We start from the raw sequence: 116,039 nt of genomic DNA, 5'->3' as shown, positions 1-116,039 counted from the left end.
ACAAATGACTCATTTCCCAAAACAGCTTATCACTGTAACTTCAATCGAGTAACTCAAATGTGAAATGTTGCATCTGTCAGGGACCCCTTTTCACCACCAGACTCATCCATGCTTGTGGGACTTTGCAGAAATAATCAAACTTGAGTTGTCAGAGGCTCAGAGGTGCGTCGTTAATATTTATATATTAATTATATCCTCCTTTGGATTTACGCACAATACTTGTTAGCATTACATTCATTGTTGGATTTATGTGTATATATTATCAAAATTAATGAAAAGAGAAACATTTGAAACATAGTGGATATTTAAAACCACCACACAGAAATATGTTATTTCTTTTTTTTTAAATACTAGCCATCCCTCAACCTCAACAAATTCCAACTATTAAATGCAGCGGAAATATTTTGCATCAGTTGAAGGGCTGCAAAGAAAATGGTAAACATGCAGTATGATTACAATACATGAACAAATGCTTCAACATATGGTGCTCATTTCACCATATATTGTGCTTGCTGGTTAGTTGTAGAGCGAGCCCCAAAGCAGAAATGCCTCAAGCTGAATTGCAGACCTCATTAATGCACCTGCGCTCATCCTATTTCAAGTCAGAATGTCTTATTACATTATAATATTATACAGGATAGTTTTATAAAGATACATGTTTCTTAACAGAAAACTTAATACAAAAATAAAAAACAACAGAATTTAAAATCTTCATGGGAGACCGTTGAACGTCTTTGCATGTTCAAGAAACCAGTTGGAGATGATTTGTGATGCGGAGCATTCTCCTGCTGGAAGTCGTCATACTATAGTGATAAAAGGCTGGACGTGGTCAGCAAGGTAGGCTGAGGTGTTTAAACCATGATCAGTTGGTACTCAGGAGCCCAAAGTGTGTGAAGACAATATTCCTCATATCATTACACCACCAGCAGCCTGAACCATTGATCCAGGGCAGGATGGCTCTATGCTTTCATCTCATTCACACTAAATTCTAACCCGAACATCTGAATGATGCAGCTGAAAGGGAGACTCATCAAATCCTTTGTTGTCCAACTCTGGTGAGTCTGTGGTAACTGTTCCAGATAACTGCTGCTTACTGGATATTTTCTCATCTTCAGACCATTCTCTGAAAACCCTAGAGATGGTTGTGTGTGAAAATCCCAGTCCATCAGGTTCTAACATACTCAGCCCAGCCCGTCTGGTACCAACAACCACGTGTAAAGTCACTTTCTTCCTCATTCTGATGCTCAGTTTTAACTTCAGCAAATCATATGAACCACATTTACATGACTAACTTCACTGAGTTGCTACTGTGTGATTAGAGGTTTGTTTCAACAAGCGATTAAACACACAGACCTAATAGAGTGGTCGCTGAGTTTTCAGATGGGATCAAAAAAAGACAAGTTGCACTTCTCAAATATTCTTTATTTAAGGAGCAAAACAAACACAATGTACAAACCAAATACCAGTGATCACTCAAGCTTGACTGCATACTGAGACTGATAAGTAACCGTAGATCTTTACATGCAGAGAAGACATAGTTTTGCACATTGAGAAAGCCGAGAAGCGAAGCAGCCGTAACTTCTGAATTCTTAACTGTCAGCCTGTGACTCGTCAATCCGATCCAAGAACCAAGGAAGCGATAACTCACTGCCTGATGTGAATCTTTAGTTTTGTTTCCTCCACTAGCTGGTGTTTTACTGGTGAAAGTAGAACACTTTCCTATGAAAGAAAGCCGATGACTCAGCCTTTTACTCTTACGATGTTTGTTTGCCAACTTTAAAACTGAGCTGAGGTAAACCAAACAATTTAGAAAACACATGAAAGACTGGCAAAGACAGAAAAAAAAAAAAACTTTGCAACTAATCGTGGTTAATCCAAATTCTTTACCTGGAACATGTAAATAAATTAGCTTACAGTGAACAACTAGATACATAATCGGTCTCAAGAAATTTTCATTTTTATCAAAAGCCTCACTGCTGCATAAGAGTGTGTGTGTGAAGCTACACATAATGGCTGAGTTTTGACCTTTACACAACAATGGTGCATTACAAGTTTAAACAACTGTGGGAAGTATATCAAAGTCACACTTTTAAAAAAGAAGGTGAAAAGCAAACAGTGGTTCATGCTTTCACTGATTCCAACTCAGTAAATGTTCGCTTGTGTTTCCTTTTCCAGTGATTCCGACTTCTTTTGATGCATCGCCTGTCCGACAGCACCCAACACTTCATGCATTTCATTTAATTACAGCATTTTTTCCCTTTTTTCCTGTGATGTTACTGAATAAAAAGAAAAGTGATGAGCTTTTACTCATTGATGCTACACAGAATAAGAAGAAGAAAATAAATCCAGTGTACTCAGAGTGAAATGGATAAGGCAGGAAGAATCACTTCAGCTTCGCTTGTAACAGAACAGAAAATAATTTGTGCTTGTGAGTCATCAAATTAATTACATCATGCTGTTAATAACTAAAAGGTTTTTCCTTTATATTTTACACCCATTCTGACTTATTAATAACTGCTCAATACTTTAGGTGATAGCTCATGTTCATATTTACAGACATCTCTGAACTATACAGTAGTTTCTCATCACTGCTGTCCTTATTTTACACCCCTGAGGAGTTTTACGACCTGAGAAGCTGGTTTTTGCTCTGACAGCCATCAGCTGTCTGTAGGACTGTCACTGCTAAATTTCCATAAAAAAATAGACAGATATGGCAGATGTGCTGGAAAAATGAGCGGTCCAGTTGCTTTGAGGAATGTTGGAAGTAAAGTTGGATCAGACCTGGGCCATCGCTCACGGCAACCACTGTGCTGGGTCAAAGATAGAAACCCAGGAAGTAAAAGCTTTCTTGAATCGATTCCATAAATCTGTCAGAGCAGCTTTTGTTAAAGCTTACTTGGGAAGAAAAACAGAAGCTGGACAATGAAAAAAAAAATCCAAAATAAACAATAATAAGGGGCACTGGTGGTTAAAAGAAGGCAAAACTGTTCACAAGTCATGAAATTCCCTTACAAATGTTTTGGTACAATTAACAATTTAAACATTAAAAGTCAAACCAGGAACTCTAAATTACACATACATCAGATTTTCACATCCACATCTATATTTAAAGGAAAATCCTAAACCTCTGACTTATTTTTTCACAGTCTCGTTTACATCTGGTCACATTTTCCTGCAGGCTATGTTCAAAACATTTAAGAAGTGACTGTGCAAACTGAAAGAAAATAAAAGGCTATATCTTTACTTTGCTTCCGTTTCCCCCTAAATACCACCGATATCTGGAATATAAATGCTTTTTAGCACATTATAATGATGTAAGTGTAAATAAATCCTCTTCTATGCCACTATTACTTCTCTAGAGGGCTTCCAAATAACACACCGAGACACCTGAAGCAAAACAATGTTGTAAAGACAGAAGAATTCAAGTTAAAATTGATGACAAATTGTAGAAAAATTCCCTTATATTTCTTACTTTTCAGTGTGCTTTAAACTGCTTTTTAAATGGTAGAACTGTGCCAAATAACATCTTGAGTAGCAAAGACTTCAGATTTATCTTTGGAGCCGTTAGTTGGGAAGTTCTGTTAATCTGACAGCAGATCAAAAGAAAAACAAACAATATGGAGATGTTTTCACCCCGTTTACTCAGATACGCATCTGGGTTGAATATTTATCTGTAATTAGTCCTGATTGGAGTTTCAGTTAGACCAAAAGTCAAATGTCCAGTTACATCCACAAAGTTAAAACGTATTGAATTTCCCTTTGGGATTAATAAAGTATTTTTCATTCATTCATTCATTCAAAATAAAGAATTACCCCCCACCAGCTGCCCTTACTTTTCAGTACATATTTTGTACGATAGATTTTTTTTTAAGTGGGGAAAAAATAATAGTGGAAGTTGATTTTCTGACTTGCTCTAAAATAGAAAAACAGCCACACAAACCTGACATATTTCTGCCTCTTTACATAAACATCTCTGTAGTTTATCTCTTCATTGAAGCTGCACTGAGAAAAATACTTATTCTTCTAACTTTCAAATTCCAAGAACCTGTCTAGAGCTACAGTATTTGGTTATGAGGCACAAACCTGTGATCGGACTATAAAAAAAAGAATTCCTATGTGCTCCAACATCACAAAATGACGACATTCAGCACTGAGAACTGAAAATGCAACAGCAAGTGAATTTTCATGATCAAAAGAAAAAAACTTCAGAGTTTCTAGCACAGACTAAACAAGTTATCAGATGCTAAGTGTACCGGATCTGCCACATGGCAGACCAAATTACTGACAAGAACAGGAAAAAAATAAAGGACCCTGCTGTCTCAACTCTTTGTGGCGACATATTAATATTTAGGAAGACTGATTGTAAAGACCAAGTCTCACCGTCAACACACGTTCAAAGAGGAAGCAATGAGAAAACCAGTGATTTGCATCCTGTATCTTCAGCATTTTTTTTGTGCTCCAAAGGGTTGATTTTTTTCTAGATTCTCACTTTCTGGAGGAAACAAAAGTTTAGCAGCATCAGTTTTTAAACAATGACAGGAAGAAATGTAAGAGGTACCAAAGAACAGTCAGCAGTTTAAATGAAAGTGTACCTGATAGATATATAAAAAAAAAAAAAAAAAACTTAAATGGATATGACGGTTTAAGAAATAAGCAGTTTGAAGTAAGCAGAAAGGAACTTGCAGATCTAGATCAGATGTTGATGTCAGAATGAAACTGAAATATTTAAAAGTAGAAAAGCAAATGTACTCCTAACGAGAGTACATTAGAACTGAAACCAAAAAGATAAATGCCATGAACTTTCTGTCAGAGGACAGCTCTTAGGAGGATCTTCTAATATTAAGCTCCACAAACTCCCCTGTTTAACATCCAACGTGACAGTAATCACACATGTTCAGATAGATTTCCAAATGTCATATCCAAATGCATCATGCAGCAGCCGGGCATCTGGCTGAAGGAACATCTGCACACCGCTGTACAAATGAGAGAAAACTTCCTGTAGGTGTCGTACTGTAAGGAGCGCCGCAGATCCTTCTCAGAAGTTCTGCTGCAGCCGCTTTTTGGCTTCAATGGCGTCGAGGATGGGCTGTCGCTTGGACTGGTACCGCTGCCGAATCTCCTCGATCTCCTGCTCCATCTGAGGGTCCAGAGAGGCGAGTCTTAACCGCAGCTCCTCCACCGACCATGTGCTCACCTGCACAAGGACAAGCCCGATATGTCAAGACTGTTGGTCTTTGATTTATTCATAACACATGAACTAATGATGTTCCTTAAGTCAATATCGATGAGCTACGATGCAACTCCTTTACATGTATAATAAAAAGAAGAAAAAAAAAGTCTTTTCCTCAAATGACCTGAGTAAACTATTTTATTTGACCGAGTATCTAAAATCCAAAAGTCACCACATTCAGGAAGCTAGAGTAGCCACTTTACTTGAAAAGAAACTTAATGAATATAAATTACTACACTGGTTTTATGTAGGCATATATTTCATTTAGTATATTTTCTCAAATTTCAGTTTTGTGTATGTGTGTGTGCATTTGTGAGTGATAACCATCTATTCACTAATAACAGATTTACTTTCACTAGTGAAACAAATCTAAATGCAAAAAAAAAGCTGCAAAAAAGAAATGTAATCAGATACATTTCCATGATCGGTTTGAAATAAATAAATTGGGCCAGAACACCTCGATCAGCTGTTCATCAAAACTTCACATCATTGGAAATGTGGAGGCGAAAACTTTCTGCTTCAAGTTGTTGTCCGAGTTACCCGAGTTGGGTAAGATAGCACCGATGTACAAACAGTTTTGTCGGGGTGCTCTCTGGACCTTGAACACCTTGTGGATAAATGCAGACCTTTTTATCTGCCCCCCCTCCCCTCGCCGACACCACGCGGGCGCTGGACGAGCAGTACGAGGTTATCGAGCTTATCTAGTTTTTATTTTTACTTGTATGGATGCTTAATTTATGTGCAATATTTGTAAATTTTTTTTTTTGTTTCTTAAGTGCAATTTTGAGGGAGCTCGGAGTCCAAGAATTTCACTGCCAGTAGTGATGTTTCATTGTTACCTGTATATGACTAACAAACTTGAAACTTGAGTTAACCACGCCCACCTCAAATGTCTGACCAATCACACAATAGTTTACACAAGAAGAAAGTTCTGCTCGGCTGATGCGTCAAGAAAAAGCTGCAAGCTGTACTCAAACATGCCAGCCAGAATAAATGACAGCATTTTGTTTTTGTGGCCTCGAGAACAAGAAAAAATTCTCACTTCTTACGCAGAGTATGTAATATGTAAATAATTTATTTGTTTCATTATATTTTTTTGGTAAATAAGTAGAAGTCTGCCTTCTGTTGTATGAAAAGACACCTTAGATCTAGCATAAAATTAGGAAGTAATGGTCACATCTCCAGGGATTTACAGGCTGTCAGTTCCTGTAGTGCAGTGATTCTCAATCTTTTTGAGCCATGACCCTCAAGATAACATACGTTGGTGTTCACTTTTCTAGCATGTATGAACTTTTGCTAGTCAACATTAGATGGAGATGTCAGCATACACAACTTTGGGTAAACTGTCTCGGTCTCTCCACCACTCATTGCAAAGTCATCGTACGGGTCTCTGCCACTGATAAGTCCATGTTATGCACATACCCTTTTGTATTGCCTAAGATGCAACATCCAAACTGTCCCTGCACTTTGTTTTCACTTTCCCCTTGGAAAACGAGGTCAAGTTTCCGGATGAAAAACTCTGTTGTGTGAACTCTTCAACTTTCTTCTGTGTGACCCACAAAATGGCGGACATGTGCAGTAACTCGTATGTAACTGAAGGAAGCAAAAGCACTTTAGCAGAAAACACTGAAGGCAGAACAAACTCTGCTGCTGTTGATGAGGACCTCCAAGTCTTTGCTTGAACATGATTTTTAACATCATTTATAAGTCTAATTTTTACTTAAAAATATATGAACTCATTAAAAAAAGTATACAGTAGCTGCCTTCAGACACAGGTCTATAATAACTTTAAAACATTCAGCATCTGAAAGCTTTTATAAAGAAACACTCAAAGATCGACTGGTCCCAAGTCCATTAATGGACACTTAAGAACTTACAACAGAAACCAAGTTGTGTAATAAGTGTATCTATTTTAGTAGCTTCTAAAGGCTACATCTATTGACATTTATCTAATCCCTCCCTGACTCTATTGTAGGCCCCTGATAGGGACCTGGTGCCTGCTTTAGCTAATCCCCAGAGGGTTTCCCCTCTCAGCTCTTACCAGCAGCCCAACGCTCTCAAGCTATTTATTACACACAATCAATACAGCTAAAATAACCCTGGCGTCCTACTCCACAACACCCATAGCAGTGAACAGAGGATGGACGATCCTGCCACTGTCTGGACTAAACCAGGGTCGGGGTAAAACGGACACTAAAAGTCAGGACCTCTGATGATCTTCACAGCTTATACAAAATAACCCTCAGTGATGAAGTGGGATTAGCTTTGGAGCTGCGGCTGTCACCATCTCTTGTTTTTAACTACATTACTGTAGTGACCCAGTGCATTCAGCAGAGAGAAGCGGCTGCAAACAAGCTAGGGCACACATCGTGGTCTTTAGTTAAAGAGTAGGGGACTGCTGGTCTACTTTGGATTAATTTGAGTAGAGATGTAGATGTAGGAGCAGGGAAGGGTGGAAAAAGGTAGCAGTGAAGATTTGAAAAAGAAAAACCTGAGTGAAAAACAAAAATAGACATTGGTATGAAAATAAACGCTGAGAAAAGTGGAGACAGAATGGAGAAGGAAACTAGCTGTTCTATGTCTGCATCTCATGAATTATGTAGGTTAATGCTTTCCAACCAGATGTTCTACGCCGTATTGTCACATCACTGAATCTGTTAAACCTAAAACCAACATATCACGATAAACAAGGACAGAGCAGCAAAAAAATGTTTCAAATGAATAGATATACAAAATCTTACAGAGCTAAGTTTAACCTTAAACGGTATATGGTAGATATAAACCATGAAGAGATGCATTTTGAAACCAGCTAATATGACTGTCCCATTTAGAATAACTGCAATAGAAAATCTGAAGGCAAAAAAAAAAAAGCAAAGTTGATGGATCTAAAATTAAACACGGTCAGTGTGGAGCTGTCACCAGTCTGCTTCAATAACTTCAAGATCAAAAAGGAAATGTTTTTATCCTCAAATCTGCAAGTCTAATGGAACAATAAATCCCAGCAAGTGGGACTTATTGCATCGAGTGAAGCCTATTTGATCTCCTAACTGACAAATACTGTTAACGGTGCAGAAAAACTATATTTCATGTTTCACCTCTGCTGCCATTAGGTGTGGATGTGCAGACTTTTCAGCACCACCCAGATGAACAAGAGACACGACTAAACATCTGATGCTTCAAAAGCAAATCAGAAGCTTATAAACTAAATACATAATTGGAAAATATGCCAAATGTAAACTGGGAATAACAGTGAGTTAATATGTTCAAGCCGTGTTATGACATCAGTGCAGATTGTTTAGAGTTTAAATATTAGATATTTTCATTAATTATATGTTTAGTGTTCAGGTTTTTGTTTTTTCTTTCTTCCTTTCCCCCTGAAGATGCTGTCTGCAGATAATACCTCTGTCTTAGTAGCTAGTGTATATTTTTTCCTTCCTAAAATAGACGAAAGGAATGCTCATGCTGCATTTAGAAAGATTCCAGACTGGACAATAATTAAATTGAATTACTAAGAATAAAGTAGAACACATTAGTAACAATTGTGTTTAAGTGAAAAATGGGAATATTTATGTGGCACAATAATTTAATGCTCAACCTTTATATTGTATGAACTTTATCTTTCTGTAAACACCAAGTCTGAAACTGAACAGTTCATGTTGTGCTTACTTTTGTTAATGCACAACATCTCTCCAAAAACAAAAAATTAATCAACTAATGTTCCTGCCAAGCAAACACAGATTAGATTGTAACATGAATAATAAATTGCAGACGTTTTAAACTTTTCCTCCTCACCCTGCTGGTGACGCTGTAATGGGCTCGACACACGGGAGGCGGCCAACGACAGAAACAGGTGAAACTCATCGCAACCTTCCTGAAATCGAACACACGGGATGCGACAAACTGCAGCAGTGCCGTGCATCGCGCTCCAAGATCGCTTTTCTCTAAGAAATTTGATTGGTTATGATATTGTTGGGGATTTTGACATTTTCAAACCAGTCCCTGATGTAACAAAGTTTGACAGATGGAGAGTCAGAAGATTTTGCACGAATTAACAGAAATCATGCTGCTTACTATATAAAAGAAAGACAATCCTGGGTTCACCCAAGTTTACAAAATACGAAACAGCATCGTGAATATCATCATTTGATGGACCTACGTTTGGACTAAATCACTCTGGCGCCACGCGGCTGCCTTTTATTGAGCTAAAATGATCTTTTTTTTCCATGTTTAAAGTGTTTGTAGACTGCGCTGTCTAGCCTGCTCTCATTGGTCCGTCCATGAAGCCCCTCACAGGTTGGCTGTAGTGGCAGGTGATAGCGACAAAAATTGAACATTTTTCTATTTTCTTGTGTCGCGTCGCGAGAACCGTGTGCACGTCTACATGAACGAGCGCAACATTTCACATGCACGAATGTTGCCTGTCGCTTGGCTGGAGGAGGGCAGCGATTTTCGCCTCAATACGCAGGTTCCATAGGAAATGAATGGAGAAGGAGCGACGTCGCCTCCCGTGTGTCGAGCCCATTAGAAACAGTCAAGCTGAAAAGAAACTTGCTTTTTTTTTTTTTTTTAGATTAGTGGGAAAGTAAAAGAGATTAATCTACAAAATTTAAAGAAAGTTTAGTTGTAACATAACTTTAACAGTAAAGCTGTTGTTCAGTGGAAGAAAGTTCTATCCAACTGAATTCTCTGTTTCCAACAGCAAAGAGACAGCAGTGGAAGATTCAGCAGTTTTTCCTGTTTAAACCAGTAAGAAGCTTCTTATGGAGGTCATAAAAAAAGAGAGTTACACCGTTTCTTACTTATTTCATGACAAGATCTGAAAGTTTCCTCTGACGGCGAGAAAATGTGCCAGATTAAGATAATTTCTCAATATAGATTATTGTTTCCAACCACTACGCTAGTCTTGATTTACAAATACACCCACAAATAAACAGAGGTAGGAAACCTGGTGCTGATGTGTTTACTATAAGCTCATATAAATTTATTTTAATTCTTTTGTGATAAAGAACAAGGAATTCATGAGTTTATTTTCAGACTTTTTCTAGTATTGAGAGCAGAACTGGTGTCTGAGCTTATCAATACTTCAGTCTTTTATTATTTGGCCCACTGGTGCTTCCAGTACTGACCCCAGACAGTCAGATAATCCTCATCCTAAAGGTGTTCCATGAATAAAAACGCAGTGAACCACAAGGTCAGGCCATTAAAGATTGATAAGGTCACATCTGTTGGACTTTATAACTGCACACGTGTACACTTTTTTTAATAGAAATATATTTAAATAACATTTGGTGTTAAACATATTAAATTATTTACATATAATCACCCCTAATATTGCCACTAATGAAATTATAATTTTATGTTTACTGTTGTTTGTTTTTAAATAAGCAACACAATCAAGACATCAAAGACAAAATGAAAGAAAAGTGGAGCTGTAGGTCTACTAAGCTGTGTAGGACGGGTGAGGAGAGGCTTCTTCTGAATATCTAAAGCACAAAAGGCAGCTGCGTAAAATGGTAAGAGAAACCATTTCATATTTAAAAGGTCACATATTTAATATTTAATTCTAGCAGCAGTCGTCTGCCCTGTGTGACTGTCTCTGAGGGAGACAAATACCACCTGCTTTTTTCACTGTAATACGATTTCCACGGTGACGTCAGCTGTACTGAAACGCATGGACAGTCAGATAAGAAAGTTACGCTAACATATGGAGTGATGTTAATATCCTGCAGAGCTCCAAAATTAAATGGTTAAAGGTCATGTCAGAAAATTACTGACTGATTTAAAAACAGCTGACTTTGGTTGGTTTGGCTGACTGCAGGACACTCACTGAACATTAATGTGTCCCTTTGTGTTGTTCTCATCTATGCTGATGAACATGAAACTGATAAATACCTGCAACTTCTACAGAAAATGACACAGGGCTGCATGTGATTAAACTTTTTCCAACTGCACTCAAATGCAAGGGTTAGAAAGGTCTTTAACAAGTGTGGAAAAAAAGGGTTTAAAACTCACCACCTCAAGGTCTCCTTCAGGAGGCAGTTTGCGGTTGTCTGCGTTGTCTTCTCCTCTGCGTCCTCCATCATTATGGCTGTTTGCCTCCTTCTCTTTCTGCTCAAAGTACTCCAGGAAAGACGGCTTGGCTGGCTGCATCGTTTCATCTCTCCCTGCAAAATGTAAAACCAAACCAACTTTAATCTCACCACAGATGATGCAAAGTGACTTTAGCCCCTTTATGTTAACTCATCCATACTGAATTGAACTTAAACATAAATGTGCTTTTTAGGCCTTTCGAACCAACACTGACGCTGTACCATGCTGATAGTCTTACAAAATGTGTAATTTGTGTTTGCTACAAGGAAGCCCAGTGTGGTCCTGTGCAAATGTTGTGTATGAATTTATTTTAAACAAATAAAAGGCAGCACAATCTTCAATCTGACATCCAATCACACACCACAACAAACATACAAATAGCTCAGTGTCATTCAGCTGCAGGTTACTGCAATCTCACCCCAACATTAACACAGAAGACTAAAGACAATTTACCTTCAAGGATAAATGAAGTGCTGCATTATTAAAGCAGCAATAAACTGAAACAAGATCACCATAATATATCCTCATCAAAGTCATTTATCTTTCAAAGTAGAAACAAATACTTTAAAGACTATTAAAGCTGGAAAAATATAAGAACTTTATTGTGTTACTGATCCAAGAGATTCCAATCAAAATTTTAATTATGAAGCACTTTTTATACATAAAAGTACAAATTTAAATAAACCTAAGAACAAGTATGAAAGTTTAACTCATAAAAGCAATGTACCTTAGTAAAACAAGTCATAAAAGACAAAATTTAGATAATTACAAAAGCAGGTGGTTTTTAAATAAATAAGTATATGGATAAGTAAAATAAAATAAAAATAATTATAAAAAAAAAGTATTAGCCTAAACAAGGTAAAATAACAATTCAGTTAAAAGCTAAATTAAAAAGGATTAAGGATTAAGGACACAGTGAGGCACAGACATACAAACATCAGGGAGTAAGGAATGTTACTGTAAATACACAACATGCACCACCAACGTTAACTTCATGGTCTAAAGCTGGTTAAAGCTTTAGATCAAACTTACTGTAATGAAATTTATGCATTTCTGAGCTACTGTTTGCAGACCTGCAGCACCATTTGGTATAAATGGTACATTTAAAGCATGGCTTTTTATTTTCCCCTAACTTACACTAATGAAAATGTAGTTATGAATGTTATACAGCATGTCTGTCAACAGAGCAATCTAAAAATGTTTATACTGAAGGTGTAAAGAAAACTCCTTGTGTGTGTGGTGAAGAGCGGGATGCAACTGGACGCAATCGTATAGTGTATGCATGTTATACAACCAAGTACTGTATATGTGTTTGCATGGGGATAACAACAGCTACCCCGCAGTTGGTGTGGAGTTACTGTTACAAATATTTCACTAGTGAAGGAAATTAATGAGTGCTTCAGTGTATTTCATAGTTTGATCTGTGGTTTTAATAAGCTGCTGTGGTCTTACAGAGGCTAGCATTTCCATTCCCACAGCATGCACTCACTAGCTGAGATAACAGGTACTAGTTCTACCAAAAACTTGTTGTCACAACATTCATTTGTCAAACGTAAGAAATTTCCACAGATTTGCAGTGTAACATTACTCCTCTGACGTCTGGTCTTCTCTTACTGAGGCTGGGGAAAAGCTGATGTCACACCAAGAGGAAATTAAAGCTGTTTTATGTCTGTACTTAAATAAATTTATGACCAACAATGAGGGCACATAAATAGAAAAGCAATAACTCGAATACCACGATCGTGACTCAGTTGTCACATGTTGTAGTGACCAAAGACTTATGTAGATTGTGACCAAGGTGGATGCTCAGATTTGTGTTACGCTAGTCAAAGGTGTTGCTGACGTAACGGTGCATTCTGCTGATCTTATCTTAAGTGATTGGAGTTCAGGCTCAGTTACCAAGAAGAATCCAGGAGCTGGAAGAGCTTCAACAGACTGAGCTTCAGCAACAAAGATGTCTGCCAACACAAGGTTCTGAAACTATAAAAAGGTTTGTCTACTCAACAGTTTTTAGGTCAGTCAGACCTTGTTTAAACCTGCAACTTATTCCTGTCCATAAATGGCATATTTTTTTAATAACAGGGCAGTTTAGTAAAATTAGTATGCTAAGCTGCCTCTCCTGTCAATGTGCTGAGCTGCAGCTACTAATTTAACAAAATGCAAGCGTTAACTTGGATTATGAAGCAGTTGTGTCTTTTCACACATTTGGTACTTCTGAGTGGCAGAAATGATCAATTAATTTACTAATATGTCTAAATTTCTAGGACTCACCACTCAGCATAATGTTAAAATAGATACTATTCTCTATACTTTTATATAGACTTCTATATAGATTTTCCTTCTTCTATGGACTTTTTATGTAGTTTCTGTTCTGTACAGTTTTTGTTCTTAGCTATATAATGCTGTTCTTTTGCACCCATCACCTTTGCTGCTGTAGTGCCAAAATTTCCCCACTGAGGGACTTATCTTATTCTATGCTGCCATAAATTTCTGAGAAAATAATAATTAATCAATAACATCAGTAATTAGGAGTTGCAACCTGTATAACTAACTAACCTACCTTTGGAATTTAATGTAATGTGCATGTGTAAATATTATAATATTATTGAAATTCACACTTTCAGAAGATGTTTTTTTATTAGACCACAAAATGACAGTTAAATCTATGGCTACCTTGAACAGAAATGACTGTATTCATAGACAAAGACATGGAGGTTTAAGGAAAAGCAGACAGTTTTCTCAAGATTGATCCCCCGCTGACATAATCAAGTAACAGAAGGTCAGACCCCGATAAAACCCATGATCTAATGGGTCTTCAACTTGAGTTTGGTATCCAGTGTTATTTGCTAGCTTAAAGCTATCATCTGATGGGCCAAAGACGCTAACAGTGCTTTATGTTCCTATAAACTGACCTGCTCTGTGTTTTGCTGGTTGCCATGTCAACCCAGACTGAAGGAAGCGAGTTCATGTGCAGCGTTTTAATGTCTTTTGTTAGTATACATATGCATGTACATACTGTTTCTGTTGTAATACGGCCTTGTCACTGTGATAAATTGTCTACCATAGGACAGGTATAGGGAAAGATGCTCAGTTTTTAAAAAGGTATGAGAACCATGCCGCAAAAATAGAACATTTGCTAAATTTGGAGATCATAATTGTTCTCCACTTGAATATTAGGAAAAATGCCATATTTCCTTCACTCATTCAGCTTATCAGTCTGGTCAGGAAATGTTTTAGTTAAACAAGCTTTTTCCCAATAATCACATACGGAAACATAGTTATGACTGCAGTCTCAAACCACAGCTAACCAAAGCAACACTCCTTCACCTGAAATGTCAGTGCATGTAACATTCATGATATAACTTTAACCTGAAGCAAATTCTTTGAAAACATTCAATCTGCATGCGTGGAGCAGACACACCTGACCCACAGTGTCCACTGCATTACCAAGGGTCTTTTTGAAATTACAAACTTTATAAATCCACTGATGTTACAGAAGAGACTACAGAAAGAGCTAAGAAGAATGGGAACAAGTGGGAGAGGAAACGTGAACAGAAACGTTAGACGACTAATTTTACTTGACAGTTTCTCAGCCACCAGATGAATATTCTTTATTTTAAGGATTTGTTTGGTCATAACCAGGAGAGGAGGATGTGGGACAAAGAAAGGATTACAACCTTCATCTTTTCTCTACATCCTGACAGTAAATGCTTTATACTGCAGTCATGGAATGAAAAAGAAGATCGTGTTTTAGTCTGTTTTACTGGAAACAACAAGCTCCAATTGAGCTGATGAGAATCATGCACAAGAAATGACCAGAAACCCCTCCTCACTTTTATCATTAGTGATCCTCACCCGCTGACAAGCCCATTATTTTGTTCTTCCTGCTCTCACACCGATGTGTTCGACTGTCAGTTGTGCTTTTCTGACCAATTACAGACACACTGCAACTGGAAGTTGGTATGGGTAGTTTGAAAAAAACTTGTTTTCCCTCTTTTTGTGTTTTTCTTACTAGAACTTTACAAGACTATAGAAAAGTTTCACTACATTTCAGCACGGTGCATCTTAAATGTTAACAGTACCATTTGTAGATTGTGATATTCTCACTGGCAAGTAATCAGGCAGCTGACAACTTTCCCACAACACACTTTAGAGCTCATAAACCCAAAGTTTAGGAGGATGCAGGTTTTACATTTAGAGCGAACACATTAAGTCCCGGTGGACTCCATGGAGCTGCCATCTCCGCCTACCTCTTCCCACAACTTAATTAAACTTTAATAAAGTGTAAACGTGAGAGAGCATGCACAAAATGCTTTTCTAATGAGGTTCCTTTCAGTGAGGGTTGTGTATTCATTAGAAGTGAGAACAATGTTCACTGTGTGGTTTGTACTTATGAGTTACTTTGTAAGAACTTACAAGCTATATACATTGTAATATCCTTCAAAACATATTCAAGCATCAGGCAGTTAGAGAGCTTTGTAACAACCCAGTGAGTTAGTGAACTTGATTTTACTCATTCTGACTTAAACTTGAGGGTTTTAAAACAGTAAATCAAAACTTGTATATCTCAGCTTTTAAAATAAATTATCAATAACAAAATCGTTTGGCCTAAAACGTAAACTTTTATTAAAATAAATGACTGGCCTATGTTTTATAAATGCTAAAAAAAATTAAATCAACATGTTTGTGTGTCTTTAAAATGATAAAGTAACATGAATGTTGGTCAAATAACAAATGGACACACAATTAGTTTGTGTGCAAGACACAGAAACATTAAGAGTCTGACATACTGTCTGAATCTGCTACGTATGTATTAGGAAAAACTATGTCTTAAATATACCAAAGCTTCACTCCAATAAATGCCAATGTTGTGACTTAAAATGTCAAAGCAGCTACTAAGCAAACAAGATGCCTCGGTGAAAGTACTATGTCACGCTGTTCTGTCAGCGTGTTCTCTGAATACTTTTCATCAAGTCATGCTTTTTTGGATCCACTCTCTCCTCTTGTGACACTGAAATTTCCCTTCAACCATCTTCAAAGATTTTTTAGCACAAGAGGCTCTTGAAGGGGTTCACAAGGAACCACAAGTGTATCCTATGTAGAAATCTGTTAGTGCCATGCCTCCATATAATGCATGAATGATGTGGATAAATCATTTATTGTGGGGTTGAGTTATTATTTTTTAGCCTTTTAGATGTTTACAAGCAGTGAAGTACTTGGATGCATGTGATGGGATATGTTCCTGAATAAAGTTGATGGCCTCATGGATTGCTGCATCTCACTGAATCTTTACCACATCACTGCTTGTTTCTTTCAGTAACTGGCAGTGTGTTTGGGAGTTGACTGCCAATCAAATCTCAACTTTAAGAAATCCAGCTCTGGTGCAAATGTTGAGATTAATACTCGGGCTGTCACTGAGCTACAGTAGCTGTGGATAATAATGAATGAAAGGGTTTTATTATAGATTAAAGACCAACAGAGTGAGGGTTAATGGTGAATCATTGTAAATTAAAAGACTTTTTATTTTCAGTACCATTAGGGAGGATCAATATCTCTTCTAATATCTTATCTTAATCCTTAGAGCCCCAGCAGCATCAGACTACGGCCATTATTTTGAGACTCATGCAAGTAACTCTTTATAAAAAAAAATGCACTAAAACATTTTTGATTACAGGAATTATAAACACAGCGGAGAAATACACTCACACTAACATACAACTGCAGGATATTGGCAGTCTAATGAAATTATGAAGTCTAAATGTTCCTGTGTTAATGCAGTTTAAAGGGCCAGCAGTAGAGATCAATACTAACTCAATGGTAAGACATCAGACAGGAGACACTGTGTAAGTGTCTATATTTACTAAGGGCATTGTGCGATCAAGGTTTATGAGTTGATACTGGAATAATGAATGCATAAATTAAAAAAAAAATTGCACTTGTATATGCATGTGCACATTTTCGAAGTGCTTAAGTCTGTGTAATGTTACATTTTGTCTCACGTGAGCTGTTTATATCGAGTGGTTTGTTTTCTGGTGCATATTCTACATACATCAACCGGTTTCTCTGCACATGGCTCATTGCAGAGGTTACACATTGCATGCGTTGTTTGTTCACACAAATAAAGCTTAACTCTGTTAATGATGGTAAACGCTACAAAGCTTCCCTTGCTTAAACATAAACCTCATTAGATTCAGTGTAGGAGTTGTGATATTACACCATAAACTTCCAGAGTAGCTTTGTTCTCATCAGGGGGGCTTTCTGGCAACATTCAGACTCTGGGGTGTGTATTACTTGAGTCACGCAGAGCCTAAGTAAATTTGCACACAAATCCAAACTCGGTGTGCTGTAGTGTCTCACTGGGGTTAATTCTTTGGATATAAAAAAAAAACATAAAAACACCCACAGACTGGCAGGCCTGATCAACAGAGCCCAACTTTTATTAATACTCCCTTCCAAAAGACACCCAACACTTTCAACTCCCACACTGCAGACTCCAAGAGACTGATGCTGCGACATATTTCTCAATAAAATGATCATCAAGGAGTTAATTTACTTGTTACAAGTTAAAGTTGTGTTGTTTATTGTTTGTATTTCTGCCTGGCTATGGCTGCTCTTTATTTTCTCTACTCTATACAAGTCCCCCTCTAGACAACCCGATTAAATTAAGATTACATAAAAGATAGAAAATATCATACATTCTTTCATGTCATATAAAAAAGTGCATCTGCTCAAATACACTACACGTAAATAAATTAAGCTGGATTTATACTAGGTTACGGTCATGTGTAAATAAAATCACATAAAACATTTTATACTCTAACGTGCATCTTGTTAGGCAGTAGTATTAAACATTTAATTACATGTTCAAAGGCAAGTTTATGAATGTAAATTTACTAAATTATAAGGTGATGACCTGAATGCACCTTTGTCTGAGGCCATGGCAGTTGCCTTTAAAAAAAACATTCAATCTGCAATTAAAAAGTGAAAACTGCATCAACAGTGGAAGTCAAATGCAGAATGAATACACTCGTATCTCATGTTCTAAGGTACTGTAAACACACATGCAAAACAAAGTGATCCTTCGGTTCATAGCCAAATCAGGTGATGGTCACAATGCGCCCCCTGGTGGATAAAACAAATTCTGCAGTCACTATTTTTTATTGGTTTTTAGGGTTGTGAGCTTGGGTGATTAAGGTGATAAAAAAGACATTCTAAACACTTCATTTCAAGCATCATAAGTGCCCTGTGCAATGTTCTAATATTTAAATTTAAATTAATTATTTTCAGCTCACTGAACCATTTGTTCTACTGACTGATCTGCACTGCTTGCTCAGAAAAGTCTTTATTATGAATAAAACTGCCCAAAACAATGTGATGAATGGTGGAGAAAACACAACTAATACCAAAGTAGTTTTAATTGTCCAATCTTGGATTCACAGTGAGTTTTAATGTGAACACAACCATGTCAGTGTATTCCTCATCAGCTGATTTTATAATAAAAATACTTAAATATGCATGATATACTGCAGTACAAGAGAAGGTGTATACCGTTTTCAGACGTCAAATATGTAGCATTACTGGCTTCATTGGTCCATTAAAACACAATGAAATCTATCACACATTTACAGGTTAGTTTTACATTGATTTAGACAAGACAACTGAGTGAAGAGCAGAGGCAAAGTTTATGTGATATATTTGCCAATGCTGTGAAGAGAGGTATAACGTATGAGGTCACAGTTTTATCGCAAGATTTAAATGACAGCTCATATCTGCCTGCTAGGCGCTCTGTGGTCAAATAAAATATGCCTGTAGTGGATGGGAGAGGTTATAAAACTTCTGGATGTTTAGAAAAAGTGGCTTTGTGAAAAAATGCTGAGGTTCTGCACCTTAGAAGGCTTCAAGAAAATCTGGACAGTGCTGTTTCAGTAAAGCATCTGATAAGATTCTTAAAAAAAAAGGATGATATGCCAAACCAATATCCACTGTAAAATGTGAATCTCCTTTTAGTAATGTGTATGCATGCAGTTAAGACCTCAGCATGCTCATTCAGACATGAAGCAAACATGTTCAGACACCATTTGATTAATGAAGAGGAATGAGTGTCTGAAAGTGGCTTTTATCATGTCATCATTTACACAATAGAAAAATCTTTTCTTTCTCTCCAACAACATGAGGTCTGTTCATACTATCATGGAGGGATAGCATGAATAATAGAACATAGAGGTATGCATGAGAAGGCAGGCAGCAGTTATAACAGAAAGCAAATGGCTACTTAACACATCACACACATTCAAATTCATTCCCACAGCAGATTCTTGTACGCAGGAGAACAGCGCATACTGCCACCATGAACAGCTCATGGAGGAGAAGCATTGCTCTCAAAAGTATGATGCTTCAAGAGGCAAAAAATGACATAATTTCACCTCAGATAGCAACAACATGAAGTGATAAAGGGGATTCAGAATAAGCAAAAGCAGATAAAAAAAACACTAGTTTCACATTTTTTTGGGATGGAAACAGATGATGAAGTACAGAAGTCTTTGGAGTAATGCTGAAGTTTGTTTTCTCCTCGATGGGTAACTAAGTACTGATATGGATTCAGTTTGTTGATGATAGCAGGTGAACTGCATTTGAGAAGGCTGCCATCTTCAACTTGACCACTAGATGTCAGTAATGGCTGCACACTTGCTCCAACTGAATATTTAAGTGGAATTTATTTAAGTAGAATTTATTGTTCTTGTTGGCATAATAACATTCTTATAATTTTTAGAACCTAAAACCTACAAATGAACAATGTAAGTTTAATAATTCATTGAACTGCAAAGCTGTAGGTGATGGTGTTTAGGGGAACTTACTTTTCATAGTGCCTGCTTCTTCGTCATCCTCATCAGAGTTGATAACCATGGTGCCAAGCTGTGACTGCATAGTTCCTGTGTCCTCGTGTTCAATCATTGTCCCAGCTGTACTACCAAGTGAACTCGCTAAAGAACCAGCAGCCCGTATGGTCCCAGAGTCACCTGTTCCAGCCCGCACCATCGTCCCCTGGTCCACCTCATCCTCATCCTGAAATACAGAAGAGTGAGCTACAGTGAACTTCATCTATAATGGTAATGCATTTAAAATCAACAGCCAATGTAAATTCATTTAAATGTGATGACCACCGTAAATTAACTTAAAAGAAAACATTCTTGTGATTTAAGTTAAATGTCTTCTTGTCTTTCAGGGGACGTAGCTCAGAGAATGATGATATTCTGAGGTTTTAAGATGGAAGCAGATCAGCATTTATTGTTTTTAAATATAATCATATCTTAAATGAAGGCTTTTCATCAGTCTAAGCTTCAGTACTAAATTGCCATAAACTCTCCATCCACAAGAATTATTTATGTAGTTTTGTAAAGTCTGTACCGAATTGTCATCGTCTTCTGCGTCTTGTTCTCTCTGCTCTGCCTCCTCTTGCCTCTTCAGTTTGATTTCCATGGCATCTGTGATCAAGGCTCTTAGGATGGAGTTGGGCTTGGCTGACTTGATAAACGGATGCTGAGGGGGAAAAAAAAAGAAAACAAGACAATTACTTCATAAATGGTGCAAAGACGATTTCCTGAAACCTCCTTTAAATCTGACTTAACTGTAATTCCAATCTAGTCTTAATTAGTCAAGGTTATGCTGAAGTTAGAAATAAAAATGCATTTATGAAGCATACCTGACAACATGATCTGCTGATTGCTACTGAGTCCTATAATTTTTTTGTTTGTGTGGAATGAATCAGTTTTGATTTTGAGGACTTGTTTTCTACCGATGTCACTATATTACCTGTAACAACTGAGTGGCTGTAGACCTGTTTTCTGGATTTTTCACTAAACACTGGCTGACAAAATCTTGAAAATTTGCAGACCACAAATCTGGGTTTCGAAACGTTGGGGGAGGGTTGGTAGGAATCATGAAGATCGCCTACAGAAACAAATACAATTCAGTTAATCTTAGACAAAGACATGCACAAAAGTGACAAACATAAATATGAGAGCTGTCAGTCATACAAAATATTTAAGCGCGATTAATTGTGTTAATAGTGTTCAGGCCGATCCAGACGTAACAAACTTTTTATCCTTGTCTTTACACACACCCACATACACACATGCTAGCAATACCCCTTTATAAAACTAACTCCTCCTCACCCTCATCGGGTGTATGTCAGCGTAGGGTGGCTTGCCCTCAGCCATTTCTATAGCTGTTATCCCCAGTGACCAAATGTCAGCCACACAGTTGTAGCCAATCTCTTGAATGACCTCTGGAGCCATCCAGAACGGAGTGCCAATCACAGTGTTTCGCTTTGCCATGGTGTCCTAAAAAAAGACAAGAAGGGAGAAACAAACAGCTGAAGAAGAAGAAATCCAATGTCTCCATTTAAATCATGTACACCCAAAGATGATGCAGATTTGACCCGTTCTTACCGTGAGTTGTCCAGCAACCCCAAAGTCTGCCAGTTTGGCCTGGCCCTCTGAGTTCAGCAGGATGTTGCCTGCTTTTATGTCTCTGTGGATCTTCCTCATGAAGTGAAGATACTCCAGACCCTTCAGTGTTGAGTGCAGAACTGTGGCTATCTCTTCTTCTGTGAGCTAAAAGGCAAACATAAGTGATTAGGACAGATGTAGAGATGTGAACAACTATAGTTCCGTAAGCTGAAGAAACCTAGTGTTACCCTGCATTAACTCAGGCAGGGTGATATCATATATACTAATTTTGCTTATGACTGCAAACTTAGCTTCTGCAGGTAACATGGAAGTGGCTAAAATTGGCTCAAAATGCTATAATTATGTTCAGTGATGTTCTACCTGGATGTTTGAAACTGTAACAACCTCTAAGTAATAAATGAGGCAGAAAAGTTTAAGTTAACAGCCTGGTTGTTGTAACTTAATATGTTGATAACTGCAGCCAAGACAGTCAAGCCTCTTGTTTAAATATTGATATTTCAAACATGTTAAAGTGAGAACTTGTAGCAGGGATTTTACAGTCAGATTCCAATAAATGTTATAAAAATCATAGAGATAAAACAAGGAATCAAAAAGTCTAAATCATATACGTGTTGACAGTAAAGCATTTCTTTCCTTCTTTTTGAAATACAAGGCTGACTGCTATACACATTTACAAATTTACACAGAGGTGAGCATGTGCTTGAGTATTACATTACCGTCTTGTTACGAATTCGGATGATATCGGATACTGATCCGGCACCACAATATTCCATGACAATCCACAGGTCACTGTTTTTGAAGTAGCTGCCATAGTACCGCACGACATGGGGACTGAACACATACACACATCAGTTAGAGCCTTATTGCAATACCATTTTTTAGTGATTTTTATGAGCCAAAAATGGGTTTTTAAATTAGTTTAAAATTAATTTTATGTTAAAATGCAGTTCTCAGAACAATACTGTAATATCAACTTTAATTAAAACAAACTTTGTTTTCCTTTATTTAGGTAAAGCAGCACAATATTCAGTGATCCAATAGTTGACAACTAATTTATTAACAAATGTCATTTATTAGCTTTGTTTTTCTCTCAAAACTGCCGCTGTACCTTCTACTGCCTTGTCAGCCTTTCTGTCCTTGATGCGCATGTGCAGTAGTGGCAACCGGGGTCAGCCGTGACGCCACCGGAAAATTTATGCCAAAACGACAAATTGACAGTAGTGGCAGCATTTTAATTACTCTTAGCACATGTACGTCATGTGTTTGCTATAACGTTATAACAGACATGCCAATTTTAGATAGGAGATGTAATAATGCTAATGTTTTATTCTAATGCTATGTTACAGTGATTTAAAAAAAAAAAAAAAGCGTTGGGGGTGGGGGGGGGGTGTGATGATGTAGCAGGGTGCATGTCTAATTTAAGTTTGGTTTATTAGATTTCAGTTATGCTGGCCAAGTTAACTGTTATGTTACATTATGTTTCTTTGCATTTTTCCATATACATTTTTGTTGAAACATGCACCTTGGTGAATAAATTCTTGCCATTTTGGAAGACCTCTGCCTACTGCCATCTTTCTGCCACTCTAGTCTAGGGATGGTCCGATCCGATCCACTGGATCGGTATCGGGTCCGATCCAGGTCAAAATGACTGGATCGGGCATCGGATTTTTTTATTAGAACCCGTCCGATCCGATCCATAAGCCCAAACTATCTTTGGGGGGGAAAAAAAGTCATACATCTTAACTTGACTTTGCGCGACCTGCCGTAACAAAGGGGAGCTGCCCGTTACCATGGTTGCCATGTGCCTGTTTTCCTCACGTGAGCAGCAGAAGCCAGCAGATCTGTCGTCATGTCTGCTGTGTGGAGTTACTTTGTGTTAACGGAGGAGAAAAGTAAAACAGCCGAATGTAACATTTGTAAAACTAGTGTCTCAAGGGGTGGAAGCACAGTCGGACATTTTAACACAACGAACTTAATAAAGCACCTGAAGAAGCATCATGGAAAGGAGTACGCAGAGTTTTTACATGCGAGTGCAAAGAAAAGCGAACCGCGACAACCATCATTGCAGGAAACACTACAGGTTTACAATGTCATTGATGCATAAGGTGATTTTTCTTTTGACTGGGATTATTTTATTCAATTTAAATATTTGCACTAAGTTGCACTTTTACTTCAAACATTTGAATGGGGCAGCTAGGTCTGTTGTGTTTAAAAATGCTGCTATATCAGATGTGAGCTTATAAGTTTTAATAAAGCCACAGCAGTTGCACATGACTTCAGTTGTCACATATTTTCTTTCTTTCTCTAGGGGACCAGAATAGTTGTTGTACAGTGAATTAGGTGTTTTTTAGATGTCAGTATCAAACAAATTACATCCACGACATATTGTAAACAGCGTTTAGAGTGACAAAAAGAATCGGATCGGTATCGGCCGATCCTCAAAGCTGCAGTATCGGTATCGGTATCGGATGTGAAAAAGTGGTATCGAGCCATCCCTACTCTAGTCACACAACCTACAACAATCAGTGATGGTTTTACTGTTTCTTTTTAAGAATTACAAAAACATTCACACCCTTACCTGTTGCACTGCTGCATGATGGAGATTTCCTTGATGATCTCCTGGAGATCAGACTCCACAGGAACCTGTTTAATGGCTACAATCTCCCCAGTTTCTTTATAATTAGCCTTAAATACAGAACCATAAGACCTGCAGAAACACACAGAGAAAGTTTTATGGTGCTTCATCTGCTTGGATTGTCTGTGGATAAATAAACTTTTTCTCAAATTAACCTATTGGTCAGAAAACACTAGCATACTACTAGGATATTAGGAAAACATGCGATATACGATGACACTGTTGGAAGTTCAGATGACGACACGATCTGCAATAAATAAAATAAAGCTGCCTACGTTGATTTTTTCTCATACCAAGCTTCACAAAACTCTCATGCACAGACATCTGCTGAGCTTTATTGCTTGTGCTATAATAACAACAGTTTTTACCCAACGCTAGATTTTAGTAACTCTTCTACTTAAAAACAATATGGTCAGCAACACAAAACAGATCATGTAATATGGTGTCCTTCAGCCTAAAGCAGGGCTACTCAATTCAGTCCTATGGGGGCTGCAATCCAGCAGGTTTTCAATGTAAACAGCCAATGACGTTCTGCACAATGACTCATTAATTTGAGTCAGGTGTGTTGGAGCAGAGATACATGGAAAACCTGCTGGATTGCGGCCCTCGTAGAACTGGATTGAGTAGCATTAAAGACTAGAGATAAAATAGAAAATTCATTAAATTATAAAAGGAGATTTGCTTTATATTCCAGTGTGGATTGTAAAAAAATAGAATAACTTCTATCACACCAGATAAGATGCCCTCGTCGGCAACGGTGGACCCCTGTCTAACATCATTAGTCCAGATATCCATGGCTGTGTCCTTGTCGGCAGATATGAGGTAATTAGGAGTCACAGTAAAGGTGGGGCCGCAGCACACAACATTTGCTGGATTCGTCTTCAGCTCCTTGTGGTTGTACTGTAGGTGGCAGCAGAGATTACACATGTGTCCCCTGATGTTTGGCACAAGTTCTGGCTTTTTCTGTTAACAAAAGTCCCAAGACCACCATCATTCCCTCGTCCTATGTATCCCCTTCATGCTGGGTGTTGTGTGTTCCGGTTGTTACTATGTGTCTTCTTCGTTTTTTGCCAGTTGTTGCTGCGGTTCTTCTTCTGCGTTTCTGTTATATGATGTTTGGTAACATGAGATGTCCAGCTCGGAGGACTAGATTGTAGATCACTTGTGGGACAACATTGTTACAGTGCCTTGCAAAAGTATTCACCCCCTTGGCCTTTTACCAAATTTGTTACATTGCAACCTCTAATTTGAATATTTTTCACAAATCAGAATTTTATTTGATGGATCTGCACAAAATAGTCCAAGTTTTGAAGTGAAATGAGAAATATAAATACAAAGAAGACATTTCAAAAATAAAAAACTGAAAATTGCCATGTGCATATGTATTCACCCCCCCAATGTCAGTACTTTGTAGAGCCACCTTTTGCGGCGATCACAGCTGCAAGTCGTTTTTGATAAGTCTCTACGAGTTTACCACATCTTGCCACTGGGATTTTTGTCCATTCTTCAAGGGAAAACTGCTCCAGCTCCTTCAGGTTTGATGGTTTGCGCTTATGAACAGCAATCTTTAAGTCTGACCACAGATTCTCAATTGGATTGAGGTCTGGACTTTGACTAGGCCATTCCAACACATTTACATTTTTCTCCTTAAGCCACTCAGGTGTTGCTTTAGCAGTATGCTTGGGGTCATTGTCCTGCTGGAAGGTGAACCTCCGTCAGTCTCAGATTACTGACAGATTGATAGAGGTTTTGCTCAAGAATACTTCTGTATTTAGCACCATCCATCTTTCCCTCGACTCGGACCAGTTTCCCAGTGCCTGCTGCTGAAAAACATCCCCGCAGCATGATGCTGCCACCACCATGTTTCACTGTGGGGATGGTGTTCTTGGGGTGATGGGATGTGTTGGGTGTGCGCCAGACATACCGTTTTCGTTGATGGCCAAAAAGCTCAATTTTAGTCTCATCTGACCAGAGCACCTTTCTCCATACATTTTGACAATCTCCCACGTGCCTTTGTGCAAAGTCAAAACATTTTTAGCAGAAAGTAATGGCTTTCTTCTGGCCACCCTTCCATAAAGCCCAGCTCTGTGGCGTGTACGGCTGATTGTGGTCCTATGGACAGATACTCCAGCCTCTGCTGTGGAACTCTGCAGCTCCTCCAGGGTTACCTTCGGTCTCTGGGCTGCCTCTCTGATTAATGCCCTCCTTGCCCGGTCTGTCAGTTTTGGTGGGCGGCCCTCTCTTGGCAGGTTTGTTGTGGTGCCATGTTCTTTCCATTTGATGATGATGGGTTTTATGGTGCTCCTGGGGATCATCAAAGATTTAGATATTTTTTTATAACCTAACCCAGACTAGTTCTTTGGTCTTCATAGTGGTGTTTGGTTAGCGGCGCTCCTTCATTAGATGTTGCAGCCTCTGAGACCTTTCAGAAGAGGTGTATATACTGATAGATCATGTGACACTTAGATTGGACACAGGTGAACGTTGTTTCACTCATAGTGTGACTTCTGCAGGTAATTGGTTGGACCACAGCATATTAGGGCCTTCATAACAAAGGGGGTGAATACATATGCACATGGCAATTTTCAGTTTTTTTATTTTTGAAATGTCTTTTTTGTATTTATATTTCTCATTTCACTTCAAAAATTGGACTATTTTGTGCAGATCCATCAAATAAAATTCTGATTTGTAAAAAATATTCAAATTAGAGGTTGCAATGTAACAAATTCGGTAAAAGGCCAAGGGGGTGAATACTTTTGCAAGGCACTGTATGTGTGTGTTGTTCTGTGATTAGATTATCGGAGCACACAACACACAGAATGATCAAAACTGTTTAATGCCTGATTTTTTATCTCCACGTGTGAGGTCTTGACCAGAATAAACAACCTAATAAGATAAAAAAAAAAACCTTGTGTGTACCACGCAGCCGCTACTGTGACTTCCTCAGTGGCTCTGCTCATACAGGTTTTGTTTTTTTTTGTCCTGTACAAACCTACACTCTGTATATTTAATTAAGATTAACTGCTAGCAAGTGAAAATCTGTTTTCATTTAAAGGGTCTTGGCTAAAGAGTGTCATGATGAAGATGAACAGGTATGGGATTTACTTAATGCATTACAATGTTTCAATGGCTTTCTGTAATCATCTCTGGGAACTTCCCCAACATTAATATTTTAAAAGTGTTCACACACTAACAATTTCCACAGAAAGCCCCACCCATCAGTATTAATCATGTTTGTGTTCAGTTTACTTTGTTGTGCTTGACCTTTTAGCATGAGAAACAAGCTGTTAGCATCTGTCACTTCATAAATTCCTCCTCTAACCTTTTACATTGATTATTCTTTCATTTGTCGAAAGTCTGTCTTTGACATCTTTTCACTCGTGTTCTGAATATTAAAAAGCAAACAAACCAAACAACTGCAGTGAATATCATTAACTCCAGTGCTGCTAATAATTGCCTAATGTTGGAAAAAGACACCACTCATAGAGCATGAGTCGGATTCAGTTGTGATAGTTGGCGAAAGAAAAAAAAAAAAAAAAAAAGAATGACTGGCATCAGTTGTGACAAACACACAAACACACACACGCACACACACAAAGTCAAACAGGAAGAGCGTTGAGAAACAGGATATGATGAAGAGGCTGCATTTACATTGACAAGCACCAGAGACGAAAGGAGCTTAAACACAAACGAGGGGGAATTAAATGATGCAGAAATACAGGCACGCACCAAGAGGAACAAAGGAAAGAGATATTAAAGGAAAGACTTAAGAAAAAAAAATGCTCCTCTTTAAATAAATAAATAAACTCAGCCAGTGTCACCTATCAGGACTGTGTAATGCCTCTGTGTCACTTATCTTACAGAATGACTCACCCTTCACCCAGCTTCTCCAGGACATCAAAAACTTGCTCTGGCTGCTTGGTGAGACTGTCCTCGCTCAGCTTCTTCAGCTGTCTGTAATGACAGAAAGATGTTGATCAACAGAGATCTTAGCGGTGAGGAATGGGAGAGATAATTACACCAAAACTGTCAAAGGGGGACTGCAGCTACTCATTTAACCACAAATTATGTCCTCAATACGTCCTTAAACTGAAAATTGGAAATAAAATTCAAACTAGTTTTTCAAGATTCAAGGTGTCTAAGCACATTGTGTTGCATCAATATGAATTGTGATGTATAAATAAACTTGTCTCGCCTTGAAAAGTATTACAGATGAAAACAAAGATATTCCAACTGAATGAGAAAAAAAACAGACATGCAGCGATTAACAGGAATGAGAGGCTAGAAAGAGAAAGCATTCAAACCAACTTCAAAAGGTCTTTAAAAAGTACAAAGCTGATACTGTAATTTTTATTAAACAGACTGAGCAAACAAATCAACCAAGTAACTGCTTCAGCTCTACTTCTCCCCCAAAATCTTCTCATTATACACCCATCAATAATTTACCTGACTTTTTCCTTTAAACTACACACATTTATATTAACCTTCAAAAAAGGGGAGTTCATAGTCTGCACTGTGAATAATAAAATCAAACTCGAATAAAGACTGAGTGTCAGAAGCTCAGTCTTTAACGTTAAAGGTCAAAAGATGTTTGTTACCTTGAATTTAAACTGACTTCTAGTGTTTCTCTATTTTCAACTGTGGAGGAAACATACACATTTAACTACAAAAACTCAGAAGGACAACATGCCAGGCTGCATTTAAAAGAATGAAACTAATTGTTTTCTAGATGCTCTCAGTATGTGTCGACTATAAAAATCAGAACTTCTGAGTTATCACATTTCTGAAACGCCAGAACAGCAAAACTGCTGTCAATACTTGAAGCCAAGAAACAAAAATATCTTCAGTGCACAGACAAAAATAGACCTAAACGTGTCCTAGATGCAGACTGTGACAAACCACTCTTAGGATATTGCAGGAAGGCGGCAGGAAATTTCAAATTAAGTCATTCCAAACTGCAGAGATGGGGCTCAAGATGTGGCAGTGTGGGTGGTTTAAATCACCACCTGCAAAGCCAGTGAGGATACCGTCAACCTCAGCTGTTTGTTGTACTCTGTGCTAGTTAGCAAATGCTCGCACATATCACTAAGGTGATTAAATATCTGAACATTAGCATGCATGCATATATTTTTTTCCCCAAAAATAAAAAAAAACAATATATTGTAGGGAATGGATAAATGAAGGCAGAAAATGTCATCTTTCAGAGTTGCACACACACTAGGACTAGTTCAAGCTGGGCACCAGTTCAGTCACACCACCAGACCAGCCTAGACCTGTCCCTTCAAGTCTCCATCACACAAACAGGAGGCCCCACCCCTATTGCTGCTGTGACAATCACGAGCACTGCATTGTACATGCAGGCTTTGTCAGGTTCCCCATGACTGGCCTATTTAATTACTGTATCAGCTGTCAGAGGTATAAATCACAAGGACACACGTTACAATATTATTTGAAAAGATTGTTTTGCAAAATAAAAATAAAAAAAGGACAAATTAATGAAAAATGTAATTTACTTCACCCAGGAATCCTGTGCAATCAGATCAAGATTTTCCTGCAGCTCTTATACACAACAGCCAACTACTGAGATCAACATATTATAATACCAACTGACAATGTTATGACCTAAAATGGATATCTTTGTAGCTTAACCTAAAAACTTCAAGATATCCTCCACCTCAGAAACCACCAGTGAAAATACAAGTGGTGAAGTGGCACCTGTAGCTGATTTGCAGCTTGATATAAGTGTAAATGAGAGAAGACACAAAAATATATGCATAATTATCTGAAGTTTGAATTTACCTTTAAGGAGACACATAGCATTGAACTAACAATGTGTACCAAATGCATTGTACTAAGTGGCTGCTTTAAAAAGTGGACATTTGGGGGCCCTTGGCCTAAAAAACATTGAAGACCCCTTATCTAGAGTGCTTTAATTCTTTCAGTGAAGGATATGATGGCTGCACATTGGTGGTTAGCACTGTTACTGTTACTGTCACACTAAGAAGTTTCCCAAGTCTAACTTTATCTGGAGCCCTTCTGTAAAGCTTGCATGCTCTCGTTGTACAAGCATGGGTCATCTGGGCACTACAGCTTCCTCCCACAGTCCAGAATCTTAGTGACTGACACCAGGAATCAGGGTGAGCACAAGCGGTTGTTTGTCATGTTGATGCTGTGATGGACTGGCGACCCATTCAGGCTATATGTCTTATAGCAACTGGGAAAGGGTCCAACCCTGAACTGGATTGAGCAGGTTTAGAAAATGAACTGATGATAGACAGCTTGGTTAAAAGTGGTTGGCTGCTTATTATCAGCCAAAGAAAGACCTGGTGAAGCCTTGCAGAGTGATGCAGATGATGACATTTACATCATACGAGCCTAATGCATGAGCAGACATGGTAACCATGAACTTGGCTCAGCTGAGACTAACACATAGCATATCGTTGATCTCTATTCTGGTGACTAGTTTGCAAATAGATGTTACACAAAATCACTGATAATGTCAAAGAAAACTAATACTATGTTTAAAAAGATGGCGAAGATGAAGTAAATCATTGAGCTTTCTTGTACAGCTTCAAATGTCTCCTTAAAATAAGTCAAACCTCAAACACTGCTATCAAAGTGTTTGGGAAGCATAGACGGTCTGTGGCTTTCTAAAACCCAACAGTCACAGTTTATAATTTATGTCAACCAGTACAACCACAACCAAAGCTGCCCAGTGTCTAATCTTGAGGCCAAAAGCAACAGAAGACAGAGCAGAGTCCTGAAATGTTAATGTAAAAAAGGATCCCTTAAAATTCTTTTCAAGTGGATTCTGTGAATATCTGGTCAAAAACGGCCCATCGGGCACGCTGAATGTTTACATTCCTAAATTTAAATTGCTTTCCAGAGCTTGCCTTTTTAAAATAAATCCATTTTATTTTTAGAGAACAACCACTGTAATATTTATGTAACTGTTACAGACAGGACCAAACACTACTCTGAATGGGTTCCATAGTTAAAATGTGTGTTTGGAGAGAAAAGTTTGTTTCAGGTGAATTTATGTGAACTTCTTACAACTATGGAGAAAAACTTTGAGGATAGGAACCCCCCTTCTTTTTTTCCCAAAGACACAAACTCAAAAGCAGTTTGCTGCTATGAAACATCTTCTGTTCTCATACTTACAAAGAGAACATTTGGCACAAAACACAAGGATAGTTTCAACTGAGGAATATAAAATCCTCTCCAAACTTAATTCTTGCATCAACTGGATGAGGAAACAGTAAATGACTGAGTGGACGTGATAACAGAGAGAGCAGTGTGTTTTACCAGAATCATTCTGATAAGTGGACAGAAAAGGAACTCCTCGGTTCCTTCTGTCAAACACACTGAGCTTAAACACTAGTTCCAGCTCTGAACAATGAACAGCCGTGAATAACACTAATAATTTGTCAGTGTGTTCACATGTTTATTGAAAACAATCATTCCAAGTTGAAGATACAAACTAATTCTCCAAAAACAAAGACAACCTCTGATAAGTTAAAAAAGAAATAAATAAAAAAAATTCTTGACCAGTGACATTTAAACAGCGACAACTGTCACATTTTAAAAGCCATTACAAAATCATTTCCCCAAATTTAATGATTCAAAATCAGTTTCATCTATTAATTTCTTTTTCTAATTTTTCTTTATTTTAGTAGTTATTTAACAGAGACTGCATGTATTATCACTTTTATCTCATGTCATAGATGTTCAAGAGGACAATTTACAGAACATTGTCTAAATATTTTTTATGTATTTATTTTTTTTGGCAACAATTGCTGTTCATTGTGCACTTCAAGGCAGGATATTATGTACTGGAAAGAGGCTCTTACAGCTGTGAAATCACTGTGATTAGATACAATACCAAACAAAACAATAACATGAAGCAACAAGGGTAACAACAATACACTCCTGTGTTGTAAATTTCCCAGAAGCTGCATTCACTTAATATTGCTATAAATATAATATTTTCCTAATAACTGTACAAGCCTGATTGGCTGCCAGGCCAACAAGCAAAAAAATCAATAGCTTAACTAATTGTGTTTGGAAGCTTTTGTCTCATGTTGTTTAAAAAAAAAAAAAAAAAGGAAAAATGTTCTTACTGATGTCATTTCTGTCGAGTTTTTCCATTTTATTGTGTCATATTTAATCCTGTAAGTTTCATTCCACTATTGCAGCATGTTTGTGTATCAGACAGCTACATATGTGGGGCAGGTTGAATCAAGAAAATTATATTTGCGTGTACAGTAAGACCTTTATGTCACTGTCAGTGCACTTAATCTCAGTAACAGTTGATCAATATCAAAGTTACTACAGAAAGGTAGATATGGATCCCAGACATCTGAGAGTTCAAAATATCTGAATGTGTCAAAAGTCGCATAAATGTACAAATATATAATCTAGCTTGAATACTATCATAGTATTCAACCTCGTGTTATATGTATTCAAGCTTGTGTTATATGTCAAAACACAAGCAACGGAAATGGCAAAGCCAAAATAAGCATGGTAACAATGCCAAAGCTGTAAACTCCATGTTTATTTATTTTTAATAATAACTAGAATTTATTTTGTCAGTTACATCTAAACGTAGATTATAGTAGCCCTGAGCATTAAGAGGCCATGCACACATAAGTCTGGTATTACACACTGAGCATAACAGTTCTGTATATTTTTTAAAAAAAAGGTGTCAAATAATTAGTTTAGCAAGTATGGATTGTGAAGTTGTTTATGATAATGAGAAAGCAGAAAGTCATACCAAGGTCTGGGCGAGCCTGTTTACACTAGAAACTAATAGAAGCATCAATACTGGTAAATGATGGACACATCCTTACACAGGACACAATGTGGTGTGAAATATGATTATATCCGTCACAGATCAACAACTACATCAATGACACTGAATTTGTTATTATATTTTTTAAGGCTGCTCTTTCCTGTTGCCCAATTTTTCACTATAAGAAAAACAAAATCCATTCAGTGGTCTCTGATGTCCCACATACACCAGTCATGTTGCACAAACCCTGCCTTTCTCTCAAAATCACTGAATGTGTCTGCATCTGCTCTGAGCTGATTCCGTTAAACCACTTTAGATTAAAAGCAGCTAAGCGAAGATCTACAAACAGAGTTAAGGTATTAAACTAGATCACTGAGTCTTTGATAGTGACAATCCCCAGGGATCTGGCACAACAGATCAACACAGGCTCTTAGCTCATTACAAAGGACAGCAAATCAGTAGTATTAGCATACATGTGTCAGTGCTTACGAGAGGACTTTTGTCTGAAAAGGTTCAAGAAAAAAATATCGAATTTACAGCTTTTCCTTTACGTTTCTAGACATCTAATAATGATCTGATTAGAAGATTAGCAAACATGATGGCTCTGTCATTTTAGAATACATAATACAAATTACTTTTCCGCAAAAATGTTATGTTGTACTCCCTGGAGGAAAAGTAATCTGCGTGTTGCCCACAGTGAGACTATTTTTTAGCTGCACCTGATAATATTTTTAAAAAAGTACAGACTAGTACACTACAGACTCACAGACGAAGCTGGCTTTTCAAATTTAAAGTTCCCATAAAAACTTTTTATCCCCCAACTCAAGCTTCAGAAGAACTGTTAGACAGTACGGAGGACCGACAATTTAACCGACAAGTGACAGCTAAGGACATAAAAGTCAAATGGAGGAAAAATTCAAATAAAATAAATTCAAGAAGCAAATGTATTAAAGAAATAAGATGTGCATATTATGGTCTTCCTTTTTGCAACAATTTCCAAAGGGTCCGTACCTTTAAGACGAAATTATGTTACATTATCGAGCTTAGTAACATTACACTAACGTGCTGCATGCGGGAATTTGGAAACGGTTCACCTCTCCGCTAAAGTTCACTATGTCAGGCTAACGTCTGATTAAAATACCAAATGCCTAAATCTTTTCATTCTTAGCTTTACCTGCGAGGGTGATTCCTCATTTGTACTTTATCTTTGTTCTCCATGTTGTTCCCTTCAGCACATTCGGGCTGTCCTGAATCAGGTCTTCAGTCAAACTTGAATCGAGCTGGTCAACGCCAAGTAGACAGTCGATGCTAACAGTAGCTGATCGCCTACTGTTAGCTCGCTAACAAGCTAGCGGCTAACCCGCTGTTTCACAGCTGCGTCCCCGGTTGACGTTACTGCTGCTGCTCGGTAGCCGCCAAAACGCAGCGTCTTTTCATCATTTTGTAAAGCGGGGTTTATGCTCTGAACAAGCTTCGCCTGGCTGCGGTATACTGGCCGTAGGGTACATTATCCTCCCATGTCTGAACAACTTTAGACTTGTTTGGCACCCGTTGTAACATCCACCTTAAAACCAGGAAGAGTAGTAAGAAGTCGGCAGGAAGGCGGTGCAAACAAAGGCTGCAGCTCAACACATCGCCGGCAGAGGTCGCTACGTACATGGACGTAAAAACAGAGATGGACATCTAGAATAATTTCGTTAACAATACAATTTAATCAAATAATTTGTTGAGTAAATTAGGGGAGAATTGACGAAAATTTAAAAATATTTTACATTGAGAAATATATCTACCAATGCCAGCTTTTCAAATTAGATTTACCATTCATTGTGACAGTAAACGGTTCTGTTTGGCATGGATTTGAACATGGACAAGGAGACTGAGAATACTAAAAAAATAACCAAAGACAACTTCTGGATGGAAAATTATACTGTGTAATAAAATGTAAATACTAGTGTTTAAAGTTTAATGTTTTTCTATATATATTTTTTCACAAACTCCTGAAGAAATTCTGAAGCTACATTTACACTGTAAATCAAGCATGTCAAACTGGTCCAGCAAAGGGCCGTGTGGCTGCAGGTTTTTGTTCCAACCAAGCAGCAGCACACCAGATTTGACTGATTCAATCAACTGATCTCAGTCTTCAGACAGCTGATTGGTCAAACTGTGTGCTCTTGGCTGGCTGGAACAAAAACCTGCAGCCACACGGCCCTTTGCTGGACCAGTTTGACATGCCTGCTGTAAATAATAAAAACCTACTGAGGGATTTTAAAATATACCTACAGTACAGTGTTCACTAAGTGACTGGGCTTCCACACAAACACAAACTGTCCAAACACTTACTCGTGGAATAAACATCACAGAGGCAGAAAGATACATTAATAGAATAGTTTATTTTATTTAGAGAAACAAACAGCATAGTGATGTTCACATATGATCAGTCAACATCAAAGGGGGTGAGCGGAAACCATCTTGTGACCAGGAATGAACAACAGGACAGCCGATCTGAAGAAAAGAAATATGCACTAATTAGTCAGAGCCAGCTGGTTTTTATTCTAATATTGTTCAAGTTGTAGCAATGGATTAAATGTGATGCTCATAATGTCTAAGTTAATGCAGTAAGTTGCACAGAAGCTTGATGTTACGATTAACAGGCAGGTGTGGTTTGCTGAGAGACTCACAGTGGCTTTACTCCCCAGAGGGCCGCACGCTCTCAAAGATGCCCGCGTCCCTCATGGTTTCGAACTCTTTGACGGCATCGTATTGCTTGTAGAAATCAGCATAGGCCCTTTTCCTGGGCTCCGTCACTGTGTACTTTAAGAAACAGAACACAGTTTACTCACAATGTCAACCTAAACCTAACAACAAAGCTTTGCAGCTAAATATATTAGCTTTAGGATTCAAATGTTCAGCTGATATCAGTGGTAATTTCTTTTATTAATGGTACTCAAATAACACTTACTTCATCAAAAATCACCGTCCAGCAGACCACATGATATTTCATTATTGCATTTGTTTAATTTTAACCAATTATTTAATGTTTTGCTTATAAAAACACCCTATGACAAATGAGCCAGTGAAGAAGTTTCATATCATACAGCACACTTACATATAACAGGCTAAGTTTCTATAAAAGGACTGAAAATGACCAGATAAGTAAACCGTGTTTAGTTTTTGGTGAAACAACACAGTATAAACCTATTATAGAGGAAATATGACTTCTTTTGTGATTTGATGCTGTATAGAAAAAGACAGGAGTGATGGGAATCTGGCAATGTGCTGGAATTCTGTGCAGATCGTGGATAGACAGGTTTACCTTTTAGGAGCCATGATTGTGGTGAGGGGGAAATTAGAGCAGAACCCTTCTCTAGCCAAGTGGTTTACAGGTAACAGAAAGGATTTATATACAGGGGCGGGTCTAGAAAAGTTCTGATGAGGGGCTGAGGTAGGGGGGACTGACCAAGAAAAAGGGGGGCACGTATGAGATTTTTTTTTTTTTATGGTCTAGATTTTAGGAAATAATTAGTTGATTACTACAACTTAAGTGGTCATCAGATGTTAATTTTGGAAAAACAAACAGCTAATGATATTTTTCAGTGTTGATGTAGAACCCCATATAGAAGTGCATTTACACAGCTGGCTTGACTGTCCTGAAGCATCCCAGTACAGAACAGCTACTGGTTACTCTATTTGACCCAATTACTTTCATCTATATTTGTGAGTCTAGATTTAGACTGAACTGTTAATGTGCCAAACCATGCAGCCATACCTTATCTGATGATGCTACCAAGAACAGCATTATAAAAAATGAGCATGATCTCAGGTCAGACTCCAAACAGCCTGAGTCTGCGTAAGAAATTAAGCCTTTCAGCCAGTCTGCAGCACAGATAATTAACATGGGCACTCCAGCACAGGGTATAGTAGTATATTCACTTTGTCACTGACAGATTGGAAAACATTATTGTTGGATGTTAAAAGTGTTTGTTACATGTGTGAGGACCACATAGTAGTCACATGGAGTTGCTATAGTTTTTTTTTTACATTTCTGTACCATAACCACAAATCCTGGCAGTGCCAAAGGACAGGTCAGTGGTTAACGCGGTTATTTTTAAAATGATCTCCTGGCTCAGGTTTTTTTGCCATCACCCCTGAAAAGATCAAAATAAATTAGCTTGACCTTATGGGGGGTCGGAGGGGTCTTGTAGGGAGGGTGGGCCGGGGCAGGGTAGGAGACGCAAACTATAATTTGCATCTATAAGAACAGAGTGGAAGTGAGCTCTTCTGGGTTTGTAGACTGTCAGGTTGCTGCATCTCACCGTTTTTTTCCTTTTTTCCTCCATTTTACCTTTTCTACAGCTTCATCAGACCAGAAATGTTCAGCAGGGTGATGGTGTTTAAAACTCCAGGTTTTTTGTTGCAAACGTTTTCATGGTCATTATTCTTTGGACAGCTTATGAATATTTTTGTTGCATCTATTTTTGACGTCGCACACATTCTCATATTAGACTCAACACAGAGGCGTGTTGCTTGTCAAATTCATTTGGCAGCTTGTTTCTTTTTAATATGAAAATTAGATTTAGTTCAGAATCTTTATTTAGTTGGGAAGAGTCAAACGAGTATGTGTTTTCAGAATATTTAGCTTCCACCTACTGCAATGTGCAATTACTCTGTGCTTGTGGGAAAAACCACTGCTCTGTTGCTCTAGCTCTGTGTGTATACATTTATACTGTGAACTTGGAACGACTACAGCATGAATAAACATTTAACTTGGTTGAAAACACAAAATACTGTGATGCTTACAACATAATAATACACATCTGTGTGAGTTTAAGCGCCTGGTTGCTCTCTGACTCACTCTCCAGCTTCTAGCATCTGATGCATCGTTAGCAGATCAGTGGGTCAACAGTCTGTTTGGTCGTTGAGTTTCTGTAACTTCTCTGCTTCTCCTGGTGTTGTTAGCGCCAGCTAGCTCCTCTGTTATGCTATGCTGCTGACTGACTCGTGTTTCTACAGTTAGCGGGTGATCAGAAAGATTTAAGTGAGTGCAGTTTGGTGATCTATTTTGGTTTTGATATTTTCTTGATATACTACTGGAGTTGGAATCAATTTTATGTAGATACAATGCTTCAATACTGACAAAACTCATGGATCACATAACAGACTAAGGCAAATGATCCATATATTATATACAGATTGCATAGTCGAGGATACATTGAAGTTCTTGAAATTCTTTATGCTTTGTAGCGTTATAATTCTAGCCTCACTCAATGCAGTTAAAAGATGGTAAGATGGTTTAAAAGATTAAAAAACAATATTCTGTCATGTATTAAAAAAAGATAAAATATTCTTCTGTAGACCTGCAAGTAGCCCAGTATCTAAAATGTTAAATGGATAAAATCATGGATGCAGCAGTTACTATGTAAATTGGGTTTCACTCAAAACAATTAAGTTTTACTTTCTTCTGACTCACATATTTACAATGTGAAGAGATTTTACTGACTCAACATGTCAAGTTGTATCATAACTTAATGGACTGTCAAATATAAGCCGTTTTGTTTCAGATGCGTGATGACCATTTTGCACACACTTTTAATTATGTCTTCATATGATTTTAATTGTTTCACTGTATTTATCTTTATGTTCTATTATGTTAAACACAGTGAATTTCTTTTATGAATTAAATGTGCCATATAAACTAACTTCTCTTGACTTACACTGAAAGTTTAGGAAAACAATGCGAGTTCAGTTTTAGTTTTACCCCTGCTTTTGTGGCTCTGTTTGGCTAAGCTCATTCTCTCCTACATTTTTGTCACAGTCATGGTATTATATACACTCGGGTGGCTCCGTAGATCAATCAATTAACAATTATTTAAAGCTAAATTTAATACATCTCATTTTAAGATTTTTTCATTATCCTGACCTTGTTTCTACTTTTGGTTTATATAAGTCAGTGGTTCCACCCTGTGCTGAATTTAGCACAGATTTTTAGGATTTTAGGATTTCAAATGTGAGATTCTCACAACATATAATTTATTCTGGTTGAGTCCTGTCCTTTGATAAAGCCAAAGTTAAATAAACATACAGCCTTACCCTTATTCATTAAAATGGGGACAATCTGTGGACATTATTCACAATGGCTCTAATGTTCAAAGCCTCAGAGACCCCCTGTGCTCTTTGAGGGACCCCCTTGGGTGGCCCCTGACCCCAGGTTGGGAACCAATGATATATGTCACTGCAAACATTATAGTTGGGACTGTAGCTACAACCTTGACCTGCTCTCACCTTGAACCCTAGTGCAGCTACAATAGCCAGGGTGAAAGCAATGGGCAGATGAAACCTCAGACGCTTCGCCAGCAACCCCCTCATCACTGGCTTTGGAAGAGACATGGTGGATCACCTGTGAAGAAATTAGAACTTTATTATTGGGCAAAACAGACTTACATAGGTCATCAACTTGCATAAGATCACAGTAGGGTTTTTCTGAACACCTAAAAGAATAAATAAAATAATAATAATAAATATATATATATATATATATAACATAACATTTAACATTGTTATCGGTCTGATATCTATAAAGACTAAGTTTGAAGCTGTGTACAACATGGGAGCATCAGATTTTCACACTGGAACAAGACTATTTTGTGTTTTAGTTCTACCTGTGTATAGATGAAAACAAATTAAACAGATGTGTGTTTTAGTTATCATGTTAACAGGGTGTTCTAAATTTTAGGAAACACCAACTAAAACAATATTAAAAGCAAAAACAAGTATATATTATGCAGCAAACAATTGAAGTCTTTCCACAAGTTTCCTGTAAAGGATATTGGTAAATGTTGTTTTAAGGCATTCTTTATAAATAAATGTGACCTTAATTAAATACAGCTGTTTACAGTGTATGAAAAGGATGTGACTGGAAAGACTTATCACTCTTATACAGAAGCCCCACAGAATTTGCTTGATTTAGCCTTTGGTGTCCAAGTTTTTCTTGAAACAAGTGAGGCGCTGGTATAAAACTACAGCAGGTTTAAGTTATTGCTTTAACTCCTGTAATTGGTCCTGACACAAACTGATCTCTCACCTATACTATTTGAATTTAAGCAATGGAGGAAAAAAACAAAACTGTTTTCCCCCACTTTTCCAAAGTTGGTTTTTATGTTAGAGAAAACAGAGATCAACTCACCTTACTTGTCACAAATGCTAATTAACATCTACCGATAAACAAAATCTTAAAATAGTTGGTTATATACAGTTTGTGTAGTTAATAGTTAAACATTTTAATTGTTGTTAGTTGAATGGGTGACAGAATCTAGTGTAACCCCCAAAGGGTCCGTTAAATTCAGTCACTCCAAAAGTAGCCGCTGCTCATTAAATACGGTTCAGCCAGCTCCTTACTACATTTGGATTGCATTGATGATAAAGAAAACAGCGTTGTCACAATTTTTAAAAAGTCTATTAATTCTACCTTTCAGTTTGTCAAAAACTTGCGATTCTGTGTCAAAAGGTAGATCGCCATCATGTACAGTTGACAAGTCATGTCAGCGCTTCTACTGTGTGACCCCTCTGTGACTGGGTAGCCTTTCAGTTAGAGACTTGTCTTATTTTACACTGACAGACACACGTCAAACATAATATACAATTACAGAATTACATACAGTGTGTAGTAAATAATACGAAAAGAAAATGAAGTTTTGCTTCCTGCAGCTGCATTAGGTCAAAGTACTGCTAGCTAACCCAACTACTGACACCAGATAGTACATATTTTACTGTCTTACTATTACGTGACCTTGTCTCTTTAGTGAAAGCAGTCGGTTTCCAGAAGAAAGTTTAATGTTTGGACTGTGTTGCAACACAGTTAACGTGCTGCCGATTAGCAATAAGCTAATGATGACTGCTAGTTGAGCTAACATAAGCTAGGTCAATGAAAGCTAACAGTTAACCAGACTGCAAGGAGAGGGAAAAGCAACGATTTTACAGAAACTTGACAAATTCAAACGCAGTTAATGATTTATAAAAACCAAATGTTTTATGCTAAATTCAATATACAAAGTTACATCTTTAGGCGGGTAAACAATTAAGATACTCACAGTTACGACTCACGACCTTCACGAAACACACTTTAGCTGCTTCACCCGAACCGGAAGAGCATATACAGGATCCAGGAAAGGACAAAAATCAGAAGAAGGAAAAAATAAAAATTAAAAAAAATTTTTAAAAAAAGCTGAACGAGCGTGAGATGTCAGTCTCTCAATATCAAATACAACGTAGATGCACGTATCTTTTTTTTTTCTTTCATGTAGAAATTCCCCAAACAAAATCTTTTTATTGATATTTCGCACACAAATATTTTTAATTTGTTTTCTTCACAATATCTTAGAGCATTACAACTGGACCTGCAGCACAAGTGCCAAACATTCACGTGTTTCAACGATTTTAAGTAAATATCTTGGGATCCTCTTTACAAAAACAATTTTAATTTGAATGAGCAGTGACAATTTGTAGTAGCAGAATTTGACCACAAGAGGGAGGTATAACATTTTTATCAAATAATCTTTCAACGTACACCATTTCAAAGTGAGTGATGTAGTATAACAATGAACTTTAAATACACTGTATATACTTTTTTACATATAGTATTTCAAATTAGATTAATCTAATTGCAGTGGTGGCAGATTTTTTTCATTTAAGATTTAATTACTATTTTTACTGTATTCTTATACCCGTTGACACAAGGATCACCATAGATACAATAAAATTGCTTTGACTTACATGTTTCCAATTCATTAATGATTCCTATTTTAAGGATAAAATGTGCTAGATTTGTTGGAGATAACTGAACAGGAAATTTTCTTTAAAGTTTGATAACCGTTTATACGGTTTTACACGTGGTTTATACATTTATTGTATGCATTCAGCATTTTAGATTTTCTGCTATTTGTAGTCCTTTAAAATATGAATGGACTATTTGATGAAAAACAGGTTAACCCTAAAAGTAGAAATTGTTTTAGAGCAATGATTGTGACATCATCTGCGCTGACACCATTTATACAACCCACACAAACACCAAAAAGGTGAAACCACAACCTCTATTTGGCCTTATCTCCTCCTCTTTGTAAGTGCAGAACAAACTACTAAATTCTTATGGGTAAAGAAAGATGATTATTCCCCAATCACTAAATGCAATGTATGATCTTCATGTTCAAACCTGGATAAAACGTTGTCTCATGAGGAATAAAATAGGACCATGAAAATTTCCATATATGTTTGCGTGCTGCTGAGGGAACTAATATAGACAACTTTCTTTTTTATTAGACCAGCTCTAGCCAGATATTTTATCTTTGTTTAATTAATGATATCCATACAACTAAATTTAACAATCAGGGCAATGTTATTTTTTCATTGAAGCTCAAACAGACTGTAAATATTTGAAGTTTATGTTCCTGTTTTAGGCCTTTTTTAAAAATAAAGATTAAAAGACAAAAAAAAAGTCAATCAATCAATCAATCAAACTTTATTAATATACCACCTTACAACAACACTCAAGCTGACCAAGGTGCTTGATATCATAAAACATATAAATAAAAATACATATTAAATAAAGGAAATATAATAAAAAGTGGTAAAAGCACAAAACTGATTAAAACTAACAGATAACATGGAAAGTACTACAAGCATAAAACACATTAAAACAAAATACTACAAGCCATAGGCCTTTTTTATTTAACAGGTTTTAAGTTTGGCCTTGGATAGAGGCAGATCAGTGTGGGTTCGTAGCTCATGGGGAAAAGTATTCCAAAATGTTGGACCTGCAACTGAAAAGGACCGATCCCCTCATTGCTTGCACCTGGACCGAGGCACCTTCACCTGCAGAACATAAAGCTCTGCTGGGCTGGTGGATGTTCAACAGTTCTGGTAAGTAAGGAGGTGTGAAGCCATTTAGTGCTTTAAATACAAACAGCAACAATTTATACTGTATCCTGAACAGAACTGGGAGCCAGTGCAGAGCTAACAGGATAGGAGTGATATGTTCGTGCTTCTGAGGGCTGGGCAGCAAAATTTTTTACAAGCTGTGATCTGATCTGACTGACAACTGATTCTATAACACACACACACACATACACATATGCAACAAGCCCAGTTTAAACATTGCAACAGTTTAACCAACTGCAACTATAACTATACTGTCACACATCACCTCATCATGTCATGTGTGATTAGTTAAACAGTTATGTTGAAGTTGCTGTTGTTTGAATGATTGACTTGATCCCTCATTAACAGTAATTTACAAAACAAGTAGCTCCAGAGGCAGTTCAGATCACCTGAACAGTCCCACAGTCTAAAAGCCCTTCCCACAGGTGGAAGTGATGGATTTATTTTTATAAAACAATTATTTTTCCAGCTTTATTCTTGCATGTCAAGATTTCTGCAACACACACACAATATTTATGAGACCAGGCAGTATTATGAGATCCCTGATTACCTTGTCCCTATTGTAAAGGCAATATCTAACAACTGCTGAACTCAGAGTATAAAATACAGCTTAGGCCCTGAAACCTCAAAGACAAGCACATTGTGTTGTATGCAGCAGCCACAGCAATGTTAGACATCAGCAGTGAATACTGCAAAGTGAACTGTGTTTAGAAACAGGAAAAAGACTCAAATTGGACACAATTTGACATAAAAATTGCAACTATTGTTTTCCTGCTTTATTTAGTTATTTCCTTTAGTCTTTTCCTTTATTTTCCGACACTGTTTCATGTGTTTGGTTAGGTTTAGGCACCATTTAGTCAGGTTCAGGAAAATATTGTTTTTGGGGTTTTTATTACACTGCTTCATGAAGTTGAATATTAATGAGGAAATAGACATTGTAGAATGTTTACCCACTGAATTATAAAAAAACTTCACCATTCATAGCAAGTTTTAACAATAATTTCCATGTTGCCCTTACAGCATTTTCATAGTAGAGATTAATTATTAAAGAATTATCAGTCACAATTTTGTTCTTCTAATTTTTATTCTTCTCTAAATTTCCAAGATGTCTTATATACAGAGTTTTTGTAATAATAATGTGAACTTTGCAGATGTATTCAGGACATCTCGATACTGGACTCATACATGGTGCCTACTCACACGTATGTTTGCTTGCCTGGAAGAAGGAGAATTTTTTTATTATGTTTATACTGACCTTGAGTTCCTGTTTGGTCCACAGACGTCACACAGTCAGAGTAAAAAAAAAATAAGAGCGACTTTATTAGGAAGAGCAAAAACACTTGTGTGTAAGTGATGTCCTGTCAGTTTTTTTCAGATTTTTAAAATGAAATTCTGTGGGAAAGATCCTTTCTGAGCTGCAGGCTGTTTTCTTGTTGCATTACTTTAAGTGACCACTGGGACACATTAGCATTGGGCAGCAGTATTTACATCTATTAGTCAAGGGTGTCAAACTCTGGTCCTCAAGGGCTGCTATCAAGCAGGTTCAAGTTCTTCACAATGACCCATTAATGTTAGTCTGGTGTGTTGTAGCAGGGACACAACAAAGAGGATAGCAGCCGCTCTGGGACTGGAGTTTGACACCTGTGCTTTAGGTGCGTCCACTAGAAATATTTGGACACCATGCAGGAATAAGCAAGTAGAAGAAACATTAATTATGGTGGGTAGAAAGATAAACAATGATAAAGGAGCAATGCCGTCAGACTATCAAGCAGCTGTGAAATATTTATATATATATGTTGTTTTCTTATCTATAAAAATTCCAAACCATTTATCTTCACACTCAAGTGTTCACTTGAGTGTGAAGTCACTCCTACTAAGACATCCATCTTCATTACATTGTAATTTTGTGAGTGCAAATACATAACTTTGCAATCGTCCCATGTTGGAAACAATTTTAGTAAAACTCAGTGAGCAGGGTGTTTATCAGGCACAAAACCATTAGCTTAATGTGTTATATCACTACACGAGGAGCATGAAAGGAGCCATGGAGTGTAAGTATTGGCAGCTACAGTAAGAGATGTCTGCCACATTTTTTCTTACCACAGTATGAAATTCATATGTCACAAGAAAGTGTGTGCATAAGATAAATAAAAACACAGGTCCAATAAAGAATTTAACGAACAAATGCACTCAGTCCAATAAATATTTCCTGTAACTTATTTATTGCCTTTGTAGTATTGATTTGTAGGCCATAATAAAATGCAGTCCAACAATAACACAACAATAAAATCGCCAGACTGTTTAGATTAGGACAATAATCAAAGCAGCGTTTCTTTGCTTCAGAATCTGGATTCTGTAAAATCACATCATCCACAGCTTTTCTTTTCTTCTTTTATTTTCTTCATTCATTGTCCAGAATTTCTTCTCAACAGAAAACAAAAAAGGTTTTCTGTGTTTTTTTTTTCAGTTTAGTTTATTTGTTCCTTTCCTCTTTAATTATTTCCTTCCTTTCTTAAATGTCCAGTGAGCATTGCCATGTACAAAACTGCAATCCCTTATCCATAAAAAACCCGACTGCTTGCTTTTATTTCCTGAATGATATGAAAATCAGAGCACCCAGCGTCTCTCCAGCTGTCTCATATCGTCCATCATTCATCAGTGTCCATTCACAGAGAATAAAGTTGTAAGTCTGTGTATTTGTTTATGCCGTGCACTGTAAAAAGAGTTAGAGATGCACTGATAGATGTCCACTTGTTTCTTTTTGCATCTCACAAAGAATCACATTTGCGTGTTTGAGTCTAAAAAATAAAACATTGTCCATGCTGAGTCCATGAAAGTCTCATTTTTTTTAGCTCCTTCTCCAGGGCAAAGAGGACCAGATGTTCTTCTGCATCATCCATGAGGAGTCACCTCCTCCTGCCGGACATCATCTGATGTCATTCTGCACCATCAGATCATCATGGCTTTGGCTTCCCATCACACTGATCGGACTTCTTTTCTGTTACTGATGTTTTGAAGATTTGATTCCTTCTTGAGTTTCTATCAAGTGTAGCCTGTATAGAGATTATACCTCCTTGTCAGCCTCTAGGTACACATTGTCCACAGAATCATTGTAGCCATTTTATAATTGACACATAAATGATCCTTAGAGACTGTTTGTTGCAGAAACAGAAGATGCAACATTACAAGGGACTTCAGCAGGAACTGTCTCTCTGCCCCACCTTTGCCATTTCATGATCTTTGTGTGTCTTCATGCATCCCACTGCTCTGCTGTTCAGTTGTTGTAAATGAGTTGTTTTACTGCATGCTGTGTTTTCAGTCATGCAAAGCCATTTGTAAATCGAAAGGGAGCATGTCATGTTATTCCTCAAACTGCCATACCATGCAGAGCTCCGACTGATCATGATTTCTGTTAGGAATTTGTCAGCAGATGATTTTCTCCACTTATCAAACAAAGCAGCAGATTTAGATTTTATCTGTCTGCTATGAAGAGTTTTGTTTATTTTAAAGTAATTTCTGTTTGGACCAATACAATGCAAACCATGTGCAACCATTGTATTGTCATCTAAACACAGACTTCCAGCTCGCAAAACAATACAGAGAGCATTTTACATGGTATCATTTCTCAACGCCTCCATTAGTGCACAAAGTTTGTCATTTGCATCAGCGACAAAGCTCTTCATTGACTTTTCAGACTGTAACCAACTTAGTTACCAGGTTCCTCACCTGGATCAAGACCTTTTTATTTCCAGTTTTCTTTATTTCATTTTTACACTGGCTCACAAGGACTTCAGAACCGATTTTAAGATCTCTCTGATGGATTTTAAGGCTTGTATAATGATATATTCAGCAAAAACAGCATCACCGGAACAGTTTCAGAGGCATGCCTTCTGGAGGTTTTTGACCAGGTTTGTGGAGCACATCATTTCAAACACAAGATATATTCTGAAATTTAACCCTCCCATCACTGTAGCTGGCCAGCGCTTGGAGTGAACATCTGGCTTTCATCCTTGCACTCTAGGTCTCTTTTTATGATTATTTCATTTAGATTTGCGGCTATCTTCACATCAAAATGATTATTATTTCCTGGTTTGTTCCATCCCTTGTGGGTAAGGAGTAGTTGATGAAAACATTGCTCCAGACAGGATTTTAAGCTCTAAGGCTTAGATGGATCAATGGATGCACATGATTGCCATCATAATAAACTAAGGGTTGTACCATATTAGATGCAGGAGTCATCCAGGGTTGTACCAAAATAATACTGCAGTCAAAGGGTGCTGTTACAAGTTGGATATCATTGGAGAGGCTTTTTTTAAAGGAAACCCATCAGTCATAGGATTGTACCATCATAATATTGAAGGATTGCTGTTAAAAGTCATTGGTCGAGCCTTCATGGAAGTTGAGGGGTGCTCTCAGAAGTCGTAGGGTCGGACCATCATTGATGTAGAGCGTAGGGAGTAGCTGGGACCTCTGAAGTGGTGCCACTTGATGCCGTTGAGTTTCCTAATGTTGTGGCCAACTGTGTAGTAGATTCCATTCAGGTTGGAGAAACCACAGGCATCAAACCACCAACCTGATGAAAGGAGATGTGGTGTGAGGCAAAGATGGTGGGAGATTCAAGAAGAGGGAGAATAAGACAAAAGGAAAGATCAGAGAGAAGAGAAAGGAGGGATAGGGAGAGAAGGGAATACAAATAACTATTTTAAAACCACTAAGGAGCAGTATCTGCAATTACGGGAGCAGTTTATCACCATTTATACTTGGCTGTATGGTTCTGTTCTGAACGCCTCCCTTTAACCTGAAAATGTCTGAGAATGTCTGAGAAACGAGCAGCAGAACAGATCTGTTTACTAGACCTGATACTGAGTTCAGTCAAAGTTTAAAAGTGAGAAGCTGGGATGGGCATAGCTTGTAAGTTAGCTTGCAGAGGAAGCAGCAAAGTTAAGCAGGTTCAAACAGCTTAAAGAGCACATTCTGTGTCAGATCTGTGGACTAAACTAATAGACAGGAATCCTACAATCAACCAGCTGATGTAGGAAGACACCAAGATCAGTTTAAGGACTGAAATGCAGGCTGTGCTTGACAAGGTGGCCTGTCTGAACTAATGTCATGCTGTTGGGTCAGTGGTTTAATCCACCACTGCTTCAGTCTGCATGTTTAAGATGCACCAACATGAGATCTGGGTGTGTGTCATATAAGTGTGGACAGGGTAATGTATAGAGGAGTGTGTGCCAATGAGTGAATGTGGCTTTTGGTGCTCTGATGGTTGTTTAACTTAATTAACCCCTTTAACTGTAAGACAAGGCATGTTTATTTGTACAGCACAATTCAACAAACAGGCAGATTTAAAGTGCTGTGTGCTCTAACGTTTAGTAGAGCAAAATGTTTAGTTTCTATAAAATATTTTGTCAAAGATTAGTGGACATACACCTGCCTGAGCCATCTCTACCACTTGGTTTGGGTATGTAATGCTAATAGGAAACGTTTGTTATCCCACTACTATTTTAAGTTTTGAGCATTCAGCTATTGTTAATATATTATTAAATATTATTTAAACTATTTATTAAAAAAAAGATTTTTATTTTGTCCCAAGGAAGTGAAAAAAGGAAACATGTTTCAATAGCTTTTTTATTATTGCAAACATTAAATAGTTATTACTATACTGCTCAAACTGCAAGATCTGGATCCCAAAGAGTAGATTAGTTGTAGCTGTTTTCTTCTTATTCTCCCCTCTTGTCAGCATTAAGGATGCTTGTATTACTTGTATAAATTAAATGGATGGATGGATGGATGGATGGATGGATGGATGGATGGATGGATGGAGTAAAAGATAACTATTTTCTTTATAAATCTGACCAGTGTCTTTGATGCTTTATACTTAATGTGACTGTACCGCTCCCTTTCTTTTGTTTCATTCATTCTATTTAGATGAACTTCTAATTAAAAATGGCGTCTTCATCAAAAACAACTCACTCCTTCCCCTTTGTGATTCTTAATCTTTTAAAAAAGCTATGTAAAGTTTAAAACTAGAACAAAAAGTTTGCAGTCATGCTTAAAATAAAACAAAAGATCTCTCATGATTAAATTAAACAATCAAACCACAACTTCTAGTTTAGCTTTTGAAAAAGTGATTGATCTCTTTTTATCATAATCATAAGATGCCACTTGTCAGAATAATGGAAATAAATTCTGTTTTAGGAGCTCAACTCATGATTTTTTATTTTTTTACTTTTGTAAGAACAGCCCAGTAACACAAATGCTTTTTAAAATAAAACAATAGAAAGCTTGATAATGTCCATGCTCCATGTTTTGAGTTGGATGAGCGACATCTGGTACATGTATTCTTACAATTTGTAATGGTGTAATTCTCAAAAGAATTATAAAGCATACATAAACATTAAAAATGGTTTAATAGTGACCAGTAATATGTCAAAGTTGGAACAATCCAACAGGGTAATTTACTTTGTGACACGTGTCTGAAAATGATCCTGATATTCCTCAAAGATCAGGCTAGTTTCAGTTTTATCTGCAGTGTTACTTGTAATAACTGATTTCGTCCCCCTGAGGAAAACTGTGTTATTTTTTGTCTTTTTTTCACCCACTTTTTGTTCTGCATTACATCATTGATCTTTTTTTATTATTTCATTTCTTTCTTTTTTGTTATCGCCACTTTTTTTCTTTTTCTTATTCTGTAAATTGCTGTGATTTTAAATGACTCACTGACTTATTGGAGTATTTTCCTCAGAGAGCTTGAGGTTTTACCAGAACCATTAACTTAATCGGCGATCACGAGCCCATCGAGGGGAGGCTGAAGCGAGCCAAAGAGCTGTTTGTGTTGGCGTTGGCTCAAGGTGAAGGGTAGTGCACTGAGGGCTGACAGAGAGATGTCTGACAGACCAGAACTATCTGAAAAATACCACTAATTATTATTATTCTCCACCATCAAAACAGGCATTTTTGGAATTATTTTGCTTATTTATTGTGATTTATTATACTTGTCTGATGGGAAGTTAGAAAGGTTTTATTGAACAAATTAAACTCTTATCTGTGTTGTTCCACTTAATGAAATCTCATTTAAACAGAACATGTTTGTAAAAGTTTTCTAAATTTACGGATTTTATTAGGAATGTGTAAGCTACTCTGTAAAACAGACAGTCTGCAGTAACTTTACCTCCACTGAGCATCAGGGCACATTTGCAGTTGTTACAGTTGTCGTTGTCCTGGTCTTGGGTGCTGAAGCCCATCCCATGGGCGGACAGGCTGCTCTGCTTTCCTGCTGTACCACTGTAACCTCTCAAATACAACCTGAGCGAGAGGAAAAGGCATGAAAAAAAAAGTATATATATGCAGTCATATTTATGTACAGGAGCAGAAATGTGTTTTGGTGAATCATGCTAATGCTTTAGGAACTTCTTATCCATCAAACAACAGCTGGTGGGAGCAGGTTTATTTGTGGCTCATATTTAATGGATGAATGTGATTCAAAGGGGTTCACATATGCACAAAAATACAGAAAAGAGCATAAAAACTTAAAGTTTACCCTCCTACAGTTTAAACTGTGGTAAGATGAAGTTAAACTGTCCCAGATTACCTTAAGGGGATGGATGTTTTTCTTAATGTGCAAGTAAACCAGAGATGTATTGAGGTTCATGACCATTTAGTGATTTCAGACAAGTGGGAGGATTTTACGATCCATCCATTGACATAGTTTGAACTGGTTCAAGGCTTTAAAAACCAGCAAAACATGTCAAAGTTACATTTTTATCTCTTTATTATTTTTTAATCAAGAAGGTGAAGAATCCATCAAAACACTGCAGATGTTTGTTCTTTTATTCAATGTACAATGTACTTTGATTATTTACTAAAATTTTGTTCTGACTCAATAACTACACCAAAAATTCTGGCTGATAGTCACGACTGAATTTTTAATGCAGGTGACCAAAAGAAGTAGTAGTAATAATAATATAACAAAAAAACAAAAACAAAATAATAATAATAACAGTAATAATAATAACGATAATAATAATAATAATAATAATAATAATCTTGTGGCAGACTGACTGAAAAGTGAAAACTGTGATCATTTTCTTTTTTCTGGAGCACAAGTGAAAACAAGATGTCCCGAAATCTGTAATCTGGTCCCACAGAGCCATAACCTCAGCATCATGAAGTCAGTCTGGGTTTACATGAAGAGACAGAGTTCACTGAGACTAACTAAGTCCACACGAAAACTGCAGCAAAAACAGCCTACCTGCCAAAAATATCTAAAACTGTGTACAAGTTCAGAGGAGAGCTGGTACTGTTTTTAAAGCAAACACAGGCTTAAAATCTAGCATTGCTTACATTTTAAGCAACACTATAAAAGTGTGTGGTTCTTGAAATGATGTGTAGCTTTGTGTCTTTGAATCTTTGGTGGCCTCTGAGGGAGCGGGACAACAAATTTAGATATACAATGCAAGACTCTGGATATAGGTTTGCTTTTACAACACATCCCACAACTGTAGGGGGAGCCAAAGAATAAAAGATTGCTAAATTCTCTAGTGATACTCTCCTTCGGTTCTCATTTCTATGATTATTTAAAGCATTTAAATAAAAACAGATAGTTTTGAAAAGAATAGCACATCCATTCATAATCTAATGTACAGAACTTCTCTGCAGGTCTGTGAGATAAAAGCACTTTAACCAGCAGATCTGCAAAAATAAACTTACATAAAATATAGACAAGAAAACCAAACAACACAAACAATGGGTAGCATCTCAATTTTTCTGCATTTGTTTCTCACACATGACTCAAAACTTTGAGTTCATGCAATTTAACTGACAAAAATAATCTGTGTAAATGCATGATTGTAATGCTTGCAATCATTTTTCAAACAGTAACTTGAAATAACAGTTACCTGCAGCTTTAAACAACAGATTAGACATGTGCTGACAGAACAAGTTGCCATATGATGCTTCAATTTTCTACTCAGAGTGTTATCATCATGCACATCATTTCAGAGGAGTGTTTTTGGTTATATTATTTTTTTGGTTATATTTCAGTGAGAGTCATAGTAAGTAAATGGAAAAACACTGTCAATTAGCACTCTGTCTATGTTTTGCATGTGCGTTATTATCTGTACAATATGGCAGCTGTCACCTGTAGTGCTGTTTCTCGCTGGCCAGTTTGAATCGATCATACTGGGAGTAAGTGGAGTTTCCCTCCCAGTCCTTTAAATCCACTCTCATCGAGTACTGGCCCTGACTCGTCAGTAAGTACAAAACTTCATTACCCAGCCAGTGTTCCCCCATCACATCCCCAAAACCCTGCAGGGAGGGGACAAGAAGGCAGCAGGCATGATTACACACAGATTTTCTCAACATTTCTTAATATTTGTCAGGATAAATCACTCTCACTCTGAGGCCAACTGACCATTTTGTACTCCCACCAGCTCCTCTGGAAATCAACACTGCCATTAAAGCGCCGCTGGAAGACTGTCCAGCCCCCGCCGCTTGTCTCCATGTCACAGTACACCTTTGGGAGGGAGAAAGGAACGCTCTTGACAACAATGTGGTAGAAATTGTCAATTCTATATAAATTATTTCAAGAAGAAAGTTGAAGTGCTAAGAAAAAACTCTTTTGGTCTTTCAGTTTCGCTCAGATGATGACTGCATTTTAGCTGCCATCATCAGGGAGATGTGGGTGTAAGGTTACCAACCACATAACACAGCAACTAAAAACATCAATACAACATTCAGGGGTGACACTCAATATTTTCAGCTTATTGTAAGAATCCTATGCCACCGTGCACTGCAATGTCTACATCTCAGATGTCACATGCCACCAGAGCTTTTCACGTGATCAAACAACTTGATCGGCTCCCTTATATCAAGTTTTAATACATTACATCCTTTCTGTGTTACACATACATGTAATACTATCACATCTGTCTATTACCAGGGACCATTTTCCATCAAAGGGTTATTGTCTGGCTTCTTATTGGCTTTCAAATCATTTCACAACATTATTGTTGTTTAAAAGCAAAAGCTTTTAGTTTGTCTCTAGTTTTTTTATTTGCGCATTGGTCTTTACTGTATTTACATGCACAATCAAATAAAAGGTTCATTGTCTGAAATAAGACATGTTTGAACTCAATTTGTGTAGGAATTTGATTGATACCTGCACAGGTTCAGTCCTGTTGCCGATGTAGATATGATATAGACCGTTCACAGAGTGTCCGGCCTTGTAAGCATCGGCACAATCTTTCCACATCTGGCTCCGAGGAGGTGGCCCTTCATGAAAACACACATGAGCATGTAATACAGTAAAAGAATTAGCAACTAGCTTCTCTAGGTGACTGTGTGGGCATGTACCTGTAGTGGCCACCATGTTAATGAGGGTGTGGACAGACTCCATCAGCTGGGCCTGCTGCCTCTGCAGAGCGGTGTTGTTGCTACTGGCGACTCTCAGCTGCCTCTCTAAGGACTCTATTGCCATCATCTGAGTCCTGACCACAGACTGAGAAAAAAAGTTGTGTTTAATCACTGAGTGCTTGTCTGTGGTGTCTGCTGAAGTACTCGCATTTGTTCATCAGCACATGAAGGTATAAATAATTCTTATCCCCATTTTGTTTTTTTACTTTTCACATGGGAAGCATTCCACTAAATTCATTTCACAAATTATATTTTCATATTTGAGTAAAAACAGCTGAGTCACATGGATACAGTAAGCCTGAATTAGTTAAAAAAATGACCAAAAAAAGTCATGTGTAGACTTACATCTGCTAAATTTACACCCATAAACTCAGCCTCTCATCGGCTGTCATCATGAACACTGAAAGATTGACTTTATAAATGTAAAATATGGCCATAAAAATATAAAATCTAAGGCAATACGTGATTTAATGACCCAAAAATCCTTCCTCAGTCAGTCCTGACAAGATTCATTTAACACATACACAGACACCTGTCCAAACACTCCCTGCAGATTATGTTGCTTTACTATAATAACACACAGATGTCAAATCAACTAACTGTACCTGAAGTCTGTTCTTCTCCACCCTCATGTCCTCCAGCTCTCCTCTCTGCTGAGACTCCAACATCTGAACTTTGTTCTCCAAACGACTGAAAGACACAGCAAGAAGACATCTCAACACTCAGTTAAGAGTTTAGTTATTTTTGCTGCAACTCCAAAAAGTCCACAAGAAATTCTTTGAGTTTGAAGTTTTCATGATTGAAACCAAGAAGCTGTCGACATCAAATTAAAAAAATATGTCTGACAGCCTTTTAGGGCATTAAGCATAAACAGGTTTCCTAGCACAAAATCTTTAGTTTAAGAGGGTGGTAGTGTGATCAAGTGTAGGTTATTTATGAGATTTATTTAAAGTGAAAGCTCAGCATTGTCTTTAAAATCCAATCAATATTTAATATCCATTGCATTAAAAGAATGTAAAACAAAGGGAACTGAATTCTTGCTAAAATAAAGCAGTCCTAATTACCGGTCATGGTAAAAATAAATAAATAAATAAAATAAAGTTGGCTCGGTTTGAGGGAAGGGAATTCTAAATTCTGATTTAGTCTTGTTATCTTATTTTATTGGGCTTAGTGGCAATTTAAAAATCAGCTTCTTCTAGAGAACGAGGCACTGTCGTGTTCTCCAACATCTGGAATCAGGCTTTCATGTGTAAAGTCACAGGAATTCCTCTTTAAAAGAAGTACTTTAAGTTTAGTGAGGCAGCATCCTGCTCAGGCAGCATGGTGCAGCAGGGGTTATCACTGCGGCCTCGCTGGAAGAAGGTTTTAGCTTCAAAGCTGCTCGTCTCAGTTGGTTGATTCTGACCTGTAGCGAGCAATTTTGTTCCTGTTTGTGCATCAACCTCAGTATCAGTTCTTCACTGGGCAGGTAGGTTGCTCTATCATTTGGATCTCAACATTTTTAGATTTCTGAACAACTTCTTTTGGTTAAAATGCCTCACACATCATTTATAAATGCTACGCAGTAGTCTTCTGTTGATGGAAAAAGGTCACGAGTCCACAGTTTTTATATTTTCCCTGTGCCTGCACGGGTTTTTCTCTGAATCCTCCTGCAATCCATCAAAAGACCGGGTATGAAAAGGGATTTTCAGTGGAATCACATGAAAGATGACCAGTGTGAAAGAATGTAAATATATCATTAATGGAAACCAAACAAGATAAATGCAGCTTGTGTTTAAACAAAGTTGTGGCAACAGAAGCCTTGTCTGTATGATGTCCTTAAACTCTTACCATGACTTCACCAAAGATGACACAGCATGGAAAGTAGGAATGCCACAAACTGGCTGACATTCAGCTTGTTCACATCAGCTGACTGATCAGCAAATAGGATGAAGTCAACTGATAGAAGTGACTGGCGAACTGGATGCATCCTGGTTGTGTTGCATAGACTGCTTTAAAACTGACAAGATTCATCTACAAAAGCAGACAGAACTGGCTATTGGCCATCAGCCATCAATGGGTATTGGTATCAACCCAAAATTTAACAACTGCCACATCCCCAATGGAAAATAAAAAAATGGATTGCAGCTCTCTTACGACCCCAGTTCAGCTAAGGAAAAGCCAAGTAGCAACATTATCATCAGAATTAACTTCAGAAGGTGGAGTGATTTATTGATTAGTGAAATCTAATTGCTGTGAAGGTGTCCAGCTAAACAAAACTACAAAAGAAATACATTATAATAGTAGCTTCTCATGCTCCTGACTCAGAACGCTACAATAAATGGCCAAGACTAAACTAAGTATTATCACCAGCATTTTAATTCCCGTAGCTCAGGGATCCTCAGTCCTTGTACTAGAAGGCCGGTATCCTACAGGTGTGTCCCTGCTGCTATACACCAGAATCGGACTAAGAAGTCTGTGAATTACCGATAGATTTAAGTCAGGTGCAATGCAGCAGAGAAACTTCTAAAACCTGCAGGACACCAGCCCTTGAAGACCAGGATGGAGGATCCCTGCCCTAGCTCAACTTTTAATGATCACAACAGCGTTGACCACACTCCTCAGGTTACATGCTGATTAAAACTACCAGCTGCCTTTAATGGGTGTCAGCAGCATGCTTGAATAGTTGAGAAGACACAGGGATTGGTTGAACAGCAGACCTTCAGGCCAATCACTGACAGGGAAACACACAGCTCACCTGCTTGTCAGCTTATTTAACCTACATTACACATGCTTGAAATCTGGCTTTAACTTTACAATCACAGCCTGCTACAAATCACCCAGTAACATCATCTTACACTCCACTTGTTGAATTTCCCTCTGGATCAATAAAGTATCTATCTATCTATCTATCTATCTATCTATCTATCTATCTATCTATCTATCTATCTATCTATCTATCTATCTATCTATCTATCTATCTATCTATCTATCTATCTATCTATCTATCTATCTATCTATCTATCTATCTATCTATCTATCTATCTATCTATCTATCTATCTATCTATCTATCTATCTATCTATCTACAGTATCTATCTATCTATCCATCCACACCCAGGCTCTTCAACTCTGGTCCTTGAAGACCATTGTCCTGCAGGTTTTAGGTGCTTCCCAGCTGGTTTATAAAATAAGCTAAAATCCCAGTCTGTTGCTACCTTTAGATAAATTCTAGGTGATTCTAAACTGTGAATAATTCCCTATTAATCCTGGGTTTAAAAGCCTAAAGTATTAACCTGAGGGTGGGTTGTTATCAGTCTGTCTGATGGTCTGTTCAGTGTATGTCTCACTCTTTGTGAAGTGTCAGATGAGATCCCAAACAGGACCACGTTAAAGTTTAAAACTGCATATTTCCATTCTGAAACAACAACAAAAACAAACAAAATTCAAAACAAAACTCACTGTTGGAAAGAGGACAAAAACAGTAGACAGTGGTATTAAAGTCAGACGTTTTATAGACTCAACCATCAGTAACTTCCTCCCTGTAATGTTATTACATGACTACTTCCTTTGATCGCATCATTATTACTTCAGCTGCCATAGAAACGTAAGCGTAAACACATTGTGGAGAGGTAACTAAAACAAAAGTTAAGGATGAATAAAAGCTCTAGTAACTAATGTTGATCAGACATGAGGACAGATTCTCTCAGAATCCAAGAGAAATGCTGTCTTTCTTGCCTGATGTCCAATTATGTGTAAAACTTTATGGAAGAGGTCAAAATGGAAGCCACCCACAGCTTCACAGTGGGTAATTTGAACAACCGACCTCAGTTTTCACATACTTTTTCTAACCTAGTAGAAATGACTATACAAAAAGAAGAAGAGGAATGTTGAGGGAAGAAGGAACACTAACATAATCACATGAACATGGAGCTGGCGTACAGGGCTGAGACAAACCCAAACTGTTTACACACCAATTTTGAAATAGACCAGAGGTTGCGACTCCTGATTTACTCGCTCTTGCTAAAGAAGCCGTAACAGTAAAATAAAGATTAATAAGTTGACCATCACTCTTCCTGCCAGGTCACACCACAGCTCTCGTTATCTCTGCAGCTGAACCAGCAGTAAAGCTGCTGAAAATAGACTCCAGCCCACAGTTAGGTCAACAATATACGAGCCAAATGAATGAAACCCGATGAAGGAGTGGCAGCAGCTTCAGAAGAGAATGTGGGCCATGTTGGAAATTTCTAGTTCACACTCCTTCCTCTGGATCTATATTAAGAGCAGAGAGCAGAGTGTGGTGCTCTGGAGGTTCAGTGTCTTCTTCTCTGATGTTTTCAAGGTAAAGTCACAACCGTAGTGAGTGTTTCACATGAGTGAAGTTGTGACAGTTAAAGACACAGTCTGCTGGTGAATATTAACAACATACAGTTTTAAGGCATTTTAAGAAAAACATGCTCTGCACATTGTGTGCAAATCAGAGCACTGCAGCTGTGTTGTTCTCTAAAATCCTGCTGTGTTTTTAACTCGTTGTTCTCAGTTTAGTTGTATTTAGTTGGTGTTGCTCACCAAGTCCTGGACAGAGTAAAGTGACGGTATAAGATCAAAAGTTATAGAATCAATGCAAAAGTTAAAAATAAAAAAGAGAAAAAAAGAGAAATATATACACTATGGACTGGCAACCTGTCCCGTGGGCCCCTGCCTCTTGCCTAGTAGCTGCTGGGATGAGGTCCAGCACTACTCACACAAAGTTAGGGATATGCAGCTTTTTGCCAGAATGAACCTAAAACGCACTTTAACCTTTACAAGCGACCTTAATTGAACTTTCTATCAACTTTTGAATGCACGTGTACAACTTTTCAATGTTTAATTACTTACTGTACAGCATGCTGTTCTCTAACAAGAGAGGAACCATGATGGGACCACTAAAATGTTCTGGTTCAATCACATCTTGTATTTAAACAGTCTTCTCCATCATGCGGCCCACATTTTGACATCATGAAATCAAGAAAACTCATGAAAGTTATTGAAACATTTTATGTTATCAGTTGTTAGCTTTTATTTCTGTAATTTTTTTAAGATTTATGATGCTATATCAGTGTAGCAGCAACTTTTTATATTTTCTGTAAATTCCACCTGAGAGCTGACAAGTTGACAAGCCAATATTAAAGTCACGGGTGAAATGAAAGGATGGTATAAAAAATGAATGTTACACTAACATCATGTCAGGAATAAAGGACATTTAATCCATGCAGTGATCATTGATTCATCTTATTACAAGAAATGCTGCCAACAGTGGGTAAATCACAACATAAACCACCTTGTTAGAGAACAGCGTGCTATGCAATAAGTACTTAAACCATGTGCACTCAAAAATTTAGAGAAAGTCAAATTAAAGCAGTTTAGCTACACTCTGATGTCATACAAGCTCAATATCCCAAACTTTTTGTGAGTAGTGTATATATGATTTCTGATGTTCATATACTTGATACACAGAAAAAGTAATGTAACATGTGTTAATATCAGCAGTAACTCAGAGAAACTGAGTTACTGCTGAAGTGTAGGCAACGGGAGTCAGACGTGATCCTCCATCGTGTTCTAAAATGTGGCTGATTTCCACACGAGCCATATTTTCTTACACGAGCAGCTGAGACTTTGGTCACATTAGGAACTAAAACACATTATCAGCTCCTGTTTGTGATGGCTATGATCTGAACAGGGAAACATTTTTCACTCTGATGTAGACTGATGAGCCTCTGATGGCTGTGGTGCTGTGGTTAAAGCAGCAAAGTGTGTGATTTGTATGCATATGAGTGTGTGTTCTTTGATTACAAAACTATGTAAACTGAAAATGTGTGTGTGGTGTGTTAAAAAAAAGCTGACACAAAGTAAGGTCAGCCTGTTCAGTCATGGTAATTAATTGTGGCATCGGTATGTACACAAATCAACCTGTCTAAACAAACGTTCATTGTTGTCTGGATCTTAATCTTTACGGACAAATTAAAGGATTAAACACTCCTCTGTAGAGAGAGTTTTCCACCTCGAAGGTGTTTTGAGAGAACGTGCATATAAATTCATGTGTTGCCTCCCTGGCTGCTCTGGCAGAGTGGAAATGAACATGTGCAGCGATGGTGAAAACAGAGATGTTTGGGTTAGCGGGGGTCAGCTGTGACCTCTGACAGATGACGGCTGTCTATGTGACTGTGGAAATCATTCCATCAAAATGATTCGTCTCAACTAAACATTGGTTTTGTAAAATAAATAAATAATTAGAAAATGCACAAATGTAGCTTTGAATTAAGGATTGCAGTCTGGATGGAAAGGTTTGGAGAGAGTTTAGTTTTACTAAGTAACAGTTTGTTTTTTTAATAATGAAACCAAACCTTTTCCACATCAGAGGAAATGTACCCCCACCCACCAATAAATACGGAAATAAATTAAAATAAAACAAAATAAACACATGTATGGGTGTCTAAATCTAGAATTTTGATCAATAAATATAATTTCAAGCTTCTATATAGTAAGTGAAGTATTGGCTGACTCTACAAGCAGACTATTATTATTATTATTATTATTATAAGTTTATGAGATAAATAGAGTTTTAAAGACACCTACTGAGGTGATGCTGATGTGTTTATTGTCAGTGAGCAGATTACAAAGAAAAGAAACACTTTTTTACTGCTGATGAAGTACTTTCTCAGCTATTTGTCAACTGTCATTCAATATGCAAAAGAGATGAGTAAATTTACTTCCATCATAAAGTCTCATTCAACATTTTTCTCATTAACTGTTTGTCTTTATCTCTAACTGCTTCCAAGCTACAGTCTTTTGAATTTTTGATTTCCAAATTTAACATTTTCTTTGAAAAACTCGGGTTAACACAGTAAAACAGATCCATTAAGATATCTGAAAATTTTCTGTATATAATTATAATGTTAGTTTAGAAGAGTTTCATTTTGCATTGATTTAAATGTTTCAGTGCTCAAAAAAAATCTCGTCCTCTACTCTTGGGTAGAAACTTTTATAATTTTCTCTGTTTTTGCTGCTATTTTAAAACCCCATTACTAAAGTTTGGCCAATTTTCACACCTTGGCACCCCGTTACAAAACTAATTGGGCTTGCATCCTGTTTCTTCTCTGAGCTCCCCACAGCCTGTAAAAGTCAGTCCGATGTTTGCTCTTAATATGTCCCTTTCTCTCTTTTGTCTCATTGTTTCCTCTGACTATATCCTCTGGCATGTCTTTGCTGAATAAGGTACGGTGCACATTTAAATTGGCAAGTGATATTGATGAAATCCAGTTGCTGGCATGTAACATGGTGCTGTAAAGCAGACACATGTCATGTGATGCCCTCAGCTTAAAGTTGGGAGTTTTTCAATCTGTTATGAAGTGCTGCTTTAATGATGAAAAAAAAAAATTAACATTGGTAATTTGTAAGCACCTGCAGGTGTTTCACAAAACTTATTTTTATGTCCTCTATGAAAAGGCTTCTTTATTTAGGCTATTTTTAATTTTCATACTGATTCTGTTACAGATCACACACATCTAGAATTACAATAGCTCTTACTGGGTAATTATTTATGTTTTTCTTGTTGCTAATGCTTGTTGAATCAAAGATAACCCTCACTCAGTGAGGATTTGCAGAACCAAAGTTTACATCTGATATTCACATACATATTTGTTTCGATCTGATCATAAACAGACAACACCAACAGATGCATTCAGGTTGCATTTAGGTCTGATAGCTCTAGCCACATTTTGAGGTGGTTTAGATGGAATTTGATTTTCATGTTTTAGTCTTATTACATACTCTAACCTTTGGCATTGTTGTCAAAATACAGATATCAGTGTGATTCAGGCAGATTTTAAACATGTTAATGTCTATCATTTGAGATATTGTAGAAATATCAGAAGACACACTGATGTGTTATGTTTAGCATACCTATTATTTATATATAAAGAAGAGAAGTGCAGTCCAGTAGTCACTCAAGACAGACATAAACATAACTTTCCTCTTGTTATCAGATCAGATACATGCTTAGGGCAGCTGGACATGAAGCTGCAAGGCCTGCACATGAGTGCAAAGCAAACCAAAGGCCACTGGATGCTGGTTCCAAAACAACCTTACTCCATTGATTAACATTTAAACAAAAATCAGTTCAGAGCTCTCTTATAATTGTGCTGTTAGCTTTTCTGACAGTAATTGCCCCATTAATGAGAGGTTATGGTAAATAGTTTTGATGTCAGCTATGCTGGTTGACAGCTGTGATTGACAGCCGGCCGCCTGCTGCTCTCCTGTTCCTGAGCTCACCCTGTTTAAAACTTTTAAAGCTTTTGTTTAAAATATAAAGGCACTCAGCTCTGCTATCCTCAAGGTTAATGAGTTACAAGGTCATGCCACATAGTATTTCAGCCTAATACCCTAACTGACTGATGTTAGTTGCTGCTTGATGAGAAACACACATGTTAAGATAAGACTTGAATGTAGTATAGCAAACCACCCACCCCCTGTCCTTTCCCCTGCAAAGATACACAAAGCCTAGAAGGTTCTTTAATAGCTGGTGCACATTCCTGCTATATACATGTAGTCTCCAAAACTCACTGCTTAACCCATGACAGTTTTTTATAATGTTGTGTTTAAAAGTGAGAAACTATATCAAACTGACTGCTATTTGAAATTAAATTCACTTAGTGTGGGTGGATCTAATATGTCAACGAAATAGACACAGCTTTGGCATTTTAGAGCTATTAATAGCATGTGTTTCTACAGAACGTGGTTACTCCATAATGTATTAACAGACTAATTCAGTTTTGATATAGGGGACACCCCCTTCATGAAGAAAAATGCATGAGACAGACTTGACAGATCACAACAAACATAGTTGCAAAGTTTATTACAGAGGCAACGAGGTCATTAAAAAAAAGCAGATAGTTGACTCATTTAAAAGTAATTCAGACCATTATCCTGGTTTTATAGGCGTCCATTAACCTAATGAGCTTGCACATACACTCAGATCTGGCAGTGACAACACTTTTACATGTTTGTTAGCATAATGTGGCTAAACTAGCTAATGCTAAGTAGTCTTTTGTTTTGAGGTAGTGGCTGTGTTTGAAGAGAATGAAAGACAACAACAGGTAATGTTCTACTTTAAAGTTAAAAAGATTTTGGTGAAGCTGTAGCTTATTTCAGCCAAACATCTGAAACACAAATGAACATGTGATAGCACATCCTGTTCCATCCATCCTCAAGTGCTGCTTGTCACTTCAGTTGCTGCTGTCATACTGTTTCATACTGTGACATTTATTTTATCTGTGCACCTACTCTACCACCTTATCAACACATTTTTTTCTTTCTATGCGGCTGCAGGGTGTAAAAAGATATGCGCTCCCTTAATGAGTTGTGTCACTGACACATTGAGGCGTTAACACGCTCATAGAAAATCTCTCACACACTGTCAAGCTACTGTTTCTAAATCACTTTCACACACACACACACACACACACACACACACACACACACACACACACACACACACACACACACACACATGCTGTCAAGCCTCTGTGTTTATATTATATCTGTTACTGTAAACAGAGAACACACTTGATAATCACTCTGCATGTTTCACCGCACACTGCGGCGTCCAAGTTCACCTCACGATGAAAACTAGTGAAAATATTGTGATTCCAAATATTTAATGTGTTTCACTACAACAGCGGTGGACTTATTTCCACCATCTGCACTTGCTTTTATTTCAAATATTCTCACTGATAAGTTAGCTGATACTACCGTGTAGCTGGTATTGTTTTCCCCTTCTGAGTCTCTGTGTGTGCATATGTGCAAGTCATTAAAGCAAAATGTGCTCCTAGAGACACCTACTGTAGAGGGAAGTACTATATGTGTGGTTTTGAGTACTTTGGCAGATTTTTATACGTCTGGCTTTCTGTGTTCAGATTTTGACAACATGAGATGTAAGAAACTGTCTGAAACTTTACAGGTGAGATCAAAATGAAAGCTGAATTTGAAAAAGGGTATCAGATGTTCATGTTTTGAGTGCTTAATACTTTACTAATGTTGCAGAAATAAATAAGAACTCATGGGTAAAAAGGTCAACATGACAAGATGTTAGAGGAGCTCTCTAGTCTTCTGTTTTAATTTTTACCACCAAATTTAGGGTATAAATGTGCACATCTTCAATTAATTACAACCGTATATTTAAAAAATGAATTAGTTAATTTTTCTCCTAAACCCAAGCCAGTAATACATATATTTCATCTGGACTGAATTTATCTGTTGGTCTTATGTACAATTGCTAACACACAACAAAACACACGCAAGTACAGCTAGTAATTTGACAAGTAATTCATTTTAAGTCTTTAGTCTATGGACCAGATACAGGCTGACAAACAGGCTGACGTGCACCTGTTTGGTGTCAGGATGTAGGAATCGTTGCATGTGCATGAAGTTGGCGTCTAAAGAAAAGGTTATCCACATGTGTGTATCACAAATCAAAGTCAAATTTGACAATGACATTTATGCCACATAGACCCCAGCCAACTCCTGGGAACTCTCAACATTTGCCAAAGTTGACTCAAATCATCAGTAAAAGTCTTTGTTTTTTTTCCTACAGTGATAAATAAAGACTGTTTGAACTGTTCTCCAACATTATGAGACATGATATTTCTCTACCTGTTCTTGTCTCGCAGCTGGCTGATCTCAGTTGTTTGCAGTAAGAGCTCTTTTTCCAGCTTATTGGTGGACAGAGAATTCTCCAGAAGTTGGATCTCTATCCGAGACGTATGGTTCAGCACCTGGTGGAAGAACAAAATCACACTAAACCAAGGAAATCTGCTTTGAAGACACAGGATAAGCATACAGGAAACTCACTACCTTGGCTTCAACCACGTTGAGTTTGCGTGTCTGCTCCGCCGTGTGCGTTAGGAGGTTCGTTCCGATCTCCAGCATTGTGGCAGTTTGGTTGTGAACGGCATGGGACTGTATGTTGGCAACGTCTCGCTTCAAGCTCTTCTGTATGAAATTCTCCAACTGCAGACAAATGTTGATCATTATGAAGCTTAGATCACAGTATGTTGTTAGACTGTAAACTGGAAAGGAGCTAAAACAAAAAATAATCAAGTGTAAAACAATTGTGTAAATTTCCTGCCTGATTTGTTGCCAGAATTATTCAATAATATCAATTTGCATCAGATTGTAAGATGAAATCCTTAGTCTACTGCTAAGATTAAAGATTTAAAGGTGACTGTCTTGTTCTCACTTGCCTTTTGTCACCTAATGCATCTGCATCTAGTGGCTTCTCTCTAGTTTTTCTTCCTGTTTTTGGTTATCTTGTTAGGACTTACTAAAATTTCCCAGTCTGGGATTAATGACGTTTGTCTGATTCTTACATTATTTCAAACAGCAGAGCTGTGAGAGCTTTTGTTGCCTTACATAAGTATAACTGAAATTCTTATGGTTCTTATGGTTATCTTTCGGTTTTAAGATGAAAAAAAAAGGAATTGCATGCTGTCACACATCATTTTATGTTGTATTTTGATTGCTTTTTTTATTTTTCAAGATTTTGTAGCTGTATTATGAGTCTGTTTAATTTTGACTGCTTTCTGATTTATTACTTTAAGTACTAGTCACACATATTAGTATTCAGTCAGTGTGTCAGACAGTTTTAGATGTAAATGTTTAGTAAGATTTTTACAAAACATTAGGTGGTGATCATGAAAGAAAAAGGGCTACAGAAAACGTAATTATTGCAATTAAGTTGTACCATTTAAGGACTACAAAGTTAAGCACAAACATTTTTTGCAAAACAAGAGCATGTTTTAATCTAAACTAAACTGACTGACCACGTAACCTCACCACACACTCAGCCTTAACTCTGTTTAAAAGTTACAAAAACTATGAGCAGGAGGAAACAAAAAAGCCTGAACGCGAGTTTAGGCTCTTTCCAGAAGTTTCCAGAAGCTCTGCAGTGAGTTGTTGTATTCTTAGCTCAGAAACCACCCACATCAAACTCAGCAAATCCAACATGTATACTGAAACATGTCAGGAGGTCTGGTATATAAAGAAACAGGTCTCTCCATCTCTGGGAATATCAGCCAATGCCAGCTTCCATTGCCATGCTGTGACCTTCAGCTGCTGATGAATAAATAATCTGTCTATCCAGCCATTTATTCATGCTTCTGACTCCACATCCTCAGGATATCAGTGCCACTGAGAAGCAAAAGGAGTTGATAAATATACTGCTGGGCCAACAAACAGATTGGTCCCACTGGGAAGGCCGGTTACCAACGAGGCCAAGTTCAGGCTACAACACCGAGACCACATGTTCTGGTGTGGATTACTTTTCTAACAGGGATCCCAATGAAAAAACTTTATCACTCCGCTTGTTTTACTAAGATGCTGGCTTTAGAGAATGAGATTGGAGTTGGGTGATGTCTCTTTAAATTCATTTATGATTGAGATTCATTCAGTTTATCTTCTATCACTTGTCACATTTTATCACAAAGACTTTTAGATGATTTTGGATCTATAAAAGAAAACCAGGTAAATGCATCTTCCACCTAATTGACTGATTGTTTCAAAACTCATCATCATGCGGGTACTTTTTAAAAAACAAAATCTGACAATAATGCTGCTTATATGATGTTCTCATGTTGATCATTGTTAGAAGTTATCTGCCACTAATCATGTAATTATCTTTTTAATCATAAAACAGCACAGACATCCCTGTAGATTGTTTATGTTTGCATTTTCTTATACCACAACTTATGCAACAAAGAGCATGGTTCAAGAATTATAATGAGTTACACAGTGATTTATCATGGTGATTTATATGCTGGTGTAGTGGAAGGCTGTGGACCAGATTTACTAATGGCTTGTCCGGATGCAAGCTCTGCTTTGACATCAAAGAGTTACAGTTGGGATTTGTTAGGGATGCATCACTGTTAGTAGGTGAAAGATCATGACAATATGAAATGGAGGTGATAGGTAAAAGTATACAAGCAGCATCTATAAAGGGGTAAAGCGCTTCTAACTCTTTCTCACCCGTGTGTGAAATAAAATGTTAACTGTGATAGAACTACAAAGGAAATCAATTTCATATATTTTATTATTGTGATAAGTTTTGAAAGTATTTGTCCATTTTTTCATAACTGAATCATATGTGAACATATTTCATATTTGTAGCCGTATACTAACATTTTTTCACTGTAAATATAGACCATAAAACAATTTGTGAGCGTTTGTCTCTTTTTCTTTTAGTGTTGTGAGCATTTGTCTTGTCTTGTCATGGAATCACACCTACTGCATCATTAAATTACAGCTTTCATGTTTGACTTTATGTTTATTTGTGCTACTTTGCTTGGAATTGTTCAGAGCAGTTGTAGGAAGTGTCCTGCAGAAATTAACCCTCCTGTTTGTGATTTGAAGCCACAAACTGATTTGTCGAAATTAGTAAATCTGCCTCTGTGTCTGTTGTTTTAAAATAGCGAGTGTGTCATATATGGGTTTCATCAGATCTTTAATTAGATCTTAAAATATTTGGTTGAATTTCAGTCCAGTAAGCAATGGAAGAAAAAAAAAAGAAAGTAAGTAATTAACTTTTAAATTGAGTTATTTATGAATAATTTTGTCAAAACAAAGTCAGAAAGACACCTTGTGAATGATATATTTCTGTTTCTGCTTTTGTTGGTATTGGTTTTATTAAATGGTTTCCACAATTTAAATAAACAGATTAAGTATTTTTAGGCAAAGTTTAATCAGAGCTGAAGCCAATCAAAACAGAGTGGCAGCTTGTTGTTAATAGTTTGGTGGGATTGTTAGGGGAATTAAATTAAAAAAAAAAAGAAAAAAAAAGTTAACTTTACTCTTCAGATATTTGCTAGTATGTGGGTCTTCCTCTTTTCTGAAATATGTTATTAAAATAACATTCATTTCTCTCTGTAAATGTTTCAAGTGCTCAATAATGTAAAGAAATCCAATCAGAACATGGTCCTGACCAGAAACCTATCACAGATTTTGATGTAATGCCTGTCTTTGTAATTATGTTTCAGTAAACTTGTAAAAGTGTTTCACTGGATGTAATAATGTTTTACACTTCCTGGCTACTGAATAGTCCAGTTATAATCTAATGAAATCCACATTAGTTCAGTTTATAATAACTGTGTATTAAAAAATAAACAAAAATCACAGCCTAGTTAAGGAAACTAACAAATTGCATCAAATCTTTTCATAGATTCAATCCCCCATCCTGAGCATGCACTAGCAGCAGGCAACAGTGGAAAGCTTAAGGGAAAAAAAAAGACGAACCCCCTTTTAACAGGAAGGAAACCTTCCAGAAGAACCAGGTTCAGGAAGGGCGGTCATCTGCCTTGACTGGTTTGCATTTAACTGGTGATTGAAAGCCAATTCATTCTTTGTTAATCATTTAATTAAACAGCTGTTTTTTTTATCGTGTTCATCACCCCACACGTATGTGGAGTGACTATGACTCATGCGCACAAACCAATTAAAGTCATAGAAGTGCTTTTATGTCCAATCTGCCTCAAGTATGATTCACATTAAACAAGCATCTCAAAATCATACAATATTTTTCAAGCGGGGAGATTTGTATCACAGTGGTCAGAAAACTAGGAGGCTTTTTTCCAGGACTTTCTTGTGAGTAAGTAAAGTGGGCTGGAGAAAGAGGGAAAATGGTCTGATGTTGTGACGCAGCGATAAGTTAATCAAATAATCAAACAAGGAGAAAATAGCTGGAACGAGCTGGTTCATTTCTTTTTCCTCCTGCTCTGCTTCCTGAGATGCTGTAGAGATAAACGTTGACAAAGGCCAAAACCTCCACCTCCACCTACAGCAGAACCAGAGGGGGAAGCTAAACACAAAGTAGCCACTTTACCTGTTTGAATATGAGCTCATTTGTACAGTGTGAACAAAAATTTCTTGCCTGTGTCGAAGTCGGGGTGTGAATAATCATGAGATTTAAAACTGAAAAATTATAGTAGAAAACAAACTTATTTTCTTTCTTTTTTCTCTCCAGAGACACAGTGTGCTGACTTTTTAATTGGCCCTCACTTCCTGCGCTAGGAAAGAACCACACACACACACACACACACACACACACAGGACATAAAACATCTTTTCTCAGACACAAAAAACTTGCGCACACACAAACACAATGAGCTCTACACGGGCCCACTCTCAATTATAAATTACTCAAGCTAAGCCAGACCAACAAGCTCTGGGAATACGCACACAACCTCACGTATAGAAGGCTTATTTCAGAGATGCTAACTCAAACCACATGTTGGTTTTGCTGTGATCTGGCCCTCTGGGTGACTTCAGAGGGGTCGGAGGGAAGGGGGGAGGGGGCAGTCGCCAAACAGTCCTGATAACGAGGCTGACGCAGAGGCAAGTAGCACTGATAGCGATCAGGGGTAACAAACAAGTGTACCGTGTGTCGCTGGAGTGTGTCAGGATTAGAGATGTGGATGTAAAGGTGTGCTGAAGGACCTGAGACTGAACTGAGAAGAAGAAACGGCTTTTTTTCTGGCAAACTCCGATAAACAACTTGTATTTATGGTTTGTGCAAAATATTGAAGTAGTGTGATGTCATGTTGCAGCGCAAGTTAAAGTGGGGAAGTAAGTCAAATCCTGTCAGCTCAAAGGATGTGACCCACCATCAACATTCCTAATGCTCACATCCTTTTTATAAGCTTGAGTAAATAAGTTAGAATAACATGAATTACTCTTCCTGAGAGGGTTACTGAAACGTCTTACCTTGATGAAGTGAAATAAGACAAAAACTGGAAGAAGTACAGCTGGAAATTGTGCTGAGATTTTAATACATTAAACAGCAAATTTCATGAATGGTTTGTAATCACCGGAGCTTAACCATCAAATCCCGTAAGAATACAAACTTTGTATGTTCTAGTTCCAAATTAAACACAAGTGTCAGGAATAAGACTAGTTCTTCCGATTTTCTACATGAAAGCCATGGGCTGTCTAACCTCACCCTTCTAAAGGGATTAATTGTAATAGCATAACGGATGATTTGTTCCTGATATGTCTAGTAGCACAAAATGAAGACGTTAGCAAGGTTAAATACTTTTAACCTTTTTTAGTTTTTAGCTGCCATGGACTTTAAGTAATAGGTGTTGTTTCTTTGTAAATCTAAACAATATTTTGCACATATTCTGCAGCTAGAGTACCACCCATGAGAGCCATGGACAGGATTAATTGTATAGATTAAGAGGAGTGTTTGTAATGCCAATATAAATAGAGAAGAAGAAGAGAAGAAGAGGAGTGGATAAAAGTCTGCCTTTCACACATGCAAACACATACAGGTCTAATCCTAAAATCAGCTGTAAATACAAAAGAAAAAAGTCTAGACTGATGGCAACCTCATCTTGGTCCCCATCGCAGGAGGTCGCAATGGTATGATGTACAGCCAAGCCATGTTAAAGCATGTTAAAGTAGATTTCCAAATCCATTACAAACTAACAACAAGTGATAGCGAATACCTTCGAAGATGGTACAACGGAATGTATATTATGACATTTCTTAAACGCTATGTGCTTACATAAGGAAACCACACTGTACCTTAACTTGAAAAAGCACCATGAGCTTGATCGAACTGAACAGAGGACATCTGGTCAGAAATGCTTAAGTATACTTGCAGATATGTTCTATTATTGCAGCGTGTCTGTAAGAATTAGAGCACCCAGATGTTTTGGCTGAAAATCAGAGCAGAAGAAGCTAACAGCCTCAGGGTCTGTTTCTGAGGACTGTTGCACTTGATATAGTGAAGGGAAATATCTGCCTGCATGGTGCCTGACCTTTACCCTCACTGTCTCATGTATGAACTTGTCTTGAGTGCCTCGCGTGCAGGGGATCATAACCAGGATACATCATTTTCAGGGTTTACATAACTTCAACAAATGTGTATATTTGCATAAACCTTTTTGTGTATTTATAAGGATCTGATGGCTTGATGAGCCAGTGAGTGAAGCTCTTCCTCTCGAGTTCTTACACCTGTTGAACTTCTGCTTTTCTGACACAGACATGAACTCCTGAAGGTCGTCTGGACGGATTTAATTTCCTCATGAAGCTCTACTGCGTTGTGAAGGAGCCACAATGCAGATAAGGAAAAATCTGATTAGGATCGACTGGGAGGCAAAGGACACAATTTGACAATTTAGCCCTGTAAATAAATAAATACATGAATGAATAATAAAAAAAAAGTATATATCCTGTAGAATATGTAGAATATGTAGAATAGAAATGTAGAATCCTGTATGAAAATTGGCTACTTGAATTAAGACAGGACAGTGCTGGTGATTTTTTTTTCCATGGCATATATCACAATGAATAAAGCAAGGTTCAAATTTCCTGTTTTATTTTGGCGACATTTTTGTGTCAAAGGTTGCTACAAAAGGAATTTTAGATATCTCCTTTTATCACTTCATAAATAAAAAATTACATAAAGACTCAGGAACCAATTGTTATATTTTGGTAAAAGAAGAAGAACACATTCCTCTGTAAAAACCTTTGGAAAATGGGAAAGATTAAATCTGAAGAGTTGTGTTTATGTAACTGCTCATAAAGAGGAGACTGATCTCTGGCTTAGCGTCATTAAAAAGAACTAATTTGAGAAGGTCATGCTGCAAAATTTCATACATTTTTAATTGAGAATTTGTGTTCATTGATGAAAACTTCAGTAGATAGATTTAACCATGAAGCTCGATTACATGAGTAAAGTTTTTTTTTTCTTGTACGTTTTCTGAAATGTGTTCAAATACATAAAGGAGCAAATATGTCCTAATTTAATTTAATGTGCCATACATTTCTAATGAAACTGATTTGGACTGAATCTCATTAGACGTGTTTTAAACTTGTTTACTTTAGTATGTGGGAATGACATTTGTTGTGAATTGATGCTAAAATTCAGCTACATTGAACTGAGTTGGTAGAATAAACCTGATCTTAAAATTAAAATAAAAAAAACAAAGTTCTTATCATTTCATTGTCTCCTTTGTTTGAACTCTCCTGCTTAGCTCACTTGTAAATTTATCTGAATTTGACATCTAAAATCTTAATTATTGCTCATACTTTTAATTGCTCTGCAAAAGTTTTTCAGATTTGTGGAAGCATTAAACTCGTGCAAAATTAAGAAATGTAGAAGCCATATTTCCAGTTAAAGGGATTAAAATATATATTCTGTTGTGGCTGACAGCTCTAATCTACTACAAAAACAGCAAAAGTTACCATAAGTAATCCAAGCCTGTAGGAGGTCTTCTTTTACTAAAATTTCCTTTTTGACTCGCTGCACTTATACAAATGTGGAGCCAAAATATCACATTAATCACACAGCAGAAGACTCTTCAATATAGAAATTGTTCTTTCTTGATGACAGTGTTACCTAACTGTAAACTGTTCAAGTCCAACATTTCTTCACATGGTTTCATTTAAATATGGGTTTGAAGCCCAGAGAAGTAAAATCATCCAGGTAAAAAGACATTTCTAGTGATTAAGAGAGATAGAAATGTCTGCATTAATATTTTAAACAATAAAAACTAAGTAACTAAAACTATCAAAAATAATACACCATAACATATTGGTCACAAGATTTTTGTACCAAAGTAAAATTATGAGCACAAGACATTTTTAGTTTAACTTTATGTGGATTTGCACGTTACCTAAGTCTGTAATCAGGTTCTTATTTAATGTAATATACAGGTATTGATGTTCATACAAAAGAAGTGATATTTTTAAGTATGCCTTCTTTATTTTCCTTTGTAACAAGTAGAAGATGATGATTTTTTAGGCACTTAAGCACACCTTGCACCTTTGAACAGGAGAGAAACTCTGTAAGCCAATAAATAATAGTTGTGGGTAGCAGTAAGTGTGCAGGTCACAATCTGCCTTTTATCAACAGTAGCCTGTTGACCTTGGCAGACGTCTCTGCTCTTTAGTTTTCTAGTTTCCATTGATTCTATATTATGTTTCATATGTGCTCTAACCACACATACTTTAGGCCACTCCAACATTCTTTATGTCAGATATTAATCATGTCTAAGTGCTGACATGTTATTTCACACGTAAAAGACAACCTAAATGCTCCTTTGTTAACTAAAATCATGTTTTCATTCCCTTCGCCTCATATTTTCCAACTGTAGTACATCTCATGTCAAGTGTTTCACTGCAGAGAAATTTATTCATCTTGGAGAATCTACAGTAATCATATACAATTATAAATTGCACACAAAATTATTAAGCATGATGCAGTGATCATTAGTGAGTTTCTGACCTTTCAATAGATTAGATTAGATTAGAAAACTTTATTATCCCCTTGAGGGGCAATTTGTTGTGCAGCCAGCAATGACAATGAAAATGACGCCACATTCAATTTAAAAATAAAACAAGCAAACAAAACAAAACAACAACATCACACAGGTTAATTTAAACACCCACTATTCATTAAGCCAATGGAAGCCGGAATAAATGAATTTTTTAGTCTATTTGTCCGGCACCGTGGCATAGCATACCGGCGACCTGAGGGTAACAGCCTGTATTCATGGAACAGGGGATGGGTCGGGTCAGCAGCGACAGCTCTAACTTTCCTAATGACTCTGTTTCTATACAGGACAGAGAGCTCAGTGAAGCTGACCCCTGCTAACTTGCTGCATCTTTTAATGATGCTATTTAATCTATTTTTATCTTTCAAAGTCAGAGACCCAAACCAGCAGATATCATTTGATGCAAATTCTCAATTTGGATTTAAATGTTTTCTGAACTTATCATTTTAAGCCTGACCTCCCCCAACTGGAGGACTTTGAGAACAGATGGTGCCAAGCTGCACTAAACTGTACCAAAATGGTTATTTTGGAGACCTTGTTTGAACTGTCTGTATCACAACTTTGCAGACATAATGTTAACATATTGTTTTATGACAGCTACATCTGCATCACTACAATGGGAGATTCATATTCATCCTGAAAGTGTTTTCTGAGGAGGGGTCTAAAAAACAGGCACAGGGCTCAAAGGATTAATAATTACCTCCACCTTGGTGGAGATCATGTTTTCGGTGGCGTTGGTTTGTCTGTCTGTGTGTGTGTGTGTTAGCAACATACCTCCAAAGGTTATGAAGGTTATTTTGATCATATTTTCAGGAAATCTCAGAAATGGAATAAGGAACAAGTGATTGGATTTTGGGGGTGATCCAGATCATCGCCTGGATCCAGGAATTTTTCAAAGGGTTCTTTACTATTAGGAAACAGGGATCATTTTGCCGTTTGAGTTTATAACCCACAATCATTGGCCCAGAAAAAAATGGCATGGCTTGGTGGAGATCTGTGCTCTCTGAGTGCTTCTTTTACTAATATACAGCATGTTTTTGTATAAGCCCACCTTCTCCCCTCAAGAGATTTAAACTAAAGTACCTTTGTTTTTGTTGTGCAATTTTCAAACCTATTTGTCTGAGGTAAACTCAACCTAAGAAAAGTGATAGTGAAAAGTAAAAAATTAGGGACTACCTGACAGTGCTGAAATGTGGATTACTTATTAAAGGATAAGGAGTTGACAGGGTCACTAAATGTGTACAAAAATAATATAAAATTAAATTTCAAATGAAGAGAAATATCTAAAAGGCTGAATGTGAATACTACTTAAAAATACTCACAAAGGGAAGAATCAAGGTTGGATTAAGAAACATTTCAAAAACTATTTTTTGAATTAGATTTGTGAAAAGTAGAAATGAGTGAGTCATGGAAGAAGCTGTAATTGGACCCTGCTGGGCTCAGGGTTCAACTTCAAGTCAGGCCCCCTCATGGTGGTGGAGTGGTTTTGGTATGTTCAATGTCATTAGGGTTAAGCTGGTTGAACCTCAGGCTGTGGACTGACTGAGTGATATTTTCTGAAACAGAGGTACATAAAGATATTTTTGCAGGACTGAACTTTTTGCAATATTTGGAACAATGTTCCATCCCTTGCATGCAAGTGCTCAGAAATCACCCATGATGAGGTAGGCAGCTGTATTGATAGCAGTCTAATGTCGCATCAGACATTTATATAGACAGAAATACATTCTGAGTATACATGCAAAGTTTCTAGAATTTTCTCAGGAGTGAGTAGCAGTGTAAGAGTCACTTGTCTGTATGTGTTGGGACTGTGATGGATGGGCGAGCAGTATGGGCTGTGCTCTGCCTCTCGCTCATAGCCACTGGGATAAGTGCCAGTGCCTTGCGATCGTGGCAAAATTAGTAAAGTTTTTTTTCTCGTAGAATCATCTGGCATATGTTTTAAAAGTACCAGATTACTCATTAAAAAAAATTAATCAAGGTGGAGATAGATTATGAGCTATTTAGTAACTCTAATCTATAAGCTAAGGGTCATCTATGTGCCTTTTAAAACTATGACCCCACAGTATCTTATTTTGGTAACACACAAGAAGCGCAACAGAAAATCTCCAGAGGGACGGCATTCACTTTATCTTTTTTTTTTTGTCACAAACCGCTATGTGCTAATCTTGGCAGCCTGCAAAAAGTACTATGCCTTCCTAAATCCCCTAAAGAGAGTAGATGTCAGCCACAACTGTTTATGTGTTTTTATTGTGAGCATAAAGCTTTACAAATGTATCATCTGTCCCTTAATGCCCTCTTCTTTTAATTTTTTCTCATCTATTGTTTCATCGGTCTAACCCTTAATCATCATGGTTTCTGTGGCTTTTTGGTTACTTGTATGTTATGGGTCAAACAATGTTCAGGAATTCACCCTCCTAAAATATCTTTTCGTACATCTTTTGTCAATCAAATTATTTTCTTTATTCAAACATATACTCATAAATCTGTTTGAACAGCAATGTCATGTTCTCGAGTTTATTTCAAGTTAGTAGAGAGGAATGAGATGAAAGTTGCACAAATTTAGCTTTCACTGTCTCTACTTCAGCTCTAATGCTTTTTATGGGAAAGCTAATGTTGTGAAAGAGGTAGGAGTGGGAAACTAGTGGAGACAACCCAAGTTAGTCTTGTTATTTTGAATCTGGTTCCCACAGGATGCCAAGACTCTGCATCAGGCATGAGACAAACACAAACAACAGTTCCCATTAAAATAGACTGTTTGATAATCCCTAAAATACACTAAACACTGAGTGGGCAACAGCATACATCCTGCAAATAATGGTCACCATCTGTAAAAGTGCTGCATAACCTATAGATATGGTACTAAAACATCATCATTTGAAGCTGAAAAGGTTTCTTGAATAAATACTTGAAGCTCTTTCACAATGTAGTACAAAGGCAGGGATTGTCCACAGTTTTGATAATCAAAACTTACATGGCTACCAAGACAGAGGCTCAGATTACAGCACACATAGAAGGTTGTGATTTCCTGTCATGTCTTTACACACAAAATGACTACCCAGACCACAGACCTATATCCAGATGAATGTTTCAATTGTTTTCTATGTAACTGAAAAGCACCTAAAAGATCACAATAATGTTTCTTTTTTAATACCCTTGTGTGATGTGCCCATTGAACAGTATCTAGAGTAAGTATTGTTGTGAGGTAGTCTGTTTTACTTTAGCAAGAGTGTACTCCTCATTTCATGATGTTTTCTCACATGAAGAATGTCCTTTTTGCTACAAATCACTGCATCACAATTCACACCAGGCCAATCATAACAAATAATGAGATAAACAGTCTGGAAAAAGCACAGCTGCATCCCAACTTTGAATTAGTGATGCAGAAACCTGCCCAACCAGTCTGCAGCAAATGTTGACCTGATCAGAAAAGTTTAAAAGTTTATCCAATAATGGATAAAATGCAAGTGTTCTTTGGTTAAGGAAACCACTAATTTGAAGAACTTTAAAGTTCTCATGAGTACTTCAATCAACTTCACTTCCTCACTTCAAATAAATGCAGCAATAATATCTTTGACTGAATGGTTCTATAAAACCCACCCACAGCTTCTATGCAGATTGGTGCACTACGGTGCCTTCACCACAAACATATGAGATTCTGTTATGCTCACAATCTTTTGTTTCTGATAAAAATGAGTCTGTCAACATTTTCCTGTCAACAGCTTTTGACACACAAGTTGTTGAGGAACTGTGAGCTCATTCTCTGTATCTTTGGCTTGACTGAGCTTTAAAGCTAATTATATGCTGATTATTGTTTAAAGGTTAACATTAATTAAGTCTCAATTCATGTATTTTTGTACCTACAATTGTTTTTTGGGTGTACAAGTGCATTTATAATGACAAGTAGGGCACCATGCAATGCGCTGCAAGTCTCCAGATGGTGTTAGTTGTCATCATTTAATAGAAAACTCACTCCTCAGCTTGCTGGAGGTGGAAATGACATTAGCACAAGTGGCTGTTAACACATTAGTTAGCTGAAAGGATATTTTTGTATCTGTATCCATTAAATTTTAGTTTTCTTAATACAGGGAGAAGTACAAGTTATACTATTTAAAACACATAAAAGATTTTGTAACAATAGTGCTCAAATGTTGGGAAATATGTATACTTAGCACACCTTTTGGACACACTTGCATGAAATTTAAACTAAGAATTTTGTGTGACATTTGTATGCAGTTAAAGGGGCTGCCAAATGGCTAGAATTATTGAGAGTTTAACTGCAGGGCAGAGTGTCATCCTGTCTCCAGACATAGTAGGAAATGACACAAAAAACTGTTTTTAAAGGATGCACGTTATCAAATTAAATTACTTGGTGTGTTTTTCCTATTTTAAGAGACCAAGCTGAGCAATCAGCATTTTTTTAAAAGAACGTGCTGAGTTTGCATTGAAAATGCTGGAAAGCACTTTTAATGCAAAGACACAGTATTGTTTGCAGCCCCCTTTAATGTCCTCTCTACGTACGTAAATGGGTATGTATGTGTCAAACGTCACTGCCCATTGTTAGTCAAGTCATCCCCTAGAGGGCAGCTCAGAGCTCAGTTCTGAGTTCAAGCATCAGTTTCAGACCATAACGAACATGACGATGGTGGAGATGGAGCTGGTCTGTGCTGGTGTTTATTACACTGTGGCTTCTTCTTCTTTTCTGCTGGTCAGGTGAGCAATACTGCCGTCCTGTGGCACTGCTATGTTCACCACATCTGGCTACGCATTTGCAAACTCTAAAAACTGACTGAAATATGCACATAAAAGACAGAAGATGGAAAGAAGGGTCTGTGTGTATGTGTATTTAACATAAAGCATAAATGGGGCTTATAGATATGGTAAAGTCTTTGTGAACTACATGTTAAAATGGTGCAACAGTATAAACAACAGTTATGACGTTTGTTATGTTCACTATCTTTGTTTACTTGTATCCAAGTGAAGAAGAACTAAACTCATAACTCAACTCATAAAAGCTGAACCACAATAAAAATGCGTCATGAAAATGTGGAAGATGGACACCATCCTTACAGTCACGTTGTGAGTGTTGGAAAGAAAACAATCTGAGTCATTTTTATAGTAGTTTAGTTTAGGGTCATGATTTACTTAAAATTCTTGTAATTGGAGATGAACTTACAGCCAAGATGCCTCACCAAGGACTTGGACTGTAAAATAAATACGCACATGACGGGAACAGATAAGAAAAGAAAACAAGAGAAAAGAAAGCTTCCTGAATCGGTTTAATATAGAGTGTATTGCAGTTTTGGGTCCGTCTAAAAGTCTTCTCTGTTGTGTCACTAACCTAAATATTGCAGCCTAATGACCTTGTAGCTGTCTGTTGCTCTATGCATGTGTGTGTATGTGTGTTAATGAGTGATGTGAGTGAGTGTATGTCACTAAATCCATCTACAATATGTACTTATGTGTGTATGTGTCTCAGTTAGCCTGCTGGGTCACCACTACGCCCCCGCAAATGAGCCACAACAAATATCTCAATCATCTCACCACAATCAGGACCAGATGGGCTAAGTCAACACAGTTGTGTGTGTGTGTGTGTGCGTGTGTGTGTGTGTGTGTGTGTGTGTGTGTGTGTGTGTGTGTGTGTGTGTGTGTGTGTGTGTGTGTGTGGCTATGAAGTTATGCAGAAGCAAGTTTTTAAGCTATGAGTGGACAGCACAGCCTCACAGAGCTGCAAGCATGGCTCTGTAATGCCTTGTGCTTTATGAGATTCCAACAGACCCATCCATAGGACACAGCAGGGTGAGTAATGGCTAGTGGAGAAAGAGGTTTTCTGGAAATGACTTTCACAGTTCAAGGCCATAACCTGTCCTGCTGTGTTACTGTCTGGTTCAAGAAAAATGTATGCAAGTGGTTCACAGGCGGTTAATGTTCTCATGTAATAAAGTTTCAAAGTCAGTAAAAGAATGCAAACAGAGAGATAGAGTTGAGCCCTGAATTATATTTAAGGACAGACTGTGATGGCTGCAGGAAAGGTGCTGGATAAATAAATAAACTGCAGCTCAGGGTATTTCTGCTCTCTCTGTCCGGAAAAGTACATCCACTTGTAAAAGTAGGTGCTGAAAGACAGATCTATAACAGTACCTCCATGGAAATAAATAAAACCAGACTTTTATATTAAGACCAGTGTTGCCATGGTCAGCATGTATGAACAGGTGGAGCTGGATGGACACCACTTGAAGCTGGAGTCATTTACTGGATGATAGTTTGACTGAAATAATCTTGTAATCTTGGTTGTAGCCTCAGTTGTCAGTGGATTAAGGCTTGAAAACTAATCACAGTGATTTAGATAAAAAAACAAACAAACAAACAAAAAAAAAAAAAAACTTAAATGTTGTTAAATGTCCTTTACTTCATAGGCGTAAAGTAGCTCTGATTCTACAGAGAAGCTGGATTCAGGGTTATAGAACATCATGTCTCTTGCAGAAAGAGCCTAAGCTGCTGTACAAGCTCAAGAGGTTCCAGCTTAACATAGTCAGACTCGCCTCAATGCAAGATCTGGTGGGCTGTTTGTCTGCCTATATATTATATAACATAACATTTTAACCTATACTTTTTTACCATTATTTTTTATTTCTATTTTATTTAAATCCATCAGTTCTATACTCACATGTTTTCCATACCAATAAAGCCCTTTGAATTGAATTGAATTGAATTGAATTGAATTGAATTGAATTGAATTGAATTGAATTGAGAGAGAGAAATATATAGTGTTGGAAAAAAAGAAAATCTCTGCTGTGATTTATTGTAACGTGCAAACACAAATGGAAATACAGTACATAAAGTAAAAGCAGAATTTGTATAATTCTAACAAGCAGCTTCTAATTTTCATCACAGCCTGAATCTGCTTAGACCAAGTTCCTTTAATTCCTTTCAGTAATCTTCAGAAATAATTATCCAGGTTTCTTGGGGAACTTTCCAAAGCTCTTATTTGGATGTTGGCCTCCTTTTGTTCTCTTTCAAGATGATCCCACACTGCTTCCATAGTGTTGAGGTCCAGGCTCTGAGGAGGATTAATCCCTCTATAAGGCTTGTTGCCACTGATTTTCAGCCCAGTTCTTGTTTAACTGGCATACTTCAGCCTTCAGACTTCTTGACAGCCACCCTTCCATGGAGACCATTTCTGATGGGACTTCACTGTGAGTAGTTGGAAAAACTAAAGGTCCAGATGCATCTCCCAGGTCTTGTGTCAGGTCTTGGAAGGATATTTTTCCTTTTTCTAAAGAACTTTCAGATACTGGCTTGACACTTTTGTTTTTTTCCATCCTCTTGTCCAGATTCCACAATATTCTTAGGAACACCCAAAGCACCATGCAGAGATGCTGAGTTTTCAACGCATGGGAAACAACTTTTTGGTCCAAAAATACGATTCTGTGCCTGTCAGACTCTATTATCTTGGGCATTTTTTGTAGATACAGCTAAAAACATTAACCAAACTATGTCTTTGTGAAAGGTTTCTAGTGAAATGTCAACAATATGGCATTAAAATAGGTAATTAGCCAAATTTTCTGTTATGTGTAAACACAAAACTGCTTCATCTTTTGAGGTGCTGCTTTTGCTTGAATGCATCATAAGTCAACACTTTGACCTGAAAATGGTCAGGTACAAGGACTAGACTTAAAATAAATTAAAGAAGGGTTTTAGTTGTCAACAGAAAGCCTGAAGAATAACTGCTCAAGACTGTTTTAATAGATTACAATAAAGCCTGGTTCTTTGGGAGCAAAATATGAGGATAAAATTTGAAACCTTCACTCAGTACTGAAGTTGCACCAAATATGGTGTACAACACAACCCAGTTCTAAAATAGTGTATTTTTAAGGGGGATTAAAACAGATCTTGTCCAGAGTCCAGATGTCATGACTCCAAATGTCTGTTTTTTAAGCTTAACCAAGGAATTACAAACTATCATCTACAGAAGACTACATTTACATCATGAGATGTCATCATGTTAGAGATGGCCTCTATCCAAGCCCATAAATGGCTTTAAAATGATCTGTTTAATTTATCCTGTGGTGCTATGTGCTATGATGCAACCTGGATCAGCTGAAGTCTGATAACGTTGTGTTAACTAACACACAAATATAACACGTTAGAGACTGATTAGGTTGCAATAAAAGCTTACTAGATAAACGTTTCCACATGTAAATAAAACTAAATTGAAATATTCAGATATTGAAAGGATTCAACATCTGTCACATAGCAATTAAAATAATTTTTGTCATAAAAAATGAAGCCTACACTACAAAGGGAGATTGGTGGATCCTGATGACGGGGTTCATATATGCCGAGGCAGCACTGTAAATAGAACCATACTATTAAATAAAACACAGGATTGTGTCGGCGTGTTGGACTAATCAAGTAATTGAGGATTTGAATCACGTCCAGGACTTTTGTCCTCATGCTTTCCCATCCTTCCTGTTTCTCTTTATCTCAAAAAAGAAAACCAATTTTCCCAGATGGCTTTAAAAATGAGTTTCATGTGTTTGATTACAGTCAGGGTTTCAGTTTGACTACCTGCTGCCCCCCAAGAACTGCAGAAGGAGAGATGAGTTTCAAGTTCACTCATTTTAGCAGCAATAAAAGGGGAATGTTTGAGCCCCCTCAATGGCTGTGGTGCTTGGCCACATGCCAATATGAGAGAGTGTTGTTGTACTTATTCATCTATCTTTGTGAGGACATTTAAGATATTAGGAGATCTGATCTAGAGAGTGAGAACAGAAGGTTTTATCACTTGGGTAAATTCAGTTCTAGAGGAAGAATTTGGGTTTGGCCTTTAGGTGTCACAGTTACTTGAGAATGGCCTTAAAAACTAATGATGGTGCACAGGATGGTGAATTCCTTTGTACAACTGAGCTTCACTGTTGGCAGAAAACTTTTGAAAAGACATCAGCAAGCCAGACTGTTGCACTGGATGACAGTTTGATCCCCCCCCCCAAGGTGAGAGCTGCTGTTTATTTAGCAACAGCTTCACACTTCAAGTCTCACTCTGCAAAGACAGACAGGGTGAGAGCGATGGCTATTTTTAGGTTTAGATGATTTCTAGACAGTGAGAGGAACAAGCACTGAATTAAACTGGAGATAAAAATTTTAAAAAGCAGAAATAATGTGTTAAAACTCTGTAGTTATGATTAATTTTATAGTCTTTTTTTTACTTATTCCAAATAGAAAAATTTTGAGGACATGAGGAAAACAAAATACTTTAAACTTTCTGCTCTGTCCACTCAATAAAGGCATTCTTGTCATTGTTTATTAAACGCAGCTATACAGGGCAACTTAAAAGAAAATAGCATGCCTTGGATACAAACATTATTAAAAGATAGCTGCCATATACTGTAAAGTTAGGGTAAGCACACTGGAAATGAAGTGTGCTAATGAGGGTCCTAACATAAACAGACGTACATGTTTTGTGTGTTTGTATGTGATGTGAATTGGAGAGGAAAATGAGAAGGAATAAAACCGAGGGTTTCCAAGAACCTCTGTGTAATTGTGGCCATGTTGGCACTCAGCCACAAGTCACTGGGAATCTCTCTCTCTTCTACTCCCCCTCTCCTTCCTGCTCTCCGTCACCCCATCCACCACTCAAGCCTCCTCACTTTCATCTGTTATTCATCCAAACCCGAACTACCAACTTTCTAATCCTTCACACATCTTCCAACTTGTTTCAATTATCCTCCCCCTTTTTTCCATCTCTCCACTGGATGTCTGTCTTTCCCCCCTCTCCTCCGTTCTTTTCTCCTTCATGTCCTTTACCCCTCTATCAGCCTGTCCTCCCTCGTCCCTTGGTCTGTCAACTTCCATGGCAACTGAAATCTTCAACTCACAGCCATAGAGTGACAAATGGCTCTTTAAACTGGGATTTGAAAACAAAATGAACCACCATTCACCTTCATTCTCTCAGTCTGACACTCTTTCTCACACACACAAGCACACACTCACATTGGAGGAGTGCTTTATCCCCGTCAAGCTGATAAGTCTGTCTGCTGCACTAACAGATTTGGTGGCCTTTTGAACAAAAGATAAATCTCACTTAGAGTCTTTCTTCTCAGCTTCCTCTTGTTGCCCATTTGTCATCTGATGTGCGGGCTTTCGAAATCTGGCTTGGGGCCCCAAACATTGCTTCCAGACGCACTGAATGGGGCATTTAGACTGAGAATTTTGAATAGTGTAAGTTGCTTTGGATAAAACCACCTGTTAAATGTAAATGTAAATAATCTTAAGTCAAAGACTAAGTTTGATGTAATACATTTGCTTCAGTATTAAATTGGAAGTACTTCTCGGTGTGGTGATGGCTCACTGCACCTCCACGAGATTTGATGTCATTAGAACATTTAAGATTATCCTCTCTTTGTTCAGCCATTGCAGCTATTTTCAGTGAAGCTAAACTAAGCTTTGCCTCTATTCTTCTACCAAACAAACGTGAAATTTATTAAACCTAAATATGTAAGTTCCACAGATTCAGAAGAACTTTACTGTAAAAACAACAATAGACGACAAAATACTTAACTGTCTTTATAAATGGTGTGTGTGGGATGTAAATCACCTGTCAATTTATTTAGAGCTTCTGAATAAAGAAGTAACAAAAAAAATAAAATAATATTAGGCAATCCAAGAAAATGTTCTTTATGTTTGCAACTGATGAGTAAAAACTATGTCAGACAGAAGAAGAGAAAAAAGATGTTCTCAGACCACACAGTGCCAACGGATGGTTTTGTCATATGCTGAAGCACAGCTGTGTCAGATTTCCTTTTCAAAGCTCAGAAGAGCCAGAAACCATCTACTGAGATCAGAATCGCAAATCTTTAAGTCTCTGAGATCAGAAGTCTTAAACCATTTCTGTTGCTTGTGAGAACTTTATTTTTCTTATGTCTTTACGAGGTTTTAAATAAAATCCTGCAAATCTTGTTGACAGCTACACATATAATCTTGTGAGGTCCAAAACATTTAGAAGGAAGTCTATAACCTGCAGATCCATGTCCGTACATGTTCAATGTTTGTTTAATATAGGTTGTTATCTGAATGGAACCAACGACCATAAAACTCACTCATCAAGCTCTCTATGAAAAACGCTGAGAAAAAACAGGCGATTTATGCACAGATTGGGAGCTGATCTGTGCTTGTAAATACTTACATTAAACATTGGACATATGTTGATCCCATCTGGATGTAGAACAGGACTCATGTATTTATGATGTACAGCATAAAATATGTTTTTCTGCAGTTAAGGTCATAAAGCATGCCGTTCAGCTCAGATATAGAAGTAAATAACAACGATCTAATACTTTTGATGGGTTAAGAGAGAAAAGTTAGTAAGGAAGTACACAGAATAAGTTCAGGTATACCCATTGAACTCTTCAGATAAATGCATGTGGAAACAAATGAATGTCTGAATAGATACTTCATCTTCACACACCTCCACACACACACACCACCACCCCATTTTGGTTTATTAGAATGTATATTAACAGCGAGAGAAAAAAATTAATTATCTCCAGTGGATATTTTACCTATTTTATTTATTAGATGAGATTAAAAACTCTGCAGAATTGCATAGTTTATTCATGGACATAATCTATAACAAACCAAGCGCATCAGAAAGCCAGAAATGGAAAACTGTGAACTGTATGAACTGAACATTTATAAATGATCATTGTCTGCAAATCCTTTGGTATTGAGCATTACAAAACCCAGAACCATTAAAAGCGGCCATAATTCACCCATTTTAAATCGTGCCAGTCTACAACATCATTCCTGGGACTCAATCCCTTCATCTGCAGACACGCACTTTCTCCAGAGAGAGCCAGTGATCTCATCTTCAAGCACTCGTTGTTGCTATGTTACAAACATGTCTTCAATGGGAACTGTAATCACTATCTCCTCAAACCCTGTTGTCAGTGTTTAAACTGTAATCCCACATCAGCTACTGGGATAGACTCCAGAGCCCCCATGACCCTGAACTGGATTAAGCAGGTACCGAAAATGGGTAGATGGATGGCAGTAGATCCTGGCTCTTAATGTGGACTTTGAAATGTTTAAATAAGGCCCTCTGCTCCACATGTGGCTAATTCATCATCATCTGACATTATAAGACCAATGTTAGTTCATATCAGAGCACTGGGCTGACAATGTATAACAGCAGGATTTTGTTACTGCAGAGGGACATGATAACAAACAAACAGGAGTCATCAGTCAGTCTTTACTGGACAATCACGATTACACGGAGGAAAAGTCAAATCATCTGTTCTCTGAGTTCTGAAATAGGTGCTTTGCCAATTACACACCTCTTTTATTATCATTGCATTGTTATTTCATACAGGTGATTACTTTGAAGCCACTTGTTTATTCCCTGTTTACAGCTATGATGTTGGTGGTCTTTGTCCGTGTGGAGAGACATCTTTGTTTTCTTTACCACAGCAGCCGGTGAATGGATATCATTCCTGAACCCTCACCTGCTCTGAGGATGTTGATAACATCAGATAACAAATCAGCTTGATGATCGGAAGGCTTGATGATTTGTAAAAGCTCATTAAATCTGCAGGAAGGAAGTTTTTAGGCAAAAACACACCTAAACTACAAAGTTGAACTACAGGATATTAAAGGAGCACATTTGATTCACTCACATGAAGCGATTTCTGAATAGTTCTTGAAAAGGCAGAAATTTGTCAAGATTTTTTATCCCAATGAGAAAATGTAAGGAAAGCAGCCATGTGTCACCCAGAAAAGGTTGACCAGATATTGTATTAATAGAATTTAAAAATAAATGGTTTGATAACATTTAATTTTCCATTGAATTTAAACATACTTTCAACATAAATCCATTCAAATACTCGAGGTTATCCATATAATTATTAGAATAATTTATATAAAACACAAATGTCTTGATGTGTGCACATGTATGCCCATGTTTAATATTCATATACCGGAAGGAAAATTGGCCATTTTATCATTCATTTCAGCCTGCAGAGGAGCTTCACTGTGGGCTGAATGTCCACTTGAACCTCACACTTACTGTCCAGACACAACCTCCCCAGAGATGCTCACATATTGAAACACAGACACCAAAACTCCCTGCAGTGTTTATTTCCCCTCAAGGCAAACGCTTTCATTACAAAAAGTGCCACAAGCAAATCAACAAACCAAGCATCCTGCAATACGCACAAAAATTCAATGCACAATATTCTCCATCCAGACGTGCTGTAAACACTTCCTCTCAGTTGTTTGTTCATGTGGAGCAATTCGGAGTAAAACAATTTCCCCCCAAAACACTCTTCATATTCTCTGTCCTTAACTTGTAATTACATGGAGGTGCGGGGTTAAGGCTACAGCTGATTGCGCCAGCAGATTCCAGTCGATTAATTATGTGTTATCATAGAGTTAGGATTGAGCCTGAAGTGGATTTTCTGTTTTCTTTGCAATTCAGATGGTGCTGGCTTCCCCCAAACTGGGCCTGAGTGCTTTGACCCAGCAGCTCAGAGGGAAAGAGCAGCAGTGGGCCAAAAGGAGAGATTCCTCTCTCAGGCTCGCATAAACAAACAGTGACTGGCCAACAGTAGGGTAAAGAGAACTGAAGAATCAGATGTTCAGTCACCTCTAGTAGAGCATGATCTAGTACAGCATGGGTAACAAGACCTGAAAAAGACTCATCTAGAAGCTGGTAAAAGAAATTCAGAAGCTTAAATGAGAAGTTTTTACCAAAATATATTTAGTTGAGACTTTGAGTTTTTGAGCCCATAACATATCTTTTCATTTAATGCACAGATATAGGTGATCTGCAGGTTTGCCTAATATGTAAAAAAAAGCACAATCAAGTTTTGGCTGATACTAAAAATACTTTGTCTATGTGTGAGTACACAGCCAGTTCAGCACAATCACACTGACTGTGTAGTTACTTATGTAACAACGATTGTGACACAAATTTGATCCTCAGCTGCTGGAGGTTCAGGTACAAACAGAGTGTCTTACATCTGATGGGCTTGATGTGACACAAGATGCTAACGATGGGATGTATGTTTGTTACATCTATGTAAAAGTTACACAAGTGTGAATCAGCTGTGTGTTCATTTCTCCTACAGAAATGCTTCTCTCAGTATGAAGTCTACACCCTGCTCAGTTGTTGGGTGCTCCATTGCTTATTTGTGATGCCATAAAGGTCTTAAAGTGTTAAACTGTAAAAACAAACATGAAATAGCTGATGATGTGCAGTCTCAGCATGCAGCTCTGGATACAGAAACATGTCCTTTATTTAAGATCAAGAAAGCATAACTGCCTTAAAGTAAGAAGAATGGTTATTTTTAACCTGCTCCACAAAATGATCATTTTAGACTGAATTTGCTCTTAAAATGAACTCCCAACACATGTAATCGTAAGCTTATCATTAGCACTGGCAGCTTTCATTGCAACACTGCTGATAAACTGTCGTAGCACTTTCAACATTGATATGTTGTTGCTTTACTTTTGGATCCTTGCTATATTCAGCCAATTAAGGCCAGACACCAGGAGATACTGAAGTGTAGGAGGACCTCTGATATATAAAAATGTAACTCCCACTTTACAGGGAGCCAGAGTGAAAATTTGACGTATGCAGCCGCAGTAGTGGAAGTGCTTAACAGCATGATATTAAGTCCCAAATGAGTTCAAGAAGAGTCCATCCTGACCATGAACCCAGAGATGGGGAAATGTAGACTGTACTATGTCCATGACCTAGTTTTAGACAGATTCCTAACAATCATCAATTCATTTTTAGCTTTGAAGATCTCCACAGAATGTAAAAAGGTGTACCAGAATGTCAGATGTTGGCCATCAACTGCATACATTATGCATAGACAACATAAATCATATGTAATATGCACAGGCTGGAAAACTAAGGTCCTGTTTTAAAAACTGGAGTTATTTTGTTACGATCGACAACTATGAATCTGAGTGACTTGTGGAGTACCACAGGAGTTAGTCTTTGGACCTCTTCTGTTCAACTTGTAAATGCCCCCTTATATTTAAATGTTAAAAAACTTTAACATTAATTATCACAGTTTTACAGACGATACACAACTTTATGTGTCTCTGACACCAGATGACTGCAGTCCAATAGACTTATTGTGTCAGTGTTTGGAGCAAATAAACACCTGGATGAAGAAGAATTTTCTAAAATTAAATGAAGACAAAACTGAGATTATTCTGTTTTGTAGCAAAAAGAAGAGGGTCAGCATCTGTAAACACCTGGAGATTTGTGCTCTTAAAATCAATGACCAAGTTCGTAACCTTGGAGTGTTGATAGACTCAGACCTGACTTTCAACAGCCACATCAAAGCTTCACTAAGAAGTTTTTTACCAGCTCAGAAATATTAACAGAATTAAAAGTTTAGTCAACAGTATTTCCTAAAAAGAGCATTAAACATCTGCAGCTCATCCAGAACGCTGCTGCTAGAGTTTTAACCAGGACTAAGAGATCTGAACACATCACACCAGTTTTGAAATCTTTACACTGGCTTCCAGTCAGTCATAGAATAGATTTTAAAACCCTCCTGATCATTTACAAATCCCAGAATGGTTTAGGCCCAGAATACGTCTGTGATATGTTCAGAGAATATAAACCTAGCAGAGCTCTTAGATCCAAAGACTCTGGTCAACTAGTCCAAACCAGAGTCCAGACTAAACATGGAGAAGCAGCATTTAGCTGTTATGCTGCAAACAAGTGGAACAAACTGCCAGTGGAGATTAAATTTTCACCAAATGTAGACATTTTTAAATCCAGGTTAAAAATATTTTCTCATGCACCAGTGCATATAATCTGCATGGTAACGTTTAACTTATCTTGATTTGAATCATTTTAATTTAATCTATTGAATTAATAGATTTTTGTATGATTTTTTAGAAATGGTAAAGTAGCAGTATTGTGGTTTTTGCTATTTGCTGCTGCATTTGTGACTTTTTAATGCATACTTTGCACCATCTGTAATGCTTTTGATCTTTTATGTAAAGCACTTTGAATTGTCATATTCACAAAATGTCCTATATAAATAAATTTGCCATGCCTATTTGAAATGTATATCTAATACCAGAAGTTTCAAAGTTTGGGACTGTGGGCCTTCTCCCAGACAACGCTTGTAATTTAGCCCAGTCACTGCTTACATGATGCTCGTGATTATATTTTCATCTCCAAGACAATCATTGTGCAAGCCAAAGCTAAATGTTTGGCTTCTGTGTTGCAAACACTAAACACTTTTGAAAATAGGTTTTTGAAGAGGTATTTATTAGTTCCTAACTCTTGAAAAGTGGTTGTTTAGAGTCTCTTGATGGTCTTTTTTTGTTGGTGCTTACATGGGCTTTTGTTGTCCGTCCATGTGGTCTACTTGAGACTCCTAGTGGTCATTTTAAGTGCTTTGGTGGCTGTTAGACATGTTTTGCTGGTCAGTTTAAGTATAATTGGTGTGCAGTTGTTTTCTGCTTTGGGTCTTTATGTCTTTAATAATTGCCTTTTGTATCTTTTGCATGCAGTTTGCATTTCTTTGTGGTAATTTTTCATGTCTTTGTGGCTATTAGGTTTTTTTGTGTGTGCATTTCTGTGTTATTTGAATTGTTTGTGGCTGTTTTGTGTCTCATAACTGATGTGTGTATGAACTCTCTCTAACCAAATCTAGGCTAATCTATGCCATCTCATTTTGAGAACTATTTTAAGGAATAATATTATATTGCTACACATCCATTCAATGAGTCTTTCCTGAAGTTGTTTGGAGCCCCTGTGGGGAAGTCCATCATCCATTTCGAAAACCTCTTTTAAACTGTTCCCTGGATGAGCGGTATTGCACCTCTTCTGGCAAATACATATTATACTTGTACTGGTTATATATTGTTTAGCTCCATAATCTTACATTAAGTTAGCAGGCACCATGTGATGCCCCAGAGTGGAGAAAAAAAAAGTTGAATAGAGTGGTTTTATAGCCTTGCAACACTGCAGGGCAATGGTGGACCCAGGAATGTGCATAATGAATATCAGCGTGCCATTAAAACGAATCAGAAGTTTTAAGGCTGGAAACATATGTAGTATTGTTTTTTACAAGGCAACATTTTTATGTTCAAAACAGTTTAATTTTGTCTTTTTCCCCCTCATTCATCATGTTTTAAATGTAGCCAAGCTTTTCTTTAAATTTGTACAACTAATATACAACACAATATGCAGAAAGCATGACTGCCTTTTCAAATACCTGCAACATCAGTCATTTAAAGTGTATGACTCTTGTAACAGAGTGTCCCATTAGTGGTTTAGGTTAGAAGTAGTTTGTAATGACGTTAGAATCCCTGTTAGAGTTTCCAAAGCGTCCCGATCCTAAATTAATCTCTTTGAAAGAAAGCAGGACGCAGATGACAGCGTGTGCAGGAATAGCTTTAGCCAAGTGAAGTGAAAGAATAACAAACCGTGTGAGCTGCAAGTGTCTCACCTTTCAGGCAATTATAAAACTAGCCTTTGTCATTTGGCAATCTATCAAAACCCACTTTATTTGTCAGAAGTTGTGGAGGGCTGGAACTGATCCCAGCTGACATTCTGATTGTAGTTCAATCACACAGAATCAAACAACGCTGACCATACACAAGACAGTGCTCAACACCGACGTGTCGGCTGTCTTTGAGTAAAATAAGAATCCCAAATATTTTGAACTTGGGTAATTTAGATAGAAGAAAGCATGGATGTTGTTTATCCAGAGAATTTTTTTAAAAACAAAAAGACTAGAATCTAATCATTTAGTTAAAAAATGATCTAGTCACTAAAACAAACAGTTCAGCAAGTAAAGTCAATATAACCAGTCATGCAGGTTTCAGGTTAACTGTTACAGGAATTAATATGTACAATGCAATGCACTCAAGGGATGAAGAACCAGATGTGTTCCATGGAAATGTCAAACCCAAATCATGGTTCAAAGATTAATAAGCCTTACGAGGATACTCATGTCTAAATGACCCACTCTGTTGTTTATACACATTGCAAGATCACAGGTTTTGCATCATCTCTGTGCAACTATGTTTGATTTCTTTCTGATCTATACTCTAGTTATACTCATTGTACCTGGAATTATAGGTTTACATCAGCTGTAATACCCAAGTTTCTGAAATTGGGATGAAACTTCATTCACAAATTAAACATCGTGATGAGGATGTTAGTCATGACGTGTCATATAGCTACTAGTAGAGATTGCTACAGCAACACAGCATCCAGCTGAAATGGATTGATGGTGACGCAGTTTGTAATCAAATGAACCCCAACTTTAGAATTTACTGTCCTATAAATACAATCTACTGCAGTATATCAACCATTGAAGCAGCAGGGGCATGACCACTTCAGGAACTGGACCATGCAGCAAACGTCCCCCTGAAACAACATGAATGACGAGGTGGGGGGGCACATCAAAGTAAAAGATGGTAAACTCAAACACAAAGTGTTGGTACAATGTTTGCAGTGCAATAAACACACGCCCCTGCCTGACTGCGCTTTGTCTGTGATTAAACCCTGATTAAAGGCACACATGTTCACTCCAACTGTTTGAAAGAAACGCCTGTTCCTGGAAGCCTTACACCACCTAGTCAACAGTGCAACAGTTTCTTAACTCATCGAATCACAAAAACCTTCCCCATAACCTGCTGAACCAAATATATTTTAAATCATACATTTTGAGTCTTGACAGTCTTACGAATATATTTACATTTCATTGCAGTGTGGTGCGTATTGCTCTTGGTCTCTTGTTGACTCAACAGAACATTGTCTTTGGATCAGAGAGGTAAAAATATTTTGAAAGCAGTGAATGTTTATCACAAGACCCCTTGAGAAAACCAGAGTAATGGCAAAATAATGGTTTTTGATCCCACCAGAGTTTGTTTGGACGGTTCTGTGATTGTAAGTGAGTAGTTGGCTGTGCAAGTATTATTTGGGGTAAATCTGCATTTGTTCATCATTACTGATTATGTGTTAAAACTGCAAACAGCGTGATGGGGGTTCAAACTAGATGCACGCCAAATACTCACTCTGAATACGCAGATTCATGATCGATTGTAGAAAAACTGATAAAAACCGAGGCAAGCAAAAGACAAAAGTCATTTTTTTATTCAGTGCAGTTTTTGTCCTTTCACTTCTGTGATGTTGTTGTTACATTACCCACAAAGCAGCTTCACTTGCTCCTATGTACCCTTAAGCTCAAAATAAGTCATAAGCACAATTCATCTTCATACATTTCAAATTGGACTTAACAAAGTTTCATATAAATTAGTGCTAACATGTGAAGACTCTGTTACCATTTTCCAAACCAGGCAGACCCTGTGGCTTGCTGGGAGCAAGTTCCTCATCTCCAACACATTTTTTTGCAATTAAATAACCAAACAACTGACTCTTGAATAGAAAACATGGTTCTTTAGAAGGATCAAGAACTAATAAATGTTCATGTAATACTGTTTAGTCTCTCTCTTTGAAAGATAAAGAATTAAAAGCAGAGTGAATCAGAATGTTTGAAGAAATAAGGCTTTAAATAAAAGCCGATGACCCTAAACACATATGTCATTCTACCAAAGAATGAAGTTAATGCTTTGGAAAGGCCAAGTCAATGTGTGAAATGTAAGGACCTAAAGTAAACAGTTCATGCAAGGGAACATCCAAGCACTGGATCAATACAGAGGACAAGGCTAAAATTCATTCCAGCTAATGTGCAGCACTGAACAACAGTTACTGGAAATGTTTAGTTGAACATTTTTCTGCACAGAGTGGTCATGCCAAATATTTCAAACAGAGGCCTCCATTTCTCCTTCATGCCAGTCACAGCAATTCACATAATTGGATCCCTTTTTATCTTAAATAAAAAAGAGTATAGAATATCTTTCTTTCAACCAACAGTGTGTTTGTAAACATTGTCCACTATGCTGCTTCTAAATGTAAACTGTAGTTTCTTGAGTAGATTTTGAATACTCCTGGATTTAGTATTTAAATGAACCCAGTATTCAACCAGTGCATAAAGTGACAAACTGAGAATGTCTTCAAGAACCAAGAAAAAGCAGCGTAGTTTCCTTTATTTAGTTTACACCATGTCCAAGGTGAACGATGACAGACATGAAAATGTTGTGGAGGTCGTTTTGTTCATTTATCTAAAATGATGTACGGTGAGAGGGGGTCAAAGACGGTCTTTGCACATGGCCATGATAAATTTCTGACATTAAACCCAGATGCTTATCCCACAGCGTGGATGTTGCCGTGGCCTAAATCTGTGACTTAACCAGCAGAAGAGAGGTATAAAATGATGTTCTCAAGGCAATATTGGCACTATTGTGTGAACAACAAATCAAACCCAAATGAAATGATGTGAGGCCAAGATGGAAAACTAAATAAAAAAGAATAAATATAAAACATTAATCAACCCAAGTGTATACATTTTCATGTCACAATGTGAAGCCTGCACTAGACTTAAGGTTGCTGAGCCTGTAGGCTCCTTCATGTGATCTCTACGGTATTGTCTTCAGAGTCACCAACTCTTATTAGTGTCCAACATAAACCACCAGTGAAAACAGTATTTTGAAACTGCAGCAAATATTTTCTGTCCTGACATCCACATTAGATTTGTAGCTGAGGCCCAGCTCATTTCTAATGGTTGTGTGGCACATCTGCAGGCTGTGCTTGCAATCAGTTTTGTATATATTATTCCAAAGATTCGTCCACTGCATCATCTAAACATTTACTAACGGAATATGTTTAGTATTTGTTGTGTTCATCCTGGCAGTAGGATCTCATAAAAATAGAGAAGGAGCTTGGGAAGATTTCAGAGACTCCGTCTCTACCAACCTTAAAATCACACCAAAGTTAATGAGAAAATGATGTCTCTGAAGTATGTTGTGTTGGCGGCAATTAACTAACCAAACAAGACTAGTAAATACAGTTTTGTTTATATATTTATTCACAGCATTTAGCAAGTTTTGCACAGATCATCAGCCTCCTCCTCTGCTATATAATCTAGGGTTGCCTCTATGGAATCAAGAGAATTAGCCATATCTGTTTTCTTTTCTTTTTTACATCATTATCCACTATTTGGATAATTGGGGCTAATGAAAGCTGAGGTAAGGCAGAGCTTGCTGCTGCTTGCATTGTTGCACAGCACGTAGCACTAAAATTCAGTTGGTGACAGTAGCTTAAGCTCTCAGTCACAGGTTGAATAACCATTACAGGTGCACACGACACATAGGGTGTTAGTCCAGCAACATTAACATACTCTACAAAAGACAGTAGTAATGAAACATCAGTGTTCATCTACAGAGTTGGCCAGCTGTGTGTTTATAACATTTAATTTGTACACTATTAGGTGTAGTGGTTGATTTTTCCCGATCTTTGCACATATTTGGCCCACGGCATCAAGTGAAATCGCTTTCACCCAGAGTACTGCTCTTAATCATGATTAAATGACATAATGTCTCTGTTTGGCTTGGCCACCTATTTTGGCAGCGTGGCCAGATTTCATCCCAGCAGGGCTTCTTTTATCCAATTTTGAATTAAACTAAGCAATTTAATTTGGACTTCAAACTGCACGTACCTTAAGTGTGATGGATTTTCCTCGGTCATTTATATTACATTCGGGTTCTTGGTAAGTCTTCTTTTTTCGCAGAAAGTAAAAAATATAAAATTAGATACAATAGAACCCACATGTGTTGAACTGAGATCTAAGTAAATGCTGATCGTTGTACAGGAGAGACTTTTGATTTTTAGATGAAATGCTGAATCAGATTCTTCCTCCTCAGATCCTGTGAATTTTGGGTGTTTTAAAGTGTTAAATATATATATATATATATATATATATATATATATATATATATATATATGTATATATATATATAAAGTTAAATGAAGAGTTTTTCCTTTTTGATGTAGCTGCAGTTGAAACATAAAGTTGATGAGAAACAAATGGAAATGTGGAATGATCTGTGGATTCATGGTTCAGAGTGTGTTTTAACTCCTATGTCTTAGTGAACTTTAGTTCCTGTTTTGTTTAAGAGCTCTTCCTTTGACCAACCTGAGGATTTTTTGTTCCCTGTTATTATTTAACATCTGTGTTTAGTTATTTGCTACTCTTCCCTGTATATTTGCTCCATAGTTTTCTTTGTTCTCTGCCAGTTTGTCAAATGAACTGGTTTTGTTTTTGCTTGTTCTTCCTCCCTGTTCTGAGTGCTGTGATATTTCCTGCTCCTGCAGTTCTTTGATTTGTTTTCTTTAAAGTTTTCATTAAAGTTGCTTATTGTTCCTTATCTCACCATGTCCTTCTCATGTCCACTTTTGTGTCTTCAAATAACTCCTCGTCAAAGTGTAAATCTCACTTGGATATCACAGCCTGGTTTCATTAAACATTGTATAAAACACATCATGTTATGTTATGCAAATATACAAAAGTCCTGAATTCTTTGGTCACAATCTTAAATTGAACTTTTAATACAATATATATATATATATATATATATATATATATATATGACAAGTCAAAGTTTGGACACATATCAACCTATGAGAAGAAAAGTTACTTTAAATTTGTTGTCAGATTAAATAAAAAAATTAAAAAAAATAAAAAGTACCTGCACACCTCTAACAAATGGTGTTTATTGGCCCAAACAGATGATGTGACAGTGGTATAGATGTTTTTATGTAAGCTAGTTATCAACATTAGTCGTGTTTACTTGGACACAAACATTCAGATTAAAAGCCTGATCTGAATAATAATGGTTCATGTAAACATACCAATTGGTAAGACAGTAATAAATATGTACATAAAGCGGTGTTTGTTTACACTAGAAAGCACCATTTCTTCTTCTGCTTCTGTTTCTGGAAAGTCATTACAATTCTATGTATGTCAAAAATATAAATTCAGTTCAAACATGTGATGAATGTTAAACCACGTCATGTCTGAATAACCTTTTCAGGGTCAATGTAAACAGTACAAGTCTGATCAAAACTGAAGCCCAATTGAAGAAATTGTGTACATGTAAACATGGCCATTGACAAACTTCTGCTCATCATTGGTATCCAGAGTATCCTAGAGTACATGCAGATTTGCAGGAAGAAGCAGCATAGCAATAAAAATGTTCTCTCATCCAAACAAAAAGTCAACTTTAATAAAAGCTGTTGACTTTGTGCACCATTTTCACTAATCAATAAGTGGATTAGTCGTGCACATCCCTTAAGCTGGATTTATACTGTGTAAGGTCGGTAACGGTGTAGCTGACTCTGGTTAAGTTTGCTCGTGCACTTGAGCGTAGAGGGTACGCATCGTTTTGGTGTCGTGTTGCAGTTTCTCTTTCTAATGAAGGTGGCAGCAGGGGTGGCTGTGGCTGGTAAAACCAAAAGGATGGAATACTTTTGATGGTTAACTTCAGTTCTGGTAGGTATTTCCTGTTTTAAAACAACAATGGCATCCAACATGGTGCAATATCTTTATTAGCTATAATTTGATCAGCCTCTCATGAAAATCCAGAAATGCATAATCCCAAACTGACCAGTCACAAGGGAGTACTTCTGCGTAACTGTCTGCGTAGCAGGGGTGCACGTCAGGTCTGGAAGAGGTGCACGTCGAGCCACCACAGACCTACGCGGTGCCTACGGCAGTGACGTGTAACCGACCTTACGTAGATGCTGCATGAGTATAAAGCCAGCTTCGCACTCAACACACTCAATTCTAAACCACACATAAACAACAAACATATACTGCACTTAACTACATGAAGCTTTTTCTTTTCTTTTTTTTTCTTTATCTGCTCACACACAAACACACTTACAGCATCCTTGTGTAATCAGCTGCTATGATTCCCATTGGATGCCCATATTTACTGGCTTCATTTGACAGTTAGCTTTTCCAAGAGAAGCACTGCTGTCAGCAGAGCAGCTTTAACAGAGACAAACCCACAGTCAGCAACTTTATGTGCAGCAAATTACTGCCATGAGCGATAGCTCTGCTGCTGTGTGTGTGTGTGTTTGTGTGTGGATGAGCAGAATATTTTTTACATGTGCCTGTTTTACAAATGCATACATTATGCCTGTATATATTTTGGATGTTCTGGTTCTGTACGTGCCTTATCAACTCACTCAAAAAAAAGCAAAGGCTGTATGTTCGGTGTTTTACTTTTTTTTTCCATGCATGTAATCACAGACATTCATTGTGTAATACATCAGCTGATTAGAGGAAAAAGTGTGTGTGCTTTTCTTACATATCTCAGTATCTGGGTTTACTTAAGTGCTATTAAGAAGTCTCAGAGATTTTTTAAAAATCAGAGAGATGAAAAGCAGCTAAGAACATAACATGGACAAATTATCAGCAATTATGCTTTGGATTTATTCATGAACTTAGCAGGTTACACACATACAGTTAAACACATGTTAGCATATTCTTTTTTTCCTATTTCCAGATAATGTATAATTTATTTTCTTGCATTCTCCAGCATCGAATGTATTATATAGAACATAGGGCTCTATGTTGTGCCTCCCTATTATGTTTTTATCTATTTATTTATATTTTAAGTATAAGGTTGAAAGTGGAGGTCTGAGATGATGCATCTCTGGAACAGCAGGGGAATCTGCAGTGCCCAAAGGAGATCAAGAACTGGAGAAAACACCCCTTTTGAGACCAAAATTGTAGTTTTTTAAGATACAAAAGTTTCATACAAAGAGCCTCTCTGCCTAGTCAATAAATGACCAAATGAAACCAGCTTCATCCTACCCTGGTGTGTCTTTTTACAAATCATTGTGGTGTCGTGGAAGAAGAGGAGGCGTGACACTAACTCTGTGGAATTTGCATAGTTTAGACTCGTTGCCCAGTAATATGCATGATTCAGTGCTAAAATGTATGATTTAGTGCTGATTGTACACTTTTAAATCCTGTGGCCCACTAGTCACAAATGTGTCATCACAACTTCACACTTTCACTGCGATACTAGCTTGATGCTGGAAAGGTCTGGTCTGTTCTATCTTTGTTACTGCCTCCAGCAAATAACTCTAATAGGTAATTGTAATAAAGACACATCAGTCCTAGTTTGAAAGAAGCTTGTGTCGTCACCTCTCTGAGTTTGAACACAAAAAAATGTAGGGCTTCGTCAGTTGATTTGTTTAGTAGGATCAAGCAAAGTGGAGCAATGACCGAAATAAAAGAGCTTTTGTTTTTCAGTAATAGACCACAGTCTCTCCACAAACTCATTCATGCTTTAGACTGCTCTTGTAAAAGAGGGAGATGGTTTCACTTTTACAGTCCATTAGACACATAAACAGATATAGTACATGAAATCTTCTGCTTTGTAAATGGATGAATGCACATATTTCTAATTGTGATATCGCCTCTGTCCTTTAAACACAACATGAACACCTACATGCTGGTAGAGATTTCTGTGCATCTTATCTTCCCTCCGAACTCTTTTTGTAAGTTTTACTTCCAGACTTACTGTCTAAAATTGTCCTCAGAGAAACAAATGAAATATTTTGAATGTTTAACTGACTGAACAGATAATTTAATCACAACATGAGAAATATAAACACAGACACAGTGACTCTTTGTCTCACGGTGTTTCAGTGTCTAGCTCAATTGATTGAGCTGTGAAGTATGATAAAATTCCCTTCAACAAAAGGTAATTAGATCATTTCTTCCCTGATTTGGACTCCCAAGAAACAGAAAGCTTTGTCTCACTTCTTTTGATAATGAACAGCGTGTGTGTGCATGAGTGCTTGTGTCACAGCTGAGATGTTAAGCAGCTGGTGCACAGTAGATGAAGAGGCTGTGCTTGACGTGATGTCCTGCAGGACAGTGCTGCTATCACTGGCTGGCTGACACTGATAGAGAGGGAGAAACCCCCTCATTCATTTACTTTATGTACTGTGGAGAACATGTAGTGCTTTTACCATCTAGCTTTCCAAAGCACAGATCATGCAATTTATTAGTCCAACTATAAGACAGAACTCCTTTAGCAATGACAGGAAGACAACATTAAGGAGATTGTTTCCCTAGACTATGTGTAACACCCATGTTAGTACATCCTCATCTTCTCTGACACTACATTAGGGCTTTTTTTCCCCTGTTAGTGCTCAGAGATAGTTGCAATTCTTGGTTGATCCTTTTCCCTCCTGCTTTATTTCTGCACTAACTTTATAGAGACTCTGACTCTGAACTTATTTAAGTGTTATTGTTGCTAGCCCATTTATTGTATTTTATACTGTTTAGTATTGTATTTAAAATTGTTTTAAGTCCAAGGATGTGTACAGCACTTTGGTCAACTGTGTTGTTTTAAAGTGCTGTATAAATAAAGTTGGATTGTATTGGGTTGGAGAACAATCTTCCTAGTGTCTCCTTTGCTGTCCTTTTATCTCTCCCAGATGACTCATTCCAAAAGGTTCAGTGGCTACCCTCCCTCAGTCTGGTTCTATCTGAGATTTCTTCTGCAAAAAGGGATTTTTTTCTCTCCACTGTCAGCAAGTTCTTGTCTAGAGTCAGTTGCTGGATTATTGCTTTTGAAGTTTTTTTTGTGATGGCAGAAGTGAACTGTGGCTTTATGTAAAATTTAACTGAACTGAATGGTTTTAGCTATTAGAAGACGTTTCCCCTGAAGCAAACAAAATCCTTCAAAAATCCCATTCAGACCGGACTGACTAAAAGTTAGCCAAAATACAGCGAAACTAATGCAGGACTCCATGGTGCACACCCAAAGAAAAACTCTAAAGATGCTCTAACCCTTAAATGTAAGATAAAACCAACTTTTCAAAACCAATTTTCAGGAAAAATGTTATTGTAAAAATGGGGTCAGTCCAGTTACTGACAATGACTTAAAATTAATATCTGCTTTCTTCACGGCCTCTTTCATCTGTTTCTTCTTTGTTTCTGTCTAATGTTTCCACTCACCTCCCAAGCATTTATCTGAGCTAACTTTATCTCTGTCACCCTCTATGTTCCTCTTTGTCTTACTGGCTTTACTTCAGTGTACTGATTTATGGGTTAACAGGCCATTTGGCTGAAAGCTCTGAGCTATGTCTTCCTCTTTAACGTCATCCTCCTTTGTTATAATTGTTCACTCTGTGTTTCAAATACTTCATTCTGCTTTTTTCTCATACTTGTAGACACCAGCCTTTTTTCTATGTCTCTTCTGTCTTCTTTTATTATGACATCTTATTTAAGCCTCTTGAGCTTACATCAAATTAAAGGAGATGTTCCAGTGATACATCATAACAGCTTCCAGAAAGGAAGCTTCCCCACATTTTGTGGGAACTCCTTTTATAGCATCTTTATCATTGTCACTATTATTACCTCAGTCTTGATAAAAAGCTGATTTCCATTTTTCTTTCAAGCTGCGTTCTATTTTAGTTATTATGAAAAGCAAAACAAAATTTTTAAATTAAAAACACATGAATTTCAGAATTTGTTAGACTTAATTCATAGAAGAATAAAGTTTTGTAGATTATCCTGAAAATCTTCTGTTTTTTCCCCATGTTTCTAGCATAATGTACAATACTACCATCAGCATTTTAATGACATCTTGCTTTTAGGATGATATGTTGAAATGAAGGCTGTTTGCATGTTATCATGAACTGTAAAAAAACTTTGATGTCTTCAAAAAGACCAATTATTTAGTACAAGTGTTACAGAAACTGAGGTGCTTTGTGAGCAGGTTGGCTGTTTCAGCAAATATTTCACTGCACAATCTCTGATTAACTTTAATTTAGCCTTTTTCCTGCAAACAGTTTGCAAATGTGAAGTACAAACTCTTTTCCTTTTCTTCCTTTGTTTCTTTTCCCTCTGCATCTATGCCAGCCTATTTGAAGTTTTTAGGCAGGCAGTCAAGTTTGCTGCGTTGATAATCATCCAGTAATCAGCTGCAATGATATGGAGGTCTGACCTGGCTCCCACTAAAAAGAAACTCATGAACAGGCATGTTTCTCTTTCATCCTTTTCCTCGTTTCAGGTCAGAATAAACCTTCAGCAGTCAGGTCTGATAACGAACCACATGTGGTCAGACAGCAAATGCTGAAATTTTTTTTAAATCTTTAGCAATATGAAAAGGGATGTATTCAGCTTTTCAGTTTGCAGGGGAAATATTATGCACAGAACATGCTTTTTATACTGTTTGTGACCAGCATTGTTCAGCAATATCTAGTTTTCACATTCCATAAATTTCTCTCTATAGAGTAGATTTCATTCCCAAAGAGCATCAGACCATCTGAAAACGATACAGCATGAAATCCAAGATCATCTTATCTCAATAATAACAAGGTCGTAGTTCACTATATTAGAAAAAAAGTATTCAAATCTCTTATTTTTTACTGTGAAACAGCTGCAGAAAGAGCAATGTTCAGAACTTAAACTGAAATTAGTAATGACTGAAACTAATCAGAAACCCCCAAATCTGTCACTCAGATCAGTGTTAAAAAAGTCAGGTCTTAAACTCTTCAACTCTTTGAAAGTTTATCAACTCATACAAATTAAGGTGTGGGCAGCATGGAATCAGATCATGTTTGCAGTTATATGTGACTGACTTTTTTTTTATTAAAACCATGTGAGTTACAGTAGGCTGTAGATGTAGTTGTGATTCTCACTTGCAGCAAAGCGGCGGGTTTTGCTGCAGCCGCCATCACAATTTAAAGTAACTGTAATGCTAATGACCCATTTTTATCTTCTTCTGGTTATTTTCAGACTTATACAGATTTTTTATTTATTTTTTATCATTACTTCAGATACAGACTATCACACTGATTAATCTTCATACCCTTCCAACTACCTAATAAACATAATTCTTCATTTAAACCTTAAATGATTTACAGGTTGGGGATTTGCTTTTTGTCCAAAGAAAGAATGTGAGCCACTACATTACCATTGCAAATACAATTATATCAGCACCTGTACAGCACGAGGGTATCCATTTTATGTTACTGCGGTTTAGTTAATGTCTGTGTTTAGATGAGTGGATAAATAAAACAGAAGATCTGAACGTTTTTACAGAAAATGTGTTGAAAATAATGAAAAACACAAAATTCAGACAACAGCTCATGGTTACAGCCACTGAACCTCATGACAGAGAACATGACATGTCCATGTCCATAAACAGTCCAAAATGCTGAAGATGGTCTGAGAAAGTTGCTTTGGATGGTCAGAAACAACCCACATAACACAGAAAGAACCGGAAACTGCTGAAAACTTCAGTCTGCTGCACATCCCCATAAACGTAGAATCTACTGTCCAAGAAAAAAGTTCCCGCTCCAAAATCAACACTTTCAAGCTCGGCAAAGGACAAAGAAAAGAAGAAGAAAAAAGAAAAAAAAAACGTCTCCTGGAGGAAAGTTTTATGGTCTGATGAGATGAAAATGTAGACATTTGGCTACATGATCAGTAATACGTCTGGAAAACTGAAGATGAGGCACTCATCCCTAAGAATACCACACAAACTGTTAAGCATGGTGATGACAGAATAATGCTGTGGAGATGTGTGCTGGGAGTGGAGCTGATGCATTGCAAAAAGTGGATAAAATAATCAGGGAGGCAAGCTTAAGACTTCTAATTGACAGTTGTAACTTAGATACATTTGGGAGATCAGTCATGAAAATGAAGCCAAAAAGGGAATATAATGTCTGTAATTGGATAACACTGAAATTCCAGCCCCTCTGCATTGGAAAGTGTATAGAAAATAGATGGATGAATGGATATCAATGGGTAGAATAAAGGAATCTGATATTGAAGCCAAATTGAAAGTCTTCTATTGATGAAGTTTGATTGCCATAGCTGACAGAAAATAGGTCATTAAAAGGGTTATTTGAGCAGTAACCAATTATCATTTTAATTGCCAGGATGTGCCATTCGCAAAAACTTCCTGCTTGATTTTTTCTAATAACTCCTGCAGCAAGCACGAGGCTAAAGCTCTGATTTGTCCTACTGGTCCTGCAGGTGTAATCTTCCCCCTGATGTTTAAAGCCATAGCGAGTCAGAATACAAGGATGTTTTGTTATTGTGCATTACAAGGAACAAACAGTCCATAAATGTAAAAAACTTAATCATTGCTCTTTATTGTGAGCATACACTTACAGCCTTTATTTAGAGGAGAGTAGAAAAAATGCAAAACCTTTAATACTTCTGTCTTTGCAAAGAAGTGTGCTGATGCTCAGCTCTGTAAGATCACAAATCAGTTATTTTAAGCTGCTTTTACTTCTCTCAGATCGCACCTGTTAAACAGCATAGCATGTTAAAATGTTTATAAAGAATAGTGCATAGCTAATACTAAGGGCTTAGCTTTTTATGTGCGTGTAAATGAGACTTGTGATACCTGGTCTGAACAGTCTCTTTAAAGCTATGAAAATAACCCAAACTTATCAAGAATTTTCACATGAGTAAAATAACTTTCACAACGGGGGTTGTTTGTGTTTCTTGGTTTGCACTGTATTGCACTTTTAACTTCGTAATGCCAGTTGTAGTTAAATAACAGCTGAATTCTCAGCAGTTGTGTCAGCAGACTTAAGGAGGCTGACTGGTAGATAATGGCTGTCATTAGGCTGTTATTAGCGCTGTCAGAGCTGTTTGATGTATGGCTGTGAAGGATGATGGAGCACACAGCAGCGCCTCACGAACCAGGTGTTTCATTTCCATTGACAAGAGGTCTGGAACATTTTAGGCATTTCTATCCTGAAGCTCTCTTTACTTTTGACCACAAGTTGGAATCAGAAAACTCTTTTAACTTCACAAACTTGTCATAAATTGCTCGCTGGAACGTGATGAGTCCCACCTGCTCATGAGCTGCCTCTGAGGAGGTGCACTCTTGTGAAATTATGTCATTAGCATAATAAATGCCCCATACTTAGATTACAAAATAACCTGTTATTCTCTGTGAGTGTTTCATTGTTGCAAAAGAGAAAGAAAAACAACTTCGGAGGTTACAGTGCTGACCAGAGGAGAACTCCTCTGGTAATAAACTGTGCAACATGTCTGGACCATAAACATGATTTTCACTTTATCTCATTTTAAACATGAGTAAGCTACTGAATGCAACAAATTGCCTTAAAATTTCTTGGTGGCCCATAAGAAAAACATCTGTTTATATTAGTTGCTCTTTCTCATTCTGACTGAGGTGGTTGCAGTACTTTTTTTTTCTAGTGAGCATTACATGACCAGTATAACATGAGAAAAGCTGTATTGAATAAGAACACAGCAAGTCATTATGATTCATTTAGTTTTTTGTGTGTACACTGTGAAGGGATGACACCCTGCTGCCTGGTAACTGAAAACGGTGTAATTATGACGTTATGTTTGATTACAACACGTGTGTGTGTGTGTGTGTGTGTGTGTGTGTGTGTGTGTGTGTGTGTGTGTGTGTGTGTGTGTGTGTGTGTGTGTGTGTGTGTGTGTAATTTTACAGTATGTAACAGGATGACTCCCTCTGCCAACAACCAGGATGAGGACCCGCCAACAGGACTGGAGTTACCAACTTTGGTCCTCGAGGCCCAGTGTCCTGCAGGTTTTAGATGTTTCCCTACTGCAGCACACCTGATTCTAATAAATATGTTGTCAAGTTCTGCACAAATCTGTTATGACCGATTCATTTGAATCAGGTGTGTTGCTGCAGGAATACATGAAATACCTGCAGAACTCCGGCCCTCGAGGACTGGAGCTGGTGATCCCTGCTGTAGACCATGCTTCTCTCCCTGCATGTTTTGGATGTGTTCCTACTCCAACACACCCGGTTTAGATTAATAAACTTCCTCATCAAGTTATTCTCAAGCTTGTTAATGAGCCATTCATTTCATTCAGGTGGGTTCCCTTTCAAACCATGTGGGGGCGGGGCCAGTGGGTCCTCAGGACCTAGATTGAGAAACACTGGTGTAGACAAGACTAACAAGATGATCTGGTGAACACAGGAGGAAAGAAGGGAGCTTATATACAAGAGGGAAGCTGATGAGTCACAGGTGAAACGCATTAGGGTGTGGCAGGTAATCAGAGGGCAGGTGAGGTAGATGAGATCTAACACCAGGGTCTCCATTTAAGAAAGAATGAAGAGAATATGTTCCAGTTCGGCCTGTTGAGTTTCTTCATTTATGTTTCATATGTTTTTACTCTCTGGACATGTAAACATTGTTCATGTGACCCAACATGTGAGCTACATGTCAGCTACATCAGCTCTGCTTTAATACACGTTGACTATTTTTGTCAAAACCACGCAAGAAGATTTTTTTTATTATTATTACATATTAAAATGTGCAACCAAAATCATTGATGAAAACCCAACAGTAGTTATGTGATGTTAGGGTTTTTTTTTATCATTATCTTTGCATAATGGGTATAATCTTTAATAGTATCTATTTCATGGTCCCTGGATAAAATGTCTTGTATGTATATTAAACTTCTTTGTTTTATATAATTTGTTTTACTGCTGTTTATATATAATACTTGACAGACAAATAAGGACTAATTTCTCCCTGCTGAAATGCAACAGATGATTTTTTTTCTTGTAACTCTGTCAAACATGTTGCCTGCTGTAGTTAAATCATGATTTACTGGTTGCATTTTTTTTCACTCCTCATACTCATAAGCATCATAAACAGGCGTCCAGCTTTGCTCATAATGAGGCACACAAGCAGTATTCTAAATTTATGACTTCTCTCAGTATAAAACTTCATTTTTTCCAAAATATTTTCAACTGACATTTGACTTTGAGCTGTGAGTTTAGTTTTTTTTTTGTCATTTCACGCTCCAGGGCAAAACTCAAGCTGCTATTAAAGGGCGTAACTTTGGATATGCATCTTGAGCTTTAAGAGCTCTTTTCTCCATCTTATCCTGTCAGATTTTTTTAAGTTGCTGCTGTCTTTCTTTCTTTGTCTCCCTGCAGAGGGTTATCATCAACACAACCTTTGACCACATCAAAGCATTGAACTGCAGCAGCCGCTGTTGATAGCCAGGCTGTGATCAAACCACAGTGGCTTTCCTGTTTCTCTCGCTCAGTCTCTCAGGCACAGGTCCATTTGAAGTCAGTCATTTGGCAGAAAGCTAAACAAGCCCCCTGTTAACTACCTCACTTTCTGCTGTTTACAGACCGTCTCTCTTGAAAACCACAAACTGCTGCAGAGGCCGCAGAGCCCCATGAAACCAAACTGTGACTGAGTGAGTGGTAAAACTTGAGCCAAACACAATTTCACTTTAGTGTGGCTGGTACAGACACGCACTCGGTTCTAAATGACTTGTTTAGCAGCGATTTTTATTAACACTAGACCTGAAAAAGCTGTCAATACCTTCTTACATCTTAAACAATCTAAAATGTATGATGATTAAAAGTCCTTAAAAATAGCTGATCATGTGTAATGCTGCAGAAAGTGGCTGTTACCAGAAACCTTTACCAGTTGTGTCACTTTCCTGTTTTCTTTTAGCTTTAAGTTCAAAGATCTCCTTCAATTTGTTGTTTTTGAAGACTGCTTTTACTCTTGGAGCTAAAATGAGAGTAAACCAGCTTCACAAATGCCACAGTCATCTCCTCTGTATTTTCAACCTGACCAAAGTTGCGACCCCGGCTTAAAAAATTTGATTTGTGATTTCCTGAGCCCTGAGAAAGAACATTTGCCACCAGTGACCGCATGAGAAACACAAATACAGAGAAGAATTTGAACAAATGGAGAATCTATGTTTCATTTAAGGGGGCTGGGGATTACTCTGCTGCAAGCCAGCTTCATCACTTAGACACAAGACAGCTGTGGCTCTGCAGTAAACTCTGTTTTTAGCAGTTTTGCTGTTATTTACCTACTTTTGTCTGCTGTTTATTAAGAGTATGCAGCTTGTATGCTTTGGAGCTTCTGTTCACAGTGCAGTTCTATGTTTCATTAAATAAGCAAAGTCTCTTACTCACGCTGCAGTCTTTATGTTTTGGACATCATTGTCTATCATTGTTTATGCACAGACAAAAAGAATGGTACATTTTCTCAATAAGGCTCCCACAGAGCTCCCACAGCTCTGCTACGTACCAGTAAAGCTCCATAAAGTGTTTGTTTTTAATGCAATCAGGGTTTTTAACCCTGCCAATATGAGAGATGCAATGTCCTATGGTTTATAAGGAGAAAGAAGAAGGGACTGAGGAAGAAGTTGCGAGGCTTTAAATCATCGGTTGAAGACCAGTTTAGGGTTTTTTCTGTATTGCTGTTTTATTTCCTTTCACTTGCTGTTAAGCTTGATATCACACCAATTGTGAGTTTTAATTTTTTTTTTTTATCTTGAGGGGCATCCATTAAAAAAAAAGCTAAAAAAATATGAAGATATGAAATTTACTTTTCTCTTCTCAGCTTGCATGAGGATAAATAACTCTTCTCTTTAAGGATTGGATTAAAGTTTAATCATTCCAAGTCTGACTTGAGTTATGCAAAAAGAGCAGGTAGCCTGAAGTTACCATCACAAAGCAACTGCAGTTAAACAAAACAAAACAAAAAAACAAAAAAATTAAACCATTTGAGTTTTTAATGAACAGATACGCAGATCTTTTGCTTATTGACGTCCTGATTTGATTGTTCTTCTATAGTAGCAACTTTTTAAAAACCTGTACACTGTTTCTGTTTTATGTTTTCTTTGCTGTAATGCTGTTTTTAAGTGAGCTGACATTTTTTTTATAAATGAAAATAGCTTTTTAACTGGATGTATACCAAAATAAAGATTTGATTATCTTACATTAACAGTCACCTAAAACAATCTAAGATTGTTCACAACAAGATTATCTCTCGCTCTCACGGGGACTGATGTTTGTTTAAGGAATTTTACTTGAACTCTTCTGTGATTTCATTTTGGAAAAAGAAAAACAGAGTAAATATGGCAAATAAAAGAAGAGAAGATAACATTATCGTTCATCCTAATGTATTAAAGCTCTGGTTAGCGGACGGTGACAAACGTGAACTGATGCTCTGTAAGAGAGAGACTCATTACCTAATTGTCGGCTGACCCTGACTGAATGTGGAAGGTGAAAGGTCGACTTCTGTCTCCTGTCGGGATGCTGCAGACCTCAGCTCTGGATCTGACCCACGTCTCCTCTGAGATTTAACTGTGTGGGTGGTAATCACACCCCCAGCTCACACACATGCTTCTATACACATTAACCCAACATATAACACACAGGCTTACTCGCACACGGCTTGTTAAAAGTGCTGGTAAAATCTCAATGGCCTAATCCAGCGGAGCACTCTGACAGATTAACATCTTTCCAGATAGTGCTTCAATCCCTCCTTCAGTTAGTACAATAAAGAAATTAACTATGGTGGGCACCAGGAATAATGAGAATCTTACACACTCCATTTACACTGGAATGTATTTGAACCCATGTTATGTTCAAATGTAATCTGAGAGGATCTGCATCAAACTGTTACAATAAGGAAATCTGACTCAAGGACTGGCTTTTATTTCCCCCAGTTGCAGGTGTAGACTTTGATCCTGCTGTGTTTAAGGGGAGTGAAACAGAACAACACTGCCCAAAAAGTTGAACGAAGACATAAATGTAAAAGAATAACAACTGTCTTTTGAGCTAGCAATTAGTGACAGATCCATAGATGTAACCTAGAGATCCAGCAGCTCTCATCTGAAACGTATAAACCAGCTCAACAATCTGATCTTCTTTAGAGTTGGTAGGAGTATGTTTTGGGACCTAAGGAATTGCAGAGCCAAGTCTGAAGTAATCAGGAAAGAGACTGCGTTGTGAGTAAGGATGACAGCGAGTGTCTTTGTAAAGGTCTTGAGTTCTAAACCCTGGTACAGCTAAAGACCTGCCTGAGGATCTGAGGCTGCGGGGAGGCTCGTAGGGTGTCATTAAATCTGTAATGTAGCTGGGTGCCAGACCTAAACGAGCTTTAAAAGTAATCAGTAAAACTTTACAATCAATTCTAAAATGCACAGCGAGCCAATGCAGCGAGGCTAAAACAGGGGTAAAATGTTCTGCTAAAACCAGTGACAAGCCTAGCTGCTGCGTTTTGAAGTTGGAGGCAAGAGAGGGATTTATTGTCAAGACCAGAGAGGAGGGAGTTGCAGTAGTCGAGTCTGGAGAAAATTAGAGCATTGATAACTTTTTCTAAATCGGGCCGGGAGAGGACAGGTTTGATTTTACTGATGGTGCGGAGGTGAAGGAAACAGGACTGGGTGACTTTTTTTATGCAAAGATGAAAATTAAGATTGGAATCAAATATAACACCTATGTTTCTGGCAGAGAGGGTGATGTTAGAGGAGAGGACCGAGACTGTCTTCAGTATGGGTGGTGGAGTAAGGAGGGTTGATTAAGATAATTTCAGATTTTGAACTGTTGAGTCGTAGAAAGTTTTGTGCCATCCAGCTGTTCACATCGTTGAAACACTCTAACACAGCAGCTAGGCTTCCAGTGTCCCCTGGTCTTAGCGGGAGGCATATCTGTGTGTCATCCGCATAACAGTGGATAACAAGTGTATATGCTTCATAAATACCACCCCTTCACAATGAAAAATGTGACAGGGTGGTATGTGACTAAGTGGTAAATTTTAAAATAGAATGGCTGTTCACTGCATGGTAAGCTAGCTGACTCAGCATATCTGATTTCAATCTGAAATATAATTTTATTTCCATTAATAGTGTTTTTTCTTAAAAAAAAAAAAGATGAAGTTTTCCTGATCTAATTTGTAAGATGGGGTGGTTACATTAAACTCGACAGATCCCATCCAACCTATAAAAAATTCAAATAAACAGTGGCACCCGTTTCATAGAATGACCCTCATCACATTAGTAACTGTTTTGTAAATATATGGCAGGTGCAGCCAACATGTTTAACAATCTGAATAAATCTCCTGCTAACCCAACATTCCTTTGGTAAGAGTTATTATTTAGAAAACAAGCATTATTCATGCTGCAGCACTCATCTGAAACATATAACGACTAATGATGATGAATAGGTACTCATTCCTTTTAAAAACGTTTTTCTTATGCTAATCTCATTTAATGGATCAACATCACCTGCTGCAGCTAAATCACTTCAATCTGCAAATCAACAGGAATCTGACTGAGGGCTTAACTGTCTAGGGACAAGAAGGTTGTAAAAAGGATCCTGGAGGAGGCTGTGTGGTCTCTGTATATACTCTAGATGTTTCTTTGTTACATCATCTCACTTCTATCTTTGGTTATTGCTGCTGCACACAAATTATATGAATGTTAAGGTGATTTGTCAGTGTAAAAACTATAAAAGAAGATTAATGACACCTCAGCAAGTGTTGAGTTTTTCCACAGGGGTGAAGGAAGTCGATAGAGCTGGTTAAGTACTGTCTATCTTTCATTGAAATTATTGGCTTTTCTGGTATATTTAAGCCAGCAAAGTGCACATCTTCAAAATTGTACCAACAGATAAAATAAATGGACCCAAACAACAGCAAAAGGAAAATGAGCTCCTTCGGTTTTTGTTTTCTTGAGCAAAAAGACTGGCAGGTGTTGGATTAGTTTGGTGGAAAAAGTAATTACATTCTTGGTCGCAGAAGCTAAAACCGTTTCCTCTAGCAGAAATACATTCTTGCTGGAATTTCGTATAATTGTCCACTTTAGTCCAATTCATTCAGATGTAAGATGTTTGAAGGTTTTATTGCATTCCACTTGTTTCAAATGACCCACAACATTTTAATGATATTCAAATCTGGACTTTAACAGGGCTTTTCCATAACCCTCAATTACTTCTTTCTGAGTCATTATTTAGAAGGTTTGCTTGTGTTTTGAGGGGTATTATCATGTTAAGCTTTAGCTCTGACTTTTTTATTGATGGACAGTCATTATTTTATTCTATGTCATTCGAATTTTACAACGTTACCTAGAGACCCTGTAAAGATATATTAAGGTTTTAGGATTATTCTTTTTTTCTTTTAATGACAAAGGCTATGTTCTTTGGCTACACCAGCAGTTTCAGCCAATCACAATTCTCACAATTCTTTACAGTAGAATGATTCCTAAAAAAACAGACAAATTGGCAAAAATTTCCCAGACTTTCACGTTGGCCTGGAGACATCAGAGAGAGACTTTAAAACTTTACATGATGATGCTACACCCTTCAGTTGAAAAGATAACAGCAGACCCTCAGTGTCAGAGGTTTAGATAAGACAAGGTCTACCTGTCACTCCCTAAGGAGGTTCTAATCATTGGCACCTAATCTGGAGGCCCTGACTGTCATTTAATGCTTTCTAGAGTTTGATAAATGTGGGGAAATTCTAACTTCTATACACGTGATCTATTATTTTCTTTATCCATTTATGACAATAAGAAGAAACTATATGTTGTTTTGCTTTGTCTCATTTCCATTTACTTATAACTACAGCATGTAAATGCTGTTGAAAATACCTACAGACATGACTACAGATACATTATAGAGGTTTGGTGTGACCTGGGCGCGAAGCAGGTAATGTGTCTGAAGAAATTATCTGTTAATAGTTATATTTCATTGTAAAACTGAATCGAATCAGAGGCATCAGAGCTACAGTTAATGCATCTTTCAGTTAAGGTTTAAAGTCAGGTCAGGTTTTTGGAGAGCAGTTGGGGGTCTGTGTGGATATTGACAACATATTGGAGGAAGCATAGATGTGTGTCTCACACACATGAAAGTTTTTTTAATCCCACTTCCACTGTTTATTGACTGGATGTTGAATTTGCATAACTTTACTTTGGTATTAACAGTCCTCTCTAGTCCACCTCAATTTCCTTTGTGAACTGTATCACTGTAGTTCATACTAGCCAGTGCTGGAGCCTGTGTCCCACCAGGATTATCAGTTTTTTAGTAGACCTCCTCCTCCTCCTGCTTGCTGGAATGCTAAAACTGTCTACACTGGTGCGATTTGCACTGGAATGAGGTCCTCAGCTTTGTTGGATTTCCATGAATGTTGGATACTGTGCTAAGGAGATGTATTCTGACACTGGTGACACCAGAAGCAAGTCAGCGTTCTAACTTCATGTCAGTGTCAACAACCTTAAACACAACTTTGTACTACTCACTTTTCTGTCTAATATCATGGTCAGTCAATTTTTTTAAAAAGACAGTAATCTCCATTTCCTACAGTATATTCCTAAAACTGATTGAGTTTTTTACATTCCAGCTAGCCTCTGCTGTACGTAGTAGTTATGTTTGCTTGCAGACATTGTTTAATGCAAAATGTGTTCCTGATTGTTTCTGCAAACATCTCCATGAATGTGCAAGCAGGTGATATCCCTGAGTCATTCACTGAAAACCAGTGGAACAGAATCATTGAATTCTCTTTCTCCGTTTCTTGCCAATTTGGCCCTTTATTATGACAAATCATGTCAGCAATATCAGTTTTATAAAGTTCTCAGAAACTGTTTTGTTTGAAAACAGTCCAATCCGCCACATTAAAACCAGTAAACCACCAGCCTGCAGAAGCTTCAACACATCCAGAACTGCGCTGCCCCCATCCTGATGGGGAGGTGCAAATATGACAACATCACCCCCATTTTGCAGTCCCTGCATTGGCTCCCTGTCCAGCAGAGTATAGAGTTTAAGATCTGCTTGCTCACCTTCCGGTGTCTGCATGGCCACGCCACTAGCTACTTGACAGACCTACTATCTCCACACACCACCATTCGCCACCTCCGGTCCACTGACTCAAACCACCTTTGCCCACCCAGGACCAGACTCAGCACAATGGGGGACAGGTCCTTCCAGGCTGCCGCTCCACGACTATGGAATGCCTGCCTGAACACCTGAGGGTGCCACAGATGGTGGAGTCTTTAAAAAAAACACCCAAAACTTTTTTTTCAGAAAGGCTTTTATATAATTTGCGTATTTAAATTTAAATTTTTAACTTGTCATTTCAACTTGTAGCACTTTCTAAAATGTAAAGTGTATTATAAATAAAAGTTATTATTATTATTATTATTATTATTATTATTATTACAAAAGCATTTCTGCAATGCTCGAACATTTAAAGAAGAGGCACGTCGGACTACATGTCATGTAGTTAGTTGTAACTTTTAACAGATGCCGTAGACCCCTACATTGTTCTGCACAAAATGCACTTTTCTTTTTTTTTTTTTTATGAAAACCCAAGCTTGTTTGTGGTTTTTGGTTTGTATTTATTTTGTCCTGTTCTCAGTATTAGGTTAATTAATGACTAATCAACTATCAGAATAGTCATTAGTTGCAGCCCTAGTACACAGTGTCTCTTGTATATTCCTAACGAGCAAATGTTTTCCTAATAACATAATGGCTCTTATAGTCTACACACATGCTCAACATCAGTTTAAGGGGTTTTATGGGGTAAGTAGAAGGATGGAGGAAAAGGGATAGTGGGTGATAACTGCAACAGAAGGACTACACAACATTTTTGGAGGAAGACTGGAACAAGTAATCCACTACAAGTCCAATAAGCCTGCAAAGTTTGGTCCCATAATGGTGAGCAGGGGCTGCCCAGTGAATTCCCACCCAGTGAAGTTCATCACTGGCAGGTGAAAAGAATTGGCTGCACAACAATGTTTCATGTCTTTCTACAGCTTCCACAGAACAACAGTGGGGTTAACCATAAAAATAAATGCAGTGCAGAAGGAACAAAGTTTTTTAAATTGCTGGAAAACTTGGAAACATATGCAGTGGGTAATGACCTCAGGTAATCTTTAACATGTTGCTACAGCAAGGATCTTTGCAGAAAAAAATGATCATAGCAATGATGTTGTTCAGGGGCTCTAATTACACATTGCGCAGTCCGCTGAAACCGCAGATTAGTTTAGAAAGAACAATAGTTTGTTCGGATAGGAGCAAAGAAAATATAAACTACTTTCTCTTGATCTAAACCATCTGACATTCATCCAGTCATATCCTGAAATCCTTAAGTATGACATTTTAAAAGAGCTTTTTTGGCTCCAACATATAAACAGTCACAAAAGCAAGCATGCACATAAAGCGTGTACACGGACGTTATGGCAAGTTCTCATGTTTTGATACATATTTTTTCATGGCTTAGTTTCTGGTTGTTTATCAAAAAGTTAAAGAGTCCAAGACAGGATATCCTTCAACACCATGTGGTAATGTGTCATTCTCTCCTGGTCTCTGCAAGCCCATAATCAGTGTTATTTTGATTGCACCACTGCACTCTTTGACCACCCCCCCTTAGTCACAGTGGGGTTTTTGGAAAACACTTGAGTAGAAATAAAAAGGTTCTGCTTGTTTTATTGTGTTTCTACACAACCTTTCTCCCTGTTTCTTTCTATTGCAACATTATGTTGAGGTGTGCACAGGTAAAAGAAGGTAGAGCTTCTCTTACCTTCTGCAACCAACGTGTGTTGTTCTCCATAGTGCTCTCAAGGTGCTGCAATTTCTGAGGCGGCCATTCACCGTCCACGGGTGGCGAATCTCTCTGCACTACACTTGCCCCACCAGGAGGACCCCCATATTGTTCAGCCTGTGATGGCGATCCTCTACCCTGACATCCATCCATCTCCGGCAGGATGAAGGTGTAGCTACACTGACCATGTTGGATGCGGTGAAACCTCCGCCTCTTCTCTGCACCTCCTCCGCCGCTTGTACCACCACTTCCTCCTCTTCTCTGGCTTCTTCCAGCACCTCCTCGCTCTGTGCTCCCAACACCAGCCACATATGTGACGGCTGACAATGTCCAAAGAAGCAGAAGCACCAGCAACACCCGTCTGATGTTTAAGCCTTTCATGACAGTCTCTTCAGCTGAATTAAAGTTTGTGTTTTCAGACCTGGAAGGGTTAGAAGAAGATGGTTCACCACTTTGATCCCCGTTCAACCTCAGGAGAACATTTGTCTGCAGAATACATGCAATATTATCTGAGCTTTGTCAATCCATGTGGTCAGATGATGCAGTTTCTTCAGGTTGTTGTGCTAAATTTCAGCAGGTTAGTTTTGTAAATCACAGTTTAAAATGCAGCAGAATATGACACTTGTTGATCTCCCTTAGTTGTGTTGAAGATGCATGTGAATCTTCACTTTTTAATCCTGGGTCTCAGTTGTGTTCCTTGTGATCAGCTTTGTCTTGGGTGAATGGGTCCAAAGGTTTGAGATATGGCAGGTCTTTCATGGTTTAAGTAAATGTCTCTTCTGTTCTCAATAATGCACCAGGTGAAGGTCCAAATCCACCCAGGAAAATGTACAGATGGAGAGAAATATAAGCCTGAGAGTTAAATAAAGGAAATGAAAACAATTACTCAGGAGAAAAGAAATGTTTAAAAGGTATACAAGATTACAACCTGCATGTAAAACAACAGACAGCTTTGTCTTCAGATGTCCAGAAATAAAAGAAACCAGCATGGAGAGAAAAATATTTTCTCCTCCCGCCCTCCTCTGGTGACTCGAGCTTCAGAAGTGGCTGACGAGAATTACTTCTGCCCACTTCTTATCTGGGGCTGGCTGAGAAAAGGAGGAAGGAGTGAGGGTGAGAGGAGGAGGAGGGAGGTAAGGGGAGGAGAGAGAAAAGACCAAGAAGAAGAAGGGAGGAGTGGACCTGAGGGAGGTCTATTAGGCTGAGACAAAAAGAGAGGAGGAAAGAAGGACTGAGAAGGTGCCAGAAAAAAAGAAAAAGGGTAAGATTAAGGGACTGAAAAAGGGGGGAGGGAGGGAAAGTAAAAAGGGGGACAGCCAGATAACAGAAAGAGAGGGCAGAAAAAGAGCTTTAACTGTCGACACACAGAGGAAAGACAGAGAGACGTTGATAAAAGAAGAAAGAGATCTAACAGAGGTCTTATAGATGCTGTAATCTTCTTGCCTGGCTGATACTTCACTTCTAAAATAAATGCATTTGCCTTATATGGTCATTTACACTGAGTTGGCAGCTAGAAGCTGGAGATTCTAGTGTCCTCTAAATCCATTCATGCTCTGGGGCAACGTGGGGGATACGTGGACAGAACAAACCACACAGTCTGTGTATTTCAGGTTGAAAAACCATCTGACTTGTTCTGTCACAGGATGCACGTCCTCACCGCCTTTCATCTGTCCTGCTGTGCTGTGCTCTACATGGAAACACATACAAAGATTAGTTCCAGAGCAATGGCTCTGTCCCAGGCTTATGAAACACAAGCCCTACATGTGGAGAGACAATGTGAGTTGCCAATTATTGAGTTTATTTGTACAATGATAAACTGTTCTGCAGAAGT

At 37.5% G+C, this 116,039-nt stretch overlaps 3 protein-coding genes across 3 annotated transcripts; all 3 read right to left on the bottom strand.

Annotated features, from left to right (window-relative positions):
• Positions 1-3,801: 3,801 nt before the first annotated feature.
• On the bottom strand, positions 3,802-34,814 carry LOC121636622 (serine/threonine-protein kinase 4-like). Its single transcript, XM_041980278.1, has 11 exons — positions 34,390-34,814; positions 28,298-28,378; positions 24,368-24,496; positions 22,506-22,620; positions 21,769-21,933; positions 21,493-21,660; positions 21,131-21,268; positions 20,726-20,857; positions 20,176-20,383; positions 11,243-11,394; positions 3,802-5,194 (listed from the first exon to the last, which is right to left on the bottom strand). The coding sequence occupies exons 1-11, from the start codon at positions 34,431-34,433 to the stop codon at positions 5,036-5,038; spliced, it is 1,491 nt and encodes a 496-aa protein (XP_041836212.1). The 5' UTR covers positions 34,434-34,814; the 3' UTR covers positions 3,802-5,035.
• Positions 34,815-35,586: 772 nt separating this feature from the next.
• On the bottom strand, positions 35,587-41,382 carry LOC121636623 (cytochrome c oxidase subunit 6C-1). Its single transcript, XM_041980280.1, has 4 exons — positions 41,300-41,382; positions 39,495-39,609; positions 35,894-36,026; positions 35,587-35,717 (listed from the first exon to the last, which is right to left on the bottom strand). The coding sequence occupies exons 2-3, from the start codon at positions 39,597-39,599 to the stop codon at positions 35,901-35,903; spliced, it is 231 nt and encodes a 76-aa protein (XP_041836214.1). The 5' UTR covers positions 39,600-39,609; positions 41,300-41,382; the 3' UTR covers positions 35,587-35,717; positions 35,894-35,900.
• Positions 41,383-45,341: 3,959 nt separating this feature from the next.
• angpt4 (angiopoietin 4) lies at positions 45,342-115,748 on the bottom strand. The gene is made up of 11 exons (XM_041981522.1): positions 115,706-115,748; positions 114,188-115,060; positions 64,424-64,579; positions 64,223-64,344; positions 54,161-54,245; positions 53,496-53,640; positions 53,302-53,414; positions 52,555-52,656; positions 52,282-52,448; positions 50,314-50,447; positions 45,342-47,715 (listed from the first exon to the last, which is right to left on the bottom strand). Exons 2-11 carry the CDS (start codon positions 114,587-114,589, stop codon positions 47,555-47,557), a joined length of 1,587 nt encoding a protein of 528 aa, XP_041837456.1. The 5' UTR covers positions 114,590-115,060; positions 115,706-115,748; the 3' UTR covers positions 45,342-47,554.
• Positions 115,749-116,039: the final 291 nt, after the last annotated feature.

The sequence above is a fragment of the Melanotaenia boesemani genome, chromosome 3 (genome assembly GCF_017639745.1).
Source record: "Melanotaenia boesemani isolate fMelBoe1 chromosome 3, fMelBoe1.pri, whole genome shotgun sequence".
NCBI classification, from domain to species: domain Eukaryota; kingdom Metazoa; phylum Chordata; class Actinopteri; order Atheriniformes; family Melanotaeniidae; genus Melanotaenia; species Melanotaenia boesemani.
This window is presented reverse-complemented; position numbering and strand designations above follow the sequence as displayed.

Excerpts from the sequence above, each read along its gene's own strand:
- LOC121636622 (XM_041980278.1), bottom strand. The coding sequence starts at position 34,433 with ATGGAGAACAAAGATAAAGTACAAATGAGGAATCACCCTCGCAG. Across the intron at positions 21,269-21,492 it reads CTGACATACACCCGATGAGG|GCGATCTTCATGATTCCTAC; the intron begins GTGAGGAGGAGT and ends TTGTTTCTGTAG. Across the intron at positions 5,195-11,242 it reads CTGAAGGAGACCTTGAGGTG|GTGAGCACATGGTCGGTGGA; the intron begins GTGAGTTTTAAA and ends GTCCTTGTGCAG.
- LOC121636623 (XM_041980280.1), bottom strand. The coding sequence starts at position 39,599 with ATGTCTCTTCCAAAGCCAGTGATGAGGGGGTTGCTGGCGAAGCGTCTG. Across the intron at positions 36,027-39,494 it reads TAGCTGCACTAGGGTTCAAG|TACACAGTGACGGAGCCCAG; the intron begins GTGAGAGCAGGT and ends TGTTTCTTAAAG.
- angpt4 (XM_041981522.1), bottom strand. The coding sequence starts at position 114,589 with ATGAAAGGCTTAAACATCAGACGGGTGTTGCTGGTGCTTCTGCTTCTT. Across the intron at positions 52,657-53,301 it reads ACAGGACTGAACCTGTGCAG|GTGTACTGTGACATGGAGAC; the intron begins GTATCAATCAAA and ends TCCCTCCCAAAG. Across the intron at positions 52,449-52,554 it reads GCTGGTGGGAGTACAAAATG|GGTTTTGGGGATGTGATGGG; the intron begins GTCAGTTGGCCT and ends CCCTCCCTGCAG.